The sequence below is a fragment of the Rhinoderma darwinii genome, chromosome 1 (assembly GCF_050947455.1).
Source record: "Rhinoderma darwinii isolate aRhiDar2 chromosome 1, aRhiDar2.hap1, whole genome shotgun sequence".
In the NCBI taxonomy this organism is placed as follows: domain Eukaryota; kingdom Metazoa; phylum Chordata; class Amphibia; order Anura; family Rhinodermatidae; genus Rhinoderma; species Rhinoderma darwinii.
In genome coordinates, this window is record NC_134687.1 from 338146035 (window position 1) to 338290213 (window position 144179).

Below are 144179 nucleotides of genomic sequence, written 5' to 3' on the forward strand. Positions count from 1 at the left end.
AACACAGTGCAGGGAGCCGGGCTCCTAGCATCATAGTTATGTACGATGCTAGGAGCCCCTGCCTCTCCGTGGAACTACTGTCCCGTACTGAAAACATGATTACAGTACAGGACAGTTGTCCTGCAGAGAGGCAGGGACTCCTAGCGTCATACATAAGTATGATGCTAGGAGCCCGGCTCCCTGCACTGAGTTCGGTCCGGGACTTGCGGCCGAAATACGTCCGTCAATTACGGACGTAATTAGTGTGTGCGCACATACCCTAAGTCTTAGCAAGTTAAAGTAAACAGCACTAATATGGATACATGCTCTATAAAAAAAAAAAAAAATAGTAACTAGCTAAACCATTACAAAACAACCTTAGTTGTAGGGGGAAGAAAAAAAATTTAAAAAAAAGCAACAACATTCCTGATTTTTAATCAGATTGTTCTAATTCATAGAGAAATTGTTTGTTTTTAAAAAAAAAACAAAAAAAAAACAAATAGAAAAACTTCATTAGATTGTATTATCACAATATTTAACTTTTAGAAGACCATACCCAAAAAGATAAGGTTAATTTTTACTGGTGAGTGTGGAGGCGAGGTACAAAGAACTAACACTTGTTTCATTCTGTACCGGTTGTATAATTTAAGGGTGATGGGTGGGGAGAGATAACAACAAGAGTTCTATCATGCTACATCGTGCCAGAGCTGTACCATAGAACGGATACAGATTGCTTCCTGCCATAAAGAACAATTTAATTCAGTTTTGATTTTTTTACTGGAAAATATAAGATCAATATCACATTTATTTAAATTTGTCCAGGGAAACAAAAAAAAAAAAAAAAAAAAAAAAAAAGAGCGTTATACTAGACCATTTATCAGCCAAGTTATTGCATTATGAAAACACTGCTGCTAAACCGCTGCAAATGGCCTATAAAATATATCAGTTTAATAGAAAACGCATTTCCTGTTCACCTTCATGGTTCTTAATCTCATTTGAGCGCATTTAGTTTTCGGAGGAGAAAACTAAATGGAGTAAATGTGCGTTAGGCATAAGTTGATGCTTACCTCAAAAAGGCCAGAATAAACCAACTGTTTGGCAAAGAAAAATATAGTAGAAGCTTTTATAATGTTATATACATAAAATACATTAAGTGCAAACAAATTGTGATGGTGTGAATAACCCCAAAAGTGCTTCTGAAACAAGTTAAGGCTTTTTACCCAAATGGTAGAATACAGCAAAAATAGGAGGGAAAAAAAAAAGTTAATTTGCCTGATTTACTGTAAAAAGCAAAACAAATCAATCAAAATATATGTAGACGACGTGTGACATCGTTCAGACTTATTCTAGATGTGGTGTCCATTACACTTAAATAGTTATGATTCTACAATTTTATTAGCTGCCCTACACTTTCATCTGTGCTTTTTGGAAGATCTAATGCTGGCTGTGTGAAATCAAAGGTCTCATTCAAAGCTTTAGTCCCTAAAAGAAAATGGGAGAGAAGAAAAAAAAAATTGAGATTTATTAAAAAAAACAAAAAAAAAACCTTTGCAATTAAGCAAAGATAACTACTCAGATAAAAGAATCACCTATTGACATTAATTTGGGAAAAAATTCTTAAAGAAAAGCGGTCACATTTGACATGCCATGATAACTGCAGATTAATATTTCATTTTCTGCAAAAATATTCAGGATAACCTGTAATTTATTCATTTAAATCCCTGTTAACGGAGTATAGGGGTCCAGTAGGTCTGCCCACTGGACTCTTAAATTTAACCCCTTTAGGACACAGCCTGTTTTGGCCTTGTGGACACAGATGATTTTTTCAAATCGGACGTGTCACTTTATGTGGTAATAACTCCGGATTGCTTCTACCTATCCAAGCGATTCTGAGATAGTACAATATGTCACGAGAAAACTAGGTTAGTGAAAAAATTGTCGATAAATTCAATATTTGTGAAAAACAGCAGGGCTCAGGAGGGAAGGAGCGCCTTTTGGATTTTGGAGCGCAGATTTTGCTGGATTGGTTTTCAGTGCAGTGTCGGGTTTGCAACGCCCCGGAGGGAACAAAACAGTGGAAACCCCCCAAAAGTGACCCTATTTTTGAAACTACACCCCTCAAGGAATTTTTCTAGGGGTATAGTGAGCATTTTGACCCCACAAGATCTTTATTTTTTAGAGCCAAGGTGACCAAAAAACAACGATTTTGGTGCTTTAAATTCTTTATTTCTTACAGCGTTCACAATAAATTAAGTTTTACTTTATTCTGCGGGTCGGTACAATTACGCCGATACCATATGTGTAGTTTTTTTTAACGTTTTGCAGTGTTTGTACAATAAAATTACGTTTCTATAAAATATATTTTCTGAGACACGCTATTCTGAGCCGTAACTTTATTTTTTCGTCAAAAAAGCTGTGGGAGGTCTTGTTTTTTGCGGTACGGGTTGTAGTTTTTATTGGTACTATTTTGGGGTAAATGCGACTTGATCACTTTTTATTCTATATCTTGGGAGGGGTGGTGACCAAAAAATAGCGATGCTCACAGTTTTCCAGTTTATTTTGTTTGTGGCGTTCATCGTGCGGAAAAATTATTATAGTTTCATAGTTTGGGTCGTTACGACCGCTGATACCAAATATGTGTACTTTTTTTTTTACCTATAATAAATTACTTATTACAGGAAAACAAAACGTATTTTTACACTTTTAGAAAACATTAACTTTTTACACTTTATTTTTTTGACCTGCAGCTCTGATCGCTGCTAGAGTACATTACACTACCTAGGTAGTGTAATGTATTCCAACTGTCAGTGTGACGTCAGTCACTCTGACAGTCTACGAGGACCAGCCAGAGGCTGGTCCTCATAGGCTTGCATACATGGCAGACCCGGGGGCCCCCGGGTGCCATCACAAGCATCAGCAGCCCCCACAATTGCATGGGGGCAGCTGATGTACTACAAACCCCCTACATGCGGAGATCGCAAATCGAACTAGCCATGAATAAGAGCACAGCCAGTGCTTGAAACGCATAGGCTTTCATTTACTTGCCATCCCTACCACCTTGTCATTCTCCTGGTGTACGTTATAACTCTTTGCTTATATTCTAATAAAGTGGAAACTGCGTTTCCCCACATATACACTACTCATCGCTGGATCCTCTCTTTCTTTTGCTCTCATTACCTGCCGTGTGCCGTCGCGGAGATCCGGGCGAGATCCGAACGCAGGAATGTGGAGCTGGTGGTTTCCTCCCACCCCCTACTTCCCTGCTACTACTACTGACGTCACAGTCACTCTGCTGATCCTCGTAGACTTCCATACATGCAGACCCGGAGGCCGTTGCCTGGCCTCCGGATGCCATCACAAGCATCAGCAGCCCCCACGATTGCATGGGGGCTGCGGATGTGCTACAAACCCCCTACATGCAGAGATCGCAATCGAGCCCCGCATGTAACGGGTTAATTGCCGAAATCAGCAGCGATGAGCCGCTGATCGGCAACACTGGAGTGTCAGCTGTCAGGGACAGCTGATCTCCAAGTTCCCGATGCACACCTTGTCGCCGACAGTGTGCATCGGGAACGACACAGTGACTTCCTGTCACTGACAGGAAGCCTATCAGGACCAGCCGAATGTTGGTCCTGATGGGCTTCCATCCATGGCAGACACGGAAGCCATTGATTGGCTACCGTTTGCCATACCATCGGCAAACCCCGCGATTTCGGACCGGGGTCTGCCGATATGCTAGAAACCCCTAAAATTTGGCGATTGCCGAATTTAAGGGGTTAATTCGCCAAAATCAGCGGCAAAGGACCGCTGGTCGGCAAGAGTGGAGTGTCAGCTGTCGGCGACAGCTGACCTCCCAGTTCCCGGTGCACACTGTCGCCAACAGTGTGCACCGGGAAAAACTCAGTAACTGTACGTCCTCGTGCGGGAAGTAACCTCCTGCAACGACGTACAGTTACTTCCTCGTGCGGATAGGGGTTAAATGAATAAATTACAGGTAATCCTGAATCTTCTGCCACAAAGCTATAAATCAATCTGCTCTATAAACATGCTGCCCACAGTTCGGACACATGTTCAACGTGACCGGTTCCGTTTAGGTCTGAAATATATACATAATCCCAACAAAAGTAATGTTACTCACCCTGAGAATCAAACACATCTGGAAATTCCTCTGTACGCCTTACATCTTCAGCAGGAGAAAAAGAGATTAGATGCGGGAGAGAGAGTTTTCTACCTTTAGGTGATGGGGTCATTAAATACTCCAAGGACAAACCTCTGTCTAAAGGATTATTAAACACATTACCAGAGTCTGTTAGCAAACTTGATTCTGATTTTTGTTTACCAATACTCCTTAAAGAGGTTTGTCCTTTACCACTCTCCCCCTCTGTTAAAGATGTATAAAAAGTCCTTTTAAGAGCTTCATATCTAGTGCATATAGAATTGTCCACGTTGTGCTCCATACTCTTCCAGCTGTAGTCTGTATTATCCAACATTTGGTCACATCTTGCCACATTCTTATATGCTTCAGGAGTATCTAGACTGGTTGTACTGTTAAGACTTACATTACCAGCTCCTTCTGGAAGAGTTTCATGCAGTATACCAAGCTGGATCACCTCATGACTGTCTGAACTGTTATCATCTATTTTTGAAGAATTCCAGGACAGGGTTGTGTGAGCAGAAGCATTTTCTAGCTGAAGAGAAGACACAAGCATTGTGCGGTCCATTATTTTACCAGACATCTGGCTTTCAAATATATATGTCTTGTTCTTTTCTACATACGGAGATAAAGTACTTGAATTCTCACACTCGTTTACGGGGTTAACCATTTCCGGCTGCAGTGTATTTCTTTTACTCATCTCTAAAGGCAATGTGCTCGGACATGGAACTTCCTCCGGGAGCAAGGAAGGCTTCAAAGTGCTTGTGGGAACTCGTGAAACTAGTGACTCATTCTGCTCTGACAAATGAGAGGTTGACAAGAAGCAAGCCATGCTCAGGTCTATTTGACTGCAGTGTGCAGATTCCAGTTCAGCAGGTGACTCTATACAAGGAACTTCCAATGGGCTAGACACACCAGAAAATTCTTCAGTTTGTATAGCAATTCTCCAAGATGTACGAATATCTGAAACTGAAGAAAAACAAAAACAAAAAAAACTGAAATTCGAAAAATCAGAGAACAGACTGAATATCTTAAAAACCAGATATGAGTACTCACTGTAAAACGTTCTCTAGTTCAGTTCATCGGGGGACACAGTCCGTGGGTATATGCTGTTGCCACTAGGATGCTAGACACTAAGAACTTTAACCCCTTAACGACCGGCGTATAGTGTTTTTACATCGGCTGTTCAGGGTAGTTCTTCTGAAGTGTCGGCTTTTCACGTCGGCACTTCAGAAGAACTTTCCCCGCATCGTGCGGGGTGATGTTGAAGACCGGGCTGTTAGTAACAGCCTCTGGCTTCAGGACAACGATCGGAGACCACTAGCAGTGGTCTCCGATCAGTTTTAACCCCTCAGATGTGGCGCTCAACAGCAAGCGCCACATCTGAGTGAGTTGGGCGGAAGGGGGCCGCATCGGAGTGGTTTTCCCGGTCATCGGGTAATCTGCCTCTGAAGCCAAGGCTGTTCGCAACAGCCTTGGCTTCAGAGTGAGTGATGATCGGAGACCAATAACAGTTGTCTCCGTTCATGTGATCACTGAGAACCATTCACAGTGATCACAAAATGAAATACAGTGTTTCTCCTACCTGTCTCTCCTCACACTCTCTGTATGAGAAGACAGAATTTCACTGACACCAGACACAAAATTACAAAAAAAGCGAATATATAAACTTCAATTGTATACCTAGGCTAGGGTTATCCTTAGGGCACGTTCACACGTGGCAGAGTTTTTCCACTGCAAATGTTGGTGCAATTACGCAACGAATCTGCACCAACATTTGCATATTTGACAGATAGTTCAGACGTTGCAGAAAAGACAGCGGACTTGCCACAGATTTCAGTTTTTGCATTGCAAAGGCTGAAATTCTGCTTCTTCTCCGCAACAGACAGTGCATGCTGCGGACAGAAAATTCCACACTGCAACCTATGGTCCGCAAAGGAGTTTTCCGCAACGTCTGAACTAACTTTCCTAAAAATGTATAGAAACAAAATGTAAAAAACGTCCGCTGGAGAATTCCACAGCAATCCCGGCAGTCTAGGGTTTTTGTGTAGCGTACGTGTGTGACGTCTTTTTTTTTTTTGCACAAAAAGTAAAAAAAAAAAAAAAAAAAAAAAAAAAGTCTTATAGTCTACGTGTTTGTTCGACATGAGTTTTTGGTGAAGCGTGCTTTTGTGACGTCCGTGTATTTTTGGCTGTGAAAAAAAGAAGTAAAGAAAAAAAAATAACAACATTTGTCTGCGTGTGTGTCTGGTTACAGTCTTTGTCATACTTGTGTGTAATTAGAATGGCCCACAGAAGGTTCACGGTGGAAGAGGCATACGCCATGTTAATTTCTGACTGATGAAAGCGATACAGAAACCGCGTCCGAGGTAAAATGTTGTCTACCAGTGATAGCGACGACAGGGATACGCTTTTTGCAATTCAAGTGTCGCTGCAGAGTCCACAAGCACAGGGCATGTCACAGAACTACCACAAAACACGGCCCACTCTATTCCCCCAGAATATAGAGTGGGTACCCACAGAGTCATTTTCCCCTAATATCCCAGAATTTATTGCCACACACGGGATAAATATGTGGAAAATATTACAGCCCCCGATTTATAAAAAAAATATTCATTACAGATGAACTGTTGGAGCTGGTTGTCAACCAAACCAATCTGTATGATCGCCAATTCTTTGCTGAAAAGCCAACGTCCTCCTATGCAAAAGAAGTGGCACTCCACAAATACTGGCGAACTTAAAAAATAAAAATTGGGGCTCTTCCTCAACATGGGGTTAGTGAAAAAGCCCTCAATCCGGTCATATTGGGCAACAAGCCCTACACATGCCACACCTGTTTTTCCAGCCGTTATGACCAGAAGCCGATATGAAGTGCTAATGCGCTTCCTTCATTTTAACGACAATCACACCCCTCCCCCCGTAGTGATCCAGTCCGTGACCGCCTGTATAAACTAAGGCCCCTGATAAAAACTTGGGAGTCATTTATGCCGGTGTACAACCCCGAAAAAACCTAGCGGTGGATAAATCGCTGATGAGTTACCAAGGCAGGCTCTCATTCCGCCAGTACATCCCCTCAAAGAGAGCAAAATATGGGGTTAAACTCTACAAGCTCTGTGAGAGCGGTACAGGCTACACATCTGCCTTTAGAATCTATGAAGGCAAAGACCGTGATATTACCCACATTATTAACTCATTTACTTTCACACTGTTTTTGTAGGGAGAACCAAAAGGGGGGGTTGCTTATTGGAGAATGTTTCACTGTAAAAATGCAGCAATACTGTATTTTCTGGGAAAAACTATTTTTTATTTCTTTCAACCTATTAAAAATACTCACTATACCCCTAGATGAATATTAGCAGGACATTTATACTTGTCAAAATGACCTGCAGTACCACGGCAAATATAGTGTGGTTCCCTAAAATCAGCTCTGGCGTAAAAAGGCCTCCAAAAGCCAAAATGGACTCCTATGATATGCCCTATAATGGGTCCATATAATAGATTAGACACACATTTGGTATCACCGTACACGGGAGAAATCGCATACTGGTAAAAGAGACACCTTTCCACATTCTGTCATATGGCGTTTCGAAATGGCTTAAGAAAAGTGATACTTTTGTAAAAAACTAAGATACCAAGGAGACTCTAGTAGTTGGCAGGTATATGATTAAATCGAAGAACTAATGTGCTTATGGCACAGTGAAACCCAATTTCCCAACTACTAAGTCATTAATAAAATGGACATTTTATTAGCATACTATTAAAAGTTCTAAGTATAGACAAAACGACAGGCACAAGTAATTAAAATTTATAGCTACCTAAGGTCAGCTAGCACATGCTCTGTGAACTATGCCAGGATAGAGTATGATAAATGCAAGAGTGTAGATGCTTAGGTCAGCAGCTGCAGACTGATGAACGTACGCTAGTATCAGTGTTGATTGTGGTGTAGAGGCTAGTCTGACATCGCAATTAGAATTGTATTAGCCCCCCCGACATATTTCGCTGTAAACACAGCGTCCTCAGGGGATCAAAATGGGGCTAGTGAGCGCGCATTCTGATTCCTCTTCCTTTAAAATCTCGGGCGTATGTCACACAGGAATCACCTGTGTGTGAGCCAATAGGATTCCCTGACTAGGGACGAGCCTACATACAGCAAGATTGGCATACAAGTTAGCCAATCAGGAAGCTAGGCACAAAGTACAATCAATACGGACGGGATGCGCATGCGTGTAGCGTCACAGGCTGGACTTAGCCGATTTAGTGCTTCAAAAGGGCAAGTACGCATGTCTGGGCACTTAGAATCTACGATGCTGCGATTGTATACACTAGATTAACAGGTAAGTGATCAAGGGGAACAAGTACCCAAGTTAGGTCAGGAGGACCATCTCCAAAAGCGATGTCTAGTGGAGCTGAAGAGGTAGGCAGACTACATGACGTATGAGAATATGTGAGAACCATTAGTATTGTATTAGTACGCGGACACTATGGCATCGTTGCTTGTATTCATTAAAAAGGAATAGATCAGAATATATCCGCTCTGTAGGACAACCTAACAATGCGCTGCATTAGGAAGAGAATGTTCAGTAAACAGATCCTGTTTCAGAGTATCTCAGTTTAATAGGGAAGAGGGATAACATCGACCCAAATGGACATACAAATTAATAGCAGGCAACTTATTTATAAAAGTAAAGGTATAAACCATATATATATTTCCAGTAGTGATAGTCAATGTTATAATTATGTATCGATATTACGTCAATGAATATTCTAAATGGATATACAGATACAAGAACTATAAGAAGGCTACAAAAGTGAAGCCTTCATTTAGCCCATTGGGGCTTAAAGAACTTTATCTATGGACCCATCTGGCTTCTTCTTGCAATAGCTTTTTATCCAAATTTCCAACTCTGGGGTCCAATTTGACTTGGGTAATGCCCCAAAATTAAAGGGCACTAGTATTACCCTGATGAACGGATCTAAGATGTTTGGAAAGAGGTGTATCCTCTTTGGTGTTAATAGTACTGATGTGTTTTGAGATCCTTCTTCGGAGCTGTTGAATGGTCTTGCCCACATTCAAAATTTGGGGCAAGGGCACTGGGCAGCATAGATAATACCACCACTTTGGCAATTGATAAAATTGTTTAATGGTAAAGCGCTTTCCATCAAATGGGTTGGAAAAAGTCTTTGTGGTAGGCATAAACGGACAAAAAGAGCATTTACCACATGGGAAGGACCCATGTGTAGGGGGTGGAAGCCAACTGCTTCGCAGGGTAGATGGTCTAGCGTAACGGCTGTGTAAGGAATTCCCGAAGATTTTTACCTCTCCAATAAGTGATATTAGGAACGCTAGAAATTGCATCACACAAATCCCAATCTGCCTGTAGGATGGACCAGTGTTTTTGTAAAATATTCTTAATTTGATAGGAACAGGTGTCAAAGATCCCTATACATCTGATGAGCGGATTGTTTCCCATTATCATTGTTGGGGTTGTTCTTTCTACCATAGAGTAAATCATCTCTTGGGGTTGCCTTAGCTCTAGGATAAGCTCTATGCAGAGTCTTCTTTGGATACCCACGTGCTAAGACTTTTTTTTATATAGTGTGTCACATTATAATTTAAAAGTATGTTCTTCAGAGCAATTCCTCTAGGCTCTGAAGTACATACTTTTAAATTGTAATGTGACACACTATATATAAAAAAAAAAAAAAAATAAATAAAATAAAAAAAGTCTTAGCACGTGGGTATCCAAAGAAGACTCTGCATAGAGCTTATGCTAGAGCTAAGGAAACCCCAAGAGATGATTTACTCTATGGTAGAAAGAAGAACCCCAACAATGATAATGGGAAACAATCCGCTCATCAGATGTATAGGGATCTTTGACACCTGTTCCTATCAAATTAAGAATATTTTACAAAAACACTGGTCCATCCTACAGGCAGATTCAGATTTGTGTGATGCAATTTCTAGCGTTCCTAATATCACTTATTGGAGAGGTAAAAATCTTCGGGAATTCCTTACACATAGCCATTACGCTAGACCATCTACCCTGCCAAGCAGTTGGCTTCCACCCCCTACACATGGGTCCTTCCCATGTGGTAGACGCGCTTTGTCAGTTTATGCCTACCACAAACACTTTTTCCAACCCATTTGATGGAAAGAGCTTTCCCATTAAACAATTTATCAATTGCCAAAGCAGTGGTATTATCTATGCTGCCCAGTGCCCTTGCCCCAAAATGTATGTGGGCAAGACCAGTCGTCAACAGCTCCGAAGGAGGATCTCAAAACACATCAGTACTATTAACACCAAAGAGGCTACACCTCTTTCCAAACATATTAGATCCGTTCATCAGGTTAATACAAGTGCCCTTCAATTTTGGGGCATTACCCAAATCAAATTGGGCCCCAGATTTTGAAATTTGGATAAAAACCTATTGCAAGAAGAAGCCAGATGGATCCATAGATAAAGTTCCTTAACCGGTTAAGGACTAGGCTGTTTTACAGCTAAATGACCAGAGCAAATTTCACAATTTTGCTATGCGCTTCTTTACATGACTATAACTCAGCAGGTGAATAAAGTTCATCTTTGAATTTTACACTCTTTTTAAAGGACAGATAGGGCTTTGTTTTAGTGGCATTTGTCAGTATATATCATTTTTTTTTTTTTCACTAAAGTGGGCAAAATTGGAAAAAAATGCAAGAATTTAACAATTGCGTCGGTTTATGCTAGCATTTTTCACACACGGTATGAACCACGGCCAAAATTAATCTCCTTTCACATTCTTCCACTTCTCCCGTGCATGGGGATACCAAATATGTGAGCCTTATTCACTGTGCGGGCATGTGCCAGGGCTTGGCATAAAAGGAGGCTTTTTGGCCTTTTCGGTCCAGGAATTTTGCATTTGATTTTATAGCCGCATACTGTTTTCTGGGGGGCCTAATGCTGCTGAAACATTAGAAACACCCCATAAATGACTTCATTCACACAAGTAGACCCCACAAGGTTTCCTTCAAGGGGTTTATCATATTTTTAGCAAGTCCAGTTATCTTCTGAAAGTTTCTTGAATAAGATGGAACAAAATAAAATCAGCACTTTTTTAGCAAATGCGTCAGTTTAGGCTAGTATTTTTCACACACGGTATAGACCACGGCCAAAATTCATCTCCTTTCACGTTCTTCCACTTCTCCCGTGCATGGGGATACCAAATATGTGTGCCTTATTCGCTGTGCGGGCATGTGCCAGGGCTTGGCATAAAAGGAGGCTTTTTGGCATTTTCGGTCCAGGAATTTTGCATTTGATTTTAGAGCCGCATACTGTTTTCTGGGGGGCCTAATGCTGCTGAAACATTAGAAACACCCCATAAATGACTTCATTCACACAAGTAGACCCCACAAGGTTTCCTTCAAGGGGTTTATCATATTTTTAGCAAGTCCAGTTATCTTCTGAAAGTTTCTTGAATAAGATGGAACAAAATAAAATCAGCACTTTTTTAGCAAATGCGTCAGTTTAGGCTAGTATTTTTCACACACGGTATAGACCACGGACAAAATTCATCTCCTTTCACGTTCTTCCACTTCTCCCGTGCATGGGGATACCAAATATGTGTGCCTTATTCACTGGGCGGGCATGTGCCAGGGCTTGGCATAAAAGGAGGCTTTTTGGCCTTTTCGGTCCAGGAATTTTGCATTTGATTTTAGAGCCGCATACTGTTTTCTGGGGGGCCTAATGCTGCTGAAACATTAGAATCACCCCATAAATGACTTCATTCACACAAGTAGACCCCACAAGGTTTCCTTCAAGGGGTTTATCATATTTTTAGCAAGTCCAGTTTTCTTCTGAAAGTTTCTTGAATAAGATGGAACAAAATAAAATCAGCACTTTTTTAGCAAATGCGTCAGTTTAGGCTAGTATTTTTCACACACGGTATAGACCACGGCCAAAATTCATCTCCTTTCACGTTCTTCCACTTCTCCCGTGCATGGGGATACCAAATATGTGTGCCTTATTCAATGGGGGGGGCATGTGCCAGGGCTTGGCATAAAAGGAGGCTTTTTGGCCTTTTCGGTCTAGGAATTTTGCATTTGATTTTAGAGCCGCATACTGTTTTCTGGGGGGCCTAATGCTGCTGAAACATTAGAATCACCCCATAAATGACTTCATTCACACAAGTAGACCCCACAAGGTTTCCTTCAAGGGGTTTATCATATTTTTAGCAAGTCCAGTTTTCTTCTGAAAGTTTCTTGAATAAGATGGAACAAAATAAAATCAGCACTTTTTTAGCAAATGCGTCAGTTTAGGCTAGTATTTTTCACACACGGTATAGACCACGGCCAAAATTCATCTCCTTTCACGTTCTTCCACTTCTCCCGTGCATGGGGATACCAAATATGTGTGCCTTATTCGCTGTGCGGGCATGTGCCAGGGCTTGGCATAAAAGGAGGCTTTTTGGTCCAGGAATTTTGCATTTGATTTTATAGCAGCATACTGTTTTCTGGGGGGTGTAATGCTGCTGAAACATTAGAATCACCCCATAAATGACTTAATTCACACAAGTAGACCCCACAAGGTTTCCTTCAAGGGGTTTATCATATTTTTAGACAGTCCAGTTTTCTTCTGAAAGTTTCTTGAATAAGATGGAACAAAATAAAATTACCTTTTTTTTTTTAACAATTGCGCCAGTTTATGCTAGCTTTTTCACACACAAAATGGACCACGGACAAAATTCATCGCATTTCACATTCTTCCACTTCTCCCGTGCATGGGGATACCAAATATGTGTGCTTTATTCACGGGCATGTGCCAGGGCTTGGCATAAAAGGAGGCTTTTTGGCCTTTTCGGTCCAGGAATTCTGCACTTGATTTTATAGCAGCATACTGTTTTCTGGGGGGCCTAATGCTGCTGAAACATTAGAAACACCCCATAAATGACTTCATTCACACAAGTAGACCCCACAAGGTTTCCTTCAAGGGGTTTATCATATTTTTAGACAGTCCCGTTTTCTTCTGAAAGTTTCTTGAATAAGATGGATCAAAATAAAATTAGCAATTTTTTAGCAAATGCGTCAGTTTATACCAGCATTTTTCACACACGGTATAGACCACGGTCAAAATTAATCTCCGTTCACATTCTGCCACTTCTCCCGTGCATGGGGATACCAAATATGTGGCCTTATTTATCACATAGAGATGTAGGAGGGCGGAGGATAGAAGAAGATTATTTCACAAATCGCTTTTTTTCAAAGCTGGTTTTACAAAACTCAACAGAGTTTCTATAACACTTCCAAAATATCTGCTCTCGAAGCAGAGATCCCAAAATATTCATCTAGGGGTATAATGGGAATTTATTTTTTGGGGTTTTCTAAAATAAGAAATTTCAGGTTAATGCAAATGGAGCTCTCCAGCAGATGAACTTTAGAAAACATCAAACATGACATCCACCCCCCACCCATTCCCTCCCTCACCCTTGGAGTAAAATCAGGGGAAAAATAAAAACGTAATGTAGGGCAAATATATTTTCAACAAATTAACTAAAATCTAATAATTCAGAACAGTGTGGTATTTTTTAAAACATGGCTCAATGCACAGGCCTGGTTGCGAGGGACATGAGGGACAGAAATATCGGGAATCTTTGCGGTGCCCGTCTTTTCTGCAGACGCGGCACTTTTTCTGGGGGTTGCTTCTGGTTGCTGTTGGGGGAATCCGACTGACGAAGTGTCTTTCAGTCAGTCGCGTGACATCCTCAGACTGGGGGCATTCTCGGGTGTCCTGAACATCAAAAATGAGGCCTTCAATAATTTTCTCCTGGAAATCCAGGTATGTGTCTCTGCCTCTGTTTTTTTTATAGAGCACAAATGAGTTGTGGATGGCCACCTGTAACAAATAAATGGCCACCTTTTTGTACCAGGTTTTAGTTTTGCGTTTTACTAAATAGGGCTGTAAAACCTGGTCGCTTAAATCCACCCCCCCCATGTACTTGTTATATTCGGACACGCTCACTGGTTTGTGCTTGTCCGATGTTGCCCCTCTTTCCCTCACTGCCACTGTTCCTGCGGTATGAATCGTGCTTAGCACATACACATCTTTGCGATCCCTGAACTTGACCGCCAGCAATTCCTCAGATGCATAAGCACAGGAGTCCCCCTTTACCATGCGCTTCCCCACTAATTGCTGTGGAAAACCAATTCTGTTTTTGCGCATGGTACCACATGCCCCAGTCCTTGCAGCATGCAAATGCCTAAACAGGGGCACACTGGAATAAAAATTATCACAGTACAGGTGGTACCCCTTGTGAAGCAGAGGCTGCATTATCTCCCACACGATCTTACTGCTGGTGGAAAGATCAGGGGGGCATCCAGGAACATTTATTGTGCGGTCCCGCCCTTCATAAATCCTGAAGGCGGTGGTATATCCTGACCCGCTTTCACACAATTTGTAGAGCTTAACGCCATATCTTGCCCTTTTTGAAGGTAGATATTGGCGAAAGCTAAGTCTGCCATGGAAGTTGAGGAGGGATTCGTCCACACTTACATTCTGCTCAGGGGTGTAGAGTTGCAGAAATAAATTATTCAGGGAATTTATTAGCGGTCTTATTTTGAACAACCGATCCCGGTTTGCATCGGTACTTGGGGGGGCCTGTGCGTTGTCATTGAAGTGGAGGAACCTCATTATTGTCTCATAACGAGACCTGGGCATTACTGCAGAATATACTGGGGTGGCTTGGGCGGGTCTTGTTGACCAGTAAGACCTAATGGAGGGCTTTTTGACAATACCCATATTTAGGGTGAGCCCCAAAAAATTTTTTAATTCCTGCAAATTGGTGGGCGTCCAATCTCTGGCATGGGTGGATGAAGGTTTCTGCCTTATATATTGCGTGGCATATAAATTTGTTTCGTGGACAATCTGATTTAGGATGTCGTCCGTTATAAATAAATGGAAGTAATCCATTTGGACAAAATTTGTATTGTCCACGGTTATGCCAGGAGTGGCCGTAAATCCGTGGATTCTAGGCCCAAAAGATGGGGCAGGTGCCCATACAAGAGCCTGGACTGGAGGGACCAGGCTGTCCCGTGCTACAGCGCTACTTGGCCCTGCACTTTCATGTTCTGCAGTTTCGACTGCATCAGGGACAACGTCCCCTGAAGATGAACCTGAAGTGACGCTGTCATCGTCACTACCTAAAACAGGTTCCATCTCGGACGCCATCTCTGATGCGGTCTCCGACTCAGACCACAGCATGGCGTATGCCTCCTCGGCGCTAAACAACTTCCTCGCCATAACGTAACTAACACTAACACTAACTAAACAAATTTTTTTTTTTTTTTTTTTTTTTTATAAAACACACAAACTAACTGCTATATATATCTACACTACCGCTAACAAAAAAATAAACCGCTATTGCTATATATATTATATATATGTGGATATATATATAATTATATACTCCCTACCTGCCTATTCTAATAGAATAAAAGAAAGAAAGGTAGATAGATAGAAAAAAAGATAGATGGATAGATAGATTGTATAGATAGATAGAAATCTATCTATACAGAGAATGTTTTAGTGTAACTGTATTTTTTTTCACTGTATTCTTCTGGCAGCAATTCTCCCGAGTCTCTTCTTCTCCTCAAACTGAAACAATGTTTGAGGAGAAGAAAAGAGGCAGGAGATTTACTGCCAGAAAAGTCAAAATAAAACAAATGTGGTCGCTGTGATAGGTTTTCACAGCGACCACATGATCAGGGACCATCAGATTGGTCCCTGATACTCTGCCCAGTGCCCAGAGCTGTTGGTAACAGCGAGGGCACAGGGCTGTGTGCACGCGATCGCGTGCACACTGTTTTCTATGCAGAAATGCATGTGATCGCTGTGATTGGTTGTCACAGCGATCACATGTTCAGGGGCCAAAAGATTGACCCCTGACATTCTGCCCAGTGCCCATGGCTGTTAGCAACAGCCAGGGCATAGAGCTGTGTGCATGCGATCGCGCGTGCACAGTCTCTGAAGTGCGGCCGTATATATACTATACGCCGGACTTTAGAGACCCTGGCCGCTGGCCGTATATTTACGGCCAGCGGTCGGGAACCTGTTAAGCCCCAATGGGCTAAATGAAGGCTTTACTTTTGTAGCCTTCTTATAGTTCTTGTATCTGTATATCCATTTAGAATATTCATTGACGTAATGTCGATACATCATTATAACATTGACTATCACTACTGGAAATATATATATATGGTACCTTTACTTTTATAAATAAGTTGCCTGCTATTAATTTGTATGTCCATTTGGGTCGATGTTATTCCTCTTCCCTATTAAACTGAGATACTCAAACAGGATCTGATTGCTGAATATTATCTTCCTAATGCAGCGCATTGTTAGGTTGTCCTACAGAGCGGATATATTCTGATATATTCATTTTTAATGAATACAAGCAACGATGCCATAGTGTCCACGTACTAATACAGCACTATTGGTTATCACTTATTATTCTCATACGTCACGTAGTCTGCCTACCTCTTTAGCACCACTAGACATCTGTTTGGGATGGTCCTCCTGACCTAACTTAGGTACTTGTTTCCCTTGATCACTTACCTGTTAATCTAGTGTATACAATCGCAGCATCGTAGATTCTAAGTGCCCAGACATGCGCACTTGCCCTTTCAAGCACTAAATCGGCTAAGTCCAGCCTGAGACACTACACGCATGCGTATACCATGCGTATTGATTGGACTTTGTGCCTAGCTTCCTGATTGGCATACAAGTTAGCCAATCTTGCTGTATGTAGGCTCGTCCCTAGTCAGGGAATCCTATTGGCTCATACACAGGTGATTCCTGTGTGACATTCGCCCGAGGTTTTAAAGGAAGAGGAATCAGAACGCGCGCTCACTAGCCCCATTTTGATCTCCTGAGGACGCTGTGTTTACAGCGAAATATGTCGGGGGGCTAATACAATTCTAATTGCGATGTCAGACTAGCCTCTACACCACAATCAACACTGATACTAGCGTACGTTCATCAGTCTGCAGCTGCTGACCTAAGCATCTACACTCTTGCATTTATCATACTCTATCCTGGCATAGTTCACAGAGCATGTGCTAGCTGACCTTAGGTAGCTATAAATTTTAAAGAGGCTCTGTCACCAGATTTTGCAACCCCTATCTCCTATTGCAGCAGATCGGCGCTGCAATGTAGATAAGAGTAACGTTTTGTTTGTTTTTTTAAAACGAGCATTTTTGGCCAAGTTATGACCATTTTTATATTTATGTAAATGAGGCTTTCTAAAGTACAACTGGGCGTGTATTGTGTTCGTTACATCTGGGCGTTTTTACTTGTTTTACTAGCTGGGCGTTGTGAATAGAAGTATCATCCACTTCTCTTCGTTAACGCCCAGCTTCTGGCAGTGCAGACACAGCGTGTTCGAGAGATCACGCTGTGACGTCACTCACTTCCTGCCCCAGGTCCTGCATCGTGTCGGACGAGCGAGGACACATCGGCACCAGAGGCTACAGTTGATTCTGCAGCAGTATCAGCAGGTAAGTAGCTACATCGACTTACCTGCAAACGCCGATGCTGCTGGGCGTTGTGTAGAGAAGTGGATGATACTTCTATTCACAACGCCCAGCTAGTAAAAGAAGTAAAAACGCCCCGATGTACGCACATAATACACGCCCAGTTGTACTTTAGAAAGCCTCATTTACATAAATATAAAAATGGTCATAACTTGGCCAAAAATGCTTGTTTTTTAAAAAAAAAACAAAAAAAAAACACGTTACTCTTATCTACATTGCAGCGCCTATCTGCTGCAATAGGAGATAGGGGTTGCAAAATCTGGTGACAGAGCCTCTTTAATTACTTGTGCCTGTCGTTTGTCTATCCTTGGACATTTTATTAGCATACTATTAAAAGTTCTATTTTATTAATTACTTAGTAGTTGGGAAATTGGGTTTCACTGTGCCATAAGCACATTAGTTCAACTTATGTAAAAAAAAAATAATGCAATTTACATTTTTTTGGCCCAAGTTTGGCCAAATTCTGTATAAAGTGTGAAGGAATTGAACCGCTAGAAATAGAATTTGGGGTGTGTATTTTTTTGTCATTTAGTAAATTCTGACAGTCTGCCACTCCAGTACTATGGCAAATGCAGCATGGTGCACCAAAATTAATTCTGGTGTGACAGGCCTCCAAAAGCCAAAATGGACTCCTAGGATTTGCCCTATAACGGGTCCATATAATAGATTAGACACATATTTGGTATCAACGTACACGGGAGAAATAGCAGAATGTGGAAAGGTGTCACTTTTACCAATATGTCACATGGTGTTTCGAAATGGCTTAAGAAAAGTGACACTTTAGTAAAAAAAAAAGCAAATTTACATTTTTTTGGCCCAAGTTAATTCTGTAACAAGTGTGAAGGGTTAAAATAGACTAATAAAGTTAATAGACTTTAGAGTGTCTAGTTTGTAGAACACAATGGTTTTTTTACCATTATTTATTGGACTTCAAGTCCATTACCCATACATTACTACCATGGTGTAAAAAAACTAAGTTAAGACATTTTAGTGCGCAATTGAAAAAAAAAAAGGGGCACTTTTGTTTTATACTATATTTCTGGTCAAAAAACAAACTACACCTCCAAGTCAGGTGTCCTTATGATCAGGATAAATTAAAGAATATATTTCAATACATTTGTATGATACAATTACTTTTATTTTCAAACGGTTAAATTTTAAATTAATTATGAAAAATCAATTTCTTTTTTTTCTGTCTTTCCACGGCTATAAAAAAAAAAAAAAAAAAAAAATAAAAAAAAAATTACAAAAAATGTAACCTATACATATATACCACAAAAAGGAAGCACTACATGTCCCAAGAAAACAGTGCAAAATTCACATCGATACATAAAACAGTTATACTGCATTACATCTGTGAATAGCAAAACTGCGAAAATTGCTCTGGTCACTAAGGTTTAAAACACCTTCGGTATTAAGGGGTTAAAAAGTGGCCCGTAAAGGACCTTCCCTACCTATAGACAGCTATTCAGTCTGTCCGTAAGCAGTAAAAGAAGCAGAAACAAGGCAAGTAAAGGCGTCAAAACAGTAGGAGAATCGCTCCAAATTACAATTATGAGAACCTTGAACAAAACTGGTAGTAGTGGTGTCCCCCAATGAACTGGACGAGAAACTCATTTTAAAAAGTGAGTACTTGTTTTCTAGTTCGTTACATTGGGGACAGACCGTGGGATGTCCTAAAGCAGTCCACAGGAACAGAAGAAAGGGCTTGGCCACCTATTTCACAGATGCCAGCAAGACATTGCATCCAATGGAAGCCTCTGCAGAGGCAAAGGTATGCACCAGATAGAACTTGACAAAAGTATGAAAGGAAGACCATATAGCCACCTTGTACACCTGAAGAGCAGAAGCTGGATTGCACACAGCCCAGGAAGTCTCAACCGCTCTTGTAAAGTGGGCCGTAATCCGAAAATGGGAAACTATAGCCCGAACGCAGTAAGCCTTGCGAATAGTCATCCGAATTCATCGAGCGATCATGGCCTTAGAGGTGCCAACCCTTACTAGGACCCCCTGGGAGGATAAACAAGGAATGCAACCTCCAGAAAAAAGTAGTTACAGAAATGTAAGTCCGCAAGGCATGGACAACATCCAGGTTGTGGTGAGAACACTCACTCGAAAGACAGACAAAAGGATGGCAGAACAATGTCCTCATTCATGTGAAAAACTGAGACCTTAGACAAAAAGGAGGGCAGTGTATAGAGCACTGCCTTATCCGGATGAAGTCCGGAACTTAAAGCAGCAAGACAAAGCCGCCAGTTCAGAGACCCTCCGGATGGAAGTCACTGCAACAAGATTTTTTTTTGCCTGCATAAAACTGCATGTGAACTAGGCCTTAGAGTGGTTGACAATCATACCAAATTGGCACAAGGTGTACAGAGTGATTTGGAGCGCAGTCATATGGTCTTCCCTTGTGGGAAACTTGATAAAAAGGTCATCCTGTACAGGGTGACCGACCTTCCTCATTTGTCCGTCAGCAGTCATGTGCTCCCATGTAGCCAAATCGGAGAAGAAGCGCTAAATCCCCACAAGTGGAGGAGAAAAAAAAAAAAGGCACTCCCAGCACTATACACATAGCCACAAAACGGCACCGCAGGTACGAACTGTCGAAAATGTTGATGCCGATCACAAGATTAAAAAATGATAGTCGGCCTCAGGACAACAGGTTAAATAAAAAAAAATAAAAAAAGCCTGTGAATTTAGGGGTCTGCAAAACCCAAAAAAGGAAGTGACCAGTAGGCATTGTCCAGGGGACTCTAGGTAATGTGGTCTGTCAGTGCTATACAAGCGGTGGCCTTGGGGAGGGAGATTAGTTGCAACACTCCCCTCTTCAGCCTCCATCTCAAAGGGTAAGGGGGAGACACTGGTGGGAGAAGTACTCCTTAGGCTGGTGGGGCCATAGGAGCTGACACTCTTCTCCCACTTGTTTTCATAGGCAGGGAGAAAGTGGTGCATTTGTAGGACACAGCGCACCAACCTTGGAGGGGACAACATGGAGACCGAAAATTAAAAAATAAAAGTTATATTCTGCTGCAATATAAGTAGTGTCTGCCTCCTGCAGACACTAAACGAAGACTGAATTGCTCAATGTCTGTAGATGTGGTATATCCTGTAAAAGGGGCCTCCTAGTGGCAACAGCATATACCTACAGTCTGTAGCCCAATAGAACAGACAAGAAAACAGTTTAGCAACAAAGCAGAGGAATAAAAGTAACTTACTCAAATTTTCTGGGGTCCGAGGAATCTCCTTTCTAGATAAGAAAGGATCTGAAGACAGCATGCCAATTAAATCATCAAGCTCCATTCCTCGACCAGACAGTGATCTTGGCGATTCATTAACTATGTAATCTGCAACCTAAAAGGGAAAAAAAAATATATAAAATAGTTTTAGGGGAGAATAGTCACCAAGGAAATGCAACTGCTATAATACTCAAGTCAGATTTGGGCAGTGCACAGAAGGCACAGTATTGTCTCCCTCACCCAATCTTCAGAAATCACAAGCATAAAAACATATTTAAGGAATTGTGAAATCCTCATAAAAGGGCTTCTGTTCTTTTAACCAGTTAGTGACTGCCAATACACCTTTTTACGGCAGCCACTAACGGGCTTTATTCTGATAAAACTCCCTGCTCTCAGCTACCGGAGGTAGACACACAATGTCCATAAATATACCACAATTGTGGAACCCCCCAGAAACAAATACACATACAAAAATACTTTTAAAACATAATTAAAAATGATCTATCCCAGACCATAAGCTATATACCAAAAATTTCCGTATAGAATCAATTAGATCAAATAGTCTGAAAACAAACAATAATGCACAGAGAGCGCAAGGTGAACACAATCCTAAATCTCCATGTAAAGGATACACAGCTCACACAATGGTAGGTTTGTGATTGTCAATACAAAATCACAGAGTGTAAAGCAACTATTACAATTACCTGTGGCTGGCATGATGGCCGCCTATGGTTTCCAAGGAAGATACCTCTATGCGCGTCACGAATTCTATACGGCAAATTTTGGTATCTAGCTTATGGTCTCCGAGGGATCATTTTTAATTATGTTTTAAAAGTATTTTTGTATGTATATTTAAGTTTTCTGGGGGGGGGGGGGGGTTCCACAATTTTGATATAAAAGTGTATATATATGGACATGGGGCAGTGCAGACAGTCCGTGAGTTTTGCGCAGCGTGTGTCCGCTGCGTAACTCACGACATGTTCTATATTTAGGCGTTTTTCGCGCATCACGCACCCATTGAAGTCAATGGGTGCGTGAAATCCACGCATGTCAGACGGAAGCACTTCCGTGCGAACAGTGTGATTCGCGCAACAGCTGTCAAACTGAATGTAAACAGAAAAGCACCACGTGCTTTTCTGTTTACAAACATCCAAACGGAGTGTCATAATGATGGTGGCTGCGCGAAACTCACGCAGCCGCGCATCATATGATGATGACACATGGAGCTGTTAAGTGCCTTTTGCGCAGTCAAAACGCCGCGTTTTTTGCGTGCGCAAAACCCACACGCTCGTGGAAATGAGGCCTTACACGAATATACTGCAATACAGAAATACTGCAGTATATTATAAAAGCGATCAAACAATTGCACAGTAAAGTCCCCTAGTGGGACTAAAAAAAAAAAAAATAGTTAAAGGAACAGTGTCATCACCCAAAATTTTTTTCATATGTTCAAGATGTTAGTGCTTTATTAAAAACGTTTATATTTATTTGTGTGTTTGTGTTTTACTTTTTCTTATTTTTACACTTTTTCTTCCCTATGGGGGCTGCCATTTTTTGTTCCATTTCTGTGTGTGTCGATTAACGACACATACAGACATGGAATACGGCAGCCACAGTCCCATAGGGACTGCGAACGGCTCCCGTCCCATTGACTGCAGTGTACGGCGTCTCTGTGGGAACTGCGCATGCGCCGCTCCCACACAGTCCTATTCGAAATTGGCGCCGTCCGTCGCCATTTTCCTGTGGACCGGAAGTCGCGGCCGGACAGTAATATTACTACTTCCGGTCGCGGCTTCCGGATTTGTGCACTTGCACCAGCGGCAGCAAACGGAGCGGACGGGCCGGAGGGAGCCGCGGCAGCAGGAGCAGGTAAGAGATTTCAATGTATGTTCGTGTTTGTGTGTGTTTACTACTGTATGTAAACCTACTACACTGTGGGTTAGCTCAAAAAATGGCGACACACAGTGTAGGAGGTTACATCGTTCAAACCCCTCGTTTATCCCGGCACTAGCCAGGATAAAGGAGGGGGGATGCTGAGAGCTCACTAGAGCGAGGGCTTTTAACCCAATGTTGCAATGCTGCAATTTTGGGAACAGCTCCATCTAGTGACCAAAAATGGGTAGTATTATAAATTAGAAATAATTTATAATATTTCCTGGACTCGTGCAAAAAAATAAAAAAAATTTGAACAATGTTTAATCACCCACACACTAAATGTTTAATTTTTAAAAAAAAAACATGTTTTTCTGGCAACACATTCCCTTTAAAGTTTATAATAAATAAAAAACACAAACAAAATACATATTCCCCTTACAAAGTGTTTTATGAAAAAACAAAAAATAAAGAAAGTTACACATATTTGGTAATGACACCAACTATAGAGATATTACGTTATTTAACCCCTTCCCGACATTTGACATATGGCTAGGTCATAGCCGGGTAGGGGGGTGTCAGTATGGAGCGGGCTCACTGAGTAAGCCCACTTCATACAATGCGGGTGTTGGCTGTATGGTACTTTACGGTAACAAGCGGGATCGCGCTCAAGTGCGATCCTGCTAGTTTAACCCGTTGAAAGGCACAGTCAATAGCAACTGCAGTATTTAAATAGAGGGGGGCAATTGCAGCTCATCGCGCCCCCCGCAATGCAATCGCGGGGTGGCGATGGTTGCTATGGCAGCCTGGGAGCCCAAAGAAGGCCCCAAGGTCTGCCATTTTTGGGCTCCTATTAAGCCCTCTGCCACAGCTTAATAGAAACCTGTCAGAAAGACTATATACTGCAAGCGATCGCTGGTTGAAATCCCCTTGGGGGGGGGGGGGGGGGACAAAAAAAAAAAAAAAAAAAAAAGTAAAGAATTTACTTTTTTTATGTAAAAAAGTTTTAAATAAAAAAACCTTTTCTTATTTTCCCTCTAATGCATTGCAAAAAAAAAATAAAAAAGGAAAAAAAAAATGCTAAACTTAAATCGGTATCGCCGCATCCGTAAAAGTCTAAACTAATATCATTATCAAACCCGCACGGTGTACGCTGTAAAGAAGCAAAAACACCAGAACCGCTATTTGTTTGGTCAACTCATTTCCACACAAAAAAAAAAAAATCAAAACCTTGCATGTTCCCCAAAACTGTAGCATTAAAAACCTACAGCTTATCACACAAAAAATAAGCCCTCATACCACGTCGACAGAAAAATAAAATTATGACTCACTTTGGCGACAAAATAAATTGTATTTTTTACACTACGTTTCTTCCTTGTAAAAGTAGTAAAAAACAGAACTATATACATTTGGTATTGCCGTAATCTTATTGACCCACAGAAAAGTTAACATGCCGTTTTAATTGCACGGTAAATGGCGTAAAAACGTAGTGCAAAAAAAAATAAAAAAAATTTAATTTTCTACCCCACAAATAATTTTTCTTCCCGTTTCCTAGTACATTGTATGGCACAATAAATGGCGCTAGAAAAAAAAAAAAATACAACTTGCCCCGCAAAAAATAAGCCTTCATAGGACTATATAGACGGAAAAAAATGTAAAAAAAATTATGGCTTTGGAAAGTGGAGGAAAAAGTGAAAATGAAAATTGTTCGTTGTGTGGGTTAACCCCTTCCTGTCGAACAGTGTAAAAAAAAATAAATAATAAAAATAAAAAAATCAATGCTAGTATAGCGGTTTTCTGTTCATCCTGCCCTACGAAAAATTTGAATAAAAGAAAAAAAAAAAAAAAAAGTCACCGCATGTACTCCAAATGGATACCAATAAAAACTACAATTCATCCCACAAAAGAAAAGCTCTCATACAGCTGCATATGCCGAAGAAAAAAAAAAAACAAAAAAAAAAAACGCATTTTAAAACAAAAAAAATTGCTTGGTCAATGAGGCCTAAAATAGGCTGGTCACTAATGGGTTAAACATACATAGACCACATACTTGTATATGTAATCTAAATAACGGTGGGAATTTATTAAGACTAATGTTTCAGACAAATCTTAAATGGGAACACCCATCTCGGACATTTATGGCATATCCAGATGATATGCCGTAAGTGTGCAATAGCTGCGGGACCTGCACCTCTACCTTCTCCCACAGGGCTACATAGAAGTGAATGGGAGTTATTTAAACAGCGTAGAAAGACTAAAACGCCGCCCCACCTAGTCTCTTTAGTTGAAGTTAGATTCACTCAGCTATTTACAACGCTCACATTCATCTTGTAGTGTTTCATGGCAGCTTTTAGAGATCATTCATAAAAGTAGAGACGCAATGAATATTGTGAAGCAGCTTTGGCTGAGCATCATTACCAGACAAAAATATAAAAATTAAAAAAAGTTATCCAGGTTTTAAATTCTCTAGAATATGCCACAAATATTACATTGGTGGGGGTCACAGTCTCAGCACCCTAGCAATCGGGACTGGCGACTGCTGTTATGGCAACAGGAGACACAATGGTCTCCTGCTCTGCCATTACGGAAGCCGATTAGGTCCCGCCGGGAGGCGAAGCCTAATCGGCTTGCGGTCAGTGAATGACAGGTAGTGCAATGTATTAGAAAAAAAAAAAATCTGACCGTTGGACCTTCAAGTCCCCTACTGGGACTTGAAGAAAAGTGCAAAAAATAAAAGTTTGAAAACAATAAAAGTTTCAAGTAATCAAATAAAACACAATCACCCTTTTACTCTTATCAAGTCCTTTATTATTGAAAAATAATAAACCATATGTATTTGGTATCGCCACGACCTGAGGTATCAAAATATTATATTATTTATTGCACGCGGTAAACAGCGTAAAAAAAAAAAAACAAAAAAAAAACTTTACCAGAGTTTGTTTTTTGGTCACTTTGCTCTACAAATATTAGAATAAAAAGTGATCAAAAAGTCGCACGTATCCAAAAATGGTACCTATAAAAACTATAGCTCGTCCCGCAAAAAACAAGCCCTCATACACCTCCGTCGACAAAAAAATTTAAAAGTTATGGTTCTCACAACTTGGCGACAGAAAAAAAATAAAATTACTTTTGTAAAAAATGTATTGTGCAAAAAAGTTGTAAAACATAAAAAAGTGCTATAAATTAGGTATCGTCGGAATCGTACTGACCCGCAGAATAAAGTTAACATGTAGTTTATAACGCATGGTGAACGCTGTATAAAAAAAAATGAAAAAAGCTGTGCCAGAATTGCGTTTTTTTTTGTTTACCTGGCATCCCAAAAAATAGGATAAAAGGTGATCAAAAAGTCACATGTACCCCAAAATGGTACCAATAATAACTACAGCTCGTCCCGCAACAAACCAGCCCTCATACCACTACGTCTATGAAAAATAAAATTAGTTATGGCTCCAATAAGTCAGGAAATAAAAAAATATGCAGTTGTGCAGGCCGAGGGGAACATTTCTTCTGTTTCAAGAGGCGATTTATCAAGGACCTAAAATTAGGGGACCAGGAAGGGGAGAGCCCAAACATATCCGCTGGAAGCGACGGTGCCCGTATTATACCAGGACAACACTTTCCCAGCAAAATTCCCCAAACTACAAAAGGTGCGGAGTGTGGACCAAAAGGGCGATAAGAAATGACACCATTTATCAGTGTGACACCGGCCTGTGCGGAAAGGATTGCTTCACAGCGTAACACACATCTATGGATTTTTTATTTTTTTTTATACCACCTGACTATGCCCCTTATATACACTCCGCCCCGCTTACATGTACCCCCACATTATAAATGGAAACACCAGCAATACTCAAACAAATATAGTACCAAGCAAAATCCGCTCTCCAAAAGCCAAATGGTGCAACCTCGGCTCTGAACCCTACAGTGTGCCCAAACAGCAGTTTCCTTCAACATATATGGCATCGTCATACCCGGGAGAACCCTTTTAACAATTTTTGGGGTGTGTCTCCACCGTCATAAGCTTGGCATGACATATTTGCCACTGAATGGCATATCTAGGGAAAAATATAAATTTTTAATTTGCACCATCCGCAGTGCATTCATTTATGGAAAAGACCTGTGGGGTGAAAATGCTCACTACACCCCTCAATAAATGCCTTGAGGGGTGCAGTTTCCATAATGGGGGTCACTTCTCAGGGGTTTCTTTTTATTATTTCACATCTGAGCCTCTGCAGTTGTGAACCAATACTTTGTAAATCGCCAAATTAGGCCTCTACTCCGCATGGTACTCTTCACTCCTGAGCCCTGTCATATGTCCAGGCAAAAGATTAGGGCCACATGTAGGGTGTTTCTAAAACCGGGAAACACCGCATAATAATTAGAGAGCTGTCTTATGGTGGCAAAAGCCGGGCACCACATATTGGCATATCTATGGAAAAAAATCCCATTTTCACTCTGCAACATCTACAAAACACCTGCAGGGTTAAAATGCTTACTACACCCCTTGGTAAATGCATTGAGGGGTGTAGTTTCCAAAATGGGGGTCACTTCTGGGGGGTTTCCACGGTTTTGGGCCCACAGGCGCCCAGAAACCAATCCAGCAACATCTGCACTCCAAATGGCGGTCCTTCCCTTCTGAGCCCTGCCGTTTGCCCAAACAGCAGTTTATGACCACATATGGGGTATTGCCGTACTCGGGAGAAATTGCTTTACAAATGTTGGGTTCTTTTTTTCCTTGGTTGAGAAAATGAAAAAAATTTGCGCTAAAGCTACGTCTTATTGAAGAAAAAGGACTGTTTTTATTTTCACTGCCTAATTGTAATAAATTCTATGAAACATCTGTGGGGTCAAAATGCTCACTACACCCCTAGATGAATTCCTCAAGAGGTGTCGTTTCCTAAATGGAGTCCCTTTTTGGGCGTTTTCATGGTTTTGTCCCCTCAGGGGCTTTGCAAATGTGACCTGGCCTCCGCAAACCATTCCTGCTAAATGTGATATCAAAAAGCCAAATAGTGCTCTTTCCCTTCTAAGCCCTGCCGTATGTCCAAACAGCCGTTTATTACCACATGTGGGGTATTGTTTTACTCGGGAGAAATTGCTTTACAAATTTTGTTGTGGTTTTTCTCCTTCAGTCCTTCTGGAAATGAGAAAAAAAATTAGCTAAACCTACATTTTCTTTGAAAAAATTTAGATCATTTTCACAGCCTACTTCCAATAATTTATGCAAAAAACCTGTGGGGTCAAAACGCTCACAATACCCCTAGATCATTTCCTCAATGGGTGTAGTTTCCGAAATGGGGTCACTTGTGGGGGGTTTCCACTGTTTTGTCCCCTCAGGGGCTTTGTAAATGTGACATGGCCTCTCAAACCATTGCTGCTAAATTTGAGCTCCAAAAGCCAAATGGCGCTCTTTCCCTTCTAAGCCCTGCCGTGTGTCCAAATATCCATTTATTACCACATGTTGGGTACTGTTTTACTCGGGAGAAATTGGTTTACAAATTTTGCGGTGCTTTTTCTCCTTTAGTCCTTGTGGAAATGAGAAAAAGAAAATTAAAAAAAATTGCTAAACCTACATTTTCTTTGAAGAAATGTTGATTTTAATTTTCACTGCCTACTTCCAATAATTTCTGTAAAAAACCTGTGCGGTCAAAATGCTCACTACACCCCTAGATAATTTCCTTGAGGTGTCTAGTTTCCCAGATGGGGTCACTTTTGGGGGATTTTTACTGTTTTGTCACTGCAAGAGCCCGTCAAACCTGACATGGTGCCTAAAATATATTCTAACAAAAATAAGGCCCCAAAATCCCCTAGGTGTTCCTTTGCTTCTGAGGCCGATGCTTCATTCCAGTAGCCAGCTACGGCCACATGTGGGATATTTCCTAAAACTGCAGAAACTGGGCAACAAATATTGAGTTGCATTTCTCTGGTAAAACCTTCTGTGTTATAAAAAAAAATTGTATTAAAAATGTATTTCTGCAAAAAAATATGAAATTTGTACATTTCACCTCTACTTTGCTTTAATTCCTGTGAAATGTGTAAAGGGTTAAGACATTTTCTAAATGCTGTTTTGAATACTTTGAGGGGTGAAGTTTTTAAAATGGGGTGACTTTTTGGGGGTTTCTAATATATAAGGCCCTCAAAACCACTTCACAACTGAACTGGCCCCTGTAAAAATAGCCTTTTGAAATTTTCTTGAAAATGTGAGAAATTGCTGCTAAAGTTCTAAGCCTTGTGAGGTCATAGAAAAATAAAAGGATGTTCAAAAAACGATGCCAATCTAAAGTAGACATATGGGTGATGTTAATTCGCAACAATTTTGTGTGGTATAACTGCCTGTCTTACAAGCAGATACATTTAAATTGAGAAAAATGCAAATTTTTGCAATTTTTCGCTAATTTTTGGTGTTTTTCACAAATACTGAACATATCGAGCAAATTTTGCTAGTAACTTAAAGTGCAATATGTCACGAGAAAACAATCTCAGAATCGCTTGGATAGGTGAAAGCATTCCGGAGTTATTACCACATAAAGTGACACATGTCAGATTTGAAAAATGAGGCCGTCAGGAAGGTCAAAAGTGGCTAAAGAGGGAAGGGGTTAAAGGGAATGGTCGCTAGAAATTTTATTATTTTTTTTTAGTTAAACAGTTAGTATATACACGATTAGACATTGTTCTAATTTTTTACATTTTTTCACAAGTCAGGAAATATTATAAATTAGATTCTAATTTATAACATCTCCATGTGCTGGTTACTAGAGGGAGCAATTCCCAAAATTGCAGCATTGGCATGTGGTAAAGCAACCTCATTGCTTTATGCTGCAAAATTGGAGAAGACACACTCGCTCTAGTGTGCTCAATTAATCCCCCTCCTTTATCCTGGCTAGTGCCAGGAGAAAGGAGGGGGTTGAATGTTCAAACCTCCTACACTGTGTGCCGCCATTTTTTGAGCGAATGCACAGTGTAGTAGGCTTACATACAGTGGTAATCACACAGTAAAACACAAACATACACAAACATAACTTATCTGCTCCTGCCGCCGCCTCCGCTCCTAGTCCTTGCTTCTGAACACCCGTCCGGAAGCCGCGACCGGAAGTAGTCATCTTACTGTCCGGCCGCGGCTTCCGGTCCACAAGAAAATGGTGCCGGATGTCGCTCGGCCGAAGACCTTCCTTTTGGACTGTGTGGAAGCGGCGCATGCGCCGTTCCCACACAGACGGCGTACACCATAGTGAATGTAACGGCTCCCGTTCACATTCTCTATGGGGCTGTATGTGCAGTATTCCATCTCGGTATGTGTCGTTAATCGACATAGAGATTAAAAAAAAAAAAAAAGGAGGCAGCCCCCATAGTGAAGTAAAAGAAAAAAGTCAAACACAAAAACACACAAATAAATAAAATGTATTTCATTAAACACACTAAAAGGACTTCCGGTTCCGGCGCTGGGATGTGAGGACGGAGCTGCATGAGCTCCTGAAGCCCTGATCCCCTAACCCATCTACGCCACACACCCGCAGGATATAAACACCCAGGCATTAGGAGGAGAGGTGGGGGACAAGAACCGGGAGGTTTATGGAGAGATATCTCCTCCGGAGCGGCAGCAGAGAGATCTCCTGTCCGGCCGAGCACAGCACACGAGGTGAGGGGCCATCCAAGATGGCGGCGCCGCTGCAGCCACCACTTTCACAGAGCAGGTCTCAGAGCCCAGAAATTCAGAGGGAAATGCTATCGCCGTCGGTAATGACTGACTCACAGATTGATTATCGGAAGCTGGCAATTGAGGTAGCTACCCAACTGGCCCCCGACATCAGAGAATCCTTAATAGCCACAGTCACAACAACGCTCCAAAAACTCCAAAATGAGGTGACATCTCATGGCAATCGACTAGATGAATTGGAGCAGCGGGTTGGTCTCATGGAGGATGAATCAGCAGGGGCACATACCTGCATTAGAGACCTAATGCGAGATAACACAAAACTCAGAGACCGCTTAGAAGATCTTGAGAATCGGTCCAGAAGAAACAATTTAAGGATAGTGGGACTGCCTGAGCATATTAGACCGCAGCTCCTCCAGGGCATCTGCGAGACGGAGTTACCAGAAGCGCTAGGTCTGACCAGATCTTGCAGAGTGGAAAGGGCACACAGAGTGGGCCCCCCTGGTCCGAGCACCAACGCCAAAGGAGAGCCGCAAAGCAGACCGCGCCAGGTGATCATGCGGTACTTGGATTACAATGACAAAGAGGAACTTTTGCGCACTTTCAGGAACCGTAATACCCCTTTGCATATAAGGGTGGCAAAAGTCATCCTGTTTGCAGATTATTCGGCAGAAGTCACAAGGCGGCGGAGAGCATTTGGAGGGGTTTGCACCTCCCTCTACAAACGCAAAATTAAATTTCAGCTACAGTATCCGGCCACTTTGAGGATCATGCAGACGGATGGCGCCACCAAGGTATTCCACAATCCTGAGGAGGCGGCATTATATGTAGACAAGATCCCTGGACTTCGGGGCCCTAGACAATCGGGAGAGGAGACGGCGAGTCAAGGTACAGGAGGGGAAGGTCCCCCGTACACCAGTTTCTTCACCGAGGGACTGTACATGGTCAGATATCGCCCGCAATTCCACTTCCTCACCCAAGCAACAACGGGCAGAATCGTCGAAGATGCCACATCGACAACGCTCAGAAAACCGGCTTGCAACCATCCCGGACTGATAAGTATCGCATAGAGGCTCCATGAGCGCATTTGATTGTGCCTTATATATTTATGTGGCAATTGGTTCTGGTGGGATATTATGCCGACAAAATTCCTGCTATAATAGGCATAAGCACTTGTACCCGTGTTGTATAGGAAGCCCAACTTATTTTGATACTTTAAAAATTAAAATGTGAAGTTCCAGTATATCACGAAAAGATGGCGGGAAGGGGAGGGGGGGAGGGGTCACAGACCAGAAAAAAGTGAAGTTATGTATGCCAATTTAAAGTTTGTCTCACAGGAAATGCTGGTGACATTCCTGGATGGGCATTTTGTTGTTAAAGGTTGTGCCAATTCTCTGGCACCGAATGTAAATGTTGTTATTGTAATGTTGGGAGCAATCTGGAGCAGACGCCGCCGGGCGGCTACCAAGGCAGCAAAGCACGCTTGCCTAGAATTAGATATTTATGACCAGTCAATTGTGAACCTTTTCGGAACGCCCACTTTATGCAGCTGACCTCGTGGAATGTAAAGGGGCTCAGGTCCCCTAACAAGAGAATGATGGTACTCAGTCACTTAAAAAAACTCCATACGGACATCGCTCTTCTTCAGGAGACACATTTGGAGGAGAGCGACTTCCACCGCATGAAAAAGTTGTGGGTGGGCCAAGTATACGGCTCTTCAGCTTGTGGCCGTAAAGCGGGGGTACTTATTTTAATAAATAGAAACCTGGTACATGAGGAAATCCACACTGATGCAGATAAGGAAGGGCGACTGCTCCATATTACTCTAAGCACACCATGTGGGGTATTAAGCATTTATAATGTGTATGGACCTAATAGTGATAATATTGCGTTTTTCAATGGTTTGGAAAGGGCCCTTATGTCAGATAATGTCCAGCACAAAATAGTGGGAGGTGACTTTAATTCAGTTTCTGATCACAAGGTGGATAGACGCACACACAGTTCACAAAGCACGGGATCCATTCCAACAGGGGCTCCCAGAAAACAGGACCGAGTGTTGGGACCCCTGATGGAAAGAACACACTTAATAGATCCCTGGAGAAGGGGTAACCCGGACGCCCGGGAATTTACACATTACTCCCACGCTCAACAGTCCTGGTCCAGGATTGACTACCTCTTAATATCCAACACTACAACCGAGGCTGGGGGCCGCTGAGATAGGGGACCTAGTGATCTCAGATCACGCCCCGGTACGAGTAGATTTTCAGGAAATATATCCCAGAGGATCAGACTTCATATGGAGATTCCCGGCTCATTTAGCAACTGATGACACCTTTGTGAGACAGCTAAGAGGGTGGTGGTTAGAATACACGTCGACGAATTCAGAACACAGAGATGACCCCTCACTGTACTGGGATACGGCCAAGGCAGTGCTGAGGGGGAGGATAATGGCGTATACTGCCAGCAAAAAACGGGAAATAACACAAAAATGTAATGCTTCTAGTGCTACACTGAGGGCAACCTATACAGCATATTTGGCACACCCTACATTAGATGCTAGACAGGCCTGGATTCAGGCAAAACACTCTTTTGACGAGTGGGCAGCTCAGAAAGAAACAATGCATACTCAAGACTTTGAAGCTACTTTACATAAATTCGGAAGTAAGGCGGGTAAACTTTTGGCCAATATGGCTCGAGGAAAGCGCTCAGTGCAGCACATAGCGAAATTAAGGGATCATAATGGGCGAGAAACATGCGATCCAACTAGTATTAATTCCATCTTGGCTAAATTTTATGAGGAGCTATACTCTGATACATCTTCCCTTTCATTGACAGACACACTGTTAGACAAGGTCACTTTACCGGTCATCTCCGCGGAACAGTTGCAACTTCTAAATGCCAGGGTCACAAGGGAGGAGGTGGATGAGGCAATAAGAAACCTTAAAAATAGTAAGGCGCCTGGCCCAGATGGGCTGACCGGCGAATTTTTTAAAGTAATGCGGGAACAGATTACGGAGACTTTGGTCTCCTTGTTTAACAATGCTCTGGGAGAGGAGGGGTTACCACCATCAGCAGACACATCTTATGTGAAATTATTGCTTAAACCTGGAAAGGACCCCCTACTACCAGGATCATACAGACCCATATCGCTCATAAACGTGGACGCTAAACTCCTTTCCAAAATCATAGCTGATAGGTTAGCAAATATAATGCCGTTCCTCATAGCCCCAGAACAAGTAGGTTTTATTAAAGGTAGGTCGGCGGTCACCAACATTAGGACGGTTCTGGCAGTGCTAGATAGAGTACAGCATAACCCATTTCCGGGGGAACATTCGGCTTTACTTTTACTTGACGCGGAGAAAGCTTTTGACAATGTCCGTTGGAATTGGTTGGATGCTGTCCTGGATAAGATGGAAATAACGGGGGCATTCAGGATATTATTACACCACATATACAAAGACCCTAAGGCTAGAATCTCCACACCAGGCTCTCTGTCTAAACCATTCCGTCTATGTAAAGGTACAAGACAGGGGTGCCCGCTATCGCCACTGTTGTTCAATCTGGCTTTGGAGCCGCTGGCACGTTATCTGGCGTCATCCAATTTATATACGGGCATAAGGGTGGGGGAGATGGAGGTCAAGGAAACGTTGTTTGCAGATGACATCTTGTTATTTCTCGCAGACCCCCTTAAAGATGTTCCGCGTATCTTCCAGGCATTGAACGACTTTGGGAGCTATTCAGGGTACAAAGTTAACACGTTAAAATGCCAGTTATTAGATTTGGGAACGCAGGACCCAGCATATAGGTGGTCCCTAGCCTCCCTGGATGTTGAGATGGCTAAGTCAAACATTACTTATCTGGGTATTAAAGTGGGTCGGGCACCCAACTCGCTGTATGATCTAAATTATCCCCCCCTTATACAAGATATCCAAGCAGATCTTCTGAGATGGCACAGTCTACCTCTATCACTGATGGGAAGGAGCTGTTTGATCAAAATGTCAGGATTTGCGAAATTACTCTACCCGCTCCAGACTATCCCACTTCTGGTCAAGCACGCAGATATCAATACACTCAACTCATCATTTACCAAATTCATATGGGGGGGGAAGAAACCAAGAATAGCGCTCACGAAACTCATGATGAGGAAGGCGGAAGGAGGGGTCAATTTCCCTAACATTCGGGGTTATAACCTGGCCTGCTTGAGTAGACATCTGCTAGATTGGAAACACAACACAGAGTTCCACTCCAATACTAGACTGGAGAGACAGCTAGCAAAACCTTGGGATCTCATGGCTCTGGTACACACAACGTTCACTTGTCTCCCAAAGATCGTCAAGAAATCATCTCTGTTACGAGATACCATCATTGCCTGGAAGGTATTGCGCAAACACTATAACCTCTCTTATCGCATTTCAAAACATATGCCCTTATGGCAGCACCCAGAGTTTGCAGCAGGAAGATCTAACAAACTAATGTCAGAATGGAGGGAGAAAGGGGTAGCGACTCTGGGGGATATGTTCCACGCGCAGGATAAGAGGTGGTTAACCTTGCAGGAGCTCCAGAATAAATATGTTTTTGTTCGGCATCAGCACTTACAGTACTTACAAATAGTTAATCACTGTAAAACTAAACTTGCGGATGTAGCGGATGAGGTCCCCCCCAACCTGTTTGATTCATGGTTCACGGACAATCACAGACACTCCATTTCCCAATTATATAGTACACTCAGACCATCACTAGTGAAGATGTCCCCGGGGCAGGCCTTTGGGAGATGAGAAAAACTGTTTAATTTACCAGGCATTGAAAAGCATATTGAAAAAGGGCTGGTGGATTTCAGGGCACACGTGCACAACGAAAACTGGAGGGAAACTCATTTGAAGATCATTCACCAAGCAATATATGCATTTACCTTGGCCCCCTCCGCCTCGCAACCAGATAGGAAAACGTCATGCCCTAGATGTAATATCTCAAAGACAGACATGTATCATGGCCTTTGGGCGTGTGCACATATTCAGCCATTCTGGGGGGAGATAACATCCTTATTGCAGCAGGTGGGCAGGTTCCATGGGAATTTAGGGCCAATGGAGGTCTTATTCCATATACAACATGATGGAGAATTAGAAGAGACAGAAACGACACATTTAGCTCCCATGGCCCATGCCACACTGATTGTGGCAAAGAGGTGCATACTCCAAAACTGGCTTGTAGCTGAAGTACCGACTCAGAACATGGTGGTCCAGGGGTTGAGGAAACTGTTTTATCTAGACCGCATTGGTATATTACAGAATAAAGACACGCAGAGCAAAAAATTCTTTGAGAAATGGAAGCTTTTCCTCACAAAATATTTCACCAGTGAAGAACGAAGGGACATCATAGATCCGTTTACGGGAACGTCATGGTACTTGATTGAAGATCTTAAGGGCACTTTAGGGGCACTGAAAATATCACGGGAGTAAAGCATATATATCCTCTGGGATTTCTTTATTCTTGCGGACTAGCTGCCTGAGTTGGTGAACTGCTTCACGAAGCTCCAATTGTTATGTATGCTCCCATTTCTTATTTGTTCTGTGTATTGTTTAGTTATGTTAGTTAGGCAGATATGCAAAGTTATGTAACAATGTTTACAGGAATACCCGACATGTGGGGTTAAAGGACGGGAAGGATGGAGGAGATGAAGGAGGGCTGATAGCCCATGGGGAATAACTTCCAAGATCAAACCTAGTTTGCTAGGAAGCATTCACTATCACATGTTCATTTATACATTTTTTGTAATGTTTATTATTATGGCAATGCATTACTGTATGATGTGTGTTTTTTTTGTGTTGAAAAAATTCAATAAAAATATGTTTAAAAAAAAAAAAAACACACTAAAAGCAAATGGATATAAAAAAAAAAAAAAGGACGCAGCCTAGTTTGGGCCTTAAAGGAACAGTGTCACCCAAATTTATTTTTTTTAAGATGTTAGTGCTTTATTAAAAACGTTTGGATTAATTTGTGTGTTTGTGTATTACTTTTTTTTATTTTTACACTTTTTCTTCCCTATGGGGGCTGCCATTTTTTTTTCCATTTCTGTATGTGTCGATTAACGATACATACAGACATGGAATACGGCAGCTCCAGTCCCATAGAGACTGCGAACGGGGCCCGTTCCATCCACTATCGTGTACGCCGCTGTGTGGGAACGGCGCATGCGCCGCTCCCACACAGTTCAATTTGAAATGCGCGCTGTCCGGCGCCATTTTCCTGTGGACCGGAAGTCGCGGCCGGACAGTAAGATTACTACTTCCGGTCGCGGCTTCCGGACTTGTGCACATGGAGCAGCGGCAGCAGACGGAGCGGATGGACCGGAGGGAGCGGCGGCGACTGGAGCAGGTAAGTTATTTCTATGTATGTTCGTGTTTCAGTGTGTGTTTACTACTGTATGTAAACCTACTACACTGTGTGTTAGCTCAAAAAATGGCGACACACAGTGTAGGAGGTTAGACCGTTCAAACCCCTCGTTTCTCCCGGCACTAGCCAGGATAAAGGAGGGGGGGATTCTGAGAGCTCACTAGAGCGAGGGATTTTTACCCAATTTTGCAGCATAAAGCAATGTGGTTGCTTTACCACATGCAATGCTGCAATTTTGGGAATGGCTCCATCTAGTGACCAATGCTGGGAAATATTATAAATTGAATCCAATTTATAATATTTCCTAATTTGTGGAAAAAAAATAAAAAAATTAGAACAATGTTTAATCACCTACACACTAATTGTTTAACTAAAAAAAAAACCAAAAAAACATGTTTTGCTGGCAACACATTCCCTTTAAGGCTCAGAGCCCATTTTTTAAAGCTGGCATTTCACTTTATGTGGTAATAACGTCGGAATGCTTAAACCTAGCCAAGCGATTCTGAGACTGTTTTCTCGTGACACATTGGGCTTTAGGTTAGTGGTAAAATTTGGTCGAAATATTCAGTGTTTATTGGTGAAAAATTGCAAAAATTTAGAGAAAATGTAGAAAAAAAAAAAGCATTTTTCAGAATTTAAATGCATCTGCTTGTAAAACAGATGGTTATACCATCCAAAATAGTTACTAATTCACATTTCCCATAGGTCTACTTTAGATTGGCATCGTTTTTTGAACGCTCTTATTTTTCTTGGACGTTACAAGGCTTAGAACTTAACCAGCAATTTCTCATTTAAGAAAATTTCAAAAGCCTTTTTTTTTTTTTAAAGGTGCCTGTTCAGTTCTGAAGTGGCTTTGAGGGGCCAAAGTATTAGCAACCCCCATAAAACACCCCATTTTAAAAACTAGACCCCTCAAAGTATTAACAGCATTTAGAACGTTTTTTTGCCTTTTTTTTTCCAACTCTAGGCATTTCACAGGAATTTTAGCATAGAGGTGAAATTTGCTGAATTTAAATTTTAGTAAATTTTTTTTCTTTAACACAGAAGGTTTTACCAGAGAAACACTAAATATGTATTGTCCAGATTCTGCAGTTTAGAAATGTCCCACATGTGGCTCTAGTGTGCTCGTGGACTAAAACAAGCCCCAGAAGCAAAGCACCTAGTGCATTTTGAGGCCTTTTTGTTTTATTAGAATATATTTTAGGCAGCATGCCAGGTTTGAAGGTGTTTAGGTGCCAAAACAGTAGGAATCCCCCAAAAGTGACCCCATTTTGGAAACTACACCCCTCAAGGAAGGAATTTATGGTTGTTACCATTTTGACGCCAGTTTTTACACAGCACGTATTTGAATTGGGCTGTGAAATGAATGACATCTTATTGCAAAAAAATGTAATTTTTTTTAAATCAAAATGTCTTATTTTCACAGGGTATAAAATAATCAATTTTGCTGCCCAATTTGTCCTGAGTGCGGCAATACCCCATTTGTTGTGATAAACTGCCGTTTGGGCCCATGGGAGGGTTCAGAAGGGAAGGAACACCATTTGGCCTTCAGGGGAATTTCTGGTGCGAAGTCATGTATGCAGAAGCCCCCGAGGTACCAGTACAGTTGAAATCCCCGAGAAGCGACCCCGTATTAAAAACTACACCCCTTAAGGCATTCATCTAGGAAGTGTAGTGAGCATTTTGACCGGAGACATACACCCCATAAACTAATGTGGGTTCTCCTGGGTACGGCAATACCCTACATGTGGCGGTTATCCGCTGAATGGGCACACAGCAGGGCTCAGAAGGAAAAGATGAGGGGGGGATAAGCTGTGCAGCGTGCATCAGGGTAAGTAAAACTGGAGTAGATTAAAAATCAAGGGATGTAGAATACATAAAACACTTTCATACAGAGCCCTGGTTTTTCGGGTCACATTTATATATTGTGTGCTTCCTTATCCCCCTCTTATAGCACACTTTGCACCTCTTGACTTTTGCCCTTCTTGCCAGTTTGGGGAACTTCTCCTGGAAAGTGTTGCCCTGGTACAGTGTGTGGCCTCGCTTCCAGAAGTACTGGGTGCCCCCCTTCTTGGTCCCTAAAGATTAGGTAATCACCTCTTGAAATTCCAGGAAAGTTCCCGTCTGGCCTGCACATAGACGTAGCACGTACGCATTGTACAAGACCATCTGTATGATGTGCACGGCCAGCTTCTTATACCACACCGCATGGCGCTGTAGGGCTTCAGGACTTGACCTGACAAGTCCACCCCTCCCATGTACCTATTGTAGTCCAGGATGCAGTCTGGTTTGGGGGTCTCTGTAATGGTACAGGGACGTGGGGACTGGTGTGGCCATGTATTGTCGTCAATACAAGGACATCTCTCTTGTCCTTGTACTCGATACAATATGTTGCTGCTAGATTGTGCCCTGCTCTCACCCCTTCTGAGTGTTTGCTCAAGCAGAGTCTTAGGGAGGTCTCTCAGATTTCTTCTAGCAGTGCGGTAATCGACTGAAGCACCTGCCTCCAAAGCAAAGGTGCACCTAGTGGATTTTGAGGCCTCCTTTTTATTACGCACCATGTCCGGTTTGAAGAGGTCTTGTGGTGCCAAAACAGTGGAAACCCCCCAAAAGTGACCCCATTTTGGAAACTAGACCCCTTTAGCAATGCATTGTAATTTTCATGGGGTGTATGCAAATTTTTATTCTATTTCTAAGAGGCGTGGTGACTAAAACACCGCAATTCTTCTATGGGTTCTTATTTTTTTTACCGCGTTCACCGTGCACTATAAATGAAATTCACTTTATTCTGCGGGACGACAAGATTACGGCGATACCATATGTTTAGTTTTTTTTATGTCTTATGGTGTTTGCACGATAAAATACTTTCTGTAAAAAATAATTGACTTTTTGTGTTGCCTTATTCTAAGCGCCATAACTTTATTTGCCCATGAAGAAAGCCGTGCGAGGACTTGTTTTTTGCGTAACTAACTGTAGTTTCGATTCTGGTTGCCATAGTAGCCATCGCCGCCCACTATCATGGATCGGGCCGTCGATCGTGGCTTAACCCTTAAGAAGCAGCGATCGCTATTGAACGTGGTTTCTAAGGGGTTAATCGGCGGAGCACATTGAGCGGTGATGGTCTGCTGTCTGAAACAGCAGCTTTCACAGCTCGTGAACGCGCCGGCGGAAAACGGCGCTGCATTTACTCCATGACCTACTATTAGGTCACTGAGCGCGAATGCTCTAGTTAGTATGACCTAATAGTAGGTCATGGAGCGTTAAGGGGTTAATACTACACTAGAATTACTTGAAAACGTAATCAAAACAAGGAGTTTCAAACCTGTTGCACAAGCTGTAGATGTGAAGCACTCTTAGCATCCGGTTTACATGGTGTTGGCGTATGCTGTAGTAAGCGGTTTGCAGGAGATTTCCAGCTGGTGTCTGATCTTTTCTGCACTGAAGAGGATGGAGTTCTTTGTACAAAACGCTCTCTTCCATTAGAGGTAGGTGTCAGCAATTCCTGTTAAAGAGCAATATTTAACACCTTATATATCATCGTGGTAGTACATTTTAGCCCAAAAAGTACACTTCAAAGTTGACCCGTCAACTTTCCCAACAGGTTTCATGCAAAAACTAGCTGAGCATTTTGGCTTTTTTTTTTTTATATAAGGGTATGTGCACACACACACTAATTATGTCCGTAATTGACGGACGTATTTCGGCCGCAAGTCCCGGACCGAACTCAGTGCAGGGAGCCGGGCTCCTAGCATCATACATATGTACGATGCTAGGAGCCCCTGCCTCTCCGTGGAACTACTGTCCCGTACTGAAAACATGATTACAGTACGGGACAGTTGTCCTGCAGAGAGGCAGGGACTCCTAGCATCGTATATAACTATGATGCTAGGAGCCCGGCTCCCTGCACTATGTTCGGTCCGGTACTTGCGGCCGAAATACGTCCGTAAATTACGGACGTAATTAGTGTGTGTGCACATACCCTAACTCTACATTGTTCTGTTCTTCGAATAAATTCCTAGGAGGAACAATTTCTAGGATACACCCCTAGATCGCCTAGAAATTTACGAGTGTCAAAAGGAACAGTACACTACAGTAATAATAATAATAATAATAATAATAAGTGTTCCAACTCATGGAGAAAACTGGTCTACTGAAATAGACATGTTCGGAAAGGTAACACGTCTAACATTCATCACAAGATAGCCATTAGAGTCTTAGGCAGGACTGGGTTGACAGCCTGGGACCTATCACAATGCCAGTGCTGATGGGATAAAAGAGACCCCCTCCAATAGATCAAATCAGTGTTGATTAGGACATCTGAGGGATTAACCCCTTCCCGCACCTTGACGTAACTGTACGTCAATGTGTGCAGTAAGTTCGCGCACCTTGACGTGCAGTTACGTCTTGCTTTGACAGTTAACCACCGCGCGGCGCTACAGCGCAGCGGTGGTTAACCGTGCAGGGTGTCTGCCCTGCATTCCCCGTTGCCGATCAGCGGCCTATCGCCGCTGATTTCGGCAGTTAACCCCTTAATTGCGGCGTTCAATTTGAACGCCACAATTAAGGTGTTTAGCGCCGATCGGCAGCCCCCATGTGAAATCACGGGGGCTGGCGATCGTACCCATGGCAACCGGATGCCAGACAATGGCTTCCGGGTTGCCATGTACAGAAGCCTATGAGGACCACCCGGAGGGTGGTCGTCGTAGGCTTCCTGTCAGTGTGACTGTTACGTCACAATGACAGTTGGAATGCATTACACTACGTGTGTAGTGTAATGTATTCCAGCAGCGATCAGAGCTGCAAGTCTAAGTGTCCCCTAGTGGGACAAGTAAAGAAAGTAAAAAAAATAAAATAATGTTTTAAAAAAAAAGTGTAAAAATAAAAAGTTAAGTGACATAAACATGAACTGCTTTTTTCCTATAATAAGTCTTTTATTATAGGAAAAAAAATGAACACGTAAAAAAAAAAAAGTACACATATTTGGTATCACCGCGTTCGTAACGACCCCAACTATAAAACTATAATATTATTTTTCCCGCACGGTGAACACCGCAAAAAATAAATGAAAAACAATGCCAGAATCACAATTTTTTGCTCACCACCCCTCCCAAAATATACAATAAAAAGTGATCAAAAAGTCGCATGTACGCCAAAATTGTACCGATACGAACTACAACCCGTCCCGCAAAAAACAAGCCCTTGCACAAGTTTTTTATTTTTCAGTCAAAAAAAGCTATGGCTCTCAGAATATGGTGACAAAAAATTATATAATAAATAATTTATTTTCTAAATAAGTTTTTATTGCGCAAACGCTGCAAAACATTAAAAAAACCTATATAAATATGGTATCGCCGTAATCGTACCGACCCGCAGAATAAAAGATAATGGTCATTTATAGCCCAGGGTGAACGCTGTAAAAAAAAGAAAAAAAAGAAAAAATATCATTGTCAGAATTGATGGTTTTTGGTCACCTTGCTTGCCGAAAAATGGAATAAAAAGTGATCAACAAAATCGCATGTACCCCAAAATGGTACCAATGAAATCTACAGATTGTCCCGCAACAAATAAGCCCTCACGCAGCTCTGGTGGTGAAAAAATAAAAAAGTTCCGGCTCCCAGATTATGGCGATGCAAAATGTGCAGAGCGTTCCAAAAGCGGATAAAATTGGGTGCCATTTATAATATAAGTGCAACACTGGCCACATATCTGCGGTTTATTTACCCATTATATCCTCTTATTATGCCCCTGATGTACTCTGCCCAACCTACACATGTCCCCACATTATAAACTGAAATACCAGCAAAACGCCAGAGCTTCTACCAAGCAAAATCTGCGCTCCAAAAGCCAAATAGAGTCCCTCCCTTCTGAGCCCTACAGTCTGCCCAAAAAGCCGTTTACGTCCACCGATATGGCATCGCCATACCCGGGAGAACCTGGTTAATATTTTATTTGTGGCACAAACTGGACACAACATATAGTGCACTAAAATGGCACATCAGTGGAACATTTTAATTTTTACTTTCCACCATCGGCTGCACATTAAACCCTTCGCGCACCATGACTTAATAGCATGTCATGGTGTGGGGGGGGGGGGGTGATGTATGGAGCGTCTCACGCGCTAAGCCCGCTCCATACGCTGCGGGTGTCAGCTGTGTATTACAGCTGATAGCCGGGACTAACAGACAGAAACAGCGATCGCGCTGTTACAGGACCATGTAAAAATGACAATATACTGCAATACATTAGTATTGCAGTGTATTCTACCAGTGATCTAACGATCGCTGGTTCAAGTCTCCAAAAAATGGTACCAATAAAAACTACAGCTCGTCCCGCAAAAAATAAGCCCCCACACCACTCTATTGATGGAAAAATAAAGAAGTTGTGGCTCTCGGAATGCAGGGAGGGAAAACGAAAAAGCAAAACATGAATCAGTCCGGAAAGGGTTAATTATTTTCTAATGAACACACATTTATGACCACATGTGGGGTATTGCTGTACTCAGGAGAAATTGCTTCACAAGTGTTGGGGTGCATTTTCTCCTTTATGAAATTGAAAAAAATTCAACATTTTAGTGGAAATAATGTTGATATTAATTTTCACGGCCCAATTCTAATAAATTCTGCAAAAGACGTGTGAGGTCTAAATGCTCACTATACCCCTAGATAGATTCCTTAAGTGGTGTAGTTTCCCAAATGGGGTTACTTTTGGGGGGCTTCCACTGTTTCGGTCTCTCAGTGGCTTTGCATATTCAACATGACACCCAAAAACTATTCCAGCTAAATTTGAGCTCCAAAAGCCAAATGGTGCCCGTTCCCTTCTAAGCCCCGGTGTGGGTCCAAACAGCAGTTTATTACCACATATGGGGTATTTACGTAATCAGGAGAAATTGTTTTACAAAATGCTGGGGTGCTTTTTCTCCTTTATTCCTTGTCAAAATTAAACATTTCTAAGTTCTTACAGAAAAAAAATAAGTAGATTTTTACCTTTACAGACTAATTCCAATGACTTCAGCAAAACAACTGTGGGGTCAAAATGCTAACTTTACCCCTAGAAAAATTCCTTGAGGGGTGCAGTTTCCAAAATGGGGTCACTTTTGGGGGGTCTTTACGGTTTTGGTACCACAAGACCTATTCAAACCTGACATGGTGCCTAAAATATAGTCTTAAAAAAAAAAAAAAAAAAAGAAGAAGGAGGCCCCAAAATCCACTAGGTGCTCCTTTGCTTCTGTGGCCTGTGTTTCAGTCCATTATCGCACTAGGTCCATATGTGGGATATTTCTAAAAACTGCAGAAACTGGGCAATAAATATTGAGTTGCATTTCTTGGGTAAAACCTTCTGTGGTACAGAATTTTTTATTACAAATGAATTTTAGAAAAAATAAAATAAAAATGAAATTTGTAAATTTCACCTCTACTTTGCTTTAATTCCTGTGAAACACCTGAAGGGTTAAAACACTTTCTGAATGCTGTTTTGAATGCTTTGAGGGGTGCAGTTTTCAAAATGGGGTGATTTATGGGGACTTTCTAATATATAAGGCCCTCAAAAGGCACTTCAGAACTGAACTGGTCCCTGAAAAAATAGGCTTTTGAAATTTTCTTGAAAATGAGAAATTGGTGCTAAAGTTCTAAGCCTTGTAACGTCCTAGAAAAATAAAAGAATGTTCAAAAAATGATGCAAACATAAAATATAAACAAGTATTTTGTGTGGTATTACTGTTTTACAAGTAGATGCATTTAAATTTAGAAAAATGCTAATTTTTGCTAGTTTTCTCTAAATCTTGGTGTTTTTTTTTACAAATAAATATTGAATTTATCGACCAAACTTTTTCCCTAACATAAAGTACAATATGTCACGAGAAAACATCTCAGAATCACTTGGATAGGCAAAAGCATTCCGGAGTTATTACCACATAAAGTGACACATGTCCGATTTGAAAAATTGGCTTCATCCTGAAGGGGTTAAGCATAAAGATGGTGTTTTTGTGATCTTTGGCCACATCAGGTTTGTGGCCGTCATTCACAGTCGTAGTCTATTCAAGGGAAACTAACTTTTCAGAGAACTTGTGCTAATCTAATAGTATAGCAGATATAGATCAACTGTACTTTTACTGTTAAAATTTTGTTTTATCCATGCAATTTGTGTCAAGTTACTGCCACTAGGTGTCTTCCTGTACCGTCTACCTCCTGTTGCCAAGCAAAATTAATCCCTAGTTAAAGCAGATCAGGTAATGTAATTTTCCTGTAACATCCACAGCAGCAGTTCTGGAAGGAAGGCAGATTTCAAGGGGCTTCCTGAGACATCTGCAGTAACAACGAGAACCATAACCTCTTGGGCAGATATGGGGCTAGAAGAATCTTTGCTCCATCCACCAACCCCTTGGTAATTAGGAAATGGAGGAAAAGCATACAGAAGCTTGCCCTTCTATGTCTGAGATATAGCATTTACTCCTGTTGGATTCTCTTATAAAAATTTCTTTACCTTCCTGTTCTTCTTGGTCGCACATAAGTCGAATAGCAGCAGTCCACATTTTCCTGAGGTTTTTGAAAACCTGTAGATTAAAACACCAATTCTCCAGGAAACAATGTTTGTCTACCAGGTATTCCTTCTTGAATGTGCCTGGGCCCATTTGACTGCTGGAATTAAAGATGTTTGTAACCCCGACATTCTCTTACTGAAGCAGATGTTTGATAGCTGAAGAAAACCACTGAATTAATGAAGCTCTTCTGTGGAAGAAAAGACTACATTTCCACAGAATCCCTAGAAATAAATATTTCTGATTGTTCTGGATTCAGGTCTGATTTGTCTACATTGATCAGCCATCACAGGAATGACAATTGAGTAGTTTTCAGATGGGAAATAAAACTTCTGTCCTGAACCTGCTGAAATAGATCATCCAAGAATGGGATAATTAGGTGAAGATCCCAGGGGCTGACGAGAGGCCAAGTGGTAGGGCCTGGAATGGAATACGATGAATGTCTCTATTCAGTCACCACAAAGCTTCGGGAATCTGGATGTATTAGAACTTGAAAATATGTGGGTCTATCAAGGAAGCATTAGGGCTTGGGCAGACTGATTCTAGAATCAATAGTCTCCATCTTGAATATTCTGTATTGAATATTTTAGTTCAGATGCCTAAAGTTTATTATAACTCTGAATCTTGTATTTGGTTTGTTAACTAGTAACAGTTGAGAATAACCCTGGTTGAACTGAAAATCCTGAACTGGAACAATGACCCGATCTTGAAGGATTTCTCTTTTTCTTTGTTCTTCCTGACAAGAGAAAAGGGTTTAGTATTTTGAGTCATCACATTTTCCAGAGGTAGGGAGCGGAATTCCAGTTGTTAATGCTAAGACACGATATTTAAGATCAATGCGCTTGTAGAGATTTACCACACCTGTTTAAAGGATCTTAATTTACCCGCAACTAATGCTCTGGCATCATTAGGCATTTCTGGAAGATTGATCTTCAAAATTAGCATTAAACATGAAAACCTTGTTCTTCGGTATCAGACTCAGCCATCTTTTATTGCCCTCTCTAGTTTGAGGGTTTTTCCATGGATTCCAAAAAGGGTGCCTCTGCTGGAAAGAGTATCAGAACGAAAGACGTTCTGAGGTTCTCATATTGGTTGTCAAGTCTGGTGCCGAATAGCATATTACCCTCACAGGCTATAGAGCATAACGGACTTGGATCCAGCCTCTCCGAACCAGAAACGAAGCCAAATAGCTCTTTTTGCAAACTTTGAAAGCGCAGCCGTTCTGGCATTGACTGACTGACTGAGCAGATGCACCAGAGAAATTTCACGGCCTTCTGAAGTATTTGAATAGTAGCCAAAATCTGCTCTATTGGAGTCTTTAAATTAAAGCGATCCTCTAGTTTCATCCAAATCTTTAACCCCTTAATGACACAACATTGTTTTGGCCTTAAGGCTCGGAGCATATTTTTCAAATCTGACATTTCCCTTTATGTGGTAATAACTTCGGAATGCTTAAACCTATCCAAGCGATTCGGAGATTGTTAGTGGTAAAATTTGGTCGATATATTCAGTGTTTGTGAAAAATTGCAAAATGTAGAAAAAAAATTGCATTTTTCTGAATTTAAATGCATCTGCTTGTAAAACAGATGGTTATACCACCAAAAATAGTTACTAGTTAACAAATTTTTCTTGGAGGTTACAAACAGCAATTTCTCATATTAAGAAAATTTCAAAAGCCTCTTTTTTTTTTAAGGTACCTGTTCAGTGCTGAAGTGGCTTTGAGGGGCCTACGTATTAGAAACCCCCATAAAACACCCCATTTTGAAAACTAGACCCCTCAAAGTATTCAAAACAGCATTTACAAAGTTTATTTAACCCTTTAGGCATTTCACAGGAATTAAAAACAAAGTGGAGGTGAAATTTGTAAATTTCATTTTTCTTGCCGAATATCAATTTTAGTTAATTTTTTACTGTAACAAAAGGTTTTAACAGAGAAAGACTACTAAATATGTATTGCCCAGATTCTGCAGTTTTTAGAAATGTCCCACACGTGGCTCTTTTTTATTAGAATATAATTTAGGCAGCAAGCCAGGATTGAAGAGGTGTTGAGGTGCCAAAACAGTAGGAATCCCCAAAAAGTGCCCCCATTTTGGAAACTACACCCCTCAAGGAATTCATTTATGGAGGTTAGCATTTTGACCCACAGCTTTTACACAGCACTGATTTGAATTGGGCTGTGAAATTAAAAAAAAAAATGTTAATTTTTCCAATAAAATGTAATCTTTCATCAACATTTCTTATTTTCACAGGGAACAAAATACCCCATTTTGTTGCCCAATTTTTCCTGAGTGCAGCAATACCCCATTTGTGGTGATAAACTGCCGTTTGGGCCCATGGGAGGCCTCAGAAGGGAAGGAGCGCTGTGTGTTCTTTGGAGTCCAGATTTTGCTGGATTGGTTTTCGGGTGCAATGTCACATTTGCAGAACCCCAGAGGTATCAAAGCAATGAAAACTCACCAGAAGTGACCCCATTTTGGAAACTACACCCTCAAGGAATTCATTTAGGGGTGTTGTGACCATTTAAACCCCACAGTTTTTACACAGAATTTATTTGAATTGGGCTGTGATTTAACAAAAATGTAATTTTTTTCCAATGAGATGTCGTTTTGGCTCAAAATTAAAAATTTTCACAAGGAATAATATACCCCATTTTGTTGCCCAATTTGTCCTGAGCGCAGCAATACCCCATTTGTGGTGATAAACTGCCGTTTGGGCCCAGGGGAGGGCTCAGAAGGGAAGGAACACCATTTTGCCTACTGGGGATTTTCTGGTGCTAAGTCTGCAGAAGCCCCTGAGGTACCAGTACAGTTGAAACCCTCGAGAAGTGACCCAGTTTTAAAAACTACACCCCTTAAGGCATTCATCTAGAGGTGTAGTGAGCATTTTGACGAGAGACATACACCCCATAAACTAATGTGGGTTCTCCTGGGTATGGCAATACCCTACATTTGGCTGTTAGCTGCCTGGGCACATGGCAGGGCTCAGAAGGGAAAGATGAGGGGGATAAGCTGTGCGGAGTGCATCAGGGTAAGAAACTGGGGTGGATTTAAAATTTATCATACAGCCCTTGATTTTTTAAACACTTTCATACAGAGCCCTGGTTTTTCGAGACACGTGTCACATTGGTATATTGTGCCCTTCCTTATCCCCCTCTTATAGCACACTTTGCACCTCTTGTGACTATTTCCCTTCTTGCAAGTTTGGGGAACTTCTCCTGGAAAGTGTTGCCCTGGTATGATGCGTGTGGCCCCGCTTCCAGCAGTACTGGGTGTCCCTCTTCTTGGTCCCTAAACATTAGGTTCTTGATAACCACCTCTTGAAATTCCAGGAAGTACCCCTCTGGCCTGTACATCGACGTAGCATGTACGCATTGTACAAAGCCATCTGTATGATGTGCACAGCCAGCTTCTTATAACACACCGCGTGGCGCTGTAGGGCTTCAGATCTTGATATGACAAGTCCACCCCTCCTATGTACCTATTGTAGTCCAGGATGCAGTCTGATTTGGGGGTCTCTGTACTGGTACATGGGTACTGGTGTGTCTATGTATTGTCAATACAAGGACTTCGCTCTTGTACTTGACACAATATGTTGCTGCTGGATTGTGCCCTGCTCTCACCCCTTCTGAGTGTGTGTCCAAGCAGAGTCTTAGGGAGGCCTCTCAGGATTTCTTCTAGCAGTGCCGCATGCCGCAGTACTTCTGGAAGCGAGGCACTTGAAAATTGGGACGCTGGTATAAAAATTATCCAGGTAGAGGTGGTAACCCTGGTCCAGCAGTGGGTGCACCAAATCCCACACAGTTTTTGCATGAATTCCCAGTAAGGGGGCATTCTGGGGGCTGAATACTGGTGTCCTTACCTTCATACATCCTAAATTTGTAGGTATACCTTGATGCACTCTCGTACAGCTTATACATCTTCACGCCATACCTTGCCCTCTTACTCGGCAGGTACTGGCGTAATTGAAGCCTCCCTTTAAAATCTACTAAGGACTCATCAATAGAAATACACTTCTCGGGGGTGAATGCTTGGGAAAACCGGGCACTGAAATGGTCTAATAGGGGTCTCCATTTATACAAACTGTTAAAACTGAAGTCATCTCGGGGTGGGCGCTGCTCATTATCAGTATAATGTAAGAAGCGAAGTATTGCCTCATTTTTATTTATTTTTTTTAGGTTCCAGTTCAGTTCTGAAGTTGCTTTGAGGAGCCTATATATTAGAAACCCCCTATCAAACACCCCATTTTTAGAAACTAGAGACCCCTCAAAGTATTCACAACAGCAAATGAAAGCTTATTAACCCTTTAGGTGTTTCACAGGAATTTAGAGCAAAGACGAGGTGAAATTTACATTTATTTTTTGTCAGAAAATCTTTTATTCCATTTTTTTTTCTGTAAAACAGAAGGTTTTACCAGAGAAATGCAACTCAATATTTATTGCCCAGATTCTGCAGTTGAGAAATATCCCACATGTGGCCCTAGTGCGGTAATGGACTGAAGCACCAGCAGCCTAAGCAAAGGAGCACCTAGTGGATTTTGAGGCCTCCTTTTTATTAGGCACCATGTCCCGTTTGAGGAGGTCTTGTGGTGCCAAAACAGTGGAAACCCTCCAAAAGTGAAAGTGGAAACTAGACCCCTTGAGGAATCCATTGTAGTTTTCTTGGGGTGCATGCGGCGTTTTGATCAGTTTTTATTCCATTTTTAAGTGGCGTGGTGAAAAAAAAAAAAAAAAAAAAACAGCAATTCTACGATTGTTTTTTATTCTATTTTTTTTACAGCGTTCACCGTGCGCTATAAATGATATTCACTTTATTCTGCGGGGCGATACCATTACGGCGATACCAGATGTTTATAGTTTTTTTATGTCTTATGGCGTTTGCACAATAAAACACTTTTTCTAATAAAAAAAAAATGTTTTCTGTTACCTTATTCTAAGAGCCAGAAGTTTTTTTATTTTTCCATCAAGAAAGCCATGCAAGGACTTTTTTTTTCTACGTAACAAACTATAATTTCGATCAGCCCCATTTTTAGGTACATGCAACTTTTTTATCTCTTTTTATTCCATTTTTAGGAGGTGAAGTGACCAAAAAAAAAATTTGTGATTTTGGTATGGTTTATTATTTTCTCTTATAGCATTCACCTTGCGGGACAAACAAAATAATTTTGTAGTTCAGGCCGTTACGGACGCAGCGATACCAATTATGTATAGTTTGTTTATTTTAATAATAAAGACTGTTAAGGGAAAAAGGGGGATTTTTACTTTTCTTTTTTTTTTACTTCGTCCCACTAGGGGACTTGAGGGCAGGAGGCCCTGATCGCAATTCTAATACACTGCACTACATGTGTAGTGCAGTGTATTAGAGCTGTCAGCTACTCGCTGTCAGCTACTCACTGCCAGCAAGAATAGTAGGTCCTGACTGTCTTGACCCACTAGGCTTCCGTCGATGGCCTAGCCGGAGTCCATTGTTAGGACTCTAATTGCCGCCATAGCCATCGCCACCCGCTATCATGTAGCGGGCCGTCGATGGCGGTTTAACCCCTAAGAAGCCACGATCGCTATTGAACGCGGCTTCTGAGGAATTAATCTGCGGGGACCAGTCCCTGCACACTGAGCTGTGATAGCCTGCTGTCGGAAACCGCAGCTATCACAGATCATGAAGGCGCCCCGCGTGGTGTTTCATCCATAAAATACTATTATGTCATGGAGCGCGAACGATGCAGTTACCATGACATAATAGTATATCCTGGAGCGTTAAGGATCTTGCAGTACATGTTGCAGCAATACTTTAAAAGCTGCAGTGTTGGCCTCCCATGTCTGCTTAAGGATACCTTCTGCATTTTTATCCATGGGGTCCTTTAATAAGTTATTTTCAAAAGGGAAGAGAAGTACACTTCTAAATTCTTGCTACCGTGCATCAATCCTGGGAGCCAGGTCCCATTTTTCAGCTAAAGTTCCTAATGATGAGCAGGCTTTTTTTCCTGGATCTGTCCACTCCTAATATTCTTTTAGACAGACACACACATTCGATCCTGGATAGGGCTGGGCTCCTTGACATCCTCATGGTGGCTTATTGCCTTAAGAAGCTTATCAGTGTCTTCCAACAGGAATAAAGGTCTTCGACTATTATCCGATGAACGCTCAGACTCTAGCTCTCTCCTTCCTGATGAATATCTGAATCCAACAACTCCTGCAGGATTGATCTAGAGGTAGGGTGAATAGGATAGGGTGGACAGGTCTATTGAAAACTCTGTATCCACCTCCTCACGTATTCTACTTCTAGGGTGTAGCAGGAAGAGATGATATCTTGCATACTCCTTTAATAGGTTGGACAGGAAAAAAAAAAAACGCATATGAGATTTTTCTAACGATATACAGGGAATGCTAGAGGAAGCTGGTTCTAAAGAAAGGAAAAAAAAAAAAAAAACAACCCACCATTTTTACCAGGCTGGAGGTAGTTGGAACAAAAACAATTTTTTTTATTTTTTGTTTAAAACCAGTCTAGGCTGCAAAACAGAAATTAGCCTCCTTACCTTTAAGGAGCTGGGCCACACCACACAAAACAGAAGTCACTGCAACGTGTAGGAGGGATTTCTTTGCTCAAGGGAATTTCCCAAGTCCCCTCTAGCTATGCCAGAGCGGGCTCCCGAGACCATACCCAATACTTGGTCCGGAAGCCTGCAGCTGCCTATACTGCAGGACAAATGCCAAGCAGCTGGAAGGTAGGCATCTGCCACGGAGAGCCAAGCTCCCTGCCCCATTCTTCCCTGAAAGTCACTCATTTCTCCATGGGAGATAAAAACCAGGGTGCCTGATGAAATAACCCTTCCTGGTGGTGCGGTCATGGAATGGTAGAGGGAAACAATTCACAGACGCAGCTTTCTGGTAAGTGATATTGCTCAGCCCAGTACAGGAATATGTACTGTATAGTCTCCTCCATGCTGCGGTTTCTATCTGCGAGATAGGAGAGCAGGATTCCCCTCTTATGTCTGCAGTGTATAGAAGACATGATAGATGTTAGGCTCCGCCCACGGACGCAGACAGAATTAGAGATAAAGCCTGTAGAGGGAAAAACTGCTAAATACTGCAATATACATGCCATAATTGCCAGAAACATGTGTACATGAGGAACACCACTACATGACAGCTTATTCTGAAAAGTTAGGTAAGCTTTAAAGGGCTTCTCCCGCAAACACTTGTCAACAGACTAGGTGACAAGTGTTTTAAACACTGGTGGACCCCAACACTGGGACCCCTGCCGCTCACAAAGAACAGGGTTACTGTGTCCCTCTTTGAAAGGAGCGGTCTGCTGCTCTATTCAGTTCTATGTAACTGACGGCTGTAGCCGACCAGCGGTGCTCGTGAAAACTTCAAAAAGGATATAACTGCCTGCTGTAACCGCTAAGGGGAGCTTACCACATATGTAATTACTTATTGCAGTCAATGGGAGGTGTATCAATACTTATTCAGTAGTTCTCCCATTTAAAAGCGGTTTTCCCATTAGGGACATATCCACAAAATATGTTAAATGCCAGATCGGTGCGGGTCCCACTTCCAGGACCCGCACTCATCTCTAGAACAGGGCCTCCAAAACCCTGTTCTTCCTCTGTGTTGTGGCTGAAGCATGTAATTTCCGACCATGAAAAAAACCTCGTAGCTCGCTGAGCCACGCTGTTTCTGTAACTCCCATAGTAGTGAATAGCAGTTACAGAAGCAGCGGAGCATGCGAGCTACACAGCTTCCGTAACCATCATTCAGTTCTATGGGACTTACAGAACTAGCGTAGCTCAACAAGCTACGTGGTTTTCTTCTTCATGGTCGGGAATCACAAGCGACAACTGCAAAACAGAGCAGTATAACAGGGTTTAGGGGGCCCCATTCTAGAGCTAGGTGCGTGTCTCAGATGTGGGACCCGCATCTGACATATCCCATGGATATGTCATAAATGTCCATAATGGGAAAACCCCTTGGAGCTCCGTCCGCAGAGATCTCTAAACGAATCCCCGCGTAATTGTGCCAAAACAGATAAGAGGTGAATTTTAGGTAACTAAAGACAAAGATTAACAGAAGTGACCAAAAGAATCCTGAATTTTTTCATAATTTAAATAGTAACTCACCTTTTCATTTAGGGACATTCTACGCATACTGGGAGTCATTTTGTTATGAAATGGTAGCGATTTCCTTGAAAAAGAAGAAAGACAATTGTTCAAGAATTCAATGTTCAAAGTAAACCTTTTAAGCTTCAGGGTATGTTCACACGGCCTATTTTTGGCCGTTTATCGGGCCGTAAACGCCCGAAAAATCGGAAGCAGCACGCCTCCAAACATCTGCCCATTGATTTCAATGGCAAAATGGCGTTCTGTTCAGACACGCGTAAAAAAACACCACGAAAAACGCTCTAAGAAAACAGCCGCAAAAAAGTGCAGGACACTTCTTGGGACGTTTTTGGAGTTTTCCATAGACTATTGAAAAAAAGTTCCAAAAAGGCCACGAAAATCGCGAGTGGCACAAAAAACTTCTGAAAATCAGGAGCAGTTTTCTCTTGAAAACAGCTCCGTATTTTGAGACGTTTTTTGACTCTGCGTGTGAACATACCCTTAAGCAGATCGGTCAGATTTTTATGCTATCCTGTTGAACAGCATAAAGTAGTGAGACTAATTTTAGCAGTGTCTCACTTATTAAATAATTTGCATTAAATTGTGAGAACTTACACTATTTGCAGAACACAGCCAGAGCTGCAGGCTAGTAGTCCAAAGATACGCATGATATTCATGCTCCGCATTTAAAAGCAAATCTGCAGAGGGGACCTGTTATAACGGTCAAGAGGTAAATAGAACCTTGAAGGGATCGAGCAGTAACAGCAAGTCCTCCCATGGCTAAACTAGAGAAAGATTGCACCCATGAAGGCAAAATCCTAGATGTGCAGGACATCAGTCATATCCATTAACCCCTTAAGGACGCAGCCAAGTTTGGGCCTTAAAGAGGCTCTGTCACCACATCATAAGTGGCCTATATTGTACATGATGTGATCGGCGCTGTAATGTAGGTTACAGCAGTGTTTTTTATTTAGAAAAACAATCATTTTTGACAGAGTTATGACCCATATTAGCTTTATGTGAATGAGTTTCTCAATGGACAACTGGGCGTGTTTTACTTTTGACCAAGTGGGTGTTGTACAGAGGAGTGTATGACGCTGACCAGTGTCATACACTTCTCTCCATTCATTTACACTGCAGATAGCGATATAGCTATATCGCTATTTGCAGTCATAAACACACTATAAACAGTCACAAACACACTAACGCTACTCGTGACTAGGGATGTCACGATACCAGAATTTGGACTTTGATACCGATACTTTGTTTAGTATTGCGATTTCGATACCAATGCGATACTTTGCCAACAGTAATAAAAATAAATAAAAAAAGTTTTACATTTTCTGATGAGGCACATGGTGTGATGAATTTAACCTCCACGTGCCTCACATTAATCGTAATTAACCCCTCCATGTTTCTCAGTTATAATGGGTTAATATGTAAGGTACATAATGGGGTTAATTACTATTAATGTGAGGCACATGGAGGTTAAATTCATCACACCTCGTGCCCCACAATAAGTGATAGAAAGCAGTTTATTTTATTTTTTCACAGCGTACACATTATAAATGACGCAAAAAAATTGTTGTGCAGGTTATTACGGCCGCGCCAATACTGAATGTGCATATATTTTATGTATTGACTTATTTTAATGTTTATTGTAAAAAAAAGGTGATGTAAATTTTTTATTTAACATTACTTTGTTTTTACTTTATTTTTTAAACTTTAATGTACTGGCATTTATCTATATGCCAGTACATTAGCCTGTGTACTGATAGGTATGTCCTAACAACTGCCTGTGTACCAAGTATTCCCTAACAGGAAATATGGTAGGACAGCCCTGGGGTCCTTCAATGGGCTCTGGGCTGTCTGCCCATATATGGTATGGCCCTCAACCGTGTCACAGGAATTCCCTGTGACACGATCCAAGGGGCATCCCCCTTCTCACTTTCCTCTTGAATGCTGCAGTCCGCTGTGATCGCAGAATTCATGGGAATAACGGCGGTGATTAGGTTTCTCTGATCTCCGCCAGCGGGGCTGCGGCTGTGTAATACAGTCATTGCCCCGCTTCTGACAGGAAGTGCGTGCGTGGTCAGCATGATGTGATGCAGTCGGCGCTGCACTAATGAGCGGTGGTTCAGGCACGGAGGACAGAACATGGGGGTGTTTTGCAGTGCGCCCATGTTCGGTCTTCAGTGCCACCGCTCATTAGTGCAGCGCTGGCCACGTCGCATCATCCTGATGGCGCGCACTTGTCAGAACTCAGGAGCGGGGTAATGACTATTACACAGCCGCAGGCCCGCTCTCATACATTCATGTGTTACTATACTTAGCTGTGCGGCTACGCAGCTAAGTATCGAAATACATGAAATAACGGTATCGAACAGTTTGTGGATGCAGAGTATCGAAGTTTCGATGCATCGTGCATCCCTAGTCATGACAATGAATATACATTACCTCCAGCCAGGGCGTCATGTGTATTCATTCTCCTTCTGTAGCGTCTGATTTACAGCACAGCACGATCTCGATGTGAATGACTGTTTACAGCGTAATCTCGCGAGACTATGCCTGCTGTGCTGTAAATCACAGAGACGCTACAGAAGTGGTCAGGAGAATGAATACACATTACGTCCTGGCTAGAGGTAATGTATATTCATGGTCATGACACATGAGTAGCGTTAGTGTTTATGTGGCTGCAGATAACGATATATCTATATCTGCAGTGTAAATGAATGGAGAGAAGTGTATGATGCGGATTGGTCAGCATCATACACCTCTCTCCACAACGCCCACTTGGTCATATAGTAACACACCCAGTTGTCCATTGAGAAACTCGTTAGCATAAAGCTAATATAGGTCATAACACCGTCAAAATTGATCGTTTTTCTAAATAAAACACACTGCTGTAATCTGCATTACAGCACCGATCACATCATGTACAATATAGGCCACTTATAATGTGGTGACAGAGCCTCTAAGGCTCAGAGCCCATTTTTCAAATCTGACAGATTTCACTTTATGTGGTAATAAGGCCTTATTCACACAGACAAGTTAGTTTTGCGTGCGCAAAAGGTCCGCGTGGCATCAGCATATGGTGCGTGGCTGCGTGATTTTCGTGCAGCCGGCATCATTATGACTCTGGTTTTATGTTTATAAACAGAAAAGCACGTGGTGCTTTTTTCATTCATTTATTTTAACCCCCTTCAGGACTGAGCCGGTTTTGGCCTTCAGGACGAAGCAGATTTTTCAAATCTGACATGTGTCACTTTATGTGGTAATAACTCTGGAATGCTTTTACCTATCCAAGAGATTCTGAGATTGTTTTCTCGTGACATAACTAGGTTAGTGAAAAAATTTGGTTGATAAATACAATATTTGTAAAAAACACCAAGATTGAGAAAATGTGCAAAAATTAGCATTTTTCTAAATTTAAATGTATCTGCTTCTAAAACAGATAGTAATACCACACAAAATAGTTACTAGTTAACATTTCCCACATGTCTACTTTAGTTTGGCATCGTTTTTTGAACATTTTTATTTTTCTAGGACGTTACAAGACTTAGAACTTTAGAAGCGATTTCTGATATTTTCAAGAAAATTTCAAAAGGCGATTCTTACAAGGACAAGTTCAGTTCTGAAGTGGCTTTGAGGGCCTTATATATTAGAAAGTCCCCATAAGTCACCCCATTTTTAAAACTGCACCTCTCAAAGTATTCAAAACAGCATTCACAAAGTGTTTTAACCCTTTAGGCGTTTCACAGGAATTAAAGCAAAGTAGAGGTGAAAGTTACAAATTTCATTTTTTTTTTTTTACAAAATTCATTTGTAATACATTTTTTTCTATACCACAGAAGGTTTTACCCGAGAAATGTAACTTATTATTTATTGCCCAGATTCTGCAGTTTTTAGAAATATCTCACATGTGGCCCTAGTGCGCTAAGTTACTGAAACACTGGCCTCAGAAACAAAAGGAGCACCTAGTGGATTTTGGGGCCTCTTTTTTTTAGCATGTATTTTAGGTACCATGTCAGGTTTGAAGAGGTCTTGTGGGGCCAAACCAATAAAGACCCCCAAAAGTGACCTCATTTTGGAAACTACACCCCTCAGGGAATTTATCTAGGGGTATAGTTAGCATTTTGAACCCACAGTTTTTTTGCTAAATTTATTTGAATTAGTATGTGAAGATGAAAATCTACTTTTTTTCTGAAAAAACGTAGAAATTAATTTTTTCAAGGAATAAAAGAGAAAAAAACACCATCATATGTAAAGCTATTTCTCCCGATTACAACATTACCCCATATGTGGTAATAAACTGCTGTTTGGACCCATAGCAGGACACAGAAGGGAAGGAGCACCATTTGGATTTCGAAATTCTGATTTTGCTGGAATAGTTTTCAGTGCCATGTTTGAAATGCACTGGAGGAAACAAAATAGTGGAAACCCCCGGAAAGTGACCCCATTTTGGAAACTACACTCAAGGAATTTTTCCAGGGGTAAAGTTAGCATTTTGACCCCACAGTTTTGTTGAATTCATTGGAATTATTCTGTAAAGGTAAAAATTTACTTTTCTGAAAAAAGGTAGCCATTTTTAATTTTTACAAGGAATAAAGGAAAAAAAAGCACCCCAACATCTGTAAAACAATCTCTCCCGATTATGGAAATATGCCATATGTGGTAATAAACTGCTGTTTGGACCCACAGCAAGGCTCAGAAGGGAAGGAGCGCTATTTGGCTTTTGGAGCTGAAATTTAGCTGAAATGGTTTTTGGGTGCCATGTCGCATTTGCAAAGCCCCTGAGAGGCCAAAACAGTGGAAACCCCCCAAAAGTGGAAATTACACCACTTAAAGAATCTATCTAGGGATATAGTGGGCATTTAGACCTCAAGTCTTTTGCAGGATTTATTAGAATTAGGCTGTGAAAATGAGTATCAACATTTCTTCCACTAAAATGTTGCATTTTTTCAATTTCACAAAGGATAAAAGGGGGAAAAAGCTGCCCAACATTTGTAAAGCAATTTCTCCTGAGTACGGCAATACCCCACGTGTGGTCATAAATGTTGTTTCATTAGAAAGTAATTAACCCTTTCTGGACTGATCCATTTTTCTCTTTTCCTTTTTAGTTTTTTCCTCCCCGCGTTCCAAGAGCCATAACTTTTTTATTGTTCAGTCAATAGAGCGGTATGAAGGCTTATTTATTGAGGTACGAGCGGTCGTTTTTATTGGTACCATTTTTTTGGTACATACAACTGAGCACTTATTACATTTTTAGGTAGAGCGAAGGTGACCAAAAAAGTGATTTTGCAGTTAAATTCTTTATTTTTCACGTGAGAGGGTTAATGTGCAGCGGATGGTGCAAAGTGAAAATTAAAATTTTCCACTCATATGCCATTTTAGTACACAATGTTATGCCCAGTTTGTGCCACTGAAGACAAATACCTCATAAAATATTAAAATCGGGTTCTCCCGGGTATGGCGATGCCATATCTGTGGACGTAAACTGGTGTTTAGGCACGCTGCAGGGCTCAGAAGGGAGGGAGCGCCATTTGGCTTTTGGGGCGCAGATGTAGCTTGGTAGTTCTGTTTGGGGATTTACTGGTGTTTCAGTTTATAATGTGGGGGCATATGTTATCTGTGCGGGGTACATCAGGGTATAATAATGCAGTAAATAAATAATAATCCGCAGATATGTGGCCGGTGTCGCACTGATAAATGGCGCCCGATCTTATCTGCTTTTGGAACACTCTGCATCGCCATATTCTGAGAGCCAGAACTTTTTTTATTTTTTCTCCACCGGAGCTGGGTGAGGGCTTATTCGTTGCGGGACAATCTGTAGGTTTTCATTGGTACCATTTTGGGGTACCAGAAATTTTTATGATCACGTTTTATTCGATTTTTTGGCAAGCAAGGGGACCAAAAACCGTCAATTCTGACAATGTTTTTTATTCTTTTTTTTTATGGCCTTCACCAAAAGCTATAAATTACCATTTTACTTTATTCTGCAGGTCGGTAAGATTACGGCGATACCATATGTATATAATTTTTTTATGTTTTGCAGCGTTTGTGCAATAAAATCACTTATTTATAAAATTAATTATTTTTTGTGTCACCATATTCTGAGCGCGATAACTTTTTTATTTTTCAGTCAAAAAAGTGGTGTAAGGGCTTGTTTTTTGCGGGACGGGTTGTAGTTTGTATTAGTACCATTTTGGCATTTTGATCACTTTTTAATTTAATATTTTGGGAGGGTTGGTAACCAAAAAAAATTGTGATTCGGGTACTGTTTCGTTTATTTTTTTCGCGGTGTTCAACGTGCGGGAAAAATACTACAGTTTTATAGATGGTGTCGTTACGTACGCGGTGATACCAAATATGTGTACTTTTAACGTGTTAATTTTTTTCCTATAATAAGTCTTTTATTATAGGAAAAAAATTAACACGTTAAAAGTACACATATTTGATATCACCACGTACGTAACGACCCCATCTATAAGGAAAAAAAGCATTCTTTGTTTATGTCACTTCTAACTTTTTTTACACATTTTAAAAACATTTTTCCAGTACATCCCTCATGACAGCACTACAGGAGGTTGCCCTATTGACCTCTGTAGGGACAGGAAGACAGAGGTTAAAAGGCCCCTCCCACCACCCACTTGCCGGTGTTCTTCCTGTCCCCACAGGGTCAGGAGCAGAGAGCGTCGCTCCAGTGTTAGTGCAGGAAAGAAACTCGGGCAGGGGGGCAAGATCGGGGGGTCCGTGCACTCCCCCTTCTCTTCCCCCTAAAGCCCAGGCTAACACCCCTCAAGCGAAGGGTCCCTTAGCTCCCTCCCTGAGACACCTACCTAAGGAATCCTAGGCAGGGTTCTGGTAGTGTGTGGGGGCTGGGGTTTCCCAAGCAGGCTTCGGCCGGGCCGCGGACCAGGCGGGGACCGGCAGCTCCATAAACATGGACGCACCGGCAGGGATCCTCGCTACACCGCATAGCAAGCCTCAGCGCCGGCTATGGCGGCTGCACTCCAGGAACACGCTGGACGAATAGCCGACCGGAAATGAAGTCGGGCTACTTCCGGTCCGCGGCCATCTTGGAAGGTGGGAAATTCAAAACGCCCGCATTTAAAAGGGACACACACAGGTATGTAGTTAGAGCTGATAACTAACTTGGATTATTTTTTTGTGGATTGCATATTGCATTGCCTGTTACCTGTCGCGGTATGGAACTTCCTCGTCCTGATGGAACTCCAGATATGTCCCAGGGTCACGTGAGTCTCACCCTTGGGGAAGGGTATGACCCCTTAGGTATGTACACCATACTTTACCTACCTTCTGTTTTCTCTAGGAAATAGATTCCTCTCAGAGACAAACTGATAAAAAGGTTAAAAAATGTGCGACTTGTGCAAAAAAATTGCCAGAGTCCCATAGGAAACAATTGTGTCAAGATTGTATTGCAAAAATACTAAAGGAGGAACAACCAACGTTCATGTCTGAACTTAGGACTATGATTCGTGAAGAAGTGGGTCAGTCAGTAGCCTCCCTCGCCCCTCCGCAAGAAAGTCCCTCACACTCCCGGGCAAAAAGACCACGGATTGAAGTGGATCAAAAATATTGTCCTTCTCAGGGGTCTGACTGAGCAGGAGTGTTATTACCTATCGGAGGATGAGTTAGAAGAAAAAGAGGAACTCTTGCCTTCAACTTCTTCCACTCAAGAGAAAAAAAATGTTCTTCTCTTCCGAGATGTCGGATACCTTAATTCAAGCAATACGGGAAACTATGGATATTCCCGAAGAAGACCAACCACATACCATCCAGGATGAGATGTTTGTAGGTCTAACGGGAAAGAAAACAAGGGTTTTTCCGGTAAACGAAAATCTCAAAAGAATGGCGACAACTGAATGGGAAGATTCAGAAAAAAGGCTCTTCATTTCAAGAGATTTTAAAAACAGACTTCTCTTTGATCCAGAGGACACAGCCTTGGGATGAGATCCCAAAAGTAGATGTCCGAGTAGCCAGGGTTGCTAAAAAAAAAACGCAATCCCATTTGAAGATTCCTCTCAGTCGAGGGACGCCATGAACCGAAAGGCAGATGGGCTACTGAAAAGAGCGTGGGAATCTTCCTCTGCCTTGATCTCAACTAATATCGCGGCCACATCAGTAGCAAGAGCAATGTTTATATGGCTAAACCAGCTAGAGACCCATTTGATGATGAAGACATCACGACAAGATCTATTAGAATCTCAACCTTTACTAAAAATGGCAACCGGATTCTTGGTAGACGCTTCAGCGGAATCTATTAGATTTGCTGCCAGGAATGGGGCTCTCAAATGCTGCTAGAAGAGCATTATGGCTCAAAATGTGGTCAGGAGATACGAAGTCCAAGAACAAGTTGTGTCTATCCCATTTACAGGGTCTCTGATGTTCGGTCCTCTCCTCGATAACATGCTGGAGAAGCAAACAGATAGAAAAAAGGGGTTTCCTGAAGAGAAACCAAGAAAACCCCTACAGTTTGGAAGATTTCGCCAACAGAGGGATCCTACCTCACAGAACTACAGCGGGAAAGGAAAGTCCGGTCGCTGGAGTTACCCTAAAGGAAAAAGGGGTCGAGGATATCTCCTTAACCCAAATAATTCATTCCAGCCCTCAAAGCAATGACGCCAAGAGCGTGGGGGGAAGACTCCTACAATTTTATCCCAAATGGTCGAGAATAACCCAGAACCCCTGGGTTCTAAAGATCATAGACGAAGGATACAAAATAGAATTTTCCTCCATTCCTCCAGAGAAATTCCTAATAACCCAGTACCAAGCAAAAGATCTTCATCAGATCCTTATCCAGGACGTCCAGAAACTACTCAGATTGCATATTTCGTTGTGGGGAACTGGAGAAATGGCTCTCAAAGGCCACTATTCAAAAATCTTCTTGGTCAAAAAAACCAAACGGTTCCTACAGGACAATAATCAACCTGAAGGTCCTAAACAAATGGGTGAAATATCGAAAATTCAAGATGGAGTCTATCAGATAGACTATTCCTCTAATAAGGGAAGAGGCATCAATGTGTACGATCGATTTAAAGGATGCGTATTATCACGTTCCTATCCACCCCGCGTACCAGAGATTCCTCAGATTCGCAATTCAGGACGGTCCTTCCATTCTCCACTTCCAGTTTGTCTGCCTCCCCTTCGGCCTTTCCTCCGCCCCCGGAATTTTTACGAAAATTATGGCAGAGATCATGGCATTCATAAGAAGTCAAGGTATAGTAATTATCCCATATCTAGACGACTTCTTGTTGACAGCAGATACTCCGGCTATCTTAGTCAGTCATCGGTCACAGGTTCTTTCCCTACTACAGGAATTGGGATGGATAATCAACTTTCAGAAGTAGAGTCTTCCTCCCCAGAAACAGAAGGTCTTCTTAGGAGTACTGCTAGACTCCTCCCTTCAACATTCCTTCCTCCCAAGAGAGAAACAAATACTCCTACTGGCAGAAGTAAGGAAATTTTGGGGGAAAGACGCCTGTTCCATAAGGGAATGTATGCGGATGTTGGGAATGACGACGTCTTGCATCCAATCTATTCCATGGAGCCAATTTCACTCCAGACCCTTACAGAATCTGATCTTGTCCCAGTGGGATCGAAAACAGAACTCCCTGAATTCAAGAATTCAAATTTCCGAGACTGTGAAATCATCCCTCCTGTGGTGGCTCTGCACAAACATAGACAAGGGAGTCCCCTGGAGAACGTCTCCTTATGTAGTGATTACCACAGATGCCAGCAAACACGGCTGGGGGTCAGTAATCCAAGACCAACACTTTCAGGGCACATGGACTGTTCAAATGAAGATGATGTCCTCAAACTTCAAAGAACTAAGAGCCGTATGGGAGACACTTATAAGAGCTTCACCCACCATAAAAGGGAAGCATATAAGAATTTTATCGGACAACACGACAGCAGTGTCCTTTCTTCAGCATCAAGGGGGAACAAGACACACGCTTCTTCAGGCCCTCTCTGCACAAATTTTCAGTTGGGCAGAAGAAAACGTCCTATCAGTCACGGCAGTCCACCTAAAAGGCTCAGAGAACCTATCAGCAGATTTCCTGAGTCGGGAAAAAGTAGGCCCTGGAGAATGGTCCCTAAACAGGGAAGTCTCTGTCCCTAACCCAAAATTGGGGTTATCCACAAATAGACATGTTTGCCACGAGGAAAAACACTCAAGTAGAGACATTCTTCTCACTAAATCTCAGAGACAACCCATTGGGAGCAGATGCATTGTCCCAACCCTGGGACATGGATCTGGCATATGCCTTTCCTCCATTTCCTTTAATACCAATGGTATTAAGAAAAATCCAGGAAGATTTGACAAAGCTCATCATTATTCTTCCCTATTGGCCAAAAAGAAGTTGGTTTCCAATCGTACAATACCTAGCGTTGGAAGAACCTATCATGCTCCCAGTCAAGGAGAATCTTCTCTCCCAGGGTCCCTTATTCTTCCAGGGAATAGAAACTCTGAAATTGTCAGCCTGGATCCTGAAAGGCAGATCTTGAGGAACCACGGTCTGTCAGATGAGGTAATTTCAACTATCTTGTTAAGTCATAAAGAAGTTACCTCTAAAATCTATCAAAAGATTTGGAAGAAATTCTGTTCCTGGCATGGAAACCCAGGACCAGACCCCTTTTTTCCCAACATTGCAAAAATCCTAGATTTTTTACAATCGGGATTCAAAAAAGGACTTAGCCCTAGTACCTTAAAAGTACATATTTCAGCCTTAGGTAATTTTTTTAACACTCCTCTGGCTGAACATCGGTGGATCATAAGATTCACCCAAGCGGTCTCTAAACTGAAACCTTCCCTAAAGAAATCAGTTCCTACCTGGGATTTGAATGTGGTGTTAACGACTCTCTGTGAGCCCCCCTTTGAGCCGCTCGACACAATTAGTATGCATTTTTTAACTCTAAAAGCTGCATTCTTAGTCGCTATTACTTCAGCAAGAAGGATTGGAGAAATCCAATCTCTGTCAATCATAGAACCGTACCTAAAAGTACAAGAGGATAAGATCATCCTAAAGCTGGATCCTTCCTTTATTCTAAAAGGTATCTACCGCTTTCCATCGAGAACAAGAAATAATTCTACCTTCCTTTTATCCAGATCCAAAAAACCAACAAGAAGAAAAATTCCATTGCCTGGATGTCAGGCAAACAATTCTTCAGTATCTGGATAGAACCTCCTCCTGGAGACAAGATAAAAATCTATTTGTCCTGTTTGGGGGAAAGAATAGAGGAAAGAAAGCCTCAAAAGGCTCTCTAGCGAGATGGGTAAAAACCACCATACAAGAAGCCTACAAGTCCCAAGGACTATCTGCCCCACAAGGCATCAGAGCCCATTCAACAAGGGCAGTCTCGGCATCCTGGGCAGAAAGAAGAGAAGCCTCTATGGACCAAATCTGCAGAGCTGCCACTTGGTCAAGCCATCATACGTTTTGCAAACATTATAGGCTCGATGTTCTGTCCGATACGGATTTAAGTTTTGGACGGAAAGTCCTTCAATCCATAGTCCCTCCCTGAGCATTATAATCTGGTATTGCTCCTGTAGTGCTGTCATGTACTGGAAAATAGCAATTAGACCTACCGGTAATTGTATTTCCAGGAATCCATCATGACAGCACCATTACATCCCTCCCTGATTGAATTCTGATTTGTGCATTTAACATGTCAGTTATTATCCCTAGAAATAAAATAGGGTTGCATCCATCCTGGTGTAGTAATTGAAAAACACTGGCAAGTGGGTGGTGGGAGGGGCCTTTTAACCTCTGTCTTCCTGTCCCTACAGAGGTCAATAGGGCAACCTCCTGTAGTGCTGTCATGATGGATTCCTGGAAATACAATTACCGGTAGGTCTAATTGCTATTTTATTATCTTTCTTTTACTTGTCCCACTAGAGGACACTTAGACTTGCAGCTCTGATCGCTGCTAGAACACATTACACTACCTACGTAGTGTAATGTGTTCTAACGGTCATTCTGACGTAACCGTCACACTGACAGGAAGCATCGGAGGACCGGCCGGAGGCTGCTCCTCAGAGGCTTCCGTACATGGCAACCCGGAGGTCATTGCCTGGCCTCTGGTTGCCATAATAAGGATCGCCAGCCCCCGCAAATGCATGTGGGGGCCTGCCGATCCGCTGTAAACCTCTTCAATGTGGTGATCGCAATGGACCACCGCATCGAAGGGGTTAATTGTCGATTTCAGCAGCGACAGGCCGCTCATCGGCAACGGGGAGAGCAAGGCTGACACCCTGCACAGTTAACCGCAGCTGCGGTGTAGCGCCGCGCGGCGGTTAACTGTTAAAGCGCGGACGTCACTGCACGCCCAGGTGCGCAAAGTTACTGCTCACCTGGACGTGCATTTACGCCAAGTTGCGGGAAGGGGGTTAATACTGTAGCGCGCATCACCTGGAAGTGCTTCTGTGCGCCGTGCGCGATTTGCACGCACCCATTGACTTCAATGGATGCATGCTGCGCAAAACACTGCCAAATATAGGACATGTCACGAGTTTTACGCAGCGCACATACGCTGCATGAAGTTCACTGACAGTCTGAACGGCCCCATTCGCTAACATAGGTGAGTGCGACGCGCGTTTAAATCACGCGCGTTGCACGGACGTATAACACGTTCGTGTGAATAAGGCCCAACTCTGGAACGCTTAAACAATCTCTGAATCGATTGGATAGTTTTTTTTTTTTACAAGGAATACAGGAGAAAAAAAAAAAAAAACGTTTGAAAAAGCAGTTTCTCCCGATTACGGCAATACCCCACATATGTTCATAAACTGCTGGTTGGACAAAACGGCAGGAGCGCTATTTGGCATGTAGATTTTGCTGGATTGGTTTCTGGGAGCCATGTTGCATTTGCAGAGCTTCTGAGGTACCAGTACAGTCCCTTAAAAGGGACCCCATTTTGGAAACTAGACCCCTTGAGGAATTTATTGTAGTTTATGGGTTCATGCGACTTTTTGATGAGCATTTATTCTATTTTTTTTTTTACAAGGCGTGGTGACTTACAAAAAAAAAAAAAACAATTCTACTATGTTTTTTTTTTATTTTAGGTTTTTTTCCAGCGTTCCCTCGTGTGCTATAAAGGATATTCACTTTATTTTGCAGGGCGATACGATAGGTTTCTAGTTTTCTTTATGTCTTACTGCGTTTGCACAATATATTTTATAAAAAAAATCATTTACTTTTGTTGTTGCCATATTCTAAGAGCCATACATTTCTTTTTCCATCAAGAACGCCGTGTGAGGGCTTATTTTTTGCGTAACGAACTGTAGTTTCAATCATTACCATTTTTAGGTACATGCGACTTTTTGATCTCTTTATTCCATTTTTTGGAAGGTGAAGTGACAAAAAAAAAAAATAAAAAAAAATTTGATTCTGGTATAATTTATTTTCTTTTTTTATGTAGTTCACCATGCAGAATAACTAAATACTTTTGTAGTTCAGGTTGTTACGGACGCAGTGATATCAATTATGTATAGTTTATTTTATTTATATTTTTAATAAAAAAAGGGAGATTTCTACTTTTAAAACTTAATTTTTTTATACAAAATTTTTTACTTTGTTCCACTAGGGGATTTTAGGGCAGGAGGCCCTGATCGCAATTCTTAGGGTATGTTCACACGGCCTATTTTCAGATGTAATTACGCCTGAAAAGACGGCTCCACGCCTGCAAACATCTGCCCATTGCTTGCAATGGGTTTTACGATGTTCTGTTCAGATGGTGTAATTTTACGCGTCTGTCAAAAGACGGCGCGTAAAGAGACGCACGCGTCAAAGTGCAGGTCACTTCTTTGGAGCAGTTTTTCATGGATTCAATTGAAAAACAGCTCCAATTACGTCCGTAATGGACGCCGCCAAAACGTTAGTACTTACAAAAACGTCTGAAATTCAGGAGCTGTTTTCGCCTGAAAACAGCTCCGTAATTTCAGATGTAAATTTGTTAAGACGTGTGAACATACCCGAATACACTGCACTACATGCATGGTGCAGCGTATTAGAGCAGTCAGCTACTTGCTGAAAGCAAGCAGTGTGGGTCAGGACCCACTAGGCTTCTGTAGATGGCCTAGGCGGAGGCCATTGTTATGTCTACGGATGCCGTAGCACCCATCGCCGCCTGTGATGAAGTCGCGGGACGTCAATGGTTCTTTAACATTTAGAAGCCGCGTTAGATAGCGGTTTCTTAAGGGTTTAAAAATAGACAGGAACACCGATCGGTCCCCGCTGTAGGAGCTGCGGCAACTGCTGTACGAGACAGCAGATGTCACAGCTCATAAAAATGGCAGGAAGGGGGGGGGGGGGGCGGTTAGTCCCATTACCTACTATTAGGTCACGGAGCACGAACGCTCTAGTTAGCGTGACCCAATAGTAGGTCATGTAGTGTTAAGGGGTTAACTAGGACCTTGAGGTGCACTACATACTCTGAAGAAGCTGCAATATGTACTCAGTCAGGATCAAAAGTGGATAAAGTAAAAGCACTATGGTTTAAGTCAAAACCTGCTCGGAGAACTGTAGTCTAAATGGCTGTGAACGTGGAGATATTTTGAAAGCGAAGACTTAAATATTAGGAAATACTTACCTTCCAGTTGGTGTAAACAACGTAGCATCCATGAAACTCCTGAAGGAATCACTAGGCTTCTTGTTCTTAACGCTTGAATCAGCGATTGATAAATCTAAAAAACATTTTTTTTTTTATAAAAATAAAAATATAATGCATTAGTAGTTGCAGGCGATAGGCTGAATTTTCAACAAAATTTGAATTTAAAATGTGACAGCGTGGTTATACCAGACTGTCACAGAAAGCAGCTAGGTGGCATATGTTGCCATCCAAAATGAACTGCCGCCAGTCTTTAGTGGAGAGGTAGCCGCTAATAGTTGGGCACCCCACCATTTAAATGGATACATGCCCGAATGAATTAAATGTAAAATTACAGGAGTGAAAAAAAACAAGACCACTAATTTCACATCTTAACCCCTTAATAACCAGGCCATTTTGCGCATTAATGACCTAGGATTATTTTTTGCTTTTTCACGGTCGTATCTTTTTTTTTTATTCCGTCGACATAGCCGTATAAGGGCTTGTTTTTTGCGGGACAAGTTGTATTTTGTATTTGCACAATTTTTAGATGCTTATAATATAGTGATTAACTTTTATTAACTTTATTTTAGGAGAGAATTGAAAATAAGCAGCTATTCCAGCATTGATTTTCACGGTCTAAATTTACGCCGTTTACTATGCAGCGTAAATAACATGTTAACTTTATTCTATAGGTCGGCACAATTAAGGGGATACCAAATATGTAAAGGTTTTATATGTTTTCCTACGTTTGCCAAGGTGTAGTTTTCATTAGTACTATTTTGGGGTACATAGGACTTATGATAGATTAACTTTTATTTAATTTTTTATGGGGAGAATGGGAAAATATAGAATTTTGCCGTTGCTTTTTGGACGCCGTTCATTCGGCGGTTTAATTAGTGTGTTTATTTTATTGTTCAAGTCGTTACGATCGCGGGGATACCATATATGTGTATGTGTTATTTGTTTTAAACACTTTCTAAATTAAACCAATCTTTGGGCAAAAAAAGGACTTTTATTTTATTTTGACTGTAAATTCTCTCCCCCCCCCCCCAAACTTTAACGGCTTTACATTTTTTTTAGTCCCACCAGGGGACTTCGCTATGCGATCTGCTGATCGCATATATAATGCTTTGGTATACTTAGTTTATCAAAGCATTATTGCCTGTCAGTGTATGGCCTAACAGGCATTTGCTGAAGACAGACCTGGGGGTCTTAGTTAGGCCCCCGGCTGCCATGGAAACCAGACGGCGTCCTGCGATTTTTTTAATAGTAACGCATTTTGTAAGGGGGAAAAAAGTTTTTTTTTTATTTTTATTAAACATTTTACTAGTCCTACTAGGGGACTTTAATATGCGATCCTCCGATCGCTTTTAGAATACACTTTAGTATTGCAGTATATTAATGCCTGTCCGTTTAAGACGGACATGCATCTGCTAGGCCTCTGGCATGGCCTAGCAGGCATTCAGTACAGGCAGACATGGGGGGGGGGGGGGGCTTTATTAGGCCCCCAGCTGCCATCTGAGAGACACTCCGCGATCTTATCGCCGGGTGTTGGTGGGAGAGGGAGCTCCCTCCAAAACAACTGATGCGGCGCTCACTATTGAGCGCCGCATCTGAGGGGTTAAACGGGTGAGATAGATACGGATATCGATCTCACCCGGTCGAGCAGGGATGCCCTCAGGTAGCTGAGAGCAGGGCGACTTAATGGCTCCCTTACTCTGTTTATTTATTCTGATGCAGCACCGTGAAAAGGCGCATGCATCAGAATAAAGCCCATTAGTGGCCGCCGTGAAAAAGCGTATTGGCGGTCACTAACCGGTTAAGACTGTTGGCAAACCATTCAAGGTAACGACCTCATGAAGCGGATTGAGAGAATGCCAAGAGTGTGCAAAGTTGTCAAAGCAAAACTAAAATACACGTTTGACACTTTGCTTCTACAGGAACACATGGAATTCAGTAGTAAACTGAAACAAAGCAAAAAGGTAAGGCAAGACGATAGAAGAGAAACGCTCCAACAGATAGATCGGGATGCTGATACAGCGAATAAGTCCTAATTCATGTACACTTCCCTTTTGTCAATACTTTGCATCTTCACTGCCGTTAATTCGCCCCTTCTGCACATGCTCTGCTAGCTTGCTCCTTAGTGGCGGTTAATTATTCGGTGTTCACTGGTGGAATATTTAGTTAATCATTTGATACTGTAGGCCTACACCTCTGATCGGTCTATGACTGGCACTCTCCTTCTGTGACATGGCACGGGGGTGTTTTAAGCATACTGCCTGCATTTTCGGTGCCATTACCCCACATTCCCCTGGAGACGTAGGTTGTGCTGCAAAGTGTCCGGGGGGGGGGGGGCGACTAAAGGTCTTTAATTGCCGAACTGGCTCAGTTAGAGTGGATGCGGTCTGCAAACGCATCCACTAAATATCCCAAATACTTTGATTTTTTTAATAGGCAATAGCCACAATGTCTCCAATCTCTGCATTTTGTTAACCAGGGACGGATGTAATTTAGCGTTTAGCCTTCTGATACACGGTTTAAATGTGTGTTTATTTGAATTATAAAGATTCGTTTTTAGAAGTGAGTAAAGATGCTTTCAGTAGCATGGAAATTAGGGTATTCTTTTGCCTTCGGGCAAGGAGTTGATTCTAGTAAGAACACAGACAAACCACGAGCCCTCAAGACTGAGGCCTCAGCCACACCATTATACGTAGCCGTCTTAAATCCTGGTAGAAAATAGTTCCCTGGGAGTGGCCGGGACAGAGAGGCTATGGTCACGGGACTGCAGCCAGCAGGGACACGAGACATCAACGATGGCGTGGTCAACTGGTGCTATCAGGATGGCCGGAATACCCTTTGACTTGGTCACAGGAGCAGAGGGGGAAACATGTCCACATCGCAGGCCTCGAAATACCAGGCTCAGGAGATTATTTTTTTTTTCATAATTTAGATTTTTATTGTAAAGTTTACAAACACACGAGAAGAATAAAGTGCGTGAATACTTTCGTAATCGATCAGAACAGAACATATCAAATCAAATCCTATCATATAGATAGAAGCAAACGCTTATGTACATCAATATCCTTGTTACTCCGGGGCAGTTGTCACCTGCATTTAGAAAAATATACAGTCGGGCACATGAGGTAGAGAATGCCTTTCTATATTTGCAAGGCACATATTCCCTGACTTGACACATATTATGAAAAGTGACCCCCCCCCCCCCCCCGAACAGGTAAGAAGAGGAAAGATTAAGACAAACCAAAAGAAGACAAAAGGGAAGAGAAGACGGACAAAAGAAGAGCAAGGGAAAGAAAATGAGGAATCTTAATGAGTGCTGGGAGCAGAGACATTACCACAAGAGGAATATTGTACCGCCTCCATTTCTGATGAAGCCCAATCAGGACCTAGCTATATAGACCTCCATATGGAATACTCTAGCTCAACCAGTCTGCGAAATGAGGACCAGATTTGAAGGATGACCATGCGTTCCATAGATAAAGCACCGTGTCATAGCTTCCTCTGTCTTCTGCAAGAAGAGACTCCATTCTACACAGTAGGTCCATTTCCACAACCCATTCACCAATCGTAGGCACCGCAGAAGTCTTCCAGTGTCTAGGAATTACTGTCCGTGCTGCTGTCAGGAAATGTCTGAGTAGGCCCTTTTTTATGCCTGACAGAGGACCCGGAATCAAGGATAACAGAGCCATCTGAGGAGTGGGTATGATAGGAGCACAGTCCATCAATGCATAGATGTCGAACACCGCTTTCCAAAAAGTCTGCAACAATGGGCAGGACCACCAAATGTGCAACATCGTGCCAGTCGTTGCTACACCACAGACATCTGATACATTTTATGTAGAATCTGTGGGCAACGGTACCATCTGGTCAGTATTTTAAAAAAAAAATCCTGAGCGTGGCAAGCCATTGGCATTTTATGGGTCAGGAGGAAAACCCTGTCCCAATCAAGCAGAGATATGGAGAAACCTAGGTCCTCTTCCCATGCGCTAACATCTGCAGGGGGCTGATTGACAGAAGTCTCCAATAGGATGGCATACATCTTGGAGATCACACGAGTAGGTGGCTCTTGTAAGAGCAACAATGATTCAAAGGACGTGGTCACTGAGATGCAGATACCAATTGGCAGGGCCGAGTGTAAAAAGGTAGATAATTGTGCATATTCCAACCATGAAAGAGTCCTCTCCGGGCAGGTCTCTCTCAACATATGTAGCGGAGGGAGGCGACCCCCATCCGACATCACCTGACATAGCCTAGTATCTTCTGAAGCGGTCCAACTCAAAAAAGGTAGCTTTGTGAACAGCTGGTGGAAACTCAGTTATCGAACAGAGGGCTAAGAAGTCCTGGTCTATGGGAAAGCCCCTTTCGAACCATCAATCTGTCCCAGAGAGTGAGAAAATGATGGGTAAGCATAGGAAGGGTCGAGAGGGGTGGTCGATGATCCGGCAGAATTCACGGCAGCGATCTCAGAGAGAGCGCCACCAAGGCAGGCTCAGGAGATTAAGCAGAGAACCGGACTATTCAACCTGGAAGCCATCACGTCCATGTCAGATTGGCCCCATCGGAGACGTAGCTGGTCGAAAACCTCCTGGTGAAGAAGCCACTTACTGAGACCCACCTTCTCGTGACTGAGGAAGTCTGCAACCCAGTTGTCAACCCTGGTAAGGTGTGCTGCAAATCAGAGCAGGAATGTGATCTTCCACACAGGCCAGAAACCATCTGGCCTCAGCCATCACCGTCGCTCGTCAAGTTCCACCATTGTGATCGAGATAAGCCACGGCATTGTCAGTTTGAACTCGCACTGGATGTCCGGCCACAAGCGAAGTTTCAGTGCAGCAGGCAAAGAAAGGAAAGTGCTCAACTCAAAACGTTGATGGGGAGAGAGGATTCCTGTAGAGATCACCGCCCCTGTGCCGAGAGGTTCTAAAAGGTTCCTGCACATGTCTCGAGACGCATCTATGTAGAGGATCAGCCAGCTCAGGGGAAGGGAGGAGCGACTCCAGGGATAAAGGCAGGGAGGAGATCCACCCCCGTAGCGATCGACAGACTAAGGAAAGAGGATGAACCATAGGTCCAAAAAAAGGTTCCACCGGGAGAGGATTGCCCCATGAACAGGGTGCAGTGTGGAACTGTGCAAAGGAGATATCTATTGAAGCCACCATGGTTCCAAGAACCCTCATGCAGAAAGAAGTCTGAGTGTCTGACCGCAACGAGCAAATCCAGTCCTAAAGGATCGATAGGTGATCCGGAGCAAGGAACACTCGTGTCAAAAGCAACACTATTTGCTGGAAAGGAGACAGGCAAGATTTGGAGCAGTTAATAATCCAACCAAACCAGGTGTTCGGGTGCACTGTCTTAATGTCCTCCCTGAAGGGGAACTTTATCAAAGTGTCACCCAGGTACGGGGTGACAGACACCGCCTGGGCCGAAGAAGCACCATTACGACCGAAAGACTCTGGGCCATGGCCAGGTTGAAAAGAGCCACAAATAGGTAATTATATGACAGCACTGCGGAGTCTGGCAAATAATGGAATTCAAGGACGCATATCTGCATATTCCTGAAAATGCCTTTCCACAGAAGCGCTGACAGTGATTCCATAATGAAATGGATCATGACACGTGCATTAAGGCACTTGAGGTTCAGGCTAGCCCGAACAGAGCCAATTCTATTTCGGCACGAGATGGAAAAAAATATATAAGTTGATAGAACCCGCCCAAAACCTTTGAGTCCAGGATACCAGAATGATGGCACCATGCACCTGCCTTGGAGGGGACAACAGGGGGACTTTGTCAACCATTTCCCAGCTAAAAAGGGACTTAAAAATATAATAGTAAAGAATGCTGCATTAGCAGAAGTGTGCCTCTTACAGATACTAAGCGAAGACTGAATCACTCAGCGTCTGTAGGCGGAGTATATCCTCTAAGAGGTGCCACTTCAATTTCTTTAGTGTCAAGCCCCCTAGCGGCAACAGCATATACCCACGAAAAAAGCGTGCTGTAACGCTATTGGATGAGCAGAGAACCCGCCCTAGCTGAATACACAGCCACAAAGGTTAGGGGTTTGTAAACCCCTAAAAAAGGTAGCGACCAGTGGGCAGTCTCGGAGTACCCCGGAGTGTGTTCTGCAGCAATTTCAAATCGGAGGCACGTGTCGTGGGGGGGGGGGGGGGGGGGGGGATTAGTTGTAACGCTCCCCCTCCTCATCCTCCATCTCTCAGATGTGTGACCAGCAGGTTCATCCTTTGTCCGGACAAGCGAAGCTTCAATGCGGATTGTGTCCGGAATCAGTGGTTCACACTTTGGTGAGGTGAGAAACTAGTAGGAGAGGTTGCAAGAGGTACTCCTTTGGCTGGTGCGGACAGAGAAGCTGACACCCCTGTCCCATTTCTCTTCATAGGCAGGGGGGACAACTGTGCATTTGCATGACTACACCGTGCGCCCGCCATGGAGGGGGAAAACAAGGAGACGTGTCATCCTGTTTCCCAGCTACAGACACTAAGGCCTCATGCACACGACCGTGTTTTTGCGGCCGCAATTCTCCCGAAAATCCACGGGAGAATTGCGGCCCCATTCTTTTCTATGGGGCCGTGCACACAACCGTAGTTTTTGCGGTCCGTGCACGGCCCGGGAGGCCGGACCGCAGAAAGAACGGGCATGTCTTATTACGGCCCGGTTCTGCGGTCCGGGCTTATTGAAAACAATGGCCGCGGCCATGTGCATGTCCCGCGATTTGCGGGCGGCCTGCGGCTGACAGTCCGCAGCCGGCCGACCCGAAAATCACGGCCGTGCACACGGCTACGGTCGTGTGCATGAGGCCTAAGCAAAAACAGATTAGATCAGTGTCTATAGGCAGGGTATATCCTGTAGGAGGGGCCACTTTTTAAATACTTAGTGTCAAGCCTTCTAGTGGCAAAAGCATTTAATTTTTTTATTCAAATAGTTTATTATAAAACATCAGAATTAGATACAGAGCATTGGTGTAGATAACATGTCCACTGCACGTACAAAGAACTCAGTAGTGCAATACAGCAATGTGTCAGAAAAATTATAAGTTCAACCAATTAAGGCAATGAAAGTTATTGATTATAGAAATGTCATACAAAACTATGGCATACAAAGCAATGTAAAACGAGCAGGATATCTGGTAATTTGCACTCTAATATTTAAGACCCAGTGTGTCGAGTCAATCACTGCCAATGTATAATATAAAGGGTTAACCAGTTAACAAAACAATTTCCACATGTAGAGATGCATAAAAACAAACACAGACATGTCAGGTAATATTCAGCGGATGATCAGGACCTATAGCTATACGATGTTGAAAGTAAAAGGTCCAAAGTGTGTAGATGAACTGTACACCGTGTTCCAAATTATTATGCACATTGGATTTAAGTGGCATAAACATTTAATTATTAGTTTTTCAATTAAACTCATGGATGGTATTGTGTCTTAGGGTATGTTCACACGAGGGCGTCCGTAACGGCTGAAATTACGGGGATGTTTCAGCCTGAAAACATCCCCGTAATATCAGCCGTAACGGCATGTGCAGGCGCTTGAACGCCGCGTCAATTACGGGCGTAATTGGCGCTGCTATTCATTGGAGTCAATGAATAACGGCTCCAATTACGGCCAAAGAAGTGACAGGTCACTTCGACGCGGGCGTCTATTTACGCGCCGTCTTTTGACAGCGGCGCGTAAATTACACCTCGTGTGAACAGACAAACGTCTGCCCATTGCTTTCAATGGGCAGATGTTTGTCAGCGCTATTGAGGCGCTATATTCGGAAGTAATTCGGGGCAAAAACGCCCGAATTACATCCGTAAATAGGCCGTGTGAACATACCCTGAGAGGCATTTACGTGTGAAAAGACAGACTGTTAACAGCTGCCTCGTTTCACACGTAAATGATCCTCATAATTTACGAGGCGTCTGAGACGCTCGTAAATCTTGAGCTGTGCTTCATTGAGTTCAATGCACTTCTTTGCCGAGGCAGTCAATTTACGAGTCGTCGTTTGACAGCTGTCAAACGACGACGCGTAAATTACAGGTCGTCTGCACAGTACGTCGGCAAACCCATTCAAATGAATGGGCAGATGTTTGCCGACGTATTGTAGCCCTATTTTCAGATGTAAAACGAGGCATAATATGCCTCGTTTACGTCTGAAAATAGGTCGTGTGAACACAGCCTTAGGGCTCTTTGGATCAGTGTAATCAATCTCAGACACCTGTGATAATTAGTTTGCCAGGTGTGCACAATCAAAGGAAAACTACTTAAAGGGAATGTGTTGCCAGCAAAACATGATTTTTTTTTTTTTAGTTAAACAATTAGTGTAGGTGATTAAACATTGTTCTAATTTTATCACGAGTCAGGAAATATTATAAATTGGATTCAATTGGATTCTAATTTATAATATTTCCCATTGCTGGTCACTAGATGGAGCCAATCCCAAAATTGCAGCATTGCATGTGGTAAAGCAACCACATTGCTTTATGCTGCAAAATTGGGTAAAAAGCCCTCGCTCTAGTGAGCTCTCAGCATCCCCCCCTCCTTTATCCTGGCTAGTGCCGGGATAAACGAGGGGATTGAACAGTCTAACCTCCTACACTGTGTGTTGCCATTTTTTGAGCTAACACAGTGTAGTAGGTTTACATACAGTAGTAAACACACACAAACACGAACACACATAGAAATCTCTTACCTGCTCCTGCCGCCGCGGCTCCCTCCGGCCCGTCCGCTCCGTCTGCTGCCGCTGGTCCAAGTGCACAAGTCCGGAAGCCGCGACCGGAAGTAGTAATCTTACTGTCCGGCCGCGACTTCCGGTCCACAGGAGCGGCGCATGCGCCGTTCCCACACAGACGGCGTACACAGAAGTGGATGGAACGGGCCCCGTTCGCAGTCCCTATGGGACTGGAGCTGCCGTATTCCATGTCTGTATGTGTCGTTAATCGACACATACAGAAATGGAAAAAAAAATGGCAGCCCCCATAGGGAACAAAAAGTGTAAAAATAAAAAAAGTAACACAAATTAATCCAAACGTTTTTAATAAAGCACTATCTTTAACATATTACAATTTTTTTTGTGGTAACACTGTTCCTTTAAGAAGGGCATTTCACATTAACCACTTAATAGCCGCCGATTAGCCTTTTCACGGCGGTCATTAATGGGCTTTATTCTACAGCGCCGCTATTCCACGGCGCTGTAGAATAAAGTAAACAGAGCAGGGAGCCGTTAAATCTCCCTTCTCTCAGCTGCTAGAGGCAGCTGAGGGCTGGGGGCGTCCCTGCTCTGCCGGGTGAGATCGATATTAGTATCCATCTCACCCGTTTAACTCTTCAGATGCAGTGCACAATAGCGTGCACCGCATCTGAGTGGTTTTGGAGAGAGGGAGGGAGCTCCCTCTCTCCCCCACCGACACCCGGCGATAAAATCGCCGAGTGTCTGTGTCTTCTATGGCAGCCGGGGGTCTAATAAAGGCACCCAGGTCTGCCTGGAGCGAATGCCTGCTAGATCATGCCGCAGGCATGACCTAGCAGATGCCTGTCCGTTTTAAAACGGACATGCAGTAATACACTGCAATACAAAAGTATTGCAGTGTATTATAATAGCGATCGGAGGATAGTGAAGTCCCCTAGTGGGACTAGTATGAAAGTAAAAAAAGTTTAATAGTTAATTTTAAAAAAAGTGAAAAAAATAAAATATGAAAAACACACTTTCCCCCTTACAAAAAAATGCTTTACTATTAAAAATAACTACAATAAAGCAAAAAAGTTACACATATTTGGTATCGCCGCGTCTGTAACGACCCAGACTATAAAGCTGTTACATTATTTAACCCGCACTGTGAACGCCGTAAAAAATAAAAAACAATGGAAAAATTGCTGTTTTCTGTTAATCCTGACTTTAAAAAAAATGTGATAAAAAGTGATCAAAAAGTCGCATCTACTCTCAAATGGTACCAATAAAAAAAACTGCAAGTCGTCCCACAAAAAACAAGACCTTATACAGCTATGCCGACACAAAAATAAAAAAAAGTTATAGCTCTTCGACTGACAATGGAAAAATGTAAAAAATGGCTTTGACATTAGGGCCCAGAATGCAAGCAGGGGGAAGGGGTTAAGCAGGCCACAGGTTTTAAGCAATATGGGAAAGAAAAAGGATCTCTCGGCTGCCAAAAAGCGTGAAATTGTCCAAGGTATTGCACTAGGTACGAAAACATTGGATATTTCAAGAAAACTTAAGCGTGATCGTACTGTGAAAAGATTCGTGGCTGATTCAGATAACAGACGGGTTCGTTCAGATAAAGGCATAATGAGGAAGGTTTCTTCCAGACAAATTAATAGGATTAGGAGAGCAGATGCTAAAATGCCATTGCAAAGCAGAAAACAGGTATTTGAAGCCGCTGGCGCCTCTGGAGCCCCGCGAACCTCAAGGTGTAGGATCCTCCAGAGGTTTGCAAGTGTGCATAAAGCCATTATTCGGCTTTTGATTGAAAGAGCTTTTGATTTCTGTAAATATGACCTCCTGATGCTGCAAATTCAACAAATTACAATTTTAGTTCTCTTTACAACCTTTAAAATGTTTTGCTCCCTGTTGTGCATAATAATTTGAAACCGTGCATTGAGTTTTTTACTTCTAAAAAAAAAAAAACAAAAAAAAAAACAAGACTGTTATTAGGAGATTTGTTCAATAAAATATGCATTATACTCCAACGGTTGATGGCTTGAAAATTATACTGACTCATTTGCAGCGACTATTTAGGAATATCAGCAAAAAATAAATTTCCATAATAAATTTGGAAGGCGGCGTAAAGCCTCATTCACACGACAGGGTCCGAGTGTCTGTCAGGAAAAATCGGCCGTTTTTGGCAGATTTTCCCGGCCGGTTTGCATCCGTTCCGATTCCGTTGCGGGCCATGTTGCCGTTTTAACTAGCCGATTTGGACCCGATTTGCATCCGTTTTTTCCCTATCCGTTTTAAAATCTGATGAATTTCATTTAAATTTGTTGCCACACACAGCCCTTTGTAGATAATGTCACAGCCCCCCCTGGTAGGTAATGCCACCCAGGCCCCTGCAGGCGATGCCACCCAGGCCCCTGCAGGCGATGCCACCCAGGCCCCTGCAGGCGATGCCACCCAGGCCCCTGCAGGCGATGCCACCCAGGCCCCCCCCCCTTCAAGGAGAAGTCAGTGACGTCACTGTGTCCATATATGGACAGCGTAGTCACTGACTTCTGGAGAGGAATTCCCTGCCACAGGTCGGGAATTCAGCTTCAGAAGTGAGTGACGTCACTGTGTCCATATATGGACAGTGTAGTCGGAGGAGGCGGCGACGTTAGACCCGGCCATCACTCGGGACACATTCCGGTGATGGCCGTGTATTACCCGGCCCCATAGACTTCTATGGGAGCCAGGCGGCCAGGCACCCGGCCGAAAATAGGGCATGTCCCATTTTTTGACGGACGGTTTTCCCGGCCGTCGAAAAAGGAAAAAAAAAATAAAAAATAAAATAAAAAATAAAAATAAAAAAAAATCGGTCGTGTGAATAGCCCCATTAGGGGTCTATTGTTCCTAATGCAGCCGGGTGACGGCCGATGTATGAACTGCCAGCACCCGGCCGGGAAATCCTGTCGTGTGAATTACGCCTAAGAGGGGCCAACTGGACACGAGTCAAACATGAGCCACGTTCGTGACAGCAAACAGATCAAGAACGGGGACGAGTCCGACATTCTGTGTTGGGGGGGGGGGGGGGGGGCAGACAGTAGCAGGAGATTACAGCCACCCATCACAAATTTTGGTGAATTTGAGAGGACAGTTTCTGTTGAAATAACCATTTCTTGTGGGGTAACATACTACCAACCAGAGACAGCCACTTTGCACTGCAAATGCAGGGGCACAGCAGGGCAACCAAGTCTTGGCTAACAGCTTCTTGGCATAATAGAATGTATCCACAGTAAACATATGGATATGACTGGAGTCATATTCCACGGGGTCAGGAGTAAATACAGGTCTTCGGGCACAGCGGGACAGGAGTTCCCATCTCATCATTCAGAAACTTTACAACTTGATCCCAGAATCAGTCTTAGGGCAGGACCACACTAGATGAGAAAAGGAGCCCGAGGTAAGTCCACATTTGGGGCACTAGTCAGGACCGAAGCAATGTAATCTAGGAGGTAGTGTAATATGCCCTATGCAGTATGTAAAATTGTGAGCCTCATAATTGGATGATACAGTTTTAGGGGAAGAGAGGACTCTCTAAACTCGCCGGATAATAGGCTAGAAAGTCGGAAAAGCAATTGTTTAGCTGGTGGAGAAAGCAGGTAAAGTTAGGAAGTGGGAAGCTTTGGTACGTTATGTCCCTGGGGCCCAATTCAGTCTCCAGTGCATGTTTGACCCTTAAATACGAGAACAATTGGAAGGGGGGGGGGGGGGGGAGCAAATTCCTCCTGCAGTTCTGGAAATGGTTTAATACCAGAGTCAGAATACCTGAGAGATACCAAATACTATTCCAGGAGATGTCAAAGGAAAGCGGCAATAGTTCTGGGAGAGCTTTACATCTAGGGATGCCAGTGGAGTAGAACATGCGCTGGGACACATCCCACACTAGTAGGGCTTGATTCAGGATAGTGTGGTGATGTAAGTCTCCACCAATATGCAGTCAGCCAAAAAACAAGATATGCACTAAATGGGGAAATTAGGGTCTGAACTCACCTGCTCGGCCGCTCCCCATCTTGCTAGTTGAGACAAGTGACTAGCTATGTAGTACCATTTAACACTAGTGAAAGATACACCACCCTCATCCCATTGGGCATATAAACGCCGGCTAGCTACCCGAGATCTACTGTTATTCCATACAAAGGAGGCGAGTATACTCAATATGCTGTAATAAACGGGCTGGAAGGTATACAGGAGACTGCTGGAGAATATACAGGATTTTAGGCATTAGGGTCATCTTAAAGAGGCTCTGTCACCACATTATGTAGAAGATGGGGCACTTATGTGATAGGTGCTGTAATGTAGATAACCCCAGTGCTTTTTATTTAGAAAAATTATCTATTTTTACCACGCTATGAGCGATTTTGGCTTTATGCTAGTTCGTTTAATGCCCAGCTGGGCGTGTTTTTACTTTAGACAAAGTGGGCGTTGTACCGAGGATACAGAGGAGTGTAAGACGCTGACCAAAGTAAAAGCACGCCCAGTTGGGCATTAAGAAAGTAATTAGCATAAAGCTAAAATCGCTCCCAACGTGGGGAAAATAGATCGTTTTTCTAAATAAAAAGCACTGCTGTCACCTACATTATAGCGCCCATCTCCTTATGTAGCAGATAGGACACTTATGTGCTGACAGAGCCTCTATAACTAAACTCACTCTCGCAGCTGTAGATGGGAGCAATTGGTTCCATCTGGCAATCTTGGTATGCAGGAAGGAAACCAAAGGGGCGATATTTAATGCTTCAAAATCATAAACTGATCTGGAGATCTGTATACAAAGATATGTAATAGAGTTGGACCAGAGGAGTGGGGTAGAGATCGCTGAGGCAACCGGGACTGATATGGCTAATGGTAGACTAAGAGATATTGAGCCAAAACATGTCGTTATAGGAGCGTACTATACGCAGGCACACCCAAGGGTCAGTAACAGTGTCATCAGCATGCATGCATGCATGCTGACCTTTTCTTGTACAGAAGGGAGGTTAAAACCTATAATATGGGGGTTCTTGTCTGAGTATTTCAGCGAGAGGTTCCACTGCCAGCGCGAATAATAGAGGGGAGAGAGGGCAACCCTGTCTGGTACCTCTATACAAGGGGTCCGAAGTACAGCCATTTACTGCCACCTGCGAGTATGGGGCAGAGTTTAACCCATTTTATAAATTCTGGTCCAATTCCAAATTTCACAAGTGTTAAAAAAAAAAAAAAAATCCCATTCTATGGAGTCAAAGGCCTTAGTGGCGTCCAGGGAGACTACCACACAAGCACCTACATCCTCATGAGTGGACGGCAAATTAGTGAACAGCTGGCGAAGGTTAATGGCCGTGGCCTTGCCAGGCATAAAGCCCGTCTGGTCCGGATGTATCAAAGACCGTATCACCATGTTAAGCAGTCTAGTCAGAAGTTGCGCCAAAATTTTAATGTGAGTCTAGAGGAGCGAGATGGGGGCGATAGGAGTCACGTAATATTGTGTTTTTACCCGGTTGAGGTAATACCATCTCCCTCACTGAACTGGGCAGTTCTCCAGAGTCCAAAGCCGCCCAGTACACATCAGAGAGGTGTAGCCAAAAAAATCCACATGAGCCCTGTAAATTTCAATAGGCAGGCCGTCACTACCAGGTGATTTAGATGTCTGGAAGGAGGCCATGGACTCTAGAATCTCCTGCACAGTAATGGGGCCATCTAAACATTCCCTGTGGGCAGGCGACAGCGAGGGAAGGGTTATCTGCTCGAGATATTCAGCAATCACTGTGGAGGATGCAGAGATGTGTGAGGAATATAATGTTGCATAATAAGAGCAAAAGGTGAACAAAATTACCTGTGGGTCAGAGGACTGGGTACCATCTGGAGCCTAGAGCAGTGATATCACAGGGGGTGTACATGATAAAAAGTTTACCACATTTTACAGTGTTCGTAATAGGATTAATTAGAAAAGAATGCGGTTTTTCTGGGCCTTATTATTCAAGGAGGTGTGATACAAAAATGGACCTTACAAAGCCAATCAGATTTTTAATCCCTGGTTGGATCGTTGATATATATTGGAGTTCAGCCGCAAGGCATCATTGGACATTTGGAGTTCATTATGTGACAAACCTCTTTTCAAGTCATTAATTGCCACAGAGTTCCCCACGTACATATGCCTTGAAGGATTCCCAGACAACTAAAAAGGTGAAGCGCTGCCATAAAGAAAAAAAACTGATGCCACTTAGCCTGGAAATAAAATCGTATGGAAGGGGGGAGGGGGTTAAATATTCAGCCAGAAGAGGTTCAATCGCCAGCGATTTTTTTGGGGATATATTTGGGAGCATAATACGTAAACGGCTGGGGGAGCGATCTGAAACAGACCTGGACAGATAATCCGCAGAGTCCACAGCTGTCAGAAGGGAAGTGTGTACAAGCATTAAGTCAATACGAGATAAAGCCTCAAATTGAGGAGTAAAGCAAGAGTATTGTTGTGCAAGAGGTTTTATGGTTCTCCAGGCATCCGTAATATTGAACTCTAAAAGGAGAGACTGGAGGGAGCTGGAGATACAGGGTGGAGGAATGTGTCTTAATGCTTATCCCAGGTAGAGTTAAAGAGGCTCTGTCACCAGATTAGAAGTGCCCTATCTTCTACATAATCTGATCGGCGCTGTAATGTAGGTAAGAGTGGTTTTTATTTTGAAAAACGATCATTTCTGAGCAAGTTACGAACAACTTTAGATTTATGCTAGTTTTAGACAACTGGGCGTTGTAAAGAGAAGTGTATGACGCTGACCAAAGTCATACACTTCTCTTCATTCATTCTTAGTTGTACTCACGAGATCACTCTGTGCGGTGACATACAACCACATACACTGTACTTTACCAAAGTGTCTTGAGAGTGACTAGACATTGCCTGCAGGCAGGACAATGTCTATTCACACTTGACACTTCGGTAAAGTTTCTGTGGGATTTAATTATAGCACAGCGTGGGTTGGCGCGGTATCTTGGCAACGGTCAGGCAGACAGAACAGGAGAAATACATGTAGATCAGGCCACCGGATGTATCAACAGGGCTTGTTATGCAGAGGAAAAGGTGCCGCCGAAGAGGGGACTCACCAGCTGGTGTATCTGGCCACAAATGGTGCAGAGAAGGACCACCTTAAGGGATCCAAAAAGGCGGCCGCAACCAGTGTGAGCCACCTTACAATGGCTGACCGAGACCTCCCTGAGGCAGGCAGCCCGGGCCCATCAACCTTATAATCCTGGGCCGGTGGTTGTAGGCGTCTCCAGTCCACCAGAGGAGCCGGGAGGTTCCGGCCCAGCCAGAAGTACCCTGCGTCCGGCCACCTCAATCAATGCAGGCCGGGGATGTAGCCTCAAACCAGGCCCAAAAGCACCAGGCCGCAGAGCACAGGCAGGAGAGGGATATCACCCCAGGATGTCGTCACTGTCAGAGGAGCCCACTCCGTAGACCCCAGATCACTCACAGGTGGAGTGTCGGGGGCGCCATCACAGCCCACACTTCCGGTTCAGGCGGCTTATAAATTTAGGTCCCGGGTTTAAATGCGGCACTAGGCCGCAATTAAGGAGTCGGAACGACTGAGACACATTTGGGCATATTTTTGTGCCAAGGCGTGTTGCGTGGGTTCCAGGGGTGCCAATGATGTAGGGCAATGCAGACCTCAGATGGCAAGAGATAACCAACGCCAAGCCCAGGAGCTCTGAGCCAAGACGTCTGCTGCAAGCCACGCCCCTAGTGGCAACAGCATTTACCTGCGGTCTGTCCACCAATGTAACAAACAAGAAGTTAACTAAATTCTCCTGTGCATATTGATGCCAAATATGTATACATATATGACATCACTATAGCACAGAGAACAAAAACAGTTCAATTTTACAGTAAGTTAAGATTTCTCACCTACTAGAGCTACTGGGTATTGACTGAAAACACTGTTTCTTAAAGCAACATCTGCTGCAGGTTTAAATGAAAAAGGAGCCAGTGGTGGTTGAAGTTCAAGAACCTGGGAAAGAAAAAAATACAAAAACAAGGCAATTATGCACAAAATCCCCTACAGCTTTAGGATTGTGTTCAGCTAAGTGAAGGCAGTGTAAAGAAAAAATAATAATTTATATATATATATATATATATATATATATATATATAATCTATCCTTAAAAAGACAGTGTCCAAGAAAAGCTTACCGGATTCAATCCTTTAAATAGGCTGAATGGAGACTTGCCTAAAATCCTTTTCCATTTTTTCTCCCAGTCCTGCTCTGTGTCATTAATAGATTTGTTAATGGATACAATATCCTCCCTTTTTATTTTATGCCTGAAACATTTAAAAGGTCACCTAGTAAGAACATAAATATAAATATATTTATGTTTAGAATTAACCAAATACAGACATGTCTGCCCCGTATCTGTCCGTTACGATTTCTCTCATTTCGTCCCGGTCATCAGAAGGCAATTTTACTTTAGGGAGATTTTGTGACAAGCAGAGCAAGTTTCAACTCTGTTTGTGTATCAATCTCCCATTGCTCGGCACAGACAAATCTCAACTCACCTCATGTGCTTTAGCCTTTGAAGAATTTCAGTTTCAAATTTTACTTTTGCCGAGAGATACTGAAGATCTACTTGGAATTCTTTGCCCCCTTTGTGGACGTTTTCCCGTTTAACTATTTTTAAGGCTTCATTCAGTAGCTGAATAATAGTTATAAGATTCACTTTTCCAGCCTCATACACATTTTCCAATTGCAACTGTATAAAAAAAAAAAAAAAAAAAAAAAAAAAAAACACGTTACATAATTTCACTTACCCTACACGTTATACATACATACAGTTTGCCAGCAGCTGTACTGGATTTGTGACGTCCAGACGAGGGAAGCAGCGTCAATTTTAATATGCGTGGCCGAGCAGCTTCCAGACTAAGGGTATGTGCACACGATAACTGGCTTTTACATCTGAAATTACAGACTGTTTTCAGGAGAAAACCGCGGTCGTTTCAGACGTAAATGCTAGTCCTCGCATTTTGCGAGGCGTCAGACGCCCGTAATCTTGAGCTGTTCTTCATTGAATTCCATGAAAAACGGCTCAAATTACGTCCAACGTGTCGTGTACTTTTGACGAGGCAGTCATTTTACGCGTCGTTGTTTGACAGCTGTCAAACGACGACGCGTAAATGACAGGTCGTCTGCACAGTACGTTGGCAAACCCATTCAAATGAATGGGCAGATGTTTGCCGACGTATTGGAGCCGTATTTTCAGGCGTAAATCGAGGCATAATACGCCTCGTTTACGCCTGAAAATACGTAGTGTGAACCCAGCCTAACTATTCGGCCAACAGCCAGGATGACAGCAGCGGAGGAAGGTCCCTGCTCTGCTGCAGCAGCACGTAAGGCACGCAGAGTTTCAGAGCATGTTAGGTGCTGCAAAAGCATAAGAGGGACCTTCCTCCTCTTCTGACCAGTATGGGTGAGTGACTACTGCCTCCAACTGAACAAAAAGTTCAGGGAGGGAAGGAGTCAGGGGGAGAAATGGGAGGTATGTAGTAGGTCTTCCATTGCTCGTGTATTTACACAATTTTTATTTTGCTGCTGTTTTTGAAGTCAGACCACAATGCCAGAAGAGCGACCACAGCACAGGCACCTGGATCTCAGGAAATGAAGCAGGGGGGACTATTGAATCTAGAAGCCACCAGGTCCACATCCAGATGGCCCTATCTGAGACACATATGGCCATAGACCTCCTGGTGAAGAGACTACTCCACAGGATCCCCCTTTTCATGACTTAGGAAGTCCATGACCCAGTTGGCAACCGCTGGGAATGTGGGCCACAGTCAGAGTAGGAACAGGAGCTTCTGCCCAGGCAAGAATATTTGCGTCCAGCGCCATTACCACGACAGTGAGTGCCACCTTGGTGATTTAGTGAAGTCACGGCTGTGGAAAGGTCTGTGTGAACCCGAACTGGATACCCACACAGACATAGTCTATGTCCAGTGCAGCAGGCAAAGAAATATGGCTCTCAATTCCAGGAAGTGGATTGGAAGGGAAAACTCCTGAGGAGATCATAGCCTCTGAGCTGTGAAGTTCCCGAAAGGTGCCACGCCCCCAGCCATTGAGACTGGTATCTATGGAGAGGTTCAGCCAGCTCAGTGGAAGGAAGGACCCACCCTAGGGAATGGGAGGGAATGAGCACCACCAAAGCCAGTGACAGACTACCCTTATAATGGGAGAGGATCGCAGAGAATGTGCTCGATTGAGGCCACCATGGTCACGAGAACCCTCATATAGAGGCAGAGTGAAGTCAGAGAAGATGTCCGCAAAAAAATAATAATTACGTCCTAAAGGATCGATAGTGGCTCTGTAGGTAGGAAAATTCTCAAAGACCAAGTGTCAAATGCAACACCCAGGAACACAATCTTCTGGGATGGAGACAGGCAAGACTTGGAGCGTTGATAAGCCAACTGAACAGTCTCGTTGACCTCCCTGGAGGGGGGAGTTGATCAATTACGTCCAGACACAGGGCGACCGACACCCCCATGGTCCGAAGGGGCATCAACACAGAGAGCCTTTGTAAAGACTCAACTTCAGCCAGTCCTAAGGGAAGAGCCACAAACTGGTAATAATGGTAAAGCACTGCAAAGCACAGGAGGAGCTGGCAAAGAGGAAAGTGCAGATATGGGTCCCTGATGGCCACTGAGGAAGGAGACTCCTCCTGTGCAATGGAAGCGATGACAGACAAAGGATTCCATCCGAACACAACCCAGACATTAGCTTCATGACAGAGATGCAAAAGAGGACGAACCAAGCAGTCTTGTCGTTACAAAAAAAAAAAAAAAAAAAAATAACCTGGTAGTAGAACCCCCAAAACCTTTGGGTGAAAAGGTACTGGAATGATGACCCCTTGAAGGAGGAGAGTCAATTGCTAGAAAAAAGGCAGCAATCCGTGCAGAAGACTGTGGAACAGCAGACTGAAAGAAACACTTTGGAGGAAGGGCTAGTAAGCTATTTTTGCATCCGGAGGATACACCTTCAGACAAATGCGGCCTTGCTGGCTCCAGACTTTTTTTTAAATGGGTGCTCTTGCCTCCTGTAGGCTCTGAGATCTCATCCAATCTAGTTCCGAAAGACAGATCCACCAGTTCCCCCAAGAGGACCGAAGAGTAGGCCATGGCAGTTTAGGTTAGCAAAGCTAATCACTGAAAAAAAATAAAAAAAAATAATGTAGTCAGTTCAAGGGGAAGGTGCTGGATAGGTGACCTATAAAAGGTGTCAAGGACAGCTCTAATAACCACCTCCACCGAAGTAGGGAGGGGGGGGGGGGGGGGGGTAGAGCCCTTACCAACTGAACCCAAGTTAAAATCAGATAGTTCACCCTCCAACAGAACCTCTTTAGGGGGAGAAGAGGTACCAGACCTAACCTCCAGTGAGGGAGGAGAGACGGAAGATGACAGTGAAAGTAAAGGCAGTAAAGCAGTGCACCGCCAGTAGTGGGCTGATTTAAAAATGGTACCACGCAGCAAAAAGGCGTCAGAGCCAAAAAAATAAAGACAAAACAGACGCGACAACTACATACAAGTGGTGGCCAGGGTTGTTTTAACACCATCCAGCTCAGCACTTTTCTTCATCCATCTGCCAAATGAGTGACCAGCAGGCACCCCCTCAGTGTTGCACCCTTTACCAAGGGGTCACTGGTGGGAGAAGCTAGTGGGAGCCGACGCTCTTGTCCAACTTGGCAGGTTGTACAATGGTGCATTTTTAATATGACACTAAGCCCACCAAGGGGACAACAGGTCAAACCTATGTCCCCTCTTCCTTGCTGAAAAAGGAGAATATATATATATATATATATATATATATATATATATATATATATATATATATAAAAAAGTTGGTAAAGACTGCTGCATTAGAAGTGCCCGCTTTCCATGGACACTAAGCGAAGACAGAATAGCTCAGTGTCTCCAAGCAAGGTATATCCTGTAGATGGGGCCATTTTTTTTTTTATAGCAATTTTAGCGTCAAGCCTCCTAGTGGCAATAGCATATACCCCAGTCTGCGTCCCCCCCAATGTAACGAGCGAAAAAAGTTAGGTACACTTTTAGTCATGTGCTTTTCTGCGAATGCCATGTGTGAATACAGCCCAACACGGTTAGTGACTGTTGGTGAAACCTAAAACATTTATAAATGCCTCTGCAGACAATATAGAAATATGGTGTCCTGTAATGAGTGCAGAATTACAAATAAGTCAGATTAAATTATTGTACAACAACTTAAAGAGGCTCTGTCACCAGATTTTGCAACCCCTATCTGCTATTGCAGCAGATAGGCGCTGCAATGTAGATTACAGTAACGTTTTTATTTTTAAAAAACGAGCATTTTTGGCCAAGTTATGACCATTTTTGTAGTTATGCAAATGAGGCTTGCAAAAGTCCAAGTGGGCGTGTATTATGTGCGTACATCGGGGCGTGTTTACTACTTTTACTAGCTGGGCGCTCTGACGAGAAGTATCATCCACTTCTCTTCACAACGCCCAGCTTCTGGCAGTGCAGACACAGCCGTGTTCTCGAGAGATCACGCTGTGACGTCACTCACAGGTCCTGCATCATGTCAGACGAGCGAGGACACATCGGCACCAGAGGCTTCAGTTGATTCTGCAGCAGCATCGGCGTTTGCAGGTAAGTCGATGTAGCTACTTACCTGCAAACGCTGATGCTGCTGCAGAATCAACTGTAGCCTCTGGTGCCGATGTGTCCTCGCTCGTCTGACACGATGCAGGACCTGTGAGTGACGTCACAGATCTGCACTGCCAGAAGCTGGGCGTTCTGAAGAGAAGTGGATGATACTTCTCATCAGAACGCCCAGCTAGTAAAAGTATTAAAAACGCCCCGATGTACGCACATAATACACACCCACTTGGACTTTTGCAAGCCTCATTTGCATAACTACAAATATGGTCATAACTTGGCCAAAAATGCTCATTTTTTAAAAATAAAAACGTTACTGTAATCTACATTGCAGCGCCTATCTGCTGCAATAGCAGATAGGGGTTGCAAAATCTGGTGACAGAGCCTCTTTAAGCTACAACAGTACTACTGCACCAATGAAGGTTAGATTAAGAGTTAAAAACACAACATTTTTTCCTACCATGTACATTTCACTCTCAATTCTAGTCACTAGTACGCTGGGAATGTTTAAGGTAACATTAGATCCATCCAGAGAGCACTGATCTACATCTCCGCCAACAACAGAATCCACAACCTCCATTTCTTTATCCATGGTTTTCAGTGTGTGCATAATGGTGCTCCACATAGACCGAACCTTAAAATAGAGTCACAGAACAAATGTTTTAAAACCCTTCAATAAAAGAAAAATATTTAACATTCATAAAGTGTTTAAAATGGCTTACCTCTTCTATCTTGGCATCTTTCCTGGAATGATCAGATTGTATACTTTGTGTTGCTCTGAAAGAGAAAGGCTTCCTACTTTACAAACAAAATAGCCAGTTTATTAAAAGCTAAAAAATGTTTTATTCCACTAATAGTTTGGTTTTTTTATTCACGGTCAGCTATAGCTGTCCAGTCATGAGTTGAAAACTAGTGATGCAATTCATTGACTAGTGATAAAATCCCAAGATGTCTTAAGCCATCTACATTACCCATAGCTGAAATTACAAGGAGTATAGTTTTAACCCCTCACAGTACATAGCCCAGGCCAACTTTTTCAAATCTGACCTGCCACTTTAATAAATTTGGAATGCTATTATTGTTTAAGCAATTCAGATTTTTATTTTTTTCGGGACACGTTGAATATATGGACCACATTTTTTCACTAATATAAAGTAGTGTTTTTTTTATGACACCAAAATTTAAAGAAACGTTGCAAAAATTAGCATTAGACTAAATTTTTAATAACATGAAAAATTTTCTAGTTTAAGGGCTATGTATAAGTTGAAGAAAAAGAAATTTAAAAAAAAGCTATCAGTGCGTTAGGTGCAACTTTCTAAAAACGTGTTAAAAAAAAAAAAAATTGGTTTTAATTAGAGATACGGTTGCTTTCTATCCTGTATACAGAGCAGCTGTATCTTGCATTGAAACCTGTATCCGTCAGTTCAGCAGGACTGACTGGCCCGGAGACAGCGGGTCCTGCATGTACATTGAGCCGTTTCCGATCACATCTAAGTAATTGATATCAGGTGGATCCAGCGTGACCCGCCGACACGGAGCCAGTCAGTGCTGCTGACTTGGCGGTTTCATGTCTCAGCGCAAGATACAGCTGCTCTATATACAGTATACAAGAGGAGCTGTATCACAAAAAGTACACACTTTATGAGCTACACCCCCAAAGTAGAACACTTCAGGCATTTCACAGGAATTAAAGCATAGTAAAGGGTGAAATTTACAAATCTCAAGAGGTGCTGTAGTGCCAAAACATAGGAAACACCCCCAAAACAGACTGTAGGGCTCAGAATAGCAGGAGTGCTCTTTGGCATGCAGACTTTGCTTGATTGGTTTTTGGGCGCCATTTCACATTTGCAGAGCTCCTTAGGAACCAGTACAAGGGAATCCCCTTAAAAGTGACCCTAATTTGGAAACTGCACCTCCGATGGCATTCATCTAGGGGTGTAGTGAGCATTTTGACTCCACAGGTTTTATAGATTTAATTAGAACTAGGCAGGAAAAAAAAAAAAAAGTGGGGGTAATGGGAAAAAAATGGAGTAGCAAATTCTGGTCTGCCCCCCCCCCTTGTGAAAATAAAATAATTTGAAGCTACAACTACATATTTAGGGGAAAATTTTACATTTTCGCTGCCCCATTCTAATAATAATCTATGATACATCTGTGGTGTCAAATTACTAACTGCACCCCTCGATAAATGCCTTGAGGGGTGTAGTTTCCAAAATGCAGTCACTTCTTGGGATTTTCCACCGTACTCTGGTACCTAAGGGAGCTCATGGCACCCGAACATCAATCCAGCAAAATCCACGCTCTAAAAGCCAAATGGCGCTCTATCCAATTAGAGCTCTGCCACATTCATGCACAAAGCCCAGTGCTCTTAAATGCATATATCCGTCAGCATACCTGAACTGTGTCTGCAACGATGAAAATTCAGAGCGCAAGTCCCTGATCTGTTTTACAAGCAACCTTAGGTGTGAAAAAATAAATAAGATCAGTTCTTACTATATGTGAAAACATTAGTTACTATAGTAATGCTGTAGCAGTTCCACGAGATCCTAAACACTAATTAAAAGGGGTATTCCGGTTACAAGTTACCCCCTATCCGTAGGGCAAGGGGCAACTTGCCGACCGGTAGGTGTCCGACAGCTCGAACCCCTCCGTTTACAGAAGTGGGAGCCCGAAGCTGACCGACCCGAGTGGCAGACCGCTCACACGCACTGCCATTCCATTCATTCTTAATGGCAGCGCCGTACACTGCACTCTTTCCGGCGCTCCAAAAGAGAACGAATGGAGCGGCAGTGCGTATGAGCGACCCTCCGCTCGGTTCAAGCTTGAGGTTCGTGTAATTTCAGGCTCCCAGCTCTCGTAAACGCTGGGGTACGAGCTGTCGGAAACCCACCGATCAGCAAGTTACCCCTTACCCTACGGAGAGGGTAGCATGTGGTAACCGGAATACCCCTTTAAATATGTCAGATGTTCACAAAACAAAAAATGTTTTTCACTTTATGGGACCTTCTGAATGGCTTCAACTAGCAGCTGAAACTAGTACTGTACATTAGAAATACATATGACTCAGTTTTCTGTAGTCCGGGTCACTGCTAGGCAAAACTCTAGTTACAACCCATCACGTCAAACATTTACCTGAAGTTCTCAGCTTAGTATTAAACGTGGCAGCGAAAACTGGAAAACATACACAGGACGTGCCGAACAAGTCCATTTCAAACCACAGTTTGAATGTTGCAATATTGACAAATCGTGTATTTCTGCAGATTAACTTTATATAACGTGAAATCTGTAATAGTTGCTGAAGTAGTGCTATAAACTTGCAAGTACTACCGTATAAGCCTAAGTAAAGCAAATGTCTAGTGCTAGCACATGCCAGATAAGGGTGGGGGTGGTAGTCATTTTTACAGCTATACGGATAAAGCCTTATTCACACGGATGTGTTACTAGTTTTAACCATGAGCAGCACACTGACCTAAACAAATCAATGGGGCAATTCACACATCAGTTTTTCAACGGAGCCTATGCCGCTGTGAGGAACTCACTAGAATGTCCTATTCTGGTCTGTTCGTCTGGACGAGGCCTGCCCATTAAAGTCGGAGTACATGAGGGGGGGCGCACACACACACACACATCTTGCGCAGTCGGTTCTTCACGCATAAGGGCCACATGCGCACACGTTGCGTAATTTGGTGCAGAAAACCCGCCGGTAAAGGCCTGTAAAATCTGCACCTAATAATGCATTATTATTTCATGCATTTGTGGAATTTTTTTTTTTTATGAACTTGTCAGATTAACACACTCGCCCGCAGGTAAATTTACGTGCGGAAAAAACCTGCAATGTGTAGATGAAAGGTTTACTTTGCTGGTACGGTATTATGCTACAGATTTGACGCAGGAAAATGCATGCGACAAGTCCGCACAGTGGAATAGCGAAACTAGGAAGAGCTTGCCGAGGAGCAAAACGGACAAACGTAAACCACACAAAGTAATTTGCATGAAATAGGACTTTTTTTTTGCAGAGGCAAATCTGACACGCTTGCGTGTATAATACATACATCTATCAACATAGACTTGAGCAATAATGACTAAGTCTCTGCCTCCCACACAAGTAGGTCACTAAGCTGTGTACGTAATTTCATCCAGCTTAGCATAATGAGTGTCAAACAAGAATACGGGCACTTTTTTTTATGATCATTATAGCCTCAAATCCTGGCCCAATTGTAGGCCTAATGAATCAAACGAACTACATCATAGACCTAGAAGACTCTGCTCGTTCGTGTCATTAGACCATTCTAGAACCACATTACATTGGTCTGAACCTGGACTTGGTAAAAAAAAAACTCTTTAGCAAGTAAAATATAGATGCACATGCAGCTTTTTTGAAACAGAAGTTATAAAAAAAAGAAAAAAAAAAAAAGCCAATACTAACTGTGCTTTTCTCTGATACTCTTTGCTCACAAAGTTTTCCCTTTGCAATGTTCGCAGGTATCTATGGCGTGCCACTATGTTCCGAGCCAGAGACTTTTGGGGGTCCTGAAATCTGCACTGCAGAGCATCTGGAATAAAAGAGCTTTCGTCTATGAAGAAAGCAAAATTAATTATATATAAAAATTATTAAACGAAAGACCATGTATGAAGCTAGTAAAATCATTGGAGATTAAGTAGCCAACCGCACTTAAACCTTAACTCACCGTCAACATCTCTTTTGATATGTTGTAACATAACATATTTTGCAAAGTGGTACAGGAGTTGGACAAACTTAGGACCACCTGGAGAGAGAAAGAGGGATGCCACCACTTGAGGAAAACCATTACAAACATCCACCTATGGAAAAAAGGCATAATCAATGTTTCTACCGAATATCGGATAACACAGGCAGTATGTAGACGAGAAGACAGATTGCATAAATCAGAAACTTACTGAAATCTTCTTCAGCCATTCGCATGACGCTTTCCTAAAATCTGCATCTTTCTTCTTGTCTAGTGGGGGCCAGCAATACCTATTAACGATAAACGAGTTCTAAACACAGGCCTTGAACAAAGAGTCCTAAATATGTCAGCAGGTAAAAAAAGCTATGTAAAGCTTTGGAGAAAAAAAATAAAATTATTATATATATATATATATATATATATAGTAAAAAAAAAAAAACACACAAAAACATTACTTTCAAACACAAATGTGTATCCAGGTTACATAGCAGCTGTATCGCAAAGTTAAAAAAAATAAAAATAAATAAATTTTGTACTAAAGAACTATTCCAAAGAGTCAATAAAACATGTCCCATAATACTGACAGTCACCAATAGTTACTGAGGACACTTGCTGGTACTCAAACCCATTTGAGCTATTTACTAGAAAAGGTGGAGACAGGCACCCAAAGCTACAAGGACGCAGTTTGTCAACTCCTTGAGGATGGGCCATGAAGTCAGTTCTACTGTCTCTGCTGTGAGGTCCACCAATAGATCACAATCTATAAACCAACACTGCACAAATGTATAACGTTCTTTAAAAATAAAAACAGGAAAAAGTCTTACTCAAAAATAAAGGATCAAGAACATGAATTTTTTTTTAATGATCGTACAGACCAGTCACTTAATTTATTTTATTTCTAATGCATTGGAACAATACAAAGGTCATTAAAAGGTTAACCAGGTAGTGATTTTTTTTTCTAGTAGGAGCTGCAAATAAAATAAAGCAATACTTACCTATTGCGTTCCAGCGCTGTCGCTACAGTGGCTCTCCAGGTGGTTATTTACATGCACATACCCACTGGTAGCCCAACAGGAAGATCTGCTGCCGACATGATGGAAACGTATAGGGGAGGGGGTGGGCAAACATGTGTAGTAACCATCGCACTTCCCCATACTTTACCAATCATTGCTCCTTGTGAAAGGAGCTAACGAGTTGCCTCGTTAATCAGCAATTGTTTTCCCAGCCCATATCGGAATCTGTAATAGGAGATCAGGCCGCTGACGGATCCCTGTGGCAGAGTGTTCTCATGTAGGAACAAAGGATCAGGCACAGTGAAATCCACCATGCCGATCTTTCTCTCAGACAACCATAGAGAGGGAGGAGAGGGAGATCCCCATAGAGAAATACACAGGAGTATGATCCAAACCAATAAGGACTTTGCGCGACACCACACAGGACCTTTACTCACATGAACGGGATAATCGGTCCGGTGACATGCGTTTTTTATGTCACACAGCAGCGTTAAAAATCAACATACGTGCATGGGGCTATTCACATGGCCTATTTTTTTTTCACAGTCCGTTCACGCAGTCTGTTAAAAAAAAAAAAAAAAAACCTGGCATGTCCTACTTTTACCTGTTTTCGCAGAACCCTCAATAGACTCATGTCTACTAAGCCCCCCATCCCACACGGTCGCAAATCGGGCATGGAAAAAAAAAAAAAACACGACCATTCGCATGAATAAGCCAATGCCGAGACACCTCAAAATATATTACGTTAAACCGTGCAGATAACAGAATGAAAACTCATAAATAAATATAAGACATGGTTGGTTGCCATCTTATAAAATTATTTGACTTTACCTAAAGACCTCCTTGCAGCGTGCACTGTCCAGCTTTGCAAACAGGAAGTGGAAAACAACAAAGAAAGCATCTTTATTGGGTTTGTCAAACATGTTCCTAAATAGAAAGACAAAAAAACAAAACATTATACACGTAGACTAAACTTAAGCTCATCACATAAAAACAAACCGACATTTACACAATGGAGTCTATGAGGTTTCGCATATTAGAGTGGATGAGACCAGGAACACACAACAATGACGTCAGGGCTTTGCAATGAGAGGACACTCACACTCCAAACGTAAAGTGGGCAAGGATTTTGCCAGTAGTTGCTGCCTCTACTCCAGCCTCAAAGCCCATAGCCTGCAGGGTCAGCCATAGGTGTTCCTTCTGCCAGGATGGCGGAGAGCGTGCGGCGCCCTGCATGGTGCCAGCTGTTGGCACAAGAACGTTAGTTGTGTCTTCTGGTGAAAGGGAGGGGGTGAAAAATAACACCGTGAGAAAATAAACCCGCTCCACCCAGTGTATAAAAGTCCGGCCGCTCCGGAAGTTGTGTGCAGCCGCGTGAGTGTTCTCACTGGAACATTCAGTCAGGTCTACTCTCCAGCCTCACTCTTACGGCCGACGTTCTCATGCACCTCCATTCGTGAAAGACTGAATAGTTTCTCCGCGAAAGGAAAGGAAGCAGCCATCTTCTCAACAAAACCGCCAAAACAGCCTTTTCATTCGGTCCAATCAGCTAAAGCGCCGCGCGATAATTAGGTGAGGCGGGGCGTGATCTTCAGATACAGCCAATGACTCAGCAGGAAAGCTCTTCTAGGCGGGGCATGGAGCAACCACGTGGTTGGCATGGTTAACGCTAGAGGGAAAGCTGAATGTAGTGATCTGCGATGTTTCCGTCGTCTCGTTTGGAGTCTAGCGGAAAAAAATGTGCATTCTACGCAACCGGGAAAGAGACACAAAACATAGAGGTCTAAATTTACTGTGAAATAGAATGCGAACAAGTCGTAATACTATGTTTTCTTGTTATACTGAGCATTTGTACACTCACTGATCTCTTTGTACAGGATTTGTTTTTTTGTTATATGTTTATGAAAATAATCTATTCCTCTTAACCCCTTAGTGACCAGCCCATTTTAGGCCCTAATGACCAAGCTATTTTATTTGTTTTTCTATAGTCGCATTCAAAGAGCTATAACTTTTTTAATTATTGTCTACATAGCTGTATGAGGACTTGTTTTTTGCGGGATTAGTTGTACTTTTTAATAGCACCATTTTAGGCTACATATAATTTTTTTATTTAACTTTTATTAACTTTTTTTGGGGGGATTATAAAAATAAACCCTGAAATTCCGCCATTGTTCTATGCGGTTTTAAATTGACGCCGTTCACTGTGCGACGTAAATAACATGTTACCTTTATTCTATGGGTCGGTACGATTACGGCGATACCACATATGTAGAGGTTTTTTATGTTTTACGACTTTTGCACAATAAAAGCACTTTTGAACTAAAATTATTTGTTTTTGCATCGTCGCTTTCCAAGAGCCGTAATTTTTTTATTTTTCCATCAATGTAGTGATTTTTTGGGCTTGTTTTCTGCGGGACGAGATGTAGTTTTGATTAGTACTGTTTTGGGGTGCATGGGAGTTATTGATTCATTTTTATTATGACTTTTTGGGGGGGCAATGGGAAAAAATTGCAATTTCGCCATAGTTTTTTGCGTTTTTTTTTTACGGTGTTCATCTTGCGGTTTAAATTCCATATTAACTTTATTAATGGAGTCATTACGGTGGCGGTGATACCATATATGTGTACTTTTATTTATTTTTTACACTTTTACTAAATAACACCACTTTTTATGGAAAAAAATGTTTTTTTTTTTTTTTTTTTACTGTACTTTTTATTAATAATCTTTATTTCACATTTATTACTTCATTTATTAGTCCCACTAGGGGACTTTACTGTGCGATCTTCAGATCACTGCTATAATGCTCTGGTATACTTCGTATACCAGAGCATTATTGCCTGTCAGTGTAAATCTGACAGAAAATCTGTTAGGACGTGCTTCCGGCGTGTCCTAATAGGCATATGTTCAGGGCAGAGCTGGGGGCTTTTATCAAGCCCCCGGCTGCCATGACAACCCATCGGTCCGCCGATGGGTGACAGAGGGAGCTCACTCCCTCTGTAAACAAAGTTAAATGCCGCGGTCGCTATTAATGTCGGCATTTAACGGGTTAAACGGCCGCGATCGAAGTAAACTTCGATCGCGGGCGTTGGAGCAGGAGCTCAGCTGACATCAGACAGCAGAGCCCCGGCTCCTGCCTGCACGGGAGACCCGTGCAGGACTTAGACTAGGCTCATGTGAAAAGGCGGCAGCCTAGCCTAAGGCCCCTTAGTGACGAACGTTAAAAGGCGTATTGTTGGTCACTAAGGGGTTAAAGAGGCTCTGTCACCACATTATATTGTACAAGATGTGATCGGCGCTGTAATGTAGATTACAGCAGTGTTTTTTATTTAGAAAAACGATCATTTTTGACGGAGTTATGACCCATATTAGCTTTATGCTAATGACTTTCTCAGTGGACAACTGGGCGTGTTTTACAATATAACCAAGTGGGCATTGTGGAGAGAAGTGTATGACGCTGACCAATCAGTGACCAATCAGCGTCATACACTTCTCTCCATTCATTTACACAGCACATAGCGATATAGCTATATCGCTATGTGCAGCCACATAAACACACTATAACATTACTGCAGTGTCCCGACAATGAATATACGTTACCTACAGCCAGGACGTCATGTCTATTCAGAATCCTGACCACTTCTTTAGCGTCTGTGTGAGAGCACAGCACAGCGAGATCTCGCTGTAAATGACAGCTTACAGCGTAATCTCGCGAGACTACGCCTGCTATGTTGTAAATCACAGAGACGCTACAGAAGTGTCAGGATTCTGAAAAGACATCACGTCCTGGCTGGAGGTAATGTATATTCATTGTCAGTACACTGCAGTAACGTTATAGTGTGTGTATGAGGCTGCACATAGCGATATAGCTATATCGCTATGTGCAATGTAAATTAATGGAGAGAAGTGTATGACACTGATTGGTCAGCATCATACACTCCTCTGTACAACACCCACTTGGCCAAAAAGTGAAACACGCCCAGTTGTTCATTAAGAAACTAACTAGCATAAAGTTAAAATAGGTCATAACTCCGTCAAAAATGATCGTTTTTCTAAATAAAAAACACTGCTGTAATCTACATTACAGAGCAGATCACATCATGTACAATATAGGCTACTTACACTACCGTTCAAAAGTTTGTTGTCACCCAGACAATTTTGTGTTTTCCATGAAAACTCACACTTATATTTATCAAATTAGTTGCAAAATGACTAGAAAATATAGTCAAGACATTGACAAGGTTAGAAATAATGATTTTTATTTCAAATAATAATTTTCTCCTTCAAACTTTGCTTTCGTCAAAGAATGCTCCATTTGCAGCAATTACAGCTTTGCAGACCTTTGGCATTGTAGCTGTTAATTTGCTTAGGTAATCGGGAGAAATTTCACCCCATGCTTCCAGAAGCCCCTCCCTCAAGTTGGATTGTCTTGATGGGCACTTCTTGCGTACCATACGGTCAAGCTGCTCCCACAACAGCTCTATGGGGTTGAGATCTGGTGACTGCGCTGGCCACTCCATTACAGATAGGATACCAGCTGCCTGCTTCTTCCCTAAATAGTTCTTGCATAATTTGGAGGTGTGCTTTGGGTCATTGTCCTGTTGTAGGATGAAATTGGCTCCAATCAAGCCCTGTCCACAGGGTATGGCATGGCGTTGCAAAATGGAGTGATAGCCTTCCTTATTCAAAATCCCTTTTACCCTGTACACATCTCCCACTTTACCAGCACCAAAGCAACCCCAGACCATCACATTACCTCCACCAGCTTGACAGATGGCGTCAGGCACTCTTCCAGCATCTTTTCAGTTGTTCTCCATCTCACAAATGTTCTTCTGTGTGATCCAAACACCTCAAACTTCCAATCTTCCTCTGCCCAATCTGTGTGCTTTTGCCCATATTAATCTTTTCCTTTTATTAGCCAGTCTCAGATATGGCTTTTTCTTTGCCACTCTGCCCTGAAGGCCAGCATCCCGGAGTCGCCTCTTCACTGTAGACGTTGACACTGGCGTTTTGCGGGTACTATTTAATGAAGCTGCCAGTTGAGGACCTGTGAGGCGTCTATTTCTCAAACTAGAGACTCTAATGTACTTGTCTTGTGGCACAGTTGTGCAGCGGGGCCTCCCACTTCTCTTTCTTCTCTGGTTAGAACCTGTGTGTGCTGTCCTCTGAAGGGAGTAGTACACACCGTTGTAGGAAATCTTCAGTTTCTTGGCAATTTCTCGCATGGAATAGCCTTCATTTCTAAGAACAAGAATAGACTGTCGAGTTTCACATGAAAGCTCTCTTTTTCTAGCCATTTTGAGAGTTTAATCGAACCCACACATGTAATGCTCCAGATTCTCAACTAGCTCAAAGGAAGGTCAGTTTTATAGCTCCTCTAAACAGCAAAACTGTTTACAGCGGTGCTAACATAATTGCACAAGGGTTTTCAAGTGTTTTCTAATCATCCATTAGCCTTCTAACACAGTTAGCAAACACAATGTACCATTAGAACACTGGAGTGATGGTTGCTGGAAATGGGCCTCTATACACCTATGTAGATATTGCATTAAAAACCAGACGTTTGCAGCTAGAATAGTCATTTAGCACATTAACAATGTATAGAGTGTATTTCTGATTAATTTAATGTTATCTTCATTGAAAAAAACTGTGCTTTTCTTTCAAAAATAAGGAAATTTCTAAGTGACCCTAAACTTTTGAATGGTAGTGTATGTATATATATATATATATATATATATATATATATATATATATATATATATATATAGACACAACACTAACAGAAAACAATAAAAAAAAAAAGGGAAACCACAGTTAATAACAGCAACTAAAACGAAATCAGCGGAAAAAAAAAGATTACGGAGATAACAAGTAATTACGGGTAATCTGGGGTGATTACGGGTAATCTGGGGGTGAATACAGGTAATCTGGGATGTGATTATGGGTAATATAGGAATGTGAATATCTGGTGTGTTTTTTCACAGTAAAACAGCACAAGATTTGTATAGTATTTCTCTCTGACAGATCAACTACAGTGAGAGGAGGGAAGGAAAGAGCACAAATCCTGTGCTGTATTTGGTAAATATGGGACTATGGTCACTGTGATAGGTATATCACAGTGACCATCTGATCAGGGACCAATTATAAGGGTCCCTGATCAGTTTCTATTTACAGGCAGAATAGCTGCCTTAGACTGACAGCGCATGCGTGCGCCATTTTTCTTTTTTTTCCCGTCAGGGGTGGGGGGGGCACGTTCGGTGGCAGCGGGGGCCTAACAAGTAGTTTGTTTTTTTTTATCTCCTCTCACCTAACATACATGGTGAGAGGAGATAAAAAATGAATTTACATTGGCACATACAATGTAACGGCTGAATACCGTCGATCGCCGGTATGGGGACCGCAAACAGCGGTCCGCAGTCACTGCTCCAAGCCCTCAACGGCGCTACTATATTCCAATGCATTGACGTAGAAAGTCTATTGCATCGGAATAAAGCCCGTTAGTGACCGATGTAGAAACACTATGGGGCGGTCACTAACGGGTTAATGTAAATGTGATGGACAATTCTGTTCCTCTCCGATCCACTAAAAATCTATTTCATTTTTTCCTGCCAATATACCGATTAAAAAAGCAGCCAGTTCTAGACTTAGGGTTTTTAACTTTTATTTAATTTTTTTTCTAAAAGTTACATTTGTTTAGATGTTTCTGAAGCATGTTTCTGATACCTGAATGTAAAACATAACATGTTTTATAACTGCATGATGGACAATTCTATTCCTCTCCAATCTACTAAAAACCTTTCATTTTTCTGCCAGTATACCGATAAATAAGCAGCCAGTTCTAGAATTAGGGTTTTTAACTTATATTTTCATGCTTCTCATTTGTAAGAGCAGCTCTTTCATTTTTTTGCAAATCAACCAATAAATTCGCAGCCAGTTCTAGAGTTATGGTTTTAAACTGTTATTTTGTCATGCTTCTCCTTTGTAAGACCAACTATAGGATAATGGAAGGATACGACCTGGGTGATTTAGAATAAAACCCACAACGTTGCCCTAGATATATTGTTGGCTTCATAGCTCAGTGGTTAGAGCACTGCTTTTGTAAACCATGGTTCATGAGTTCTCACTGGGGCCTTTGCTGCCTTTGCCTAGACTTTCTAATAAAATAATTTCTTAATCACTGATTATACCTAGATGTCATTTCCCAGAACATAATTGCTTTGTCTAAGATGTCAAATATTCATACATCATTGTTTTATCCAACCTGTTGTTAATGTTTAACATTAACACTTGTTCTTCTTATAGAGGAAAAAGGAAATGATCCATGTTCGGTCTCGCTTGGAAAACTTTGAAAAAAAAAATTGCCTCTGGCCATGTCAATTGTACTCCTAAAGGAAGATTTTTGCACTATTTTAGTATACTTCACTCATTCAGTCCCCAAAAACATCAATACATTCAGTTGTGATTTCAAAAATGTCTAAAAGTTTGATTTGTTTTTTATGTTTCTAAAGCATGTTTCTGATACCTTAATGTAAAACATAACAGTTTTTTATATCTGCATGATGGACAATTCTGTTCCTCTCCAATCCACTAAAAACCTATTTCATTTTCCTGCCAATATACCGATAAAAAAGCAGCCAGTTGGGGCGTGGCCTGGATGCTGAGTGTGGCGGACGCTTAGCTCGGAGCTCCGTCCTCAGACCTCGAAGCGACGGTGATTAAACGACCGAAAGCCGACTTACCTGTCATTTCCCGGTTCCCCTGATTGCAGGCGAGATGATGACCAGGAAGAGGGGCAACAAATCCGGCCCGAAGCGCCTGACGGACTTCTTCTCTACCCGCAGCATGAGGCGGGACGGCATCCAAGATGGCGCCGGCTCCAGCTCCCCAGGAGATTCCGGCGCTTGTGGCAGGGACTCGGGACAAGCTTCCCCTGCGGCCTCTCTGGGTGAGTCTTCACGCACTCCGGTGTGCCCCAGACATAGATCCAAGGAGAGAGAGGGAGACACGCTATCCGCGCCTAGCCTCTTGCAAACACCCCAAGCTGACAGTGCAGAGGAACAGAGGCTAGAGAGGGGGGAAGACGGCTTTATAGATAACCCTGATAGACAGAGCCCACGGTTCTCAGAAGAAGATGTTGCACAGGGAGGAGACCCAATATCTAATCTACCCACCACAGACCAGGTAGCGTCAGAAACGTTTATTAAAGGCATTGTAATGGCGCTCAGAGGATCCTTGCAACAGGATATGGCCAAAATCACTGCCAAGCTTAATACTTCCATAGAAGAACTGGGTGCTAGAGTGGATCACGTGGAGAACAAGATGGGAGACTTCACACAGGCCCATAATGATCTGGTTGACGCGCATTATGTGTTAGAGGAGGAGATGGAGGCTATGAAAAGCAAAATGGCGGATATGGAGGATCGGAACAGACGGAACAATGTTACGTTTCGGGGCATTCCTGAATCGGTGGCACAAGCGGATCTTCAGGGTTATCTCCAGAAGCTGATTAAAACCCTCTTGCCTGAATCCCACCCTCCGGATTGGATTATTGATCGCGCCCATCGTCTGCCTAAACCCAAGGCTCTACCGGCTTACATCCCACGTGACGTGATTTCCCGCATTCATTTTTTCCATGTGAAAGAGGCCCTGATGTTTGCGGCACGGAAAAGGCAGCCTTTGCCAGATCCATATGGCGGCGTCCATCTCTATGCGGATCTCTCGCAGGCTACGTTACAAGCAAGGAGGGCTTTCGCTCCGGTAACCATGTTGCTACGTAACCACAAGATACCCTATAAATGGGGCTTCCCTACTAAGCTGTTGATACGGAAAGATGATCGTACTCATGTCCTGATCAAGCCTGCTGACGGTGCTAAATTGATGTCGGACTGGGGTTTCCCGCTCTCTGACCCACAGCGGAAATCATCTCCTAGGGGACCGGCGAGGATCTCCCCAGAATGGTCGAGGAATGCTGAAGCTCGCTGAGGGACTGGCTTTTCTTGGCTACATATGAGGTCGAGTCTCATCTGGTCTAACTTTCACCCCCGAAACCTTTACGGGATCGCCAAGGTTGATGGGATCCTGCTGGAACTGTCCCTGGCCTCAGGGAATGTTGTTTTTCCAATATGAATACAGGTTTTTGTGTTTCTGTTTCTCCCGGTTGTCTTCCCGGTTGTCTCACACAAACAGCTTTTCCAAGAATAAGCCTTTTCTGTATTTTCCAAGTCCTCAGTGTAGAGTTGATACAGTGCCTTAACTATGTTATATTGCAGCTCTGTAATAAGGATTATGGCGGTTAAGATAGTATCCCTTAATGTTAAGGGTCTGAATAGCCCTTTTAAAAGGTCGTGTGCCTGGAAGGAGGCTCTGAAGTCCGGTGCGGGTATTATGTGTCTGCAGAAAACACATTTTCAGCAATCGAAATGTCCGACCTTTGCAAATGCTAGATTTCCCCATGTCTTTATGGCTAATGCTGAACGGAAAAAGGCTGGGGTTTTGATCGCCATCATGGATACGATATATTTTAAATTAGTTGACTCCCGGATGGATGTTGGGGGGAGATTTCTTGCTCTGATATGCTCCATTAATGATACTTTAATCACATTGGTCAATATATATGCCCCTAATGCTTCTCAGATCAGATTTCTAAACAAAACCATGCGGAAAATCCGCAAAATTCAACAGGGTCAGCTTATCTTATGCAGAGATTTTAATGTCATTCCAGACAGACTTCTAGATTCCACCAGTAAGAGCGGGAGATCTCTCCCTACTTTATCGCCGTGGGCTCAGCAGCAGGAGGTGTACGACGTATTTAGATGTCATAATGCTTCGGCTAGAGAATTCACCTTTTACTCGTCCTGTCACCACACCTTTTCTAGGATAGACCTATTTCTAGTAGATAAGTGGCTGCTGAATTCAGTGATAAAAGCTGACGTGGGAGAAATTACTTGGTCAGATCATGCCCCTATCTCCATGCAGGTAGCGCTGTCACCCTGGTCTCGTCCTCGCAGGTCTTGGCGGATCAATACCTTTTTGATGGCTTTGACCCAATATAGAGGACGTATTTCCTCTCAGATACAGGATTACTTTGACCTGAATGATTCCCCGGACATAGATCCATTTGTGTTGTGGAATGCCCATAAGGCGGTGATGCGTGGTCTCTTGATCCAACAGAGTTCCCATTATAAAAAACAAAAACAGATGAACACAGATCGCATCCTAGCACAGATTAGGGTCCTAGAGTTACAACAGCAATCCTCCCCGTCTCTCACTGTACATGACGCTTTGGCTAAACTAAGACAGGAATTGAGAGAACTCCTGATAGCAGACTTTGACAAAAGTTTGACCTCCCTTCGCATGACCTACTACACCTCACATAACAAGGCGAGTAAATATATGGCAAATAGAGTTAAACAAAAACGGCAGAAGTTTAAGATACCGTTTTTGATAGCGGAGGGAAGTGAGCCAAAGATCTCGAATCCTCAAGGTATTGCAGACAGGTTTAGCCAGTTTTACTCCAAATTGTATAATTTACAAGACGACCCCACTATAGTACCGCCTACGGCAGAGGCCATAGATACATTCCTAGATCAGATTCAGTTGCCTAAAATAACTTCTCTTCAACTTGACCAACTAAACGCCCCTATCCTACCGGACGAGGTGTCCAAAGTTATAAGACTAGCTAAATCATCCAAAGCCCCGGTACCGGATGGGTTCTCATCTGAATATTATAAACTTAATGAATCTATTTTGGCCCCTTATCTAGCCCGTATTTTTAATGCGGCCATAGCTAGGGGTAGCCTCCCGGCTGAGATGTTGCAGGCTACAATTGTAACTATTCCAAAACAAGGGAAACCTCCGACTCTCCCGGCTAATTTTCGACCCATCTCATTGCTAAATTGTGATACGAACCTTTATGCGAAACTATTGGCCAAACGCCTCTTGACGATACTTCCCACAGTAATTCATAATGATCAGGTGGGTTTCACTCAAGGGAGACAGGCGCCAGATGGCACAAGGCACATTATAAATTTGATTTCTAAGGTGGAGACTGGTCGGACGCCTTCTGTTCTCCTTACTCTGGATGCGGAGAAGGCGTTCGACAGGATACATTGGGGATTTGCCTTTCAAACTATGAAACGATTTGGGTTTTCTGGCTCTATACTGGGGTGATTGGGGCTCTGTATTCTACACCTTCTGCCCGGGTGTTAGCTAACGGGATGCTGTCTAAACCATTCAATATCACTAATGGAACGAGACAGGGCTACCCATTATCTCCCTTACTTTTTACCATGGTAATGGAGCCAATGGCAGAATTAATACGGATGGATATGGGAGTGCGGGGGATATCCGTGGGACATCGACAGCATAAAATTGGATTGTTTGCGGACGATGTCATATTGACCCTCACAGACCCGCTGACCTCTCTCCGCAGAGTAGCAGAGATTTTGACACAATTTGGCAAGGTGTCCTATTATAAAGTGAATGCTTCTAAGTCTCAGATATTGGGAGTAGCCATGCCATTGACACTGCGGCAAGATATTCAGAAGGAGTTTCCGTTTGGTTGGGAGGAGATGTCGATTACATATTTAGGCATAAAATTGTGCTCTCCAACCTCTAAATTAGCTCATATTAATATTCTCCCACTCCATGATAAATTGCAAGACGAATTGAAACGCCTGTCGGACACAGAACCGTCCTGGATGGGCCGAGTAATTCTATATAAAATGCTTATCCTCCCCAAGATACTCTATGTTTTTAGGACAGTTGTGGTTCCTCTGCCGGCCTTCATCCTTCGGAAGTTACAGGATCAGCTGATGCGGTTTATATGGAAAGATAGGAAACCTCGGATAGCTAGACACCGCCTTTACATACATCGGCAGAGAGGAGGTATGGGTGTGCCGAGCGTAGAGGCTTACCATAAGGCTATAGTGCTGCGACAATTGAGATATTGGTGCACTTCCTTCTCTGGCTCTAGTTGGCCTACGATTGAACGACACCTGATAGGGGATGTCCCTCTTCCCTCGCTACTTTTAATCCATGCAAAATTTCCTAAGAAGGTACTTCCTAAATTTCCCACGGTACGAGTTTCGCTACAAGCATGGAGACATATTTTGCCATTGATACCCTCCTCTACTTCGGTGTGCAAGCTTTTCTTACCACTGGATGCTCTTGAGCTTTTAATACCTAATCTGAACCTGCGTAATTGGGCTACGGTGGGCGTGGCGACGTTGGAAGACCTTTATAGGGAGGACCGTATTAAATCCTTCTCAGAATTAAGGGAGGAGTATGCCATTTCTCACTCTGAGTTTTTTAAGTACTTGCAGATTCGACATCTCCTCCCGTCACGGGCCCATGCACAGGTTTGCATTCCCTCCAGGTTATACCATCTGCTCTTCGAATCTTCCGTGATAGAGTCTAAATTAACGAGGTCCTTCTATGAAGTGCTCTTGGGGGATACGATGATGGCTAAGAGTCCACAAATGTTACAGTGGGAGGGGGAATTGGGATCTACTTACCCCATAGAGGAATGGTCCAAGGCCATTAAGTGGACGCTTAGGTCTACCATGAACTCAAACCTTTTGGAAGTTTATCACAAGCTTTTGTTGCGATGGTATTATACTCCCCTTAAAATATCCAGGATATTTCCCGGGGCTAGCCCCGAATGCTGGAGGGGGTGCGGAGGGGTGGGGACCCTACATCACATTTTTTGGGAATGCTCCGTTATTGCTCCAGTGTGGGTCTCAGTCTTCAATCTTTGTTCTAGATTGTTAGGGGTTCAGCTGACACCAAACGCAGGTATAGCCCTTCTGTCCTTAAATATGGGTACAATTTCACCGGCAAATAGAGCCCTGGTCTGCCATATATGTCTCTCAGTTAAACTATTGGTGGCTAAAAACTGGAAGTCGGCCAAGGTTCCTTCCTTGAGAGAGATTATTGAAAGTGTTTCATCCCATTGTGTATATGAAAGATTATTTGCACTCCGGCAGAACAGAATGAGTAGGTTTAAGGCCCAGTGGCAAAGGTGGACTGATATGTTCCCATGTTGAGGCATATGTATGGAATACTGTGCTTCACCACTATGACTATGGTTGGTGCTGTTGTAAAGTTTGGGGTAACACAATAATGGTAATACGGATGTTTTACTGAAATTTTTTCGTTGTTTCCCTGTCCCTTCCCTTCTCACCTTCCCCTCCAAGATTGTATTTTCATTCTGCCTACCTCAGATGTACTGGATTGTACTATTTTGTCTTTTGATTATCTTCTTGATGGTACATTTTATATGCTTTGTACAACAGTGATTTCTGTGTTTAAAACCAATAAAAATTTATGTTTAAAAAAAAACAAAAAAAACAGCCAGTTCTAGACTTAGGGTTTTTAACTTTTATTTTCAAAAATGTCTAAAAGTTTGATTTGTTTCGATGTTTCTGAAGCATGTTTCTGATACCTTAATGTAAAACATAAAAAATGTTATGACTGCATGATGGACAATTCTGTTTATGATACCTTAATGTAAAATATACATTTTTTTATGACTTTTATTTTCGAAAATGTCTAAAAGTTTGATTTATTTCGAAGCATGTTTCTGATACCTTAACCCCTATTCTGACACCACGTAGATTAACGGGCTGCAGTGCTGGTCCTTTATCCTGCAGCCCGTTAATCTACGTGGTGTCAGAATAGAGTGCACAGAGCTCTTCCTATGCCCTGAATCTCTCAGCACACGCTGCCACTAACAGCCTTAGTGCTGAGAGAAGACATCAGGACCGTATTGGTGCCGGTCCCGATGACGTGATCACCATGATAAACCTTATCATGGTGTTCACAGCAAAGTTTGTTGCAGCAACAAACTTTCGTGCTGTTAGTTACAATGTTTCTCCTCCCTCCCTGTCAGATCATTCAGAGACAGTGAGAGAGAAGAAGCACTGTGCCGAGCAGCTGCTGTGTGTCTCGTATAAAGACACACCGACTGTGAAAAACACATAAAAACCACCTCCACATAGATAGTTTAGTATAGGCAGGTAGTTATAGTTTAGGTAGTCTTAGTTAGGTAGATAGTTTATATAGTACTCAGATTAGGGCAATTAATTAGTTAATTAAAAATCAATTAGCGCTTTTAATAAGTGTATATCTATAAAATCATATAGATAGATATTTATATACTGTGTGTGTGTGTGTGTATATATATATATATATATATATATATATATATATATATATATATATATATGTATGTATATATATATATATATATATATATATATATACAGTAAAGGAAATAAGTATTTGATCCCTTGCTGATTTTGTAAGTTTGCCCACTGTCAAAGACATGAATAGTCTAGAATTTTTAGGCTAGGTTAATTTTACCAGTGAGAGATAGATTATATATAAAAAAAAAAAAAAGAAAATCGCATAGTCAAAATTATATATATTTATTTGCATTGTGCACAGAGAAATAAGTATTTGATCCCTTTGGCAAACCAGACTTAATACTTGGTGGCAAAACCCTTGTTGGCAAGCACAGCAGTCAGACGTTTTTTGTAGTTGATAATGAGGTTTGCACACATGTTAGATGGAATTTTGGCCCAGTCCTCTTTGCAGACCATCTGTAAATCATTACGATTTCGAGGCTGTCGCTTGGCAACTCGGATCTTCAGCTCCCTCCATAAGTTTTCAATGGGATTAAGGTCTGGAGACTGGCTAGGCCACTCCATGACCTTAATGTGCTTCTTTTTGAGCCACTCCTTTGTTGCCTTGGCTGTATGTTTCGGGTCATTGTCGTGCTGGAAGACCCAGCCATGAGCCAATTTTAATGTCCTGGTGGAGGGAAGGAGGTTGTCACTCAGGATTTGACGGTACATGGCTCCATCCATTCTCCCATTGATGCGGTGAAGAAGTCCTGTGCCCTTAGCAGAGAAACACCCCCAAAGCATAATGTTTCCACCTCCATGCTTGACAGTGGGGACGGTGTTCTTTGGGTCATAGGCAGCATTTCTCTTCCTCCAAACACGGCGAGTTGAGTTGATGCCAAAGAGCTCAATTTTAGTCTCATCTGACCACAGCACCTTCTCCCAATCACTCTCAGAATCATCCAGATGTTCATTTGCAAACTTCAGACGGGCCTGTACATGTGCCTTCTTGAGCAGGGAGACCTTGCGGGCACTGCAGGATTTTAATCCATTACGGCGTAATGTGTTACCAATGGTTTTCTTGGTGACTGTGGTCCCAGCTGCCTTGAGATCATTAACAAGTTCCCCCCGTGTAGTTTTCGGCTGAGCTCTCACCTTCCTCAGGATCAAGGATACCCCACGAGGTCAGATTTTGCATGGAGCCCCAGATCGATGTCGATTGACAGTCATTTTGTAGGTCTTCCATTTTCTTACTATTGCAACAACAGTTGTCTCCTTCTCACCCAGCGTCTTACTTATGGTTTTGTAGCCCATTCCAGCCTTGTGCAGGTCTATGATCTTGTCCCTGACATCCTTAGAAAGCTCTTTGGTCTTGCCCATGTTGTAGAGGTTAGAGTCAGACTGATTAATTGAGTCTGTGGACAGGAGTCTTTTATACAGGTGACCATTTAAAGAGGCTCTGTCACCAGATTTTGCAGCCCCTATCTGCTATTGCAGCAGATAGGCGCTGCAATGTAGATTACAGTAACGTTTTTATTTTTAAAAAACGAGCATTTTTGGCCAAGTTATGACCATTTTTGTAGTTATGCAAATGAGGCTTGCAAAAGTCCAAGTGGGTGTGTTTAAAAGTAAAAGTCCAAGTGGGCGTGTATTATGTGCGTACATCGGGGCGTTTTTAATACTTTTACTAGCTGGGCTTTCTGATGAGAAGTATCATCCACTTCTCTTCAGAACGCCCAGCTTCTGGCAGTGCAGATCTGTGACGTCACTCACAGGTCCTGCATCGTGTCGGACACATCGGCACCAGAGGCTTCAGTTGATTCTGCAGCAGCATCGGCGTTAGCAGGTAAGTCGATGTAGCTACTTACCTGCAAACGCCGATGCTGCTGCAGAATCATCTATTGCCTCTGGTGCCGATGTGTCCCCGCTCGTCTGACACGATGCAGGACCTGTGAGTGACGACACAGCGTGATCTCTCGAGAACACGCTGTGTCTGCACTGCCAGAAGCTGGGCGTTCTGAAGAGAAGTGGATGATACTTCTCATCAGAACGGCCAGCTAGTAAAAGTATTAAAAACGCCCCGATGTACGCACATAATACACGCCCACTTGGACTTTTACTTTTAAACACACCCACTTGGACTTTTGCAAGCCACATTTGCATAACTACAAAAATGGTCATAACTTGGCCAAAAATGCTCGTTTTTTAAAAATAAAAACGTTACTGTAATCTACATTGCAGCGCCTATCTGCTGCAATAGCAGATAGGGGTTGCAAAATCTGGTGACAGAGCCTCTTTAAGACAGCTGTCTTTAATGCAGGCACCAAGTTGATTTGGAGCGTGTAACTGGTCTGGAGGAGGCTGAACTCTTAATGGTTGGTAGGGGATCAAATACTTATTTCTCTGTGCACAATGCAAATAAATATATATAATTTTGACTATGTGATTTTTTTTTTTTTTTTTATATATAATCTATCTCTCACTGGTAAAATTAACCTAGCCTAAAAATTCTAGACTGTTCATGTCTTTGACAGTGGGCAAACTTACAAAATCAGCAAGGGATCAAATACTTATTTCCTTCACTGTGTGTATATATATATATATATATATATATATATATATATATATATATACACACACACACGTCTATATGTATATATTTCCTGGAGTCCATCGTCAGCACACAAATGAGATGATATCTCCCTAGGTGTAATTAGAAGAGAACAGGTTAACAAGCAATAACCAATTAACTAGTAATGCAAGGACCTCCTATATAAGGCCCAGAGGAACCCCACCTCCTTGTATTTTTATTTCTCTTCATGTTTACAAGATTACAGGTAGGGCTCCTTTGGAGTCCTTATTTAGTTCTTTCTTTCTTCCTTCCTTCTTTATCTATCAAGCCGGGCTGTATACCAGAAGAGTTTCAGGTCCCTCGGCCCGAAGGGCCATTATGCCCCCTTGTTTTTTTTATTTCTTTGCTTTAATGTAAAGTCTATGGCTGTGAATTCATCTGCTGCACCTGTGTGTGTCCAACTGGCATATTGGACACACAAATATACCAGTGTCCTGCTTAGGCAGCCGTACATGATTTTCCCTTCTCTATGCACTTCCTGGGAAGCTTGCAAAGAAGGTGTTTGACCATCTGACTCCGGGCAAAGACGGTGCGTGCACAATCTCGCCTGCCGTAAGATTACACCATCTAAGGTAATCCCTTGCTTGTTTCCGTATCGCATGTGCGGGATGTAGTCACAGTCTGGGCTTAGATGCGCGCATACATGGGATTTCGGAGGATATTTCAACTTTGGCGCTAAGTGTTTGATTACACCATTGCCTAAGCAGCAGAATCCTCGGTTCCTGCCACGTGAATAGTGTCCCTATGGGAGTCTGATGGTCATGTGGGAAAAGTTTTATGTATTTACTGTGGGTACTATACATTATGAACAGCGGCTGTTGCTCTTTTGTTACCAAAACTCTTAGGCTGGGTTCACACGACCTATTTTCAGACGTAATGGAGGCGTTTTACGCCTCGAATTACGCCTGAAAAGACGGCTCCAATACGTCGGCAAACATCTGCCCATTGCTTGCAATGGGTCTTATGATGTTCTGTGCAGACGAGCTGTCATTTTACGCTTCGCTGTCAAAAAACGGAGCGTAAAAAGACGCTCCGTAAAAAGAAGTAGAGTATGTGCACACGCCAGCGTCCGATACGGCTGAAATTACGGAGCTGTTTTCAGGAGAAAACAGCTCCGTAATTTCAGACATAATTGCTCGTCCTCGCATTTTGCGAGGCGTCATTGACGGCCGTAATTTAGAGCTGTTCTTCATTGAATTCAATGAAAAACGGCTCAAATTACGTCCAAAGAAGTGTACTGCACTTCTTTGACGAGGCAGTCATTTTACGCGTCGTCGTTAGACACCTGTCAAATGACGACGCGTAAATGACAGGTCGTCGGCACAGTACGTCGGCAAACCCATTCAAATGAATGGGCAGATGTTTGCCGACGTATTGGAGCCGTATTTTCAGGCGTAAATCGAGGCATAATACGCCTCGATTACGCCTGAAATTAGGTTGTGTGAACCCAGCCTTAGCATGTCACTTCTTGAGGCGTTTTTTGGAGCTGATTTTCCATTGAACACTATGAAAAACGCCTCAAAAAACGCCTGAAAAAACATCTGAAAAGAAGCTCCAAATTTCATTCTCCGCTTCAAAAACGCCTGAAAATCATAGGCTGTTTTCTCTGAAATCAGCTCCGTATTTTTCAGACGTTTTTTGTTAAGCGTGTGAACATACCCTTAGGGTATGTGCATACGCTAACTGCATTTATGTCTGAAATTACGGAGCTGTTTTCAGGAGAAAACAGCTCCGTCATTTCAGACGTAATTGCTCGTGCTCGCATTTTGCGAGGCGTCTTTGACGGCCGTAATTGTGAGCTGTTCTTCATTAGAATCAATGAAAAACGGCTCAAATTACGTCCAAAGAAGTGTCCTGCACTTCTTTGACGAGGCTGATATTTTACGCGTCGTCGTTTGACAGCTGTCAAACAACGACGCGTAAATTACAGGTCGTCGGCACAGTATGTCGGCAAACCCATTCAAATGAATGGGCAAATGTTTGCCGATGTATTGGAGCCATATTTTCAGGCGTAAATCGAAGCATAATACGCCTCGTTTACGTCTGAAAATAGGTCGTGTGAACCCAGCCTTAGTCTATACTTGCTAAGTTTGGTTTTCTGGGCTCTATTTCCACTTCTATGTTGCATGCTGATAGCAGGTGTTGCCTCATTATCCTAATGGCTCTCTCTCTGTTTTCTGCTAGATGTCCTCCTCCAGACATGTCAGTGGAAAAATCTAGACATAGAATGCGTGAAAAATGCAGCCAGCCCCTGTCTGAAAACACAGCATTAAATATATGTTCTATATGTTGTGACACAGAGGAACAGGATCCTCAGAGGGCTGAAGCAGAATCCTTCTTGTCTTTGTTTAAAGAGCAACTTTCCTCCACATTTGAAGGGGTTAAATCTTCTCATAAAAAGAGTAAGCATAATCCAGCCAGAGCAAATTCCCCATCATCCTCCAGTATATCCCCATCATCTGAAGGGGAATATATTTCTATTGATGAAGACTCTGATGATCCTGAGGATCTTTTTCTTCTCAAGAAAGAGAATTTGCCCCCTCTCATTAGAGCGGTAAAAGCCACTATGGAGTGTAAAAGACCCAAAGGATAAGTGTAAAAAAGACCCGCTCTTTTACTTTCCTATCACTAAAGATAAAGGTCTTCCTGGCCACTATGTCCTCACTGAGTGTTTGCAGAGAGAGTGGACTAAGCCAGGAAAAAGATTTGAACAACGTGCAAGGTTTAAATCCACCTATAAAATGGATTCTCATTATGTGGATCAGTGGGACTCTGTACCAAAAATGGATGCCAAGAGCTCTAAAGAATCCATATTCCCATCAATAGATTCTACCCTGCTTCCAGACCATATGGACAGGAAAGCTGATGGGTTATTAAAAAAATTAAAATAAATCCTATTTATCTGCAGCTGCTTCATGTAAAGTGTCTTTCTCTGCAGTTCCAGTGGCTAGAGCCGTACATGTGTGGTTAAGCCAGTTAACCCAAGATTTAGAGGATAGGGTGCCTAGAGATTACATTTTGGAGTCACTACCTCTCATTAAAAATGCATCTGAATTTCTTTGTGATGCTCCACTTGATATTATTAAAAATTCATCTAAAGCAATGTCTGCCGCTAATTCAGCCAGAAGAGCCCTATGGCTAAAGCTCTGGAATGGGGATATTCCTGCCAAGACAAATTGTTGTAATTTGCCTTTTCAGTCAGCTAATCTGTTTTGGTCCACAGTTGCGGATGGGAATGGTCATTCCTTTCCTTAAATGAAAAGACCTAATCCCAGTTTTAGGTCCTTTTTGTTTTAAAAGAAAGAGGTCCCCAAAATTCAGAAAGAATTCCAGAATAAGCAGTGGCGGTCCAGACCTCGGCAAGACAACCCTGGTAAATTCAAAAAGAAGCAGAACCCAAAACCCAATGATTTATGACGCCAGAGCTGTAAAAGCGCAGGTGGGAGGAAGACTACATCTTTTTTTGTCCATTTGGTCAAAGACCTCCTAAGACGAGTGGGTGTCCTCTACAATTCAAAGGGGGTACTCACTAGAATTCAAACGCTTCCCACCAGACACATTTTTCATCAATCAAGCAACTCCAGTATTGATTGATCTGGTTCAAGAATTTATAAATAAAGGAGCCTTGGAATTAGTTCCATCCAAACAAAAAGGGAAAGGAATACAATCCAGAATTTTTTCTTGTCCCAAAACCCAAAAAAAAAAAGCACATAATTATAGATACACATTACATATCCAAACAAGTTCTTGACAAAAATAAAATAAAATTCAAGATGGAAACTATTCGATTTGTCCTTGCCATTCTTCAAAAAGACAGTTTTATGGCATCCATAGATCTAACACATGCATACCTACATGTTCCCATCTTACAAAGCCACTGGAAATATCTCAGGATAGCCATCCAGAACAAGTCACAAACTCTTCACTACCAATTCAGGTGTCTCCCGTTCGGCATCACCTCAGCACCTCAGGTGTTCACCAAAATTGTGGTAGTTCTCACTGCAGCTCTTCGTCTCCAAGGGGTAACAGTGATTTCATATCTAGACGACAGGCTGATTGTCTCCCCCTCCAAAGAAGATCTAATTCTCCATCTTCAAGTGACTAAGAGCTCTGAAAGATCATGGGTTCCTGATAAATCAGGAGAAATCCCAACTCACTCCGGTCCAGGAGATAAAGTTCTTAGGGTTCCTGATCAACTCCCAATTTATGTCCCTAAGATTATCTGTAGAAAGGAGAAGGAGAACTGTGACAGAAGTGACTCACTTAATCTCAGACCGCAGAGTCCTTATCCGGTCATCCATGAGGGTACTGGGGCTGTTAACATCATCCATAGACTAGAGCCCACATAAGATGTTTACAATCGAACATACTGGCCCTATGGAACAAGAACCTGACAAGTCTAGACAAAGTCATCTCTCTCTCCACTCACACCATGAGAGATCTACAATGGTGGCTAAATCCCCTCAGACTTTCCTCAGGCAGAACTCTGACATCATCCTCAGGTGACTCTCAACGGATGCATCCTCTTTGGGCTGGGGTGCTCACGTAGAAAATCATTGGATCCAACAGTTATGGTCACCTCAGGAGAAGTCTCTTTCATCTAACCTAAGAGAATTGAAAGCGGTCAAGCTAGCACTTCATCATTTTCACTCTGTCCTTCACAATCACAATGTCCTGGTCCAGACAGACAACCTGGCATCAGTCTACTATATAAACAAACAGGGCGCACGAGGAGTCCTCAATTTTCCAAAGAGTGCAGAGCTATAATGACATGGTCCGAATCCAATCTTCTGAATATTCGGCAGTTCATATCCGGGGTTCTCTCAACCACCAAGCAGTCTGGCTAAGTCAGAACACTCTACATCCAGGACAATGGAGCTTGAACCCAGAGATATTCAGACCGATCACCATGAGAATGGGAGTACCAGATCTAGACATGATGGCATCATGGTACAACACGAAAAAAAAAAAGTTTGTTCTCTGTCCCCAATAGGTCACACAGTAGCCATAGACGGACTGTCGATCAGTTGGTCAAACAAGTTGATCTATGTCTTCCCACCTCTTCCTCTAATTCAGAAAGTCCTCACAGTGATACCCTTCTGGCCATGCCGGGCTTGGTTTTCTCTCGCGTTATATCTTTTGAGAAGCAGATTCTGGAAACTGCCAGCCCATCAAGACCTCCTCATCCAGAAAGGTTACTTTCACCAACAGGTCCGCAACTTACATCTGACGGTTTGAAGACTGTTTTAGGGACTCCCGCTCAATCAGGCCTGTCAGAAGTGGTCATTAAAACACTACTTGTGGCTAGAAAACCAGCCACCATTTCTGTGTACAATAGAGTCTGGAATATCTATAAAAACTGGCTTTCTCAAACGCAGTTTCTATGGACGTTCTCGCATCCCTTCTTCAATTTCTCCAAGAAGGTTTCAACAAAGGCCTTAAATACAACAAGCTGAAGGTGCACTTCACAGCCATAAATGCTCAATTAGAATCAAAATTTTCGAATTCAGCTCTGATCCGTAGATTCTTCAAAGCTATAAGAAATCGAAAACCTGAGGTTCATAATCCTGTTCCTTCGTGGGATTTGTCCTTGGGCCTCCAAGCATTAACAGGTCCTCCGTTTGAACCTATTCTTCAAGTTAGCCTGAAACACATCCTTCAAAACTCTATTCTTAGCGTCAATCACTTCGGCAAAGAGAGTAGGAAAACTGCAGGCCCTGTCATGCAAAGAGCCATATCTTCGCATATTACATGACTGCATTATCCTTCAAACTCTTCCAAATTTCAGACCTAAAATTGCTTCTGCGTCACACATTGAACAGGAAATCATCCTAGCTGTTTTTTTTCTTGAAACAATTGGATCATCAAACCTCTCTACATACTCTGGATGTAAAAAGAGCAGTGCTCTCATACCTTCAGACAAGGAGGTGGGGTTTCTTTGGGCCTTATATAGGAGGTCCTTGCATTACTAGTTAATCGGCTATTGCTTGTTAACCTGTTCTCTTCTAATTACACCTAGGGAGATAACATCTCATTCGTGTGCAGCCTCCGGACTCCAGGAAATGAAAATTTCGATAACAAATTACAGCTAAATATATATATACACTACCGTTCAAAAGTTTGGGGTCACCCAGACAATTTTGTGTTTTCCATAAAGACTCGCACTTATATTTATCAAATGAGTTGCAAAATGACTAGAAAATGTAGTCAAGACATTGACAAGGTTAGAAATAATGATTTTTATTTGAAATAATAATTTTCTCCTTCAAACATTGCTTTCGTCAAAGAATACTCCATTTGCAGCAATTACAGCATTGCAGACCTTTGGCATTCTAGCTGTTAATTTGCTGAGGTAATCAGGAGAACTTTCACCCCATGCTTCCAGAAGGCCCTCCCACAAGTTGGATTGGCTTGATGGGCACTTCTTGCGTACCATACGGTCAAGCTGCTCCCACAATAGCTCTATGGGGTTGAGATCTGGTGACTGCGCTGGCCACTCCATTACAGATAGAATACCAGCTGCCTGCTTCTTCCCTAAATAGTTCTTGCATAATTTGGAGTTGTGCTTTGGGTCATTGTCCTGTTGTAGGATGAAATTGGCTCCAATGAAGCGCTGTCCACAGGGTATGGCATAGCGTTGCAAAATGGAGTGATAGCCTTCCTTATTCAAAATCCCTTTTACCTTGTACAAATCTCCCACTTTACCAGCACCAAAGCAACCCCAGACCATCACATTACCTCCACCATGCTTGACAGATGGCGTCAGGCACTCTTCCAGCATCTTTTCAGTTGTTCGCCGTCTTACAAATGTTCCTCTGTGTGATCCAAACACCTCAAACTTCGATTTGTCTGTCCATAACACTTTTTTCCAATCTTCCTCTGTCCAATGTCTGTGTGCTTTTGCCCATATTAATCTTTTCCTTTTATTAGCCAGTCTCAGATATGGCTTTTTCTTTGCCACTCTTTCTAAGAACAAGAATAGACTGTCGAGTTTCACATGAAAGCTCTCTTTTTCTAGCCATTTTGAGAGTTTAATCGAACCCACAAATGTAATGCTCCAGATTCTCAACTAGCTCAAAGGAAGGTCAGTTTTATAGCTCCTCTAAACAGCAAAACTGTTTACAGCGGTGCTAACATAATTGCACAAGGGTTTTCAAGTGTTTTCTAATCATCCATTAGCCTTCTATCACAGTTAGCAAACACAATGTACCATTAGAACACTGGAGTGATGGTTGCAGGAAATGGGCCTCTATACACCTATGTAGATATTGCATTAAAAACCAGACGTTTGCAGCTAGAATAGTCATTTAGCACATTAACAATGTATAGAGTGTATTTCTGATTAATTTAATGTTGTCTTCATTGAAAAAAACTGTGCTTTTCTTTCAAAAATAAGGAAATTTCTAAGTGACCCTAAACTTTTGAATGGTAGTGTATGTATGTATATATATATATATATATATATATATATATATATATATATATAGACACAACACTAACAGAAAACAATAAAAAAAAAAAAGGGAAACCGCAGTTAATAACAGCAACTAAAACGAAATCCTCGGAAAAAAAAAGATTAAGGAAATTTCTAAGTGACCCTAAACTTTTGAACGGTAGTGTACACATACAAACATTCATATAAATTATTAATTTTATGAATTATACATATCACATAATTGATTGTTAGGGTCGTTCATAAAGTTATTAATTATTAGTCGTTCAACAATTGATTAGTTGTGAAGATTCAATTGATTATATATGTATACGTAATATATACATAAACACACATTTAGATAAAATAATTTCTTCCTTTATTTTACAGTTCTATTAATTCTAGATACTAATTGATTAATTGTTAGGGTCAGTTATAAATTTATTGATCAATTGATTAGTGGACATTTTCTTTGTTACTTTTATTAAAATTGTTACAAAAAAATAAGTTAAAAAAAATGGCACGCAAGTTATATACTGCTGAAGAGGTATTTGCTCTCTTGGATTCTGATAGTGAATGGGGTCACTTTTGGGGGGTTTCCGCTGTTTTTGTCCCTCCAGGGCATTGCAAATGCGAAATGACACTGAAAACCATTATAGCAAAATTTGAGCTCCAAAAGCCAAGTGTCGCTTCTTCCCTTCTGAGGGCTGTCGTGTGTTCAAACATAAGTTTATGACCACATATGGGGTATTGCCGTAATCGGGAGAAATTTCTTTACAAATGTTGGGGTGCTTTTTCTTCTTTATTCCTTATAAAAAATAAAAATGTCTATATTTCTCCAGAAGAAATGTAGATTTTCATTTTCACAGACTCCAATAAATTCAGCAAAAAACCTATGGAGTTAAAATGCTCACTATAATACTAGATAATTCCTTGAGGGGTGTATTTTCCAAAATGGGGTCACTTTTTGGGGGTTTCCAATGTTTAGGCACCACAAGACCTCTTCTAACCAGACATGGAGTCTAAAATATATTGTAATAAAAAGGAGGCCCCAAAATCCTCTGGGTGCTCCTTTGCTTCTGAGGCCTGTGTATCAGTCCAGTAGCACACTAGGGCCACATGTGGGATATTTCTAAAAACTGCAGAATTTGGGCAATAAATATTGAGTTGCGTTTCTCATGTAAAACCTTCTGTGTAACAGAATTGTATTTATTACAAATGAATTTCTGCCAAAAAAATAAAATTTGTAAATTACACTTCTACTATGCTTTAATTCCTGTGAAACGCCTAAAGGGATAAGAAACTTTCCTAATGTGGTTTTGAATACTTTGAGAGGTGCAGTTTTTAAAATGGGGTGATTTATGGGAGATTTCTAATATATAAGGCCCTCAAAGGCACTTAAGAAATGTACTGGTGCATGAAAAAATAGGTTTTGGAAATTTCTTGAAAATGTGAGAAATTGTTGCTAAACTTATAAGCCTTGTAGGTCCTAGGAAAATAAAAGGACGTTCAAAAAACTATGCAAAAATAAAGTAGACATATGTTAACTAGTAACAATTTTGTGTGGTATTACTATCTGTTTTGCAAACAGATACATTCAAATTTAGAAAAATGCTAATTTTTTCAGATTTTCTCAAAATTTTGGTGTTTTTCACAAATAAATACTGAATTTATCGACCAATTTTTTTCACTGACGTAAAATACAATTTGTTTGTAGTAAAGTACAATATGTCACAAGAAAACATTCTCAGAATCGCTTGGATAGGTAAAAGCATTCCGAAGCTATTACCACATAAACTACATAGTTACATAGTTAGTACGGCTGAAAAAAGACACATGTCCATCAAGTTCAACCAAGGGACGGGAAAAGGGAAGGAAAAATGTCTACACATAGGAGCTAATATTTTTTTGTTCTAGGAAATTATCTAACCCTTTTTTAAAGCCATCTACTGTCCCTGCTGTGACCAGCTCCTGTGGTAGGCTATTCCATAGATTCACAGTTCTCACGGTAAAGAAGGCTTGTCGCCTCTGCAGCTTGAACCTTTTTTTCTCCAGACGGAGGGAGTGCCCCCTTGTTTTTTGAGGGGGTTTTACAAGGAACAGGATTTCACCATATTTTTTGTATGTGCCATTAATATATTTATATAAGTTAATCATGTCCCCCCTTAGTCGTCTTTTTTCAAGGCTAAATAGGTTTAATTCTTTCAATCTTTCCTCATAACTTAAATTCTCCATGCCCCTAATTAGCTTCGTTGCTCTTCTTTGTATTTTTTCCAACTCCAGGGCATCCTTTCTATGAACTGGAGCCCAGAACTGAACTGCATATTCTAGATGAGGCCTCACTAATGCTTTGTAAAGTGGCAATATTACATCCCTGTCCCGTGAGTCCATGCCTCTTTTAATACACGACAATATCCTGCTGGCCTTTGAAGCAGCTGATTGACACTGCATGCTGTTATTGAGTTTATGATTTACAAGTACACCCAGATCCTTCTCAACAAGTGAATCCGCCAGTGTAGCTCCCCCTAGGACATATGATGCATGCAGGTTGTTGGTACCCAGATGCATAACTTTACATTTATCTACATTAAACTTCATCTGCCAAGTGGACGCCCAAACACTTAGTTTGTTTAAATCTGCCTGCAATTCATGAACATCTTCCATTGACTGAACTATATTACATAGCTTGGTGTCATCTGCAAAAATAGAAATAGTGCTATTAATCCCATCTTCTATATCATTAATAAATGAGTTGAATAATAGTGGTCCCAGCACTGAACCCTGGGGTACACCACTTATTACCGGGGACCATTCAGAGTAGGAATCATTGACCACAACTCTCTGGATACGGTCCTTGAGCCAATTCTCAATCCAATTACAAACTATATTTTCTAAACCTATAGTCCTTAATTTACCCATTAGGCGTCTATGGGGGATAGGGATGCACGGTGCATCGAAACTTCGATACTGTTTCGATACTCTGCATCCCTAAACGGTTCGATACCGCTATTTCCTGTATTTCGATACTGAGCTGCGCAGCCGCACAGCTCAGTATAGTAACACATGAATGTATGGGAGCGCGGCTGCGGCTGTGTAATTCAGCCACAGCCCCGCTCCTGAGTCATGATAAGTGCGCGGGGTCAGGATGATGCGATGCGGCCGGCGCTGCACTAATGAGCGGCGGCACTAAGACAGAACATGGCGGGCGCTCTACAAAACACCCCCATGTTCTGTCCTCAGTGCCTGAACCGCCGCTCATTAGTGCAGGGCCGGCCGCATCTCCTCATGCTGACCGCGCGCGCACTTCCTGTCAGGAGCGGGGCAATGGCTGTATTACACAGCCGCAGCCCCGCTCTATAATGGCTGAGATCAGAGAAACCTCTCATCTCCGCCGTTATTCCCCTGAATGCTGCCATCAAAGCTGACTGCAGCATTCAGGAGAAAATGAGAAGGGGGGATGCCCCTGGATCGCGTCACAGGGAATTCCTGTGACGCGATCGAGGGCCATACCATATATGGGCAGAAAGCCCAGGGTCTATTGACGGACCCCAGGGCTGTCTTACCATATTTCATGTTGTTAGGGCATACTCAGGTATGTCCTAACAGCCTGTGTGCTATCGTCTACAGGCTAATGTACTGGCACATATCTGATATATGTCAGTACATTAAAGTTTCTGAACAAAGTAAAAACAAAGTATTGTTAAATGTAAAAAAAAAAATACACATTCACCTTTTTTACAATAAACATTAAAATAAGTCTCAATACATAAAATACACATTCAGTAATGGCGCGCACAACCATTTTTTTCCATCATTTATGATGTGTACGTTGTAAAAAAATGAAATAAACACGGCTTTCATTCACTTATTAATGTGAGGCGCGAGGTGCGATGAATTTACCCTCCATGTTCCTCACATTAATAGTAATTAACCCCATCATGTACCTCGCACATTAACCCATTATGACTGAGAAACAGGATGGGATTAATTACTATTCATGTCAGGCACATTCAAAATTCATCACACGTCGCGCCTCACATCAGAAAATGGAAGAATTATTTTTTTTTTATTACTGTTGGCAAAGTATCGAAATTGGTATCGAAATCGCAATACTAAACGAAGTATCGGTATCGAAGTCCAAATTCTGGTATCGTGACATCCCTAATGGGGGACAGTGTCAAATGCCTTTGCAAAGTCCAAAAACACTAAATCCACAGCGGCCCCTCTGTCTAGACTTCTGCTCACCTCTTCATAAAAACAGATTAGGTTAGTTTGACAACTTCTGTCCTTAGTAAAACCGTGCTGGCTGTCACTTAGAATGCTATTTATTGTCACATAATCCTGTATATAGTCCCTCAATAGCCCCTCAAACATTTTCCCCACGATGGATGTTAAGCTTACTGGTCTATAATTACCCGGGGAAGACCTAGAGCCCTTTTTGAAAATAGGCACCACATTTGCGCTGCGCCAGTCCCTTGGCACTATACCAGTCACTAGAGATTCTCTGAATATTATGAAAAGGGGGACAGAAATAACTGAACTAAGCTCTTTAAGAATTCTAGGGTGTAACCCATCTGGTCCCGGGGCCTTGTGCACATTTATTTTATTTAATTTAGCTTGGACCATATCTACATTCATCCAATTCAGTATATCAACTGATATATTAACAGCACTGGCACCGGCTACATCAGCTGCTCTTTCTTCTGTTGTATATACAGAGCTAAAGAACCCATTTAGTAACTCTGCCTTCTCTTGATCCCCTGTGATCAACTCCCCATTACCACTATCTAGGGGTCCTACATGTTCAGACCTTGGCTTTTTAGCATTTATATACTTGAAGAATTTTTTGGGATTTGTTTTACTATCCTTGGCCACCTGCCTTTCATTTTGTATTTTTGCTAATTTTATTACATTTTTACAGATTTTATTAAGCTCTTTATATTTTACAAAGGCTGCAGATGTACCCTCAGATTTGTATTTTTTAAATGCCCTTTTTTTGTCATGTATTGCCCCTTTCACAGAAGGTATAAGCCATGTGGGGTTTAATTTGAGTCGTTTATACTTGTTACCTATAGGAATAAATTTTGCACTATAATAACTCAAAGTAGATTTGAAAATCTCCCATTTATCATTTGTTCCATTATTTGACATTAGTTCTTCCCAGTCCATATCCTGAATTGCAGCCCTCATCCTGGGGAAATTGGGTTTCTTAAAATTAAATGTTTTTGCCCTCCCAGCCTGCGTTTGTTTTTTACAGTATAGGTAAAATGTAACTATATTATGATCACTGTTACCGAGGTTTTCACGAACATTGACATTCCCAACAAGATCTGCATTATTAGAAATGACCAGATCCAACAGAGCTTCACCTCTAGTCGGGTCTTCCACAAACTGGCCCATAAAATTTTCCTGCAACAGGTTGAGGAAATGTCTCCCCTTTGCAGTTGAAGCTGAACCATGACACCAATTAATATCCCGGAAATTAAAATCTCCCATTATCACTACAGTACCCGCCTGTGCAGCCCGCTCCATCTGTTTATATAGCTGAACTTCCATCTTCTCAGTTATAAACTAGCACATGTCAGATTTTAAAAAATTGCCTGCGTACACAGGGCCAAAACAGGCTGTGTCCTGAAGGGGTTAATGTAAAACATAAAACATTTTATGACTGCATGATGGACAATTTTGTTCATGATACCTTAATGTAAAACATAACATTTTTTATGACATTTATTTTCAAAAATGTCTAAAAGTTTGATTTGTTTCGATGTTTCTAAAGCGTTTCTGATACCTTAATGTAAAACATAAAAAAATTTTATGACTGCATGATGGACATTTCTGTTCCTCTCCAATCGACTAAAAACCTATTTAATTTTTCTGCCAATATACCGATAAATAAGCAGCCAGATCTAGAATTAGGATTTTTAACTTTTATTTTCATGCTTCTCATTTGTAATAGCAGCTCTTTAATTTTTTTGCAAATTAACCAATAAATTTGCAGCCAATTCTAGAGTTCTGGTTTAAAACTGTTATTTTGTCATGCTTCTCCTTTGTAAGACCAACTATAGGATAATGGAAGGATACGACCTGGGTGATTTCGAATAAAACCCACGACGTTGTCCAAGACATTGTGTTGACTTCATAGCTCAGTGGTTAGAGCATGAGTTCAATTCTCACCGGGGCCTTTGCTGCCTTTGCTGCCTGTGCCTAGACTTTCTAATAAAATAATTCCTTAGATGACATTCTAGATGCAATTTCCCAGAAGATATTTGCTGTGTCTAAGATGTCAAATATTCATACATCATTGTTTGATCCAACCTGTTGTTAATGTTTAACATTAACACTTGTTTTTTTTTTATAGAGGAAAGACGAAATTATGCATGTTCGGTCTCGCTTGGAAAATGTTGAAAAAAAAAATTGCCTCTGGCCATGTCAATTGTACTCCTAAAGGAAGATTTTTGCACTATTTTAATATACTTCACTCATTATTCAGTCCCCAAAAACATTAATACATTCAGTTGTGATTTCAAAAATGTCTAAAAGTTTGATATGTTTTTTTATGTTTCTGAAGCATGTTTCTGATACCTTAATGTAAAACATAAAATTTTTTATGACTGCATGATGGACAATTCTGTTCCTTTCCAATCGACTCAAAAACGTATTTAATTTTTCTGCAAATATACGGATAAATAAGCAGCCAGTTCTAGATTTAGGATTTTTTACTTTTATTTTCATGCTTCTCATTTGTAAGAGCAGCTCTTTAATTTTTTTGCAAATCAACCATTAAATTTGCAGCCAGTTCTAGAGTTATGGTTTTAAACTGTTATTTTGTCATGCTTCTCCTTTGTAAGATCAACTATAGGATAATAAAAGGATACGACCTGGGTGATTTCGAATAAAACCCAAGATACCTTAATGTAAAACATAACAATTTTTATATCTGCATGATGGACAATTCTGTTCCTCTCCAATCGGCTAAAAACCTATTTAATTTTACTGCCAATATACCGATAAATACGCAGCCAGTTCTAGAATTAGGGTTTTTAACTTTTATTTTCATGCTTCTCATTTGTAAGAGCAGCTCTTTCATTTTTTTGCAAAATAACCAATAAATTCGCAGCCGGTTCTAGAGTTATGGTTTTAAACTGTTATTTTGTCATGCTTCTCCTTTGTAAGACCAACTATAGGATAATGGAAGGATACGACCTGGGTGATTTCGAATAAAACCCACGACGTTGCCCTAAGCATTGTGTTGGCTTCATAGCTCAGTGGTCAGAGCACTGGTCTCGTAAACCAGGGGTCGTGAGTTCAATTCTCACTGGGGCCTTTGCTTCCTGTGCCTAGACTTTCTAATATAATCATTTCTTAATTGCTGATTATACCTAGATGTAATTTCCCAGATTTCCAATATTCATACATCATTGATTCTTACAACCTGTTATTAACAGTTGTTTTGTTTTTTTCTAGAGGAAATTATGCATGCTTGGTCTCGCTTGGAAAATTTAGAAAAAAAAAATATTGCCTCTGACCATGTGAGTTGTACTCCTAAAGGAAGATTTTTGCACTATTTTAGTATACTTCACTCATTCAGTCCCCAAAAACATCAATACATTCAGTTGTGATTTAAAAAATGGCTAAAAGTTAGATTTTTTTTTAATGTTTCTGAAGCATGTTTCTGATACCTTAATGTAAAACATAACAATTTTTATATCTGCATGATGGACAATTCTGTTCCTCTCCAATCAACTAAAAACCTATTTCATTTTTCTGCCAATATACCGATAAATAAGCAGCCAGTTCTAGAATTAGGGTTTTTAACTTTTATTTTAATGCTTCTCATTTGTAAGAGCAGCTCTTTCATTTTTTTGCAAATCAACCAATAAATTCGCAGGCATTTCTAGAGTTATGGTTTTAAACTGTTATTTTGTCATGATTCTCCTTTGTAAGACCAACTATAGAATAATGGAAGGATACGACCTGGGTGATTTCGAATAAAACCCACGATACCTTAATGTAAAACATAACAATTTTTATATCTGCATGATGGATAATTCTGTTCCTCTCCAATCGACTAAAAACCTATTTAATTTTTCTGCCAATATACCGATAAATAAGCAGCCAGTTCTAGAATTAGGGTTTTAACTTTTATTTTCATGCTTCTCATTTGAAAGAGCAGCTCTTTCATTTTTTTGCAAATCAACCAATAAATTCGCAGCCAGTTCTACAGTTATGGTTTTAAACTGTTATTTTGTCATGCTTCTCCTTTGTAAGACCAACTATAGGATAATGGAAGGATACGACCTGGGTGATTTCGAATAAAACCCATGACGTTGCCCTAAACATTGTGTTGGCTTCATAGCTCAGTGGTTAGAGCACTGGTCTCGTAAACCAGGGATCGTGAGTACAATTCTTACTGGGCTTTTGCCTCCTGTGCCTAGACTTTCTAATAAAATAATTTCTTAATTGCTGATTATACCTAGATGTCGTTTCCCAGATGTCAAATACTCATACGTCATTGATTCATCCAACGTGTCATTAACAGTAATTTATTTTTATAGAGGAAAGAATAAATTATACATGCTTGATCTCGCTTGGAAAATTTTTTAAAAAAAATATTGCCTCTGGCCATGTGAGTTGTACTCCTAAAGGAAGACTTTTGCACTATTTTAGTATACTTCATTCATTCAGTCCCCAAAAACATCAATACATTCAGTTGTGATTTCAAAAATGTCTAAAAGTTTGATTTTTTATTTTTATGTTTTTGATACCTTAATGTAAAACATAACAATTTTTAAATCTGCATGATGGACAATTCTGTTCCTCTCTAATCGACTAAAAAACAATTTAATTTTTCTGCCAATATACCGATAAAAAAGCAGCCAGTTCTAGAATTAGGGTTTTTAACTTTTATTTTAATGCTTCTCATTTGTAAGAGCAGCTCTTTAATTTTTTTGCAAATCAACCAATAAATTCGCAGCCAGTTCTAGAGTTAGGGTATGTGCACACTATAACGGCAAATACGTCTGAAATTACGGAGCTGTTTTCAGGAGAAAACAGCTCCTGAATTTCAGACGTAATTGCTCGTACTCGCGTTTTTCGTGGCGTCCATTACGGACGTAATTGGAGCTGTTTTTCAATGGAGTCAATGAAAAACGGCTCCAATTACGTCCCAAGAAGTGTCCTGCACTTCTTTTGATGAGCCGTCATTTTTACGCGTCACCTTTTGACAGCGACGCGTAAAATGACAGGTTGTCAGCACAGTACATCGGCAAACCCATTGAAAGTAATGGGCAGATATTTGCCAACGTATTTGAGCCGTGTTTTCAGGCGTAATTCGAGGCGTAAAATAGGTCGTGTGAACCCAGCCTTATGGTTTAACTGTTATTTTGTCATGCTTCTCCTTTGTAAGACTAACTATAGGATAATGGAAGGATACGACCTGGGTGATTTCTAATAAAACCCATGACGTTGCCCTAAACATGGTGTTGTCTTCATAGCTCAGTGGTTAGTGCGCTGGTCTCGTAAACCAGGGGTCGTGAGTGTAAATCTCAATGGGGTCTTTCCTGCCTGTGCCTAGACTTTCTAATAAAATTAATTCTTAATTGATGATTATGCCTAGATGTAATTTCCCTGATGTCAAATATTCATACATCATTGTTTCATCCAACCTGTTGTTAATGTTTAACGTTAACACTTGTTTTTTTTTTATAGAGGAAAGAGGAAATTATGTATGCTTGGTCTCGCTTGGAAAATGTTGAAAAAAAAATATTGCCTCTGGCCATGTGAGTTGTACTCCTAAAGGAAGACTTTTGCACTATTTTAACCCGTTAGTGACCGGCCCATAGTCTTTTTACGTCGGTCACTAACGGGCCTTATTCCGATGCCATAGACTTTTTACGTCGCGGCATCGGAATAAGTAAACAGAGCAGGGAGCTGTCAAATCTCCCTGCTCTCAGCTGCTAGAGGCAGCTGAGGGCTGGGGGCATCCCTGCTCTGCCGTGTGAGATCGATATCAGTATCGATCTCACCCGTTTAACCCCTCAGATGCGGTGCTCAATAGCGAGCACCGCATCTGAGTGGTTTTGGAGAGAGGGAGGGAAGATCGCCGAGTGTCTGTGTCTCCAATGGCAGCCGGGGGTCTAATAAAGGCCCCCAGGTCTGCCTGTCATGAATGCCTGCTAGATTATGCCGGAGGCATGACCTAGCAGATGCCTGTCCGTTTTAAATGGACAGGCAGTAATACACTGCAATACAAAAGTATTGCAGTGTATTATAAATGCGATCGGACCATCGTATATTAAAGTCCCCTAGAGGGACTAGTAAAAAAGTGAAAAAAAAAGTTTAATAAAGTTAATAAAAAAAAAATTTGAAAAAAAAATGAAAAACCCACTTTATCCCCTTACAAACTGCTTTACTATTAAAAAAACTAAATAAAGTAAAAAAGTTACACATATTTGGTATCGCCGCGTCCGTAACGAAACGACGGAAAAATTGCTGTTTTCTGTGAATCCTGACTTTAAAAAAATGTGATTAAAAAGTGATCAAAAAGTCGCATCTACTCCAAAATGGTACCAATAAAAACTACAGGTCTTCCCGCAAAAAAAAAGCCCTCATACAACTGCATCGGCGAAAAAATAAAAACGTTACGGCTCTTCAAATATGGAGACACAAAAACAAATAATTTTGAAAAAAAAGCGTTTTTACTGTGTAAAAGTAGTAAAACATACAAAAACTATACAAATTTGGTATCGTTGCAATCGTAACAACCCGCTGAATAAAGTTATTGTGTTATTTATACTACACGGTAAACGGCGTAGATTTAGGACGCAAAAAAGAGTGGCGAAATGTCAGATTTTTTTCTATTCCCCCCCAAAAAAAGTTAATAAAAGTTAATCAATAAATAATATGTCCCCCAAAATGGTGCTATTAAAAAATACAACTTGTCCCGCAAAAAACAAGACCTTTTACAGCTATGTCGACGCAAAAATAAAAACGTTATAGCTCTTGGAATGCGACGATTCAAAACGTAAAAAATAGCTTGGTCATTAAGGTCTAAAATAGGCTGGTCATTAAGGGGTTAATATACTTCATTCAGTCCCCAAAAACATCAATACATTCAGTTGTGATGTCAAAAATGTCTAAAAGTTTGATTTGTTTTTTATGTTTCTGAAGCATGTTTCTGATACCTTAACCTCTTCAGGACTGAGCCTGTTTTGGCCTTCAGGACGAAGCCGATTTTTCAAATCTGACATGTGTCACTTTATGTGGTAATAACTCCGGAATGCTTTTGCCTATCCAAGTGATTCTGAGATTGTTTTCTCGTGACATATTGTACTTTATGTTAGGGAAAAAATTTGGTCGATAAATTCAATATTTATTTGTAAAAAACACCAAGATTTTGAGAAAATTAGCAAAAATTAGCATTTTTCTCAATTTAAATGGATCTACTTGTAAAACAGATAGTAATACCACACAAAATACTTACTAGTTTATATTTCCCATAGGTCTACTTTATGTTTGCATCGTTTTTTGAACATTCTTTTATTTTTCTAGGACGTTACAAGGCTCAGAACTTTAGCAGCAATTTCTAATATTTTCAAGAAAATTTCAAAAGCCTATTTTTTCAGGGACCAGTTCAGATCTAAAGTGGATTTGAGGGCCTTATATATTAGAAAGTCCCCATAAATCACCCCATTTTGAAAACGGCACCCCTCAAAGTATTCAAAACAGCATTCAGAAAGTGTTTTAACCCTTTAGGTGTTTCACAGGAATGAAAGCAAAGTAGAGGTGAAATTTACAAATGTCATTTTTTTTTTTGAAAATTCATTTGTAATAAATTTTTTCTGTACCACAGAAGGTTTTACCCAAGAAATGCAACTCAATATTTATTGACCAGATTCTGCAGTTTTTAGAAATATCCCACATGTGGTCCTAGTGCGGTAATGGACTGAAACACAGGCCTCAGAAGCAAAGGAGCACCTAGTGGATTTTGGGGCCTCCTTTTTTTAGAATATATTTTAGGCACCATGTCAGGTTTGAAGAGGTCTTGTGGTACCAAAACAGTAAAGACCCCCCAAAAGTGACCCCATTTTGGAAACTATACCCCTCAAGGAATTTATCTATGGGTATAGTTAGGATTTTTTGCTAAATTTTTTGCTAAATTTATTTGAATTAGTATGTGAAGATGAAAATCTACTTTGTTTGTGAAAAAACGTAGAAACTTTTAATTTTTGCAAGGAATAAAGTAGAAAAAACACCACAACATATGTAAAACAATTTCTTCCGATTATAGCAATACTCCATATGTGGTAATAAACTGCTGTTTGGACCCACAGCAGGCCTCAGAGGAGAAGGAGCACCATTTGGATTTTGGATTTCTGATTTTGCTGGAATAGTTTTCAGTGCCGTGTCGCGTTTGCAATGCACTGGAGGGATGAAAACCGTGGAAACACCCCAATAGTGACCCCATTTTGGAAACTACACCCCTCAAGGAATTTTTCTAGGGGTAAAGTTAGCATTTTGACCCACAGTTGTTTTGCTGAATTCATTGGAATTAGTCTGTAAAGGTAAAAATCTACTTTTTTTCTGTAAGAACTTAGACATTTTTAATTTTTACAAGGAATAAAGGAGAAAAAGCACCCCAGCATTTGTAAAGCAATTTCTCCTGATTACGTAAATACCCCATGTGTGGTAATAAACTGCTGTTTGGACCCACACCGGGGCTTAGAAGGGAAGGAGCGCTATTTGGAGCTCAAATTTAGCTGGAATAGTTTTTGGGTGTCATGTCGAATTTGCAAAGCCACTGAGAGACTCAAACAGTGGAAGCCCCCCAAAAGTAACCCCATTTGAGAAACTACACCACTTAAGGAATCTATCTAGGGGTATAGTGAGCGTTTAGACCCCACACGTCTTTTGCAGAATTTATTAGAATTAGGCCGTGAAAATTAATATCAACATTATTTCCACTAAAATGTTTAATTTTTTCAATTTCACAAAGGATAAAGGAGAAAATGCACCCCAACATTTGTAAAGCAATTTCTCCCAAGTACGGCTATACCCCACATGTGGTCATAAATGTTTTTTCATTAGAAAATAATTAACCCTTTCCGAACTGATCCATGTTTTGCTTTTTCTTTTTCGTTTTTCCTCCCCGCTTTCCGAGAGCCACAACTTTTTTATTTTTCCGTCAATAGAGTGGTGTGAGGGCTTATTTTTTGCGGGACGAGCTGTAGTTTTTATTGGTACTATTTTTTGGTACATAAGACTTTTTGTGCACTTTTTATTACATTTTTTGGTCGAGCGAAGGTAACCAAAAAACTGTGATTTTGCCGTTTAAAATTCTTTATTTTTCATGGCGTTCACCGTGCGAGTTCAATAATGGTATATTGTAATAGCTTGGACTTTTTTTAAAAAAATTTTACATTACTTTAGAGAAAAAATGTGAAAAGGGTTTCTTTTTGGACTTTAAATATTTATTTAATTTTTTCCACTAATAATAACTATTTACTTTTGTTTTTACACATTTTATTAGTCACCCTAGGAGACTTGAACCAGCAATCGTTAGATCACTGGTAGAATACACAGCAATACTAATGTATTGCAGTATATTGTCATATTTACAGGCTCCTGTAACAGCGTGTTTGCTGTTTCTGTCCGTTAGTCCCGGGTATCAGCTGTAATACACAGCTGACACCCGCAGCGTATAGCGCGGGCTCAGCGCGTGACACGCTCCATATATCACCCCCCACACCACGACATGCTATTAAGTCATGGTGCGCGAAGGGTTTAATGCGCAGCAGATGGTGCAGAGTGAAAATTAACATTTTCCACTGATGTGCCATTTTAGTGCACTATATGTTGTGCCCAGTTTGTGCCACAAATACCTCATAAAATTTTAACCGGGTTCTCCTGGGTATGGCGATGCCATATCGGTGGACGTAAACGGCTGTTTGGGCACGCTGTAGGGCTCAGAAGGGAGGGACGCCATTTGGCTTTTGGAGCACAGATTTAGCTTGGTAGTAGCTCTGGCGTTTTGCTGGTATTTCAGTTTATAATGTGGGGGCATATGTAGAATGGGCAGAGTACATCAGGGGCATAATAAGAGGGTATAATAATGCGGTAAATAAATAATAATCCGTAGATATGTGGCCTTTGTGGCACTTATAAATGGCGCCTGATCTTATCCGCTTTTGGAACACTGCACATTTTGCATCGCCATATTCTGGGAGCCAGAACTTTTTTTATTTTTTCACCACAGGAGCCACTGAGAACTATAGGATAATGGAAGGATACGACCTGGGTGATTTCGAATAAAACCCACGATGTTGCCCTAGAAATTGTGTCGGCTTCATAGCTCAGTGGTTAGAGCACTGCTCTTGTAAACCTTTCTAGTAAAATCATTTCTTAATCACTGATTATACCTAGATATCATTTCCCACATGTCAAATATTCATACCTCATTGTTTCATCCAACCTGTTGTTAATGTTTAACATTAACACTTGTTTTTTTTATAGAGGAAAGAGGAAATTATGCATGTTCGGTCTCGCTTGAAAAATTTTGAAGAAAAATCTGCATGATGGATAATTCTGTTCCTCTCCAATCGACTCAAAATCTATTTAATTTTTCTGCCAATATACAGATAAATAAGCATCCAGTTCTAGAATTAGGGCTTTTAACTTAATTTTTTTATGCTTCTCATTTGTAAGAGCAGCTCTTTCATTTTTTTGCAAATCAACCAATAAATTCGCAGCCAGTTCTAGAGTTATGGTTTTAAACTGTTATTTTGTCATGCTTCTCCTTTGTAAGACCAACTATAGGATAATGGAAGGATACGACCTGGATGATTTCGAATAAAACCCAGGACGTTGCCCTAAACATGGTGTCGTATTCATAGCTCAGTGGTTAGTGCGCTGGTCTCATAAACCAGGGGTCGTGAGTGTAAATCTCACTGGGGCCTTTGTTGCCTGTGCCTAGACCTTCTAATAAAATAATTTCTTAATTGCTGATTATACCTAGATCATTGTTTCATCCAACCTGTTGTTAATGTTTAACATTAACAGTTGGGTTTTTTTTATAGAGGAAAGAGGAAATTATGCATGCCTGGTCTCGCTTGGAAAACTTTGAAAAAAAAAAATTACCTCTGGCCATCTGAGTTGTACTCCTAAAGGAAGACTTTTGCACTATTTTAGTATACTTCACTCATTTAGTCCCCAAAAACATCAATACATTCAGTTGTGATTTCAAAAATGTCTAAAAGTTTGATTTGTTTTTTATGTTTCTGAAGCATGCTTCTGATGGGATTTAAGAATCTAGATTTGGGCCAAACAAGCTGCTAGGATGAAAAGGAATGGAACAAAAATTATGTTTACAGGGTACATCACCCTTTATCCATTTCTTCAACCACAAAGACCTTCTTGCTGCTGTAGTTAGTGCCATATTCTTAACATTAAGACACATCGTGTCTGAGGGAAAATCTGTCAAAAATTCAGCAACTAATTTCATTTTGGTAAGTAAATGTAGCAATTCATTTCTAGAAGTACCCTCCCGCAAACCTTTGGACAAATCACTGAGCCAAATCCTTAAGCCCCTAGCTACAGGGACCGAGGAAAATGAAGCTTTACATACATCTGCAGACAAGTAGTAAGCTCTTTTGAGTAGTGAGTCTGCCTTTCTATCCATAGGTTCCCTAAGAAGGGAGGACTCATCCGAGGGGAAAAAATACTTTTTTAGAAAGACGAGCTTCTGCCAGATCTACTTTAAGAGGGGCCTTCCACTGAGCCGTATAAGACGGATCCAATCTATGCAAAGATCTGAACCTATGGTCCATATAAATTTTATTCTCTGGCTTCTGCCAGTCTAATTTGAAAAAATCTATAAGTAAATCATGCTCAGGAAAATATTTTCCTTGATTTTTTGAATGTTCCCCTTTCAAACCTTATGATTCCACAGATTCTTTGACAGACTTAACGAGAGATGAAATGTTATCCTTCCTGAACAAATAATAATCAGAAACGCCTAGATCAGAGTCCGATTAAGACCCCACCTCACCTTCAGACCAAGACTGGGAGGACTAATCTACTGAAGACAAATTCTCCCCAGTAGTTATTTTTCTACGTTTATAGAATAGCTATGAAGACATATATAGACAACAATACTAGAAGTGTAAATAACCATAGTACAAGTAAAGCACTAACCAATATCAAAAAAATATCTTTATTTTGATTTTTTTTTAAAACATACATAGAGTATCACATACAATATAAGACAACACATAATAAAAATGTGGTAGTGGTATCTAGGAGCAACAAATGTATCATATTATACATCCATGGAATCAAACAGTGTATTGTCAAGGTATTGACAATACTGTACAAGAATACCTCAAAAGTTAACGGTATATTAAATATGTACACACTGGACAAAAAATATACAAATGACAGTGTTAGAGAGACTGATCCAAGATATAAAATATATATAAAGTCAGGATCAGATCCATGTCAAATACAAACCCATATTCTGCATGTCTGCCCCTAAATGAGTCAACTACAGACCACACCAAGACACCCCGACGTATGTTTCGCCGTCAGCTTTTTCAAGGGGTAATGGTAAGTGAGGAGTCATGAGTGTATATATAGGTGGGAACGCTATCACATACTCCAATCAAAGGATGACATTCCTACACATACAGGTGAAGTAAATGAACACTCAAGCACATGAGCCCAGAGTACCTTATTAATTCATCATGTGTGCACAGCAGAAAAGCACTGAATTATCAAGCAGCGCCGAGGGGAGGGGACCTTCATACGCAAATCTATTCCTTGGCTTTTGGGAGCAAGACTGTGTACAGGAGGCCATGGATATGGTATCAGGGAGTGTGGTTATGTGGATGTGTTTTATTGATGACATCCTCTTTATTTGGCAGGGGACACAGTTGGAACTTGATCGGTTTTTGACTATCCTAAATGCCAACCAACAGAACATCAAAGTAACCTATGTTATTAGTCAAGAGGTAATGGAATTTTTGGACATCAAAATTACAGCCAATATTACAGGTAGGCTTAACACGACTATTTTTCGTAAAAAAAACATCAGTTAATGCTTTGTTGCATGTATCATCATTCCATGCTGCACATACTATACGTGCCATCCCTACAGGTCAATTTTTGAGAGCAAGACGGGTCTGTGATTCTAACTCAAATTTTGAAAATGAGGCATATCAACTGAAAAATAATTTCCTGCAGCGGGGTTATCGCAGACGAGTTATTGAAAAAGGATATCAAAGAGCATGTACAACGGACCGGAATAACCTTTTGATCCAACACAAACGAAAACTACCAGATCCTGTGGTAAGATTGATCACCACATATAACACGCTTTTGACCAATTTTGTTATCAGATCCTGATTTAAAAAAATGTCTACCTCCTAAACCACAACTGATAGCTAAAAGGAGTAAGACATTGAGAGATCTTTTGGTTCATAGCCATCACAGTGCTCCAAAATCAGACACCTATCTGTTTGGCTCCAAAGGTCCTGTCTGGGGGTCATTTCCTTGTGGCCATTGTTCCATTTGCCAAGCGATTACAAAAACAAATACTTTTTCTGATTCTGATCAAAAAATCTTTTAAAATTGTACATTTCATCAATTGTAGTACCACGGGGGTGGTGTATATGGCGACCTGCCCTTGTGGCCTCTCATATGTGGGGATGAGCACAAGAGAGATGCGAGTACGTATTCAAGAACACGTGAGAGACATCAAGAAAGCAGGGACAATTGAATGTAGTGATTGGGAAAAGATTGATAAATTAAAATCTATCCCTAGGCACTTTCAGGAACAACACAACAGCAGATGGCATGATCTACGTGTCTGTGGTATAGATAAAAATCCCCCTTGGCGATTAATAAAATACCAAGGCCCTTTCTTCTTCAACCAAATGCAGCTGAGCTAGGTAGGCCATCATATATACTATTCAATATTCAGATCTCTCAGTTGTCTTTTTTACAGTCATGAAAGTAGCCCTTTTCTTCTGTAGGTCCACTGATAAATTAGGAAAGGGACACAGCCACATTGCTGTAGGTTTTACCTTTAACTCTACTAGCCACCTTAAGAATTAGATCTCGATCATTACAATAAAGCTAGAAGGCAGGCATAGGCCTAGGCAATTCTCCAGGAGATGGCGGCCTGGATGGCACTCTATGGGCCCACTCTACACCATAGGCAGGTGAGAAGGAAGCGTTTGTAGGCAGTTTTCAACAAAAGTCTCAGGGAATTGTCCCTCCACCTTTTCTAGTATGCCTACAATCTTTGTTATTTTGGCAGAGCTGGTTTTCTAGATCATCGACCTTCTACTCCCATAAATCAGTTTGCTCTAGGGACAAAATGGCCAACAGTACAGGCATTATCCTGTATTCAATGCCGGAAATACAATCTTCTGCATTAGCCATGTGGTTTCTTAAAGGGAATGTGTTGCCAGCAAAGCATGTTTTTTTTTTTTTTAGTTAAACAATTAGTGTGTAGGTGATTAAACATTGTTCTAATTTTTTTTATTTTTTTCACGAGTCAGGAAATATTATAAATTGGATTCAATTTATAATATTTCCCAGCACTGGTCACTAGATGGAGCAATTCCCAAAATTGCAGCATTGCATGTGGTAAAGCAACCACATTGCTTTATGCTGCAAAATTGGGAAAAAAATCCCTCGCTCTAGTGAGCTCTCAGAATCCCCCCCCTCCTTTATCGTGGCTAGTGCCGGGAGAAACGAGGGGTTTGAACGGTCTAACCTCCTACACTGTGTGTCGCCATTTTTTGAGCTAACACACAGTGTAGAAGGTTTACTTACACTAGTAAACACACACTGAAACACGAGCATACATAGAAATCACTTACCTGCTCCAGTCGCCGCCGCTCCCTCTGCTGCCGCTGCTCCATGTGCACAAGTCCGGAAGCCGCGACCGGAAGTAGTAATCTTACTGCCCGGCCGCGACTTCCGGTCCACAGGAAAATGGCGCCGGACGGCGTGCATTTCAAATCGGACTGTGTGGGAGCGGCACATGCGCCGTTCCCACACACATGGCGTACACCATAGTGGATGGAACGGGCCCCGTTCGCATTCCCTATGGGACTGGAGCTGCCGTATTCCATGTCTGTATGTGTCGTTAATCGACACATACAGAAATGGAAAAAAAAATGGCAGCCCCCATAGGGAAGAAAAAGTGTAAAAATAGAAAAAAGTAACACACAAATAAATATAAACGTTTTTAATAAAACCCTAACATAAAACTGATATAAAAAAAATTTTTTTGGTGACACTGTTCCTTTAAGGCCTGCATATCCTGCCTTATTAGTTCATTATCAATTTTAACCTCCTCCAGTTTACTAGTAAGAGGAGTTTTGCAGGATGAGATCGCAGCCGATAGCTATTTTATGACCTGTTTCAGCTTACGTTCAGGCTCCTCAGTAGTGGTATCAGACATGCTAGGTGGGGAGATCAAGTGCCATCTTTTATGTTACCAAGGGAATATTCTTGCAGTAGTTCAATTGCCGACTGGTCTTTAATTCGACTCTTGTTGCTCCTCGAATGCTGCCGCCTCCTTCTAGAACATGAGGGAAGAGTAGTTTGGGAGTAGCACAACTGATCAGGATTAGAAAATCACAGGTTTCAAGTAGGAACTACAGAGATGTGTGTCTATCTATCCCACATTGCAAAGCCCCCCATGAGGGAGTATATGTTTGTCACCAGCACTTCGTTCAGAAGTTCCTGAGGGTATGTGCACTCAAAAACGTCTCAAGACACGGAGCCGTTTAAGGGAAAACACCTTCTGATTTTAAGACTATTTTTAAGCCACTCACGATTTTCTGAGCTGTTTTTCTATAGAGTCTATGAAAAACGGCTCCAAAAACGTCCCAAGAAGCGACAAGCACTTTTTCACGGGTGTCTTTACGTGCCGTTTTTGGACGAGACGTAAAAAAAAAAAAAGCCCTGTCGGAAGAGAACACCTTTTTTCCCATTGAAATCAATGGGCAGATGCTTGGAGGAAATCGGGAGCAAAATGCCAGGAATAGAAGAAAGGATATCCAAGTTATGACTTTAGTCTCAATTATGGTACTTGTTACTGTATTTATTACTACAACACTAGGATTGGATCCCGAGCAAGTAGAGGGGAGGGAGGCCCCTTCTAACCTCTAAAGAGGGCTTTGAACGTAAGTGTATTGTTTTTATGATTCCAGCGATACATTCCACAAACTAGCGCTTCTCAACCACCAGAGCTTTATGGCTAACTTGCATATAATGAAAAGACTGAACTTTGCTATGAGCAAGATTCTTTAATATAGAATACTTATTGGCGTGTAGTGTGTAGTACCAACAAAACATTGGGTCTACTATATAGATTAGAATGGCAAAATAAGCTGTAAAAGGCAATACGGTTACTCACTATTGGTGTTAAAGAGGCTCTGGCACCAGATTCTCAAATCCCTATCTCCTATTGCATGTGATCGGCGCTGCAATGTAAATAACAGTAAAGTTTTTTTTTAGTTTTTTTTTTTAAACGTTCATTTTTGGCCAAGTTATGAGCTATTATATATATATATATATATATATGCAAACGAGCTTTGAAATGGACAATTGGGCGTTTTTTTTTCGTTATGTCCAACTGGGCGTGTTTACATGTATGACGCTGACCAGTCAGCGTCATACACTCCTCTCCATTCATTTACACAGCAGCGATGTGCATCCACATACACAGAGATTAACGTTAATCAAGTGTCCTGATAATGAATACACATGAAATCCAGCCTGGACGTCATGTGTATTCAGAATCCTGACACTTCTGACTCTTTTCTTTGAAATTTCCAGCAAGGGGAACGAAATCTCGTTTACCTCCGTAATCTCACGAGATTACGCATGGCTTGTGGGAATCTCACAGAAAAGATTCAGAAGTGTCAGGATTCTGAATACACATGACGTCCAGGCTGGATGATCATGTGTATTCATTATCAGGACACTTGATTACCGTTAATCTCAGTGTATGTGGCTGCACAACGCTGCTGTGTAAATGAATGGCGAGTGTATGACGCTGACTGGTCAACGTCATACACGTAAACACGCCCAGTCAAAAACACAATACACGCCCAGTTGGACATAACGAAAAAAAAAAACGCCCAATTGTCCATTTCAAAGCTCATTTGCATATATAAAATAGCTCATAACTTGGCCAAAAGTGAAAGTTTTTAAAAAAAAACCCTGTTGCTGTTATCTACATTGCAGCACCGATCACATGTAATAGGAGATAGGGATTTGAGAATCTGGTGACAGAGCCTCTTTAACCCCTTGCGTACCTTCGACGTAATAGTACGTCGCTGGCCGCTTATTCCAGCGTACCTTCGACGTACTATTACGGCGCAGGAATAAACTGTCACTATGTGAAATCACATAGTGACAGAACAGCGGCGGCAGCTGTCATTGACAGCTAACCGTCTCTGCTACCGGCCTGGGGACCAATTAGCAGTCCCCAATGCCGGCGATTGCTGTGATTGGTCAGTCTCTGAAGACTGACCAATCACAGCCGTCTGTGACGTCGTCTGCAGGAGAAAGCTCCTGTCACTTTCTCTGATCTCCTCACTTCTGTGAGATACGTGAGGAGATCAGAGAAAGCGGTGTAAAAAAAAACAAAACACTATTTTTATTAACCCCTTCCCGAAAATGGGCGTATAGTAACGCCCTGAGGATGAAGCGGGCACAGGAGCTGTGCTCGCTCCATCTTCATCGGATGTCGGCTGTAATATACAGCCGACATCCCACTGCAACTACAGCGATCACTGTCCTCTCCGATCGCTATAGTTTAACCCCTTAAATGCCGCTGTCAATAGCGACAGCGGCATTTAAGTGATTGATACAGAGGGAGGGGGCTCCCTCTGCACCCCATTGCCCCCCCCCGCGAAAAATCGCGGGGTTCTGATGGTTGCAATGGCAACCAGGAAGCCTAGCAACGGCTTCCTGGTTGCCAGGTACGGGAGCCTATTAGGTCCTGCCCAAGGCAGGTCTAATAGGCTCAACTGTCAGTTGTAAAGTGACAGTTACAATACACTGCACTACATCAGTACATACAGAAGTAGTGCAGTGTATTGTGCAGGGGATCAGAAGATCAGATCTTCCAGTCCCCTAGTATGTGTAAAATAAAAAGTAAAAAAAAAGTTTCGATAAATAAATAAATACAAGTTTTACGTAATAAAAACAATAATCGCCTTGTTTCCCTGATCAAACCCTTTATAATTAGAAAAAAAATGAAAAAAAAGACAAAAACTAGACATAATAGGTATCGCCGCGTTCGTATCGGCCTGACCTAAAAAAAATATCATATTATTTATCCCGCACGGTGAACAGCGTAAAAAAAATACCATAAAAAACAATGGCAGAATTTCCTTTTTTGGTCACGTTGTTTCCAAAAAAATGGAATAAAAAGTGATCAAAAAGTCGCGCGTAGCCAAACATGGTACCAATAAAAAGTGTGTCACGCAAAAAATGTATGTACTCCGCACAGATTACATATGCCCCCACATTATAAACTGAAACACCAGTAAAACACTAAACAAAACTACTACCAAGCCAAATCTGCGCTCCAAAAGCCAAATGGCGCTCCTTCTGGGCCTGGCAGAGTGCCCAAACAGCGGTTTATGACCACATATGGGGTATTACCGTACTCTGGAGAACCGCTTAAGAATTTATGGGGCGTATGTCTCCAGTGGTACAAGCTGGGCCCAACGCATTGGGCACTGAAATAGCATATATGTGGAAAATGTCAATTTTCAATCTGCAACATCCACTGTGCACTAATTTCTGCAAAACCTTTGGGGGTCAAAATGCTCACTACACTTCTAGATGAATTTCTTGAGGGGTGTAGTTTCCTAAATGGGGTCACTTCTCGGGAGTTTTCACTGTACTGGTACCTCAGCGTAATGCAACACGGAGTCAAAAACAAATTTTGTAAAATCTCCACTCCAAAAACGAAATTGCACTTTTTCCGTTTAGACCCTTGCCGTATGTCCAAATAGCCGTTTACAACCACATATGGGGTATTTCCGTAATCAGGAGAAATTGTGTAACACATTTTGGTGTGTCTTTTCTCCTGTATTCCTTGTGGAAATGAAAAATTCTGAGCTAAAGCTACAGGTTATTGGAAAAAATATTTTTTTTCATTTTCACGGACCAATTCTAATAAAATCTATAAAACACCTGAGGGCTCAAAATGCTCACTACACCTCTAATTTAATTCTTTCAGGAGTATAGTCTCCAAATTGGGATCACATCTGGGGAATTTCTACTGTACTGGTACTTCAGGGACTCTGCAAATGCGACATGGCCCCCAGAAACCAATCCAGCAAAATCTGAGCTGCAAAATCCAAATGGTGCTCCTTCCCTTCTGAGCCCTGCCATGGGTCCAAACAGCAGTTTATTACCACATAATGGGGAATTTCCGTAATCAGGAGAAATTGCTTTACAAATGTTGAGGTGCTTTTTCTCCTTTATTCCTTATAAAAATTAGAAAATTCTGTGTTTTTTCCAAAAAAAAGTCTCTTTTCATCTTCACAGACTAATTCCAATAAATTCAGCAAAAAACCTGTGGGGTCAAAATGATAACTATACCACTAGAAAAATTCCTTGAGGGGTATAGTTTCCAAAATGGGGTCACTTTTGGGGGGATTCCACTGTTTAGGTCCCTCCAGGGCGTTGCAAACGTGTCACGGCACTGAAAACCATTCCAGTAAAATCAGAGCTCCAAAATCCAAATGGGGGTCCTTCCCTTCTGAGCCCTGCTGTGGGTCCAAACAGCAGTTTATTACCACATATGGGGTATTTCCGTAATCGCGAGAAATTGCTTTACAAATGTTGGGGTGCTTTCTCTCCTTTATTTCTTGCAAAAATTAGAAATTTTTACGTTTTTCCAGAAAAAAAGTAGATTTTCATTTTCACAGAGTAACTCCAGAAAATATAGCAAAATACTTGTGGGGTCAAAATGCTAACTATACCCCTAGATAAATTCCCTGAGGGGTGTAGTTTAAAAAATGGGGGTCACTTTTGGGGGTTTCCACTGTTTTGGCACCACAAGACCTCTTCAAACCTGACATGGTGCCTAAAATATATTCTGAAAAAAGGAGGCCCCAAAATCCAAGAGGTGCTCCTTTGCTTCTGAGGCCTGTGTTTCAGTCCATTAGCGCACTAGGGCCACATGTGGGATATTTCTAAAAACTGCAGAATCTGGGCAATAAATATTGAGTTGCGTTTCTCAGGTAAAACCTTCTGTGGTACAGAAGAAAATGTATTACATATGAATTTTGTAAAAAAAAAAATGAAATTTATACATTTCAGCTCTACTTTCCTTCAATTCCTGTAAAACGCCTAAAGGGTTGAAACACTTTCTGAATGCTGTTTTGGATACTTTGAGGGGTGCAGTTTTCAAAATGGGGTGTTTTATGGGGGTTTCTAATATATAGGGCACTCAAAACCACTTCAGAACTGAACTCGTCCCTGAAAAAAAAAAATCGCTTTTTTAAATTCTTAATATGAGAAATTACTGCTAAAGTTCTAAGCCTTGTGAGGTCATAGAAAAATAAAAGGATGTTCAAAAAACGATGCAAACATAAAGTAGACATCTGGGAGATGTTAATTGGTAACTATTTTGTGTGGTATTACCATCTGTTTTACAAGCAGATGCATTTAAAATTGGAAAAATCATAATTTCTTCATATTTTCACTAAATGTTGGTGTTTTTCACAAATAAGCAATGAATTTATCGACCAAATTTTTGGACTAAACTAAAGTA

At 41.8% G+C, this 144179-nt stretch overlaps 1 protein-coding gene and 2 non-coding genes across 5 annotated transcripts; 1 reads left to right on the forward strand and 2 right to left on the reverse strand.

The window, feature by feature from the left end:
• Nucleotides 1-814: 814 nt before the first annotated feature.
• HAUS6 (HAUS augmin like complex subunit 6) lies at nucleotides 815-96717 on the reverse strand. 3 transcript variants are annotated; one of them, XM_075825703.1, is made up of 18 exons: nucleotides 96621-96717; nucleotides 96275-96416; nucleotides 96004-96099; nucleotides 94371-94449; nucleotides 94142-94274; nucleotides 93880-94027; nucleotides 91848-91910; nucleotides 90176-90230; nucleotides 89914-90087; nucleotides 85332-85525; nucleotides 84968-85097; nucleotides 84684-84786; nucleotides 68080-68173; nucleotides 53488-53551; nucleotides 40165-40344; nucleotides 20909-21044; nucleotides 4118-5101; nucleotides 815-1461 (listed from the first exon to the last, which is right to left on the reverse strand). In XM_075825703.1, the coding sequence occupies exons 2-18, from the start codon at nucleotides 96406-96408 to the stop codon at nucleotides 1364-1366; spliced, it is 2865 nt and encodes a 954-aa protein (XP_075681818.1). In that variant the 5' UTR covers nucleotides 96409-96416; nucleotides 96621-96717; the 3' UTR covers nucleotides 815-1363. The 3 variants fall into 3 exon arrangements, with proteins under 3 accessions (XP_075681818.1, XP_075681811.1, XP_075681827.1); XM_075825696.1 differs by having other exon boundaries at nucleotides 96275-96717; XM_075825712.1 differs by lacking the exon at nucleotides 4118-5101 and having other exon boundaries at nucleotides 96275-96717.
• LOC142722754 (small Cajal body-specific RNA 8) lies at nucleotides 85172-85302 on the reverse strand. Its single transcript, XR_012875046.1, has one exon.
• Nucleotides 96718-126613: 29896 nt separating the features above from the next.
• On the forward strand, nucleotides 126614-126686 carry TRNAT-CGU (transfer RNA threonine (anticodon CGU)). The gene has a single exon. It is a non-coding gene; the product is annotated as a tRNA-Thr (tRNA).
• The last annotated feature ends 17493 nt before the right edge of the window (nucleotides 126687-144179 follow it).

Coding starts and splice junctions, on each gene's coding strand:
- HAUS6 (XM_075825703.1), bottom strand. CDS start 96,408: ATGCAGGGCGCCGCACGCTCTCCGCCATCCTGGCAGAAGGAACACCTA. Junction 94,028..94,141: donor TATCAAAAGAGATGTTGACG/GTGAGTTAAGGT, acceptor CTTTCTTCATAG/ACGAAAGCTCTTTTATTCCA. Junction 53,552..68,079: donor TTGTTTACACCAACTGGAAG/GTAAGTATTTCC, acceptor TTCTTTTTCAAG/GAAATCGCTACCATTTCATA.